This window comes from Rhinolophus hipposideros (genome assembly GCF_964194185.1).
Source record: "Rhinolophus hipposideros genome assembly, chromosome: 20".
NCBI lineage: Eukaryota > Metazoa > Chordata > Mammalia > Chiroptera > Rhinolophidae > Rhinolophus > Rhinolophus hipposideros.
In genome coordinates this window covers 2,214,418-2,358,596 of record NC_138066.1, presented here as the reverse complement: position 1 = coordinate 2,358,596, position 144,179 = coordinate 2,214,418, and the positions used below count along the sequence as shown (strand labels likewise).

General features: G+C 39.8%; 2 protein-coding genes and 3 pseudogenes across 7 annotated transcripts in view; 1 reads left to right on the top strand and 4 right to left on the bottom strand.

Moving 5' to 3' along the window:
- Positions 1-83, bottom strand: part of LOC308488879 (sorting nexin-24-like) — a 637-nt pseudogene extending 554 nt beyond the window's left edge. Inside the window, exon 1 of the transcript in view lies at positions 1-83. This exon is cut by the window's left edge and continues 554 nt beyond it. The product of the transcript in view is annotated as a sorting nexin-24-like (transcript).
- A 45,273-nt stretch (positions 84-45,356) lies between these two features.
- Positions 45,357-86,574, bottom strand: LOC308489273 (multidrug and toxin extrusion protein 2-like; the record flags this gene model as incomplete). Its single annotated transcript, XM_081030159.1, is given in 11 exon segments — positions 45,357-45,524; positions 51,922-52,037; positions 52,705-52,778; positions 75,068-75,077; positions 75,995-76,022; positions 76,026-76,092; positions 77,782-77,879; positions 80,050-80,094; positions 81,583-81,723; positions 85,977-86,119; positions 86,496-86,574. Coding segments are annotated over 11 exon segments (969 nt in total).
- A 439-nt stretch (positions 86,575-87,013) lies between these two features.
- LOC308488583 (fatty acid-binding protein 5-like) lies at positions 87,014-87,420 on the bottom strand (annotated as a pseudogene). Its single transcript has one exon. The product of its transcript is annotated as a fatty acid-binding protein 5-like (transcript).
- A 438-nt stretch (positions 87,421-87,858) lies between these two features.
- On the bottom strand, positions 87,859-134,903 carry SLC47A1 (solute carrier family 47 member 1). 3 transcript variants are annotated; one of them, XM_081028468.1, is made up of 17 exons: positions 134,664-134,903; positions 123,649-123,750; positions 122,059-122,127; positions 117,058-117,206; positions 116,118-116,160; positions 110,975-111,019; positions 107,595-107,692; positions 107,206-107,303; positions 106,996-107,109; positions 106,845-106,912; positions 99,458-99,566; positions 99,264-99,339; positions 96,497-96,566; positions 96,146-96,278; positions 92,792-92,886; positions 91,971-92,043; positions 87,859-90,059 (listed from the first exon to the last, which is right to left on the bottom strand). In XM_081028468.1, exons 1-17 carry the CDS (start codon positions 134,796-134,798, stop codon positions 89,836-89,838), a joined length of 1,701 nt encoding a protein of 566 aa, XP_080884594.1. In that variant the 5' UTR covers positions 134,799-134,903; the 3' UTR covers positions 87,859-89,835. The 3 variants fall into 3 exon arrangements, with proteins under 3 accessions (XP_080884594.1, XP_080884595.1, XP_080884596.1); XM_081028469.1 differs by lacking the exon at positions 106,996-107,109 and having other exon boundaries at positions 89,349-90,059; XM_081028470.1 differs by lacking the exons at positions 107,595-107,692; positions 116,118-116,160 and having other exon boundaries at positions 89,349-90,059.
- LOC308488479 (large ribosomal subunit protein uL6-like) lies at positions 132,121-132,712 on the top strand (annotated as a pseudogene). The gene has a single exon. The product of its transcript is annotated as a large ribosomal subunit protein uL6-like (transcript).
- Positions 134,904-144,179: the final 9,276 nt, after the last annotated feature.

Genomic DNA, 144,179 nt, shown 5'->3' with positions numbered 1-144,179 from the left:
TCATTAGCACTTCTACCTTAAACAGCGGGTATCCTGCTCCAGGTCACTCTCTTCCTAGGAAAGGGTGGCATGTAGACCTCCATGGCCACCCCAGCCAGCCAGCGGAGGGTGACTGAGCAAGGTGGGGTGGGAGGTGGGCACGGCTCTTGCTCTGCCCGGAGCTGAGCGATGGGCCTGGTTTCTCTGTGCCCCAGGGACCCACTGGCTGGGCATGCCCCACCCAGTTCCGCTGCAGGCCCCGCCTCCCATGGTGCTCCATGTGTAACAGTTGTCCTGGAGCGCAGGGTGGAGTAGAGGTTTTAAAAGTTTTATGAGAGGTGACCAAGATGGCACAGTAGGTAAATGCTGTGCTTATATTCTCTCACAACCACAGCAAAATTACAACTAATCTATAAGCAGCCATTACTGAGAGTCACTTAAAATCAAGCTGAACTGAAGCCTTTCTAAGTACGCACAGAAAAAGCCATCTCTAGACTGGTAGGAAGGGCAGAGACTCGGGACAGGCTGGTCCCACACCCACGTGTGACCATGAAAGATCAGGAGGGTTATTTCAGCTGTGGGGTTCCACCCATCCCGTAGAAGAGCAAAAGATCCCAGCCCAGAGTTCCAGTGCCTGTGAGAGAAGTCCCCCTAAATTCTGGTTGTGAAAACCAGCGGAGATTGTGACTGAATGAGACAGTGTGGCTACAGTCTCAGGCACTCCTGGGACTTACCCACCAACAGAATCACTCACTCTGAGCTCCAGCACTGGGGCAGCAGCTGAAAAGGCAGCAAGTGGGAAACTGAGTTTTCTGGCTTGGGACAGGGGTTGGAGAGGAGGCTTTCTCTTAGACAGGGGAGCTGGTGGAGGCCATTGTTTCTTTGCTGAGCTCTCCCACTTCCCTGTGTGGGAACACAGGCGTCCGCCATTTCTGAGTCTCCACCATTTGTTCACCATGCCCTGACGATTTGAGACCTGCCCCCCCCAACTTTGGGGCATACCCAGGTGCTTCCAAGTGGCTTTTTTCATGCAGGCCACCTGCCTTGGTTCAAGCTGCAGACTTTCCTAGGGTCTCTCAAAGGTTGGCGGAACTCAGACAAGCACCATCTGGCTTGAGCATGTCCTGTGCCTCTGGCTGAGCAGCTCTAAGTGTGGCACTAGTGGCAGCCTGTCTTGGTTTGCAATTTGGCCTCTCAAAGCACCTCAAAGCACAGTATGGATGGCAGCCTTCTGCGGATTTCTTTGTGGCTCTCTCTGGGTGGCCCCAGGTGGGGAACGGGCTGTGGCTGAACTTGACCTATAGCAGATCTCCTCCAAGGTTGTCCTGGGGCTGGTACCCCCAGTGGCCAGCTTCAAAATCAGGTGGAGCATTACCCAGCTGCCTCCAACTACGATACACCCAAGGGGTGGATTGGGCAGGCATCAGGATCAGTCCCTGCACAACAACTCTTCCATTGTAGTCAAGGCTAGTCCTTACAGTACGCCCAAGTGCCATTCCCTCCCATTGATGTGCAATTATCAACCAAGGCTCAACTACAAAAGAAGGGCACAAACAACCCACACAGGAACACACCTGTTGTGCATGGCTCAGATGACCAGAAAGAGTGTGACACTGAACCCCACAGCACACCTGCTATATCAGGACACTCTACTAAGACTGGAAGACATGGCAGCCCTACCTAATACATAGAAACAAACACAGGGTGGGGGGCAGCCAAAATGGGGAGACAAAGAAACATGTCCCAAATAAAAGAACAGAACAAAGCTCCAGAAAGGGACTTAAGTAAAATGGAGATAAGCAATGTATCAGATGCAGAGTTCTAAACACTGGTTTTAAGAATGCTCGGTGATCTCAGGGAGAACTTCAACAGAGAGATAGGAAGCATAAAAATGGAGATGGAAATCATGAAAAAGAACCAGTCAGAAATAAAGTATACAAAAAAGAATGAAATCTTACCATTTGCAACAATATGGATGGACCTAGAGAACATTATGCTAAGTGAAATAAGTCAGACAGAGAAAGACAAATACTATATGATCACACTTATATGTGGAATCTAAAGAAAATAATAAATGAACTAATCAGAAACAGTTTCAAAGACATAGAGGAAAAATTGAGCGTTGCTAGTTGGTGGGGGAGGATAAGGGGGAAGGTAAGGGGATTAGAAAGCACAATCGGTAACCACAAGATTGCCACAGGAATACGAAAGTCAATTATGGGAATGTAATCAATAATGTTGTAAAGATTTTGTAGGATATCCGATGGACACTTGTCTCATTAGGGAGACCCCCTCAGGGATGATGTAGATGCCTGATCACTTCTGTGTACACCTGAAGCTGAAGCTGAAGAATAATGGATGCCAACTATAATTATATATATATGTGTATATATATACACATATATATATGTGTGTGTGTATATATATGTGTGTATACATATATACATATATATATATATACATATATATATATGTATATATATATATATATATACATTTACAAGAAGTGGAGTACAGCATTAGGAACAGAGACAGTAGAAATGTAATGGATGTATGTGATGTCAGAAGGGTAGTAGATGGGGAAGGGGGTTTATCACTGTGTGAGGGATATAAATGACAAATGTCTAACTGTTACATTGTTTTGTACACATGAAACTAATTTTAAAAATCTTTTATTACAAATAAAAAATAAAATCAACCCCTAAAACTGCAAAAAGAAAGAAAGGATACAGTAATGGAAATGAAGAATATATTTCAGGGAATCAACAGTAGATTAGATGAAGCAGAGGATGCAACCAGTGATGTAGAAGACAAGGTAGCAGAAAACACCCAACCAGAACAGCAAAAAGAAAAAGGAATCCAAAAAATTGAGGAGAGTTTAAGAGGCCTCTGGGACAATATCAAACATACCAACATTCACATTATAGGGGTACCAGAAGGAGAAGAGAGAGAGCAAGGAATTGAAAACCTATTTGAAGAAGTAATGATAGAAAACTTTCCTAACCTGGTGAAGGAAATAGACATACAAACCTAGATAGCACAGAGTCCTAAACAAGATAAACCCAAAGAGACCAACACCAACATCATAATTAAAGTGCTAAAGGTTAAAGACAAAGAGAGAATCTTAAAAAGTAGCAAGAGAAAAGCAGTTAGTTACCTACAAGGGAGCCCCCATAAGACTGTCAGCTGATTTCTCAACAGAAAGTTTGCAGGCAAGAAGGGAGTGGCAGGAAATATTGCAAGTGATGAAAAGCAATGACATACAACCAAGATTACTCTACCCAGCAAAGTTATCATCTAGAATTGAAGGACAAATAAGGAACTTCCTAGACAAGAAAAAGGTAAAGGAGTTCATCACCACCAAACCAATATTACAAGGAATCTTAGAGGGACTTTTTTAAGAGGGCGGGGGGTTAAGAATGGGTGAAAGGGGCAGGGATTAAGAAATGCAAATTGGTTGTTACACAGTAGTCATGGGGACGTAGGGTATAGCATAAGGAATGTACTCAATAATATTGTAATAACTATGTGTGGTGCAAGATAGGTACTAGATCTATCAGGGTGATAGATGGGAATGGGGTTGGGGGCAGGGTGAAAAAGGTCAAGGCATTAAGAAATACAAATTGACAGTTAATACAATATGGGGAATATAATCAACAATGTTGTAAAGATCATGTAAGGTACCAGATGGGCACTGGACTTATCAGGGGGATCACTTCATAGACTATGTCCAATGTGCTATACACTTGAAGGTGAAGTAGAATAATATTGAATGTCAACTATAACTAAATATATAGATATATATATATAGTCACAGAATGTGGAGTACAACATAAGGAAGATAGTCGATGGTATTGTAACAGCTATGTAGGATGTAAGAGGGGAAGTAGCTTGGGAGTGGGTTATCACTTTATGAGGGGTTTTAATGTCTAACGGTTATGTTGTTTTGTACACCTGAAACTAATAAAAAAATCTTTTAAAAAAGTTTTATGAACTGATGGCAACACCCTCTGCTAGCAAAGATTAGGGCTCGCTTTGTTGCGACACTTGCTTTATTGCTGTGGTATTTGCTATATCTGTGAGGTATGCCTGTAATATGAAGCATGGGAAGTGACCTTGTCGTTTGGAAAGTGGTTTGGCTCTCAACCGGGTGGAAAGGACATTAGTGATGCATTCTTAGTTCTTCCGAGAATCTGCATTATCCTATTGGAGATCAAGAAAGCAGTTATAAAAAAATAAAAAGAAAGGAGTTATAATTTTAAGTGAACTTTTCTCCCAAATGTGAACTTATCATGGTTTTTAAATCCGTGAATGTGACTTTCCCTGCTGTAAGTGTCCTTTACTCTTTCTTATATTGAATTTCTTTCTTTTTCCAGGAAAACAGTTCATTGTTTTCTACAATTAATTGCTCATCTAGTTTGTTTGTATTTCTCTGTTAATGTGTTTAATTTTGTCAACCTGTTCAAGTCCTATCTGAGGTGTTGCCATATAAGCTTTTATAAAATGAACACCTTAAAATTTTAAATGTGTATGGATCACATTTGGGACTATAAAATCTGTGTAATTGATAACTTCGAGTGTTTTGCCTTTTAACAAATTTATGTGCCAACTTTCATGTTAATTTAAAAAATATATGTTTTGTGTGCTGCTCAGCTGCTAGAATGCTGGCAGTTATGGCTGCACCCTCCAGGCAGGAGTGTTATGGAGCTTTTTATAGGGAATTTGACCAAACCAAATAGAAAATCCTAAAAGCCATTGCTAATATCAGGGATCCTCCAACACAAAGCCCACAGATAACCTGGAGTATAACTCACAGTTCAAAGCCCACCAAGTGACACCAGTGTTCCAGTTCACTTTTCATCTCCCTCTCTGAAATGTGAGAAAGCAGCCTAGGATGATCAAGTAACTGTGATAAACGAATTACACAAGGAAGCAACTAGAAAGAAACAGACTTTATAGGGAGAAGAAAACTTATGTCCTGAAAGGGATAATACCAAATATTGCAACCATGATACCGAATAGGATACTATAGAATAAAATATTCAGAAAAACAAATTGAGGTAAAACCTACATAACATAAAATTTCAAGTGTACAAGTCAATGACATTTACATTAATATACTTGTGATTTTGCGATGTTGTTTTTTAAATTATTATATCATCTTAGTAGGAGTGAAGTGTCTCATTATGGTTTTAATTTGTACTCTATGCAAATGAGTGATGCTGAGCATCTTTTCATAGGTTTGTTGGGCCATCTGTATCTCTTTTTTTTGAGAAATATCTATTCAAGAAAAATGTCTGTCCTTTGCCCATTTTTAAATTGAGTTGTTTGACTTTCTGTTGTTAAGTTGTAAGGTATATATACATATATATACCTGTATATATCTATATCTATATATAATATAGATATACACAGATGGTCCAACAAACCTATGAAAAGATGCTCAGCATCATTCATATATAGAATACTAGATCCTTATGAGATGTATGGTTTGCAAATGTTTTCTCCCATTTAGTTGGTTGTCTTTTCACTTTCTAATGTCCTCTGTTGCACAAAGTTTGTAATTTTGATGAAGTCCAGTTTATTTATTTTTCTTTTGTTGCTTGTTCCTTGGTGCCATATTTAAGAATCTATTACCAAATCATCAAAAGAAAAAATTAAGTGCTGTTGGAGTCTAAAAATATTATAGAAGAAATTAACAAGTAAATAGGAGGTTTGAGTTTTCAGTCTAATATGTAAGTAGCTCTGAAGTCATCTCTGTAGGAGAGACAATATTTTACCTCTAACCTCTTAGCATTTTTCAGCTGGGCCTGAGAATTAAACTGACATAGGACAAATTAACAGGAAAAAAACATATAAATTTACATAATTTTTATATGACACACAAGCCCTCATAAGGACATGAAGATACAAAGAAATGGTAAAACCTACATGCTTTTATACTTGATTGAACAAGGAGAGTCAGTTGTGGAAAAGTAACCATGTGAGGAGGCTGGAGGAAGATAACAATTATTTTTACATGGTTTGTTAGTATAGAATTCTCTCAGCTTTGACTCCCTGTCAATGTTTCTTTGTTCCTCTCAAATGTGAGTTTTTATCTCCTGTTTTAGGAAAAAAAGTAGAGAATAGAATAATTTTTCAATGTCTTTCTAACAGAAAATATCTGCTGTTTTTCAAGTGCCTTTATCTCAAGATAATTTTTATGCCAAAGTGGCATGTTTTGGAGTGACATAATATGCTACCCTTCATTTCCCACTGTTTGAAAATTCTCCAAGAAGTTTCAATTTATCAATTCAGTCCAGAAACTGAGTTGATAAATTTTTCCACAGCTCATTGAACTAGTCTTTTAGTCTTTGGGATATATCAATTCAGTTAAAGAGTTGACATATCCTTTGTCTTCTTATTTCAAGCAGCAGTGGTATAGGTGGGAGTGTGTGTCTACCTAAGTTAGGTCTCTATATGGTGTGAGCAATCAGGCATTTAATGAGGGGTATTTCTATGGAAGTGAAGGAAAACCAAAGATAACAGTTGAAAACCTAGTTTCTGAGTCCAGAAGGCAACCATTTAAGGAGATTTCTAGATCTATTGTGGGGACTTCTCTGAAGTTTACATCAAGTCATCCAGCTTTTGCTTGCAGGGCTTTGAGAAAAAGAGTTTTAATTTTCAGTGATTCCAAGTCAGCAGAGTGGGAGAAAAAATGGAAATGTTAGTTTGGACAGTTGTAGCTAGATTTTGGAGGAAATTAAAACAATTCAGGATCCAGTCCAGCTTATAGATAGGTAACAAAAGCTCAACGAAAATGAACAGGGCTAGAATCTATAAGCATGGGGTTGTGTTTTAGTTTTCTATTGAAACATGGTTTTCTCTCTATAGTCAGCTTCTTTCTTTTTTTTTTAATCAAATGTAATTATAATAAGACTAATTTGTAAAATAGTTTAGTCTCATTATCCTGGTCTGACATTATTTACACAAATGCTACAAGACATCAATTTATCATATAGGCTTTGTTTAAATCAGCTTTGTTGGAAATTTTAATAAAAAATTCTAGCTTGGACCTTTGAAAGTTTTTCAAGGCTAGGAATCCAAGCCAAGTATTTGTCATCAGACTTTGCCTGCAGCACCTCTAGATTTGGATGAATGCCTTACTTTTAAAGGTCCCTAGTAGGCCGGCCCAGTGGCTCAGGTGGTTAGAACTCCATGCTCCTAACTCTGAAGGCTGCCGGTTCGATTCCCACATGGGATAGTGGGCTCTCAACCACAAGGTTGCCAGTTCAACTCCTGCAAGGGATGGTGGGCTGCGCCCCCTGCAACTAGCAATGGCAACTGGACCTGGAGCTGAGCTGTGCCCTCCACAACTAAGACTGAAAGGACAACAACTAGTAGCTGAATGACACCCTCCACAACTAGGATTGAAAGGACAGCAACTTGACTTGGGGGAAAAAAGGAGTCCTGGAAGTACACGTGGTCCCCCAATAAAGTCCTGTTCCCCTTCCCCAATAAAATTAAAAAAATAAAATAAAGGTCCCTAGTATATCTTAAGTTTCCTAGGCCTGCCAGTAAGTGATCATCCTTACTCCTTACCTGTAAGGCTTGGAACTCTGTAAGCAAGTTATCAGGCCAGTATTTCAAGGGACTTTATAAGCATTGGCTACAAAAGTAAATATTAGTTCCTTAAATCTGTCTGATCATATCTGATTCTGTCAATGTTAATATAGTACATTCCAGTCAAAGCCTTGGCAATATAACCAATGCTTTCAATTATGTTCTGTTGCAAGGACAACACATTCTTTTTGAACATATGCAAACAACTATATTGCTATGAAAATAAGAATATTCACTAAGAGTTTCCAAATTCTGGAGGGATCAGGTAGAGAGAAAAATATACATGTTTTAATTTTTGTTTATGAAGTTGTAATTAATAAATTTCTGTAAGTTATAGATAGCTTTAGAAAAGAGAAAAAATTTCCTTAAATCTGGAAAACAAAACACTAAAGAACAAACAATGCTTCAAACAAAAAGTGCAAAATTTACAATCATCCTCATCACTTCTTTCAGGCACATGTAAGTATTGTTTTGCTTGATTTGGTTTAACACTTTAATGAATCAATCAGTTTCTCTATTAGAATTCTAGAAATTCTTATCCAGTTCAATGTTATGATCTTAGTAATCAGAAACATGTATTCTAGAATACCTGTCAGGGTCCTTTCCATGAATCTCCTTGAAGATTAAGCATTTTTATCTGTTAATTACAAATGCTTTCAAAGTAGAATCAAAGGTAAAGCCATAGCTGTCTATGAATGACAAAAGACTTAAAAATCACCCAGATTAAAGATCTGATGAGAATTCCCTATCTAAAAAATGATGCAGTTAACAAGGAAATGTGATTATTTCTGTGACATACATTTTAGCAATTGGAATTGTGACTGATCATATAGACAGCAAGGATATTGCCAAATTAATAGTTGAACTTCATTAAAAGTAAAACTTTTGCTCTGCAGAAAAAAACACTGTTAATAGAATGAAAAGATAGGCCATGTACCAGGAGAAAAATTTTTAAAATATGTATCTTTAAAAGGACAAGTATCCAAAATATACAAAAAGAAAAGAAACACTTAAAATTCAACATTTTATGAAAACAATCCAATTTAAAAAATGGGCCAAAGATCTGAACAGACACCTCACCAAAGAGTATATAAAGATGGCAAATAAGCATATGAAAAGATGCTCAACACCTTAAGTCATCAGGGAATTTGCAAATGAAAGCAACAATGAGATATCACTATGTACCTATTAGAATGGCCAAAATCTGGAACACTGGTGAGGATGTGGAACAACAGAGACTCTCACAGATTGTTGATAGGAAACCAAAATTGTATAGCCACTTTGGAAGACTTTGTCAATTTCTTAGAAAGCTAAGCATAGGCTTACTGTATGGTCTAATATTCATGGTGAAAGTGTTTACCCAAATGAGTTGAAACTGTGAATGTTAATAGTTTTAATCATAATTATTTAAACCTGGAAGCAACTAAAATGTCCTTCTTTCAATGAGTAGATAAACAAACTGTACTGCATCCATACAATGGGGTTTTATTTAGTGGTAAAATGAAATGAGCTATCAAGACATGAAAAGATATGGGAGAAATTTAAGTGCATTTTGCTGAGTGAAAGAAACCATTCTGAAAAGGCTATATATTCTGATTCCAACTATATGACATTCTGCAGTAAGCAAAACCATAGAGACTTTATAAAGATCAGTGGTTTCCAGATGATTTGAAGGTTCCAGTCAAGATGGTGGAGTAGGTGAATGCTGTACTCACTTCCTCCCATGAACACATGAAAATTACCACTAAATTATAACACAATCAATCTGGAGAGCCACACAAACACTGGTTGAACAGAAGTCCTATAACTAAGAATGTTAAGAAGAATCCACATCAACTGGTAGGAAGGGCAGCAATGTGAAACAGGCTGACCCCACACCCACTTGTGGTGGTTAAGATGTGAGAGGGATAACTCAGCCACAGAAGTCCCCCATGTGGAGTAAAGTGCCCCAGCTCCACACTGGGCTCCCCAGCCTGGACCACCAATGCCAGGAAGAGGAACACCCACAACATCTGGCCGTGAAAATCAGTGGGAATTCTGTCTATCTGAGTGAGACAGAAGGCTGCTGAAAACGCCAGCCTCCTCTTAAAGGACCAATGAACAGACTCACTCACTTTCAGGCACTCACCCTGGGCTCCAGTGGAGGGACAGCTGCTCAGGAGCTACCAGAGACATACAGGGAGAGATTTAGTTGTGTGGTTTCAGGGCAAGGGCTGGAGGGACAGCTGCCATTGTCAAGGTGGTGAGCCCTACCCCGACATGGCCAAATCTGACTCCGCACAAACCTGGCAAACTCTGCTCGCTCCACACTGGTAACTCCCTAGGACTCTGCCCCACCCAACTCACGCATTGCCTGAGGCTCTTCTGGTGGTGGCCAGTGGGCATTGGCCAGCTCTTCAGTCTTTTTTTGAGTACTCTTTGTGATCCATGGACCCTAGGTAGGTGGTGGCTGTCCTCAGTGTGTGCTCTATGTCTTGTTGAGTGGATCCAGGCTCAGCACTGGCACCAAATCTGAATCTGTATTAACCTGGTGAACCCCACTCGCCCCATGCTGGTGACTCCTCGAGACCCTGCCTGCCTCACCCAACTGCTTGAGGCTCTTTCAGCAGCTAAGCCTTATGGGCAGATGGCAGGTAGTAGCAGGCCCCTGGGGGGGGCGGGCATGGACTTATGCTGAGCTGCCCCAGACCCGGTACTACTGACAACAAGCCTTGGTTCTCAGCATGGCTTCTCCCATGTGCTTCTACATCCAGTAGAAGAAGTTTCAAACTCAGATCATTTTGTACTTCCTACCAGATAGCCCTGGGCAAGGTACAAGCAGTGGTTAAACTTGGCCTGCCTGAGAACCTCTCCCAAGAGACCTCAGAGCCAACACACCTGGTGGCCAGCTTCATACCACAACAGAGCACCATCCAATTAGCCCTATAAGTGGCACACCCAAAGAGTGGTTCAGCAGGCATCATAGCCTACTGCAGTAAACCCTGCTCCATGGGGTCTGCCCACATGCAGCAGCACATATGCTGTGGTCATGTCCAACTCACAGCCAGTCAGCCTGAAGATCAATCAATACCACCCACTGATGTGCTAACAGCAGTCAAGACTCAACTATCACCGGAAGGCACAAGCAACTCACACAAGGGATACCCCTGGAGTATCCAGCTCAGATAATCAGGGAGACTGTATCATTGGGCCCCAGTAGACACCAACTACGAAAAGCCACCATTCCAAGACTGGGAGATGTAGGCAATCTACCTAATATGTAGAAACAAACACAGGGAGGCAACCAAAATTAGGAGACAAAGAAATATGTCCCAGATGAAAGAACAGGAGAAAACTCCAGAAAAGGAGCTAAATGAAATGGAGGCAAGAAATCTACCAGATACAGAGTTCAAAACCCTGGTATAAAGATGATCAAGGAACTTACTGATAATTTCAACAGAGAAATAGTAACCATAAATAAGGACATAGAAACCATAAAAAAAGAACCAGTCAAAAATGAAGAGCACACTAGATGGAATCAACAGAAGATTAGATAAAACAGAGGATTGAAGCAGCAATTTGAAAGACAAAGGAGCAGACAATACCCAATCAAATCTGCAAAACCAAAAAACAACCAAGAAAATTAAAATGGTTTAAGGGACCTCTGGGACAACATCAACCATAACACCATTTGCATCATAGAGGTACCAGGAGAAGAGAGTGAGGGATTGAAAATGTATTTGAAGAAATAATGACTGAAAACTTCCCTAACCTGGCAAAGGAAATAGACATACTAAACCTGGAAGTGCAGAGAGTCCCAAACAAGAAAAACCCAAAAAAACCCACACCAGGACACATTATAACTAAAACGCCAAAGGTTAAAGACAAAGAGAGAATCTTAAAAGGAGGAAGAGAAAGACAACTAGTTACCTACAAGGGAGCTCCGATAAGACTGTCAGCTGATTTCTCAACAGAAATTTTGCAGGCCAGAAGGGAATGGCAGGAAATATTCAAAGTGATGAAAAACAAGGGCCTATAACCAAGACTACTCTACCCAGCAAGTCTATCATTTGAAATTGAAGGGGAGATAAAGTGCTTCCCAGACAAGAAAAAGCTAAAGAAATTCATTACCACCAAACCACTATTACAAGAAACGTTAAAGGGACCTCTTTAAGAAGAAGGAGGAAGACAAACAAATAGAACACAAATATGAATAATAAAATGGCAACAACTACGTACCTATCAATAATCACTTTAAATATAAATGGATTAAATCCTCCAATCAAAAGACATAAGGTAGCTTAATGGATAAAAAAACAAGAATCCCCCCTCAAAAAATAAATAAAATAAAATAATAATTTTTAAAAGACCCATACATATGCTGTCTACAGGAAACCCACCTCAGATTGAAAAGCACACATAGACTGAAAGTAAACGGATGGTAATAGATATTTCATGCAAATGGAACTGAAAAAAAAACAAGCTTATGTAGCAATGCTTATATTGGACAAAATAGACTTTAAAACAAAGGCCCTAAAAGGAGACAAAGAATGACATGTCATAATGATAAAGAATGACATGTCATAATGATAAAAAAAAAACAAACAATGCAACAAGAGGATATAACCCTAGTAAACATCTATGCACCCAACACAGAGGAATATATAAATATAGACAGGAAATACTAACAGACATAAAAAAAGAGATAAGTAGTAATAAAATCATAGGAGGGGACCTTAACAGCACAAGATATCAATGGATAGATCTTTCAGACAGAAAATCAACAAGGAAACAGCGACCTTAAGTGACACATTAGACCAGATGGATTTAATTGATGTTTGTAGAGCATTTCACCCCAAAACAGCAGAATAAACATTCTTTTCAAGCACATATGTAACATTTTCCAATACAGACCAATATTAAGCCACAAAACAATTCTCAATAAATTTAAGAAGATTGAAATCATTCCAAGCATCTTTTTGACCCCAGTGATATGAAACTAGAACTCAATTATAAGAGGAAAAAAGCCTGAAAAACACGCAAACACATGGAGCTAAATAAGATGCTACTAAGCAATGAATGTGTTCACAATGAGATCAAGGAAGAAATCAAAAGTTACCTTGAGACAAATGAAAATGAAAACACAATGATCCAAAATCTATGGGATACAGCAAAAGCAGTCCTAGGAGGGAAATTCATAGCAATGCAGGGCTGCCTCAAGAAACAAGGAAAATCTGAAATAAACAATCTAACTTGTGGGGGCAGCCAGAGGGTTCACTTGGTTAGAGTGTGAGCACTGAGCAACAAGGTTGCTGGTTTGCTTCCCACATGGGGCAGTGAGCTGTGCCCTCCACAACTAGATCGAAGATAACAAGCTGCTGCTGCTGAGCCTCCGGAGGGGCAGCTGGATGGCTCAGTTGATTAGAGCACGAGCTCTCAACAACAAGGCTGCCGTTTCAATTCCCACATGGGATGGTGGCCTGTGCCCTCTGCAACTAAACATTGAAAACAGCTACTGGACTTGGAGCTGAGCTGTGCCCTCCACAACTAGATTGGAGCTGATGGGCCCTGGAGAAACACACTGTTCCTCAATATTCCCCAATAAAAATATTTTTTTTTAAATACCAATCTAACTTATACTTAAAGGGACTAGAAAAAGAACAATAAACAAAGCTGAATGTGACTAGAAAGAAGGAAATAATGAAAATCAGAGCTGAAATAAACAAAATAGAGTCTAAAAAAGCAATACAAAAGATAAACGAAACCAAGAGTTGGTTCTTTGACAAGATAAACAAAATTGACAAACCTTTAACCAGACTCATCAAGAAAAACATAGAGAGGATCTGAAGAAATAAAATCACAAATGAAAAAGAAATGACAACTGACACCACAGTACCGTGTTTCCTCAAAAATAAGACCTAACAAGAAAATAAGCCCTAGCATGATTTTTCAGAATGACATCCCCTGAACATAAAGCCCTAATGCGTCTTTTGGAGTTAAAATTAATATAAGACCCGGTCTTATTTGTGGGAAACACCATAATACAAAGGATTATAACAAAATACTAAGAACAATTATGTGTCAACAAATTGGACAATGTAGAAGAAATGGATAAACTCCTAAAAGCATACCATCTTCCAAGACTAAGTCAAGGAGAAACAGAAACTCTGAACAGACCAATTACTAGTAACAAAATTGAATCAGTAATCAAAAAACTCCCAACAAACAAAAGTCCTGGACTGGATGACTTCACAGGTGAATTTTACCAAACATTCAAAGAAGAATTAATACCTATCCTTCTCAAACTATTCCAAAAATTCAAGAGGAGGGAAGCCTCTCAAGCTCATTTTATAAGACTACCTGAATCCAAAACCAGACAAAGTTATTACAAAAAAAGAAAATTATAGTCCAATATACCTGATGAACATAAATGCAAAAATCTTCAACAAAATATTAGCAAACTGAATTCAGCAATACATTAAAAAAAATTATACACCATGATCAAGTGAGATTTATTCCTGAGATGCAAGGTTGATTCAATACTGCAAATCAATTAACATAATACACCACATAAACAAACTAAACGATAAAAATCATATGATCATACCAATAGATGAAGAAAACTCTTTGACAAAATCTAGCATTTATTTATGATAAAAGCTCTCAGCAAAATGGGAATAGAGGGAACATACTTCAATGTAATAAAGGCCATGTATGACAAACCATAGCTAACATCATACTCAATGAGGAAAAGGTAAAATTGTTTTCCTTAAGATCAGGAACAAAACAAGGATGTCCACTTTCATCAATTTTATTTAATATTATATTGGAAGCCTTAGACACAGCACTCATACAATCATCTAAATTGGAAAGGAAGAAGTAAAACTGTCATTTGCAGATGACATGATACTATATATAGATAACCCTAAATATTCCACCAAAAAATCTACTAGAACTGATAAATAAATGAATTCAGTAAACTAGTAGAATACAAAATTAATATTGTAAATTTGTTGCATTTTTATACACAGTAATAAACTATCAGAAAGAGAAATTAAGAAAACAATCCCATTTACAATTGCATCAAAAAATAAAATAAAATACCTAGGAATAAATTTAACCAAGGAGATAATAGCCTTATATGTTCCTGTACTTAGGAAAACTATAGGACATTGAAGAAAGAAATTGAAGAAGATAATATCATTAAAATGTCCATACTACCCAAAGCAATTTATAGACTCAGTGCAATCCCTATCAAAATACCAATGGTATTTTTCACAGAACTAGAAGAAATAAACCTAAAATTTATATGGAACCACAAAATACCCTGAATAGCCAATCTTGGTAATAGTCCTATTACCAATCTTATAGCAATCTTGAGAAAGAACGAAATTGGTGGTATCACACCACCTGATATCAAACTATACTATAAGGTAACAGTACCAAAACAGCATAAGACTGGGCATAAAAACTCACATAGATCAATGGAACAGAATAGAAAGTGCAGAAATAAACTAACTCCTCTGTGGTCAATTTATCCATGACAAAGGAATCAAGAATATACAAGATAGTCTCTTCAATAAATGGTGCTGGGAAAACTAGATAGATACATGCAAAAGAATGAAACTGTATCACTTTCTTATACCATATACAAGAATAAACTCAAAATGGATTAAAGACTTAAATGTAAGACCCCAAACCATAAAACTACTAGAAGAAAACTTAGGCAGTAAACTCTCAGACATTGCTCTTAGTAATATTTTTTTGAATATGTCTCCTCAGCCAAGAGAAACAAAAGAAAAAATAAACAAATGGGACTACATCAAACTAAAGAGTTTTTGCACAACAAAGGAAACCATTAACAAAGTGAAAAGACAACCTATGGAATGGAAGAAGATATTCACAAATGATGTATTTGATAAGGAGTTAATGTCCAAAATATATAAGAGACTCAAACAACTTAACACCAAAATGGCAAACAATCCAATTAAAAAATGGGCAACTTAACACCAAAATGGCAAACAATCCAATTTAAAAATGTCCCTCCAAAGGGACATTTCTCCAAAGAGGACATACAGATGGTCAATAGACATATGAAAAGATCCTCAACATCACCAATCTTCAATGCTAATAAAAACCACAATGAAATATCACCTCACGCCTGTCAGAATGGCCATCATCAGTAAATCAACAAACAAGTGTTGGTGAGGATGTAGAGAAAAGGGAACTCTTGTGCACTATTTGTTTGACTGCAGATTCGTGCAGCCTTTATGGAAAACAATATGGTGGTTCCTCAAAGAATTAAAATTAGAGCTATAATACCATATGACCCCACAATTTCACTTGTGGGTATTTATCTGAAAAAATCCAAAGTACTAACTTGAAAATATATGCATCCCTATGTTCATAACAGCATTATTTACAATAGCCAAGATAGGGAAGCAACCTAAGTGTTTATCAATAGATGATTGGATAAAGAAGTGGTGTGTATATACAGTGGGATATTACTCAGTCATAAAAAAGAATGAAATCTTACCACTTGTGACACAATATGAATGGAGGGTATTATGCTAAGTGAAGTAAGTCAGATAGAGAAAGACAAATACCATGATTGCACTTATATGTGGAATCTAAAAGCAAAATCAATGAATAAACAAAACAGAAACAAACTCATAGATACAGAGAATATTTTGATGATTGGCAGGTGGGAGAGGGGTTGGGGAGCTGGGTGAAAAAGGTGAAGGGATTAAGAAATTGGCAGTTACAAAATACAAATTGGCAGTTACAAAATACAGGGATGTAAATTACAGCATAGGAAATATAGTCAATACTATTGTAATATCTATGCATGGTGTCAAGGGATACTGGACTTATTGGGGGGTGGGGAATCACTTCTTAAGTTATATAAATGTCTAACCACTATTCTATACACACAAAACTGATATAATATTGAATGTCAACTGTAACTGATAAAAAACTTTAAAGCTAGGTTGGTATTAATTAAAACTAGATTGTTATAAAATTGAGATATTAATCACAATCTCCAGTGTAACCAATAAGAAAAATCTATAAATCTACAGGAAAAGGAAATGAAGAGAGAATCAAACTAATAACTTATGGAGTCAGTATTTCAAATTGGATTCTAAGCTCAATTGCCTGATTCTGGGTGCTGTGGTAAATCTTACCTACTGTTTACTTAAAGACTGTACTACTTGAGACAAAATAGGAAACTGGGTGAAAGGAAGCTGAGTTAACATTTCAGGTAATTCTCCATAGCCTGTGAATTTTAGAATATTGACATATGTAATTGGGGAAGAGTTGCTAAGACTAATTGAGAAAGGAAATTTTTCAATAATTTTTCAAAAATATCATTTTTGGCTCTACCTATCAACAATGACCTATTTCTTCAGAGCACACATCTGCCTGCTGTAGTAGAATTCAGTGTTTTACTTGATACTTGAGTTTTGAAATGTACTGTATTGCTCAGAGTTCAGCCAGAGAGGCAAGACCAGCAGCAGATGTATACATACCTATTTATATCGATTTGTTACAGGGGACTATCTTACACAATGTGGAATCTGGTTAAGCAATCTCTGTAAGGTTGTTGTCACTACAGACCATTGGGAAGGGAAGGTGGATTTAAAGTGGGAAGATCAAAGGCAGGATGGAATCCCCAAGCACAAGCTGGGACCCCATGAGAACAGACTGAAACTCCCGTCAGTTCCTATTCCTATTGACCTTGGAGACAGAGGTATCCTGCAGAAACTGAGGTCTTTGTCAGAAAGCTGAGCACACACATCTGGCAGAGTCGGAGAAACTGGAGGAGGAACCAAGGAAAGATGGGGCAGCTGCTACTTTACCCCAGTAAGAAGAGATAAAAGATCAGCATAAATGTCTGTGTCTTCCTTTGGGTTTTGCTTACTTCTTGCTAGGCCTTATTCATAGGCATTTAGGTGTTCTATAGGTGTGTTTATTTTGGTATTGTCCATATTATATTTTTTGATTAAAATTTATAATTAGTAACTGATGATATAAGGAAAGCTATTGGTTTTTGAAGTTTTCTGAAACCTCTACTTTGATTTAATCGTTTTTCAGCTTTTCTGTATTTTCTAGGTAGGTAATCTTATTACACATGAATAGTAGTATTCTTGTCTATTTTCTTCCCACATTTACACCTCACATGTTTACTTGCCTTATTGCATTGATTATTATAAATTGAAGAGTAGGAGTGCTAGCAGGCTTCTAGCATTTCCAGAGTTACCATAAGCTTTGCTTTGCTGTCATTTCCAGTCCTGGCACTTATTCTATGACCTCTTCTCTGGTGGAGTGTTTACTATTTTTTAGAAGGTAGTTTTCACGGCTTTATTTTTGGGCAATTGTGGCTACTACCAGCAACTCAGTGTATTGAGGAGGGGAAACAGCCCAGTTATCTCAACTCCTCCAAATAGAGTTCTTAAATTAATTACCCTGATGATGCCCAGAGCCTCCTCCTGTCCTTTGCATTAAACTCTAAACTGGTAATTTCTGACATTTTTGTTGGAGATTGCTATTAGAATAACCTTCTACTTAGGATTAGGCTATGGTTTCTCCTTATCTAGTTTTCTGTCAGCCTGGCCCCACCAGCTTTTTATCATCTAGGAATTCCTCACAGTGTCTGACTTACTAATGGTATTTTTTATCATTTCAATGGGATTTGGAGCAGAAGGAAGAGTGACATAGGTATTTAGTCTGCGTTTAGATCTAATCTCCCTTCCTCTACATTTTTAACCTTTCTTCTCCATTTTAGTTATAGTAGGATTTTTTTTAATCAGACCTGAGATATAAGGTGAAGGAAAGCCTCCCACTCCCCTTCAACTTCCCTTTTTGCTCTTCACCAAAAGGAATAGTTGTTAATCTGAAAGGAATTGGATCCAGGACCCTAAAGAAACCATATTTATTAATGAATAAAGTTACTTTACATTAAAATTTCCCTCACATGAAGAGCTTCTAAAAATCAAGAAAAAGAATAACAACCTAATAGAAAAATGGGCAAATGACATGAACAGTTTATATACAAGAAATTCAAATGATCTTAAACATATACAGTGATGCTCAACCCCCTAATGAGACATATGCAAATTAAAAGTACACTGAGATGCCACTTCTTACCTATAAACTTGGAAAAAATCCAAGTTTTTCAACATATTCTGTTGGTGAGGCTATGGGGATATAGTGAATCTTATACATTGCTGGTGGAGTATAAAAGGATAATTTGGCAATATCTATCAAAATTACAAATTCAGTTTGATCCAGAAAGTCCTCTTATGAGAATTATATCCCTAAAGCTATATCTGCCCATATATGAAATACCACATATGAAATGAAGTGTGTAGCACTGTTTATACATGAAAAGTAGAGGAGTTTGCTAGACTTGCCTATTCTTTGCTTCATCAAGGGGAGTGCCTTAAATCCTTCTAATATGACTCAGATCACAAGCAGTGCAGAAAACCAGGAAAACCAGTTCAAGGACACTGGAAATAGAGTATTTGAGGGTGTGTTATTCATTCATTCATTCATGCAACAATTCATTCATTCATCATTCATTCATTCATTCATTACACACTTATTATATGTCAAGCTGTTCCAAGCCTTAGAGTTATAAATAAGACTAAGACAAATTTCTTGCTTTCAAGGGTCATTTTAATGAGAAAGACAAATAATAAACAAACAAATAGATATATAATAGCAATTTAGAATAGCAAAAGATTGGAAATAATACCAGTGTCTATCTATAGGTTAAATATAATATAGATACACAATGGAATAGCATGCAGCTATAAATTTTTTAAAAATAAGAGAGTTCCAGTCAAGATGGCAGAGTAGGTAAATGCTGTGCTTACCTCTTCTCATGACCACATCAAAATTACAACTAAACTACAAAACAACCATCATTGAGAATCATCTGAAGTCTAGATGAACCAAAGCCCTACAACTAAGAACATACTGAAGAAGCCACCTTGAAACTGGTAGGAGGGGAAGAGATGGGGAAAGGGCTGGTCCCACACCTGTGTGTGACCACTAAAAATTGGCAGGGATATTTCAGCTGTGGAGGTACCCCCTTGTATTTATTTATAATTACCCTTGATCATTCACAGAATGTGAAAGGATTCATGAGACTCTGAAAAGTAGAAAAGCAAGAAAAGGTTTTTTGAAAGTCTGGCAGAGAGAGAGAGCCAGTGGCAGTGTCTAGAGAAGATGGCTGCTGCGGGTTTCTGCTTGGAAGAGAAATAGTGGCAAAAGGAGTTTGCCTGGGCAAAGTCTGATAGGGACAGCTGCAGTGGGTTTCTGTTTAGCTGGGGTTTTATATTTTTCTGTGCAGGGTGCAGGATGTTTGTTGGCTTGCAGGGGGTTGCTGTTGTGATTAGGAACTCTTCTGTTCCCATCTACGATAGATGTAGGGTGCTTGTCAGCTTGCAGGTGCAGTGCTAGCCAGGGGATTCATAGCCAAGCAGTTAATTTTTAAGTTCGTTCCTGCTAGTTCACAATCTTGCTCCTGCTACCTTTTTGCCTGTCTCATACTGCAAATTCACAAGTGCACTCCTGTTAACTTTTTCCTTGTCTCATCAGCCCCTGGAGGAGCAAGGGGTCCCAGTTCCACATAATGCTCACCAACCTAGTGTTCCACTGCTGTGGAAAGATGTCCCCATAACTTCTGCCTGTGAAAACCAGCAAAGAGTGGGGCTGAGTGAGAAGAGGGCTGCTGGAGTCCCAAGTGCTCCAAGGGCCCATACACAGATTTACTTGCTTATGGACTTACTTGCTCTGAGCACCAGTGCTGGAGCAGCAGCTTAAAAGACACCAGCGACATACAAAGAGGAACTGAATTGTCTGACTTCAGGGTGAGGGCTGGAGGGGCATATTTCTCCCGGTTGGAGGAGCTGGTGGAAGCCATTGTTTCTTTGTTGAGTGTGCAAACTCTTCCTGGTGTGCAAACACAGGCAACTGCCATATCTGAGTCTGCATCAACTTGGCTAACACCAGTCATCTGCCCCACCGTGGTGATTCCCTGAGACCCTGCTCCACCCAACTTTCAGACAAACCCAAGCCATTTCCACTGGCTTTTCCATAAAAACGGCTTGTCTTTGCTCACGCTGCAGACTTTCTTTAAATCTCTCCAAAGTTCACAAACCCCAAGCAAACAGCATCTGATTCAGTATGCTCTGTACCTCTGACTGAGCAGCCCCAAGCCTGGCACTAGTGGCAGCCATTCTTGGTTCATGGCTTGGTTTCCTGAGGCACCTCCAAACCCAGTGTGTGAGGCTGCCATCTATGGATTGCTTTCTGGCTCACTCCAGGTGGTGCCAGGCAGGGCACAGGTTATGGCTGAATTTGGCCTGCTGTTGGGCCCTTCCCAATAGGTCCTGGGGCTGACATGCATGATGGCCAGCTTTGGACTGAGCTGGAGCATCACCTGACCACCTCCAAGACAACACACCCAAAGGGCAGACTGGACAGGCACTGGAGCCTCACTAAAGTGAATCCTGCTCTGTAGGATTAGCCCCTGCACTACAGCTCCTCCACTGTGGTCATAGCCAGCTCTCACAACCAATCAACCAAGTCTCAACTACAACAGGAGAGCACACACAACCCACACAAGGGACCAGAGAGACAGCACTACTGGGCCCCACCAGACAGGTACTACATAAGGCCACTCTACTAAGACCAGGAAGCATAGCAGCCATACATAGAAAGACACAAGGAGGCAGCCAAAATGGGGAGACAAAGAAACATGTTCCAAATGAAAGAACAGAACAAACCTCCAGAAAAAGGACTACACAAAATGGAGACAAGCAATCTACCAAACACAGAGTTCAAAACACTGGTTATAAGGACACTCAATGATCTCAGGGAGAACTTCAACAAAGAGACAGGAAATGTAAAAATGGAGATAGAAAACATAAAAAGGAACCAGTCAGAAATGAAGGCTACAATAATTAAATGAAGAATATATTAAAGGGAATCAACAGCAGATTAGATGAAGCAGAGGATTAAACCAACAACTTAGAAAATAAGGTAGCAAAAAACACCCAAACAGAACAGCAAAAAGAAAAAAGAATCCAAAAAATGAGGATAGTTTAAGGGGCCTCTGGGAAATTATCACACATACCACACATTCACATCATAGGCATATCAGAAGGAGGAGAGAGAACAAGGAATTGAAAACCTATTTGAAGAAATAATAGTGGAAAACTTGCCTAACCTGGTAAAGGAAATAGATATACAAGCCCAGGAATTGCAGAGAGTCCCAAACAAGATGAACCCAAAGAGACCTCCACCAAGACACATCATAATTAAAATGGCAAAGGTTAAAGACAAGGAGAGAATCTTAAAAGGAGCAAGAGAAAAGCAGTCAGTTACCTACAAGGGAGCTCCCATAAGACTATCAGCTGATTTCTCAACAGAAACTTTGCAGGCCAGAAAGGATTGGCACAAAATATTGAAAGTGATGAAAAGTAAGGACCTACAACCGAGATTACTCTACCCAGCAAGGCTAGAATTTAGAATTGATGGACAGATAAGGAACTTCCCAAGCAACAAAAAGCTAAAGGAGTACATCACCACAAACAAGTATTACAAGAAATGTTAGTGGGACTTCTTTAAAGAGAAGAAGAAAAAAAGATTAAAAATATGAATAATAAAATGGCAATAACTACATATCTATCAACAACTACTTAAATGTAAATGGATTAAATGGTCAAATCAAAAGACATAGGGTAGCTGAATGGATAAGAAACAAGACGGTTACATTTTCTGTCTACAAGAGATTCACTTCAGATCGAAAGACACACACAGACTGAAAGTAAAAGGACAGGAAAAAGATATTTCATAAAAATGGGAATGAAAAAAAGAAGCTAGGGTAGCAATACTTCACCAAACAAGCTAAGCTTTAAAACAAAGACTATAACAGGAGACAAAGAATGACCCAGTAATCCCACTTCTCGGTATTTATCTGAAGAAACCCAAAATGCTATATCCAGGGAACGTGCATTCATATGTTCATTGCAGCGTTGTTTACAATGGCCAAGATGTGGAGGCAGCCTGGGTGTTCATCAATGGGTGAAAGGATAAAAAGGAGGTAGTTTGGCCATGGAAGGGAATGGGTTCTTGTCATCCATGGCAGCATGCATGAACCTGGAGGGTATTGTGCTGAGTGCAGTATGTCAGACAAAGACAAATGTAATATGATTTCACTTATAAGTGGAATCTAAATAACAAATTAAGCAAACAAACAAAACAGAAACAAACTCATATATACAGAGAACATTTTGATGGTTGCCAGATAGGAGTGGGGCATTAGAGGAATAAGTGAAAAAAGGGAAGGGATTAAGAAGTACAGACTGGTAGTTACAAAACAGTCATGGGGATGTAAAGTAAAGCATAGGAAACACAGTTGATATAATGGTAATAACTATGCATAGTGCCAAGTAGATACTAGACTAGTCAAGGGGATCACTTCTTAAATTATATAAACGTCTAACTACTATGCTATATACCTGAAATTAATATAAAATAATATTTAATGTTATCTGTAATTGAAAAATTTAAAAAGTGAAAAAGGTGAAGAGGAATAAAAGGTTCAAATTTTCAGGTATAAAACAAATAAGTCATGAGGATGTAATGTACAGCATAAGGAATATAGTCAATAATATTGTGATAGTGTGGTATGGTGTCAGATGGTTGCTGGACTCATCATGTGATCACTTCTTTAGGTACATAAATGTTGAATAACTATGGTGTACCCCTGAAACTAATATAATATTAGTATGTATGTTAGCTATATTTTAATAAAAATCTTTTAAAAAACACAACTTAGAATTATTTATTATTCTATATTTAGTCCTGTCATTGATCTTTTATACTTCTATTTCTAATATTAGAAAGCTTCGGTTTCTACATGAAAGTACAGCTCTTTATGTATTCCATAGCAGATAGTGTTTAGATGATGTTAAAAATAAAACAAGTTATTGTAATATTATTTTATCATCATTTCAACTACCTACAAGAGCCCATATTGTAACAGCATAAAGAATGTAACTTGGCTTGTGTTAAATAAAAAAACCTTTAACTTCAACAATAAAAGAGAGAAAGAAAGAAAAGGAACCGCTAAAGCATAAAAATAAAACAAGAAAGCCTTCATTGTACTCTAAAAATATCTCTAGAATATATTGTTAAATGAAAAAATCAAGTTGATGCACAATGTATACTATGCTACTATTTATGTAAGAAATGGTGGAAATAAAAATATATTCATATTTCCTTGTTTTTGATTGAAGAAAAGCTGTAAAGCTACAGAAGAAACTAGTACGTTTTCCTAAGGTAATTACGGTTGGGGGCAGGGTGCTCTTTGGTGATAGGAGTGGAAGCCTGATTTATCAATGTGTAATTTTTCATATAGAGTTGACTTTTAAAATGAGACTGTAACACCTTATTTCTCTGGTGTGTGTTAATATGAGTCAGTTTCTCAGCATCTAGGAGAAAAACACCTAACTCTGCTGATTGTTTCATTTAAAATTCATGACTCAAGGAGGTCTTTAATGTTGCCTGGTAATTACAGTCTATTTCCCAATCCATGAATACTCCTCTAGATGAATGTTTCACACCTTCTTTTCTCTCCTCACACCTCCAATCCTCCTTTCTAATACTACCCTCAGCTGAGACCTTGCTTCCTACTTCTCTGAGAAAATTGACAGCTTCCACAGATTCCCACAACCACATTACCTTGCAAAGTTGAAGGTGAATGAATCCAATGACCCATTACTTGCTCTGCTTTTCCTCAGTTGATGCAAGTGTGGTTGGATCAACCCACCTCATACTTTCTTTCTTTTCTTTTTTTTCTTTTCAGTTTTGCCACCTATGAATGCTTCCGTAAACAATCTATTTTGGTTTTGCATGTTATTTACTTTTTTCTAAGTGGAGGCATTCTTATGTATTCTTTTGTTCCTTACTTCTTCAGCTCAGCTTTATCTTTGCAAAATTCACCCGTGTTATTGCATGTAGCTGTAATTCATTCACTTTCCCTTCTATGTAGTATCCTATTGAAAGCATACACCACAATTATCTGTTCTACTAAAGACAAGCATTTGAATTATTTCCATTTGGGACTATTACAAACAATGCTTCAGTGACTATTCTTGTACACGTACCATGGCTCATATGTGCACCATTTTCTCCAGGGTTTATTACTAGTTTATTACTAGTTTATTACTAGTAGTGAAACTAATGAATCATAGGTTTTATTTATTTATCTTCAGTTTACTAGATAATGGGTACAGAGTTTCTTTTTAGGATGATGAAAAACAACTGGAAATAGATAGTAGTGATAATTGCAGAAATTTTTGAATATATTCAATGTCACTGAATTTTACACTTAAAAATAACTACAATTTTATGGTATGTTTATTTTAGCACAATAAAAAAGATGAAAAATAGAAAAAGTAATTCCAATGTATATGCTGCTGTTCTTGGGAAAAGGAACAGAACAAATGGTAGAAAAAATATTCAAGCATGCAATACCGTAGCATGAAGTCCGACAATTCAAATGGCTATTCTGTTCTCAAGATTCATCCATGTTGTGGCATACATATATCAGAATTTTATTCATTTTATGGCTGCATAATATTCCCTTGTACATGCATATACCACTTTTAAAAATCCATTCATCTGTGTCTATGAGATTTTGTTTCTCATTTGTTTGTCTTGTTTTTGGTTTATATACCACATATCAGTGAAATCATAGGGTTCTCTGCTTTTTCTGTCTGACTTAGTTCGCTTAGCATTATACTCTCAAGATCCATCCATGTTGTCACAAATGTTCCTATATCATCATTCCTTAACGCCGAATAGTATTCCATGGGTAAGGGGGGTGGGGGAAGGGAGATGAGGGTAAGGGGGATCAAATATATGGTGATGGAAGGAGAACTGACTCTGGGTGGTGAACACACAATGGGATTTATAGATGATGTAATACAGAATTGTACACCTGAAATTATGTAATTTCATTAACAATTGTCACCCCAATAAATAAATTAAAAAAAAAAAAGAAAAAAAAATCCATGCATCTCTGATGGACACTTGGGTTGTTTCCATCCAACCTATTGTGAATAATACTGCTATAAACACTAATGTACGAGTATCTGTTTGGCTCCCTGCATTCAATTATTTGGTATAACTTGGTGGTGGAATTACTAGATGATATGGTATTTCTGTGTTTTATTTTTGAGGAACTGCCAAACTATTTTCTACAGTGGCTGCACCAGCTTACCTTCTTACCAGCAACACAGGGGCTGAAATTTCTCCACATCCTAACCAACACTTGTTATTTAAAAATTTACTTTTTGATAATAGCCCTTATAATAGCTGTGAAGTAGTGTCTCATTGTGATTTTAATTTGCATTTCCAAAATGATAAGTGATGTTGAGCATTGTTTTTCATGTGTTTATTGGTCATTTGTGGGTAGCCTGGGGACCCCACTTGTGGCTGGCATCTGAAGTAAGTCTAGCCTTGTTGGGGACATTGTTCTTTAACTTGTGGGATCTGGTGGGAATTCCAATTAGTTGGTGTCAGAATTGAATTGAATAGTAACACCAGTTGTCAGATAATAGGTAGCAGAATAGTCCTACCTCCAAGTTCCCTGATTTTTTCTTCTGCCTGCTCCAATCTGATGCTAAGCCCCTCTATTGAAATTTTCATTTCAGTTATGGTATTATTCAGCTCCAGGATTTCTATTTGGTGCCTATACTTTCTATTTCTTTATTGGCGTTCTCTATTTGTTGAGACATTGTACTCCTGGTTTCCTTTACTTTTCTGTCCATTGGGCGTATTCAAAAACAGTTTCTATTAATCTTTCATTCATGTTAAGGGTCATGCATTTCTGATTCTTTGCATATATAGTAATTCTGTATTGAAAACTGGGCATTTTGAATATTATAATTCAGCAACTATGGAAAACAAATTCTCTCCAACTCCCCAGGGTTTTTTGCTGCTGATTAATAAGGATTGCTGTTTTTTGTTTGTTTAGTTATTTTTCTAAACTATTTTAATTAAGACAGTATTCTTTATTGTGTGTTGCCACTGAGTCTCTGTTCCATTAGCTTAGCAGTCACCTAGTGATTTGATAGAGATTTCCTTAAATACTTTTTGGCAATTTTGAATAGTGCTGCTAGAAACATTCGGAAGTTTCTGCATAGGCATGTTTTCAGTTCTCTTGGGGGTACAGCTAAGAATACAATTGCTGGGTCATATGGTAACTGTCATGCAGGGACTCATGCAGGGTCTCTGGTCCCACTCCTCACACAAGAATGCAGGATATGGGCGAAAAATGAACACCAACGGAGCCATAGATAGGGGAATCATACCACTATATTCTCGCTGGCAGCTGGGCAAGGCACGCACAGTAGGATCCACACCATCCACAGTCCGCCATTCACTTCTTTGCCTGACAACCAACCAACCAATCAATGCAGCCTGGCAGTTACATCAGTAGCCAATTTGTTAACTGGTTACAGCTGACGGCCATCCAATCACAGTCAATGGTCATTCACCACCTGAGTCAGCACCTCCCCACGCAAAGCCAAGAGTCTGGAAACTGCTCTCTGGGACTCTGTCCCCACAGTAGCTCTACAAATATGTTTAACTTTTGAGGAACTATGAAACTGTTTTCACAGTGGCTGCACCATCTTATATTTCTACCAGTAATGTATGAGAGTTTCAATTTCCTACATCCTTGTCAATACTTATTATTATCTATGTTTTTTATTATAGCCACCTAGTGCATGTATAGTGGTATCTCTTTGCGGTTTATTTTTTGCATTTGCCTAATGGCTAAGATGTTGAGCATCTTTTCATATTTTTATCAGCTATTTGTATATCATCTTTGGAGAAATGCTAATGCAGATCCTTTACCCATTTAAAAAATAAAATATTTTTTAGAGGCATTTTAGATTTACAGAAAAATTTCAGAGAAAGTACAGAGTCCCCATAAATGCTGTCCTCATATCCCACCGTTTCACCTATTATTAAAATAATCATGTATTCAAGTAATGAATTTGTTATAACTGATGAATGTATACACAATTATTAAGAGTCTATAGTTTACAATGGAATTTACTCTTTTGTTGTCCAGTTCTATGGATTTTGACAAACGTGTAATGTCATGTATGTACCATGACAGTATTACACAGAGTAGCTTCACTGTCCTAAAAATGCCCTTTGTTCCAAATATTCATTTCTCCCCACTGAGCTCCTGGCAGCCAATGATCTTTATGTCTCTGTGCCATTCTCCAGAATGTCATATAGTTGGATCATAGAATGTGTAGTATTTTTCAGAGTGGCTTCTTTCACTTAGTAATATGCACTTAAGTTTTCCTCCATGTTTTTCATGGCTTGATAGTTCATTTCTTTTTATCACTGACTGTACTGTATTGTATGGATGCAGCACAGTCCATTTTTTCTAATCAGTGATTGAAGGACATCTTATTTGCTTCCAAGTTTTGGCAATTAATAATAAAGCTGCTTTTAACATTTGTGTATAGGGGTATTTTGTGTTGCCCTTAGTTTTCAACTTATTTGGGTATATACCTGGAATGTGATTATTGGACCTCATGGTAAGTCTGTGCTTAGCGTTGTAAGAAACTGCTAAGCTCTTCCAAAATGTCTATAGCATTTTGGGTTCCTACTAACAATGTTTGAGAGTTCCTTTTGCTCCACATCTATATCCATATTTGTTGTCTGTATTTTGGATTTTAATTCTAATAAGTGTGTAGTGATAATCTCGTTGTTTTGATTTCAATTCCCTGATGATATGTGATGTCGAACATCTTTTTATAATGCATTTTCCATCTATACATACTTTTCAGTTAGGTGTCTGTTCAAATCTTTAGCCCATTTTAAAATTTGGTTGTTTTTATGTTGTTGAGTTTTAAGCTGATTTTGAGTTTAAGCTGAGTTTTAAGTTGATTTTGTTTTGTATGTTTTGGATACCAGTCCTTTATCTTTTCATTCTATTAATGGTATCTTTTCAGAGCAAAAGATTTTATGTCGGTGCCTGCCGACGAGACGAACAGTCCCTGAAGTGGGGAGTGAGGATTGAGAAAAAAGAAGAGAGACAAAGATGGGATCGGGAGGGCAGGCAATTCTAAGTAGACTGCTGCAGTTCTGAGTAGAAAGCCTCAGTTCTAATTAGAATGCCTCACCCCAAGTTTATTTTTGCAGCTTATATACTCTGGGCATCAAAAAGTAACAGAACTGTCTGCAATCTAGTAGTTACAATGTTTGGATAAACAAGGGCTTGTTTTTTGGCCAGCTCCGCACTTCCTGACCTTGTCTGGTTCTGTGTTCTCAAAGTAGCAAGTTTTGCCTTGCTGGGAGCACAAACCACTCAAGGAAGTCAAAGGTTCAACATTTCACAAAACAACACCTGCTAGCACTTCAGCACGGTTTCCCACAATTTTAATTAAGTTCAACTTATCAATATTTTTCTTTGTGAATTGTGCTTTTGGTTTGTATCTTAAAAGCCCATTAAATTGCTTTTGCTCCTTTGTCAAAGATTAGTTGACTAATTTAATCTGGAGTCACTTTTGAGCTTTTTATTGTTCCACTGATTTTTTTTGTGTTCTTTCACTAAAACCCACTATCTTGTTTACTATGGCTTCATAGTGAATCTTAAAAGTGATTGGTGTCAGTCCTCCAACTTTGTCTTACTTTAATATTGTATTGACTGTTCTGGATTTTTGTCTTTCCATGTGAGCTTTGATATTGGTTTGTTGATATCCACAAAATAACTTGCTGGAATTTTGATTGGGGATATGTTGTAGCTGTAAGTCAAGTTGGCAGGAACTAACATCTTGACAATACTGAATCTTCCTATCCATGAACATGGAATATCTTTTCACTTATTTAGATCTTCTTTGATTTCTTACATCAGAATTTATCGTTTTCTTCATACAGATCTTGTACATGTTTTGAAATATACCTAAGTATTTTGGGTGCTAATGTAAATGTTATTGGTTTTTATTTCAAATTCCAAGTATTTATTGCTGGTATGCAAGAAAGTAATGGGCTTTTGTGTAATAACATTGCATCCTGAAAGCTTAGTATAATCACTTATTAGTTCCAGAAATTTTTTGTTGATTCTTTGGGATTTTATCCATAGACAATCAGGTCATCTGTAACAAAGGCAGCTTTATTTCTGATTTCCCAATCTCTATACATTTTACTTTCTTTCCTTGTCTTGTTGCATTAGCTAGAACTTCCGTTACAATGTTAGATAAGAGAGGTGAAAGAGAACATCCTTGCCCTGTTCCTGATATTAGCAGGAAGGCACATAGTTTCCATTAATACGATATTAGGTATAGGGTTTTTGTAGATGCTCTTTATCAAATTGAGGAGAGTCACCTCCATTCCTAGTTTACTGAGTTGTGGGTTTTTTTGAGGTAAAATAGTCATAACATAAAATTTACCATGTTAACCATTTTCAAGTGTACAATTCAGTGACATTAAGTACATTCGAAATGTTGCATAACCATCACCACTATCCAGAACTTTCTCATCATTCCAAACAGAAACTCTATACCCATTAAACAATAGCTCCCACTTCCCCCTCTCTCAACCCTTTGATAATCTCTATTCTACTTTCTCTATGAATTTAGCTATTCTAGGTACCTCATTGTGAAAAATTAGAAAATATGTAAGTTGGTTGCTGACCCCAGTTCTTGGCACAGAGCTCATAAAACCCAAGTAATTTCCTGAGTAAAAAGGGGGCTGGAGAATAAGTAAATGATCCGTCATGCTTATGTAATAAAGCCTCCATAAAAAATCCCCAGAGTATAGAGTTTGAAGAGTTTCTGGGTTACTGAACACATGTAGGTAACTGGGAGGGTGCTGCACCCAGAGAGGGAATCTCTGTGGCCCTTCATTATATCTTTCCCTACACATCTCTTTCATCTGGAAGTTCATCTGTATTCTTTATCATGTCCTTTATAAAAAACCAGTAAAGCTGAGCAAGTGTTTCCCTGAATTCTCTGAGCCATTCTAGCAAATTATTGAACCCAAGGAGGGGTCTTGGGAACTCAGATTTATAACCAGTTGGTCAGAAGGACCACTGGGAACCTGAGACTTGCAATTGGCATCTGAAGTAGGGACAGTCTTGTGGTACTGAGTCATTAACTTGTGGGAGCTGATGCAAACTCCAGATAGATGGTGTCAGAACTAAATTGAACTGTACGACACCAAGTTGGCATCACAGAGTTGATTAGTGTGAGAAAAAAATCCCACACATTTGTTGTCAGAAGTATTGTGTGTGAGAATAAAGGAGAAACACAGGAGAGTTTTTCCTATAGTAATATAAATAGAATCAGGCAGTATTTGTCTTTTTGCATATGACTTATTTCCCTTAGAATTATGTTATCAAGGTTCATTCAAGTTGTAGCATACATCAGAATTTAATTCCTTTTTAAGGCTGAATACTATTCTATTGTATGTATATATCACATTTTGCTTGTCGATTTACCTTTTGATAGTTATTTGGGTTGCTTCCACTTTTGGCTATTGTGAAAGATGCTGTTATCAACATTGTATACAAGTATTTGATTCGCTGCTTTCAATTCTTTTGGGTATATATCTAGAAATGGAATTGCTGCATTATATAGTAATTCTATATTTAATTGTTAAAGATCCCTTATAAAGTCTTCCACAGTGGCTACAGTTGCTACACCATTTTACATTAGCATAAGCAATGCACAAGATTTCCAATTAGTCTACATCCTCACCAACACTTACTTTCAATTGTCTCTTTAAATGGCCATTATAATAGATGTGAAGTCTAATGATTTTATTTTCTAATAAAATTGTTACAGTTTTAGCTCTTATGGTAAGGGTTTTATTTTTATCCATTTTGAGTTAATATTTGTATATGGAACAACTTCATTCTTTTTCATGTGGATTTCCAGTTTTTCCATCACTATTTGTTGAAAAGACTGTCCTTTCTCCATTGAATGATGTTGGAGGCCTTATTGAAAATCATTTGATCATATATGCAAGAGTTTATTTCTGGGCTCTCAATTCTATCCATTGGTCTCTATATATGTATCTTTATGCTAGCACCACACTATTTTTATTACTGTAGCTTTGTAACATGTTTTGAAATCATGAAGTGTAAGACCTCCAAGATGTTTTTGGCTATTTGGGTGCCTTGAGATTACATATGAATCTCAGGATGGGCTTATCTATTTCTGCAAAATGTCTTTGGGATTTTGATAGAGATTGCATTGTATTGATATATCACTTTGGATCCATTAATCCAAAGTGAACATCTTTTTATTTATTTGTGTCTTCTTTAATTTTTTTCAGCAATATTTTATAGTTTGTAGTGCACAAGTTTCTTGCATCTTTGGTTAAATTTACTAAATATTTTATTCTATTTGATGTTATCATAAATGGGGTTGTTTTCTTAATTTCCTTTTTGGATTATTCATTGATAGTGTATAGAAATGCAACTGATTTTGTGTGTTTTTTTGTATCCTTTAACATTGCTGAATTTATTAGTCCTCATAGTTTTGTGGAATCTTTGAGGTTTTCAACATATAAGATGTCATCTGTGTCATGCCATCTGTGAACATAGATAATTTTACTTATTCCTTTTGTAGTTTAGATGCCTTTTTATTTCTTTTTCTTGCCTGATGCTCTGGTGAAATTTTGCAGTACTGTGATGAAAGTGTTCATCCTTGTCCTTGATCTTAGGGGGAAAACTTCCAGTCTTCACCATTGAGTATGTTTGCTGTGGGATTTTTGTATATGCTTTTTATCATGTTGAGAAAGCTCCCTTCTATTCCTAGTTTAAAGCTCCCTTCTAGTCCTAGTTTATTGAGTGTTTTTGCTTTTTTGGTTTTGTTTTGTTTTGGGGTTTATTATTGTTTTTCTTTATGTAGACAGGGTGTGGATACTGAAATAGTGGAATCAATATCTATTTGTTACTTCTTTTTGCTGCTCCTGCTCTGTTTTTTTTTCTCTTCTGTCTTTTGGCCTGCCCTGGTTTTAATTGCGCATTTTATATGATTCCATTTTCTTTCTTATCCTAGTGTATCAATTATACTTAAAGAAAAACTCTGGTTACCTTAGAGTTTGCCATGTACATTTACAGCTAATCTAATTCCACTTTCAAATAACGCTGTGCAGGTGACATATAACAGGTTCCCAATTCTTCTCTCCCAACCTATATAACATTGCTTTCATTCATTTCAGTTATCCATAAGCTATAATAACCAAATACATTGTTGCTATTATTTTCAACAAACTTTTGTCCACTAGATCAATTAAGAAAAAATATTTTATTTTACTTTCATTCCTTCTTTCTTTATGTATATCCAAGTTTCTGATGTATATCATTTTTCTTTTCTAAGGAACTTCTACCATTTCTTGCAAGGCAGGTCTATCGGCAACAATGTTCCTCAATTTTTGTTTTTGTGAGAAAGACTTTATTTCCCTTTCACTTTTTTTTTCCATTTTTACTGTGGAATATTGGGGAACAGTGTGTTTTTCCAGGACCCATCAGCTCCATATCAAGTCCTTGTTTTCAATCTAGTTGTGGAGGGCACAGCTCACTGGCCCATGTGGGAATCAAACCCGGCAACCTTGGTGTTATGAGCACTGCCCTCTAACCACTGAGCAAACCTACTGCCCCTCCCTTCCACTTTTGAAGGATAATTTCCCTGGATAGATTTCAGGTTGATCTCTCTCTTGCTCTCTCTCTCTCTCTCTCTCTCTGTCTCTCTCTCTCTCTCTTTTTTCCTTTCAATACTTCACTCTCTTCTTGATTGCATAGCTTCTGAAGAGATGTTTGATATAATTCTTTCTCTTGCTCCTCTATAGGCAAGTTTTGTCCCCCTCTGGTTTCTTTAAAAATTTTCTCTTATCTTAGATTTCCTGCATCTTGAATATAATATGCTTTGGTGTAGAGTTTTGGGTATTTATCTTCCTTGGTGCTCTTTAAGTTTCCTGGATCTGTGAATTGGTGTTTGTCATTTTGGAAAATTCTCAGTCATTATTACTTCAAATGTCTTCTGTTCCTTTCTCTCTTTCTGGTAATTCCCAATTTCCAAAAAGTATGTTGCACCTTTTGTAATTGTCCCACAGTTCTTGAATATTCTGCTCCATTTTTCCCATTCTTTTTCTCTTTGAATTTCATTTGGAAAGTACTATGGTCCTAATCCCAAATCTTTTTGATTCTTCCTTAGAATTTCCATCTCTGCTTTACATTACCCATCTGTTCTTGCATGTTGTCCCCTTTTTCCATTAGACCCATAGCATATCAATCATAGTTATTTAAAATTCCCAATCTGATCATTCTAAGATCTCTTGCATATCTGAGTCTTGTTCTGATGTTAGCTTTGTCTCTTAAAACTGTGTTTTTGTCTTTCATGATGCCTTGTAATTTCTTGATAAAATCCAAGCATGATGTATTGGATAAAAGGAACTGAGGTCAATAGGTCTTTAATATGAAGTTTTATGTTTATCTGCCTGGGAGATGGACTATGTTTATTGTTTTTGTGGCTGTAGATTTTAGAGGTTAAAATTTCCTCTGGTGTCTGTTGCTTTTGATTCTCCTGTTGTCTTGAGGTTTCCCTAGAGACCTCTTAAGTATGGTCTGAAACATATAATTCTTTCAGTTCTAATCTCCCGGTATTATACAGAAGCTCTACTGATGTGATGGTAAGATGTGGAGGAGGGGACATGTTCTATAGTACAGTGATTAGGTCTGAGACTTGGATTGTTACCTTCGCACTGTTACTGAATGCTTCTCAGTTTCGCCCCATCCCCTAGGATGAGAGAGCAAGGGTAGAGGGGGTAGAGTTGTTTCTTCCTTGTGGATGGCTGGTGGGACTGAAGTCTGGAATTTCCTATTCACCAGGTTAGGCTCTGATGAAACCCAAGGTGGTTAGACTCTAGGAAAATAGTTTCCCTTGAGGGTAGGCTCTGGTTAAAATGCACAAAATGCTCTGGGCATATTTAAAAATGATTCAATTTTTCCTACCCTCTGTGGATGAATAAAAGGATTTTTCTCTGATCTACACCCTGAGAATTCGATGGGGCTCCCTGAAGATAAAATTCATGGAAGTGTGGGACCCACCTAAGACAAGACCTTCTTGAAAATTTTAACTCTCAAGCTTGTCCACATCAACTCTCCAGCAATTTGTTAATTACAGTTTAAGTTTTCTTATCATAGCACTGGCTCCACTTGCCTCTGCTCTGGTAAGCTATACCTGCCTATCTGTCCCTCCAATTTGGCAAGCAGCAGTTACCTTTGTAACCTCAATTTTTTGATGGATCTAACTAGAGTGGATTATATTCAGTTTGTTCAGCTTTTTTCTCTGTGATACCCATGCCCAGAGTTCCTGATAATAGAGCTTATGAATCCCTTAGAATTTCCTTAAGGGGTAAGAGGAGCATCTTTGGTTATTCATGATGAGCCCCTTTCAACCATACCTAGGTTTATGCTAATAAACTGACACTTGGTTGGGGGACCTAGATAACTTCATGATGGTAGTTGCTCAGCAGAAAGATCAACATATGACTAGAGGGTTGGAACTTTCACCCCCAACTTCCAATGAGGAGAGGGGATAGAGATGAGTTCAGTCACCAATGGCCAACAATTTAATCAATATTACCTATGTTATGGAACATCCATAAAAACCTCCAGACAGAATTTATATAACTTCTGTATTGATAAACACTTTGAGGTGCTGGGAGGGTGGCAAACTCAGAGAGGGCATAAAAGCTCTCAGCACCATCACTACCATACCTTCCCCTATGCATCTCTTTCATCTGGCTCTTCCTGAGTTGTATCCTTTGTAATAAACCAGTAATCACGTGTAAAGCTTTTTCCTGAGTCCTGTGAGCCATTCTACCAAATTATTGACTCCAAGGAGAGAGTCATAAGAACCCCCAAATTGTAGCCAAACAGTCAGAAGTACAGTTGGCCTGGACTTACAATTGACTTCCGAAGTGTGGGGCAGTTTTGTGAGACTGAGTCCTTAATCTATGGGATCTGACACTAACTCTAGGTAGTTAAGGCCAGAATTGAATGAAATCACTGGACATCCACTTGGGGTCAGGACATTTGGAGAATAGGTTGTTGGTGTGGGAAAAACCCACACATTTGGTGCCAGAGCTTTTTGAGTAGAAGTGAAGCATAGTACTCTTGTTTTAAGGACAGAGGTGATGACTTCCAAGCTCCTTACATGAAACACTAGTAACACAAAGTCTTCTATTTAGTTTTTAATTTCTTCTGCCAGCATTTCAGCAGCTGAGCAGCAGACGAAATATAGATATATTTTATAATTAATATGAAAATTGGCACATAAATTTGTTAAAAGGCAAAACACTCGAAGTTATCAATTACATAGATTTTGCAGTCCCAAATATGATCCATACACATTTAAATTTTTAAGGTGTTCATTTTATAAAAAGCTTATATAGCAACACCTGAGATAGGACTTGAATAGGCAATTAGTATTAACTCACTGACAAGATTAAACATTAATACATCAACAGAGAAACACAAACAAACTAGATCAGCAATTAATTTTAGAGGATAATGAACTGCTTTCCTGGAAGAAGATATTCAATATAAGAAAGAGTTAAGAACGCTTACAGCAGGGAAAATCACATTCACAGATTTAAAAAGCATGTTAGAGTTCACATTTGGGGAAAAAAGTTCACTTAAAATTATATCCTTTTTTTTTATAACTGCTTTCTTGATCTCCAATAGGATAGTGCAGATTCTCGGAAGAATTAAGAATGCATCACTAAGTCCTTTCCACCCAGTTGAGAGCCAAACCACTTTCCAAATGACAAGGGCACTTCCCAGGCTTCATGTTACAGGCATACCTCACAGACATTGCGAACCCCGCCACAATAAAGCGAGTGTCGCAACAAAGTGAGTCCTAAACTTTGCTAGCACAGGGTGCTGCCTTCAGTTTCTAAAACTTGTAACACCTGTGCCCTGGCCATGCGCTCTGGACTTACTGCACCGAAGCGCCTTGGGCGGTGGAGCCTGCAGCCAACCTGGGTGGTGCCTGCGCAGACTCTAAGTCCTGCGGCCGCAGAGAAACGAGGCCCCCGCCAGGCATGGGGCAGAGCACCAGCCGCGTCCCAGAGCCAGGAGCCGCCCGCCACCCCCCACGTCCACCCCGCCTCGCTCCTTCACCTTCCCCTGGCTGGGAGACGTGGCCTTGGAGGTCTACATGCCACCCTTTCCTAGGAAGAGAGTGACCTGGAGCAGGATACCCGCCGTTTAAGGTAGAAGTGCTAATGAATAGAAGAAAATATTCTGTTGAGAAAACGTGTAGCAAATTTTACGCCTTGCACAAAAAGCTTAACAAATATATTAAAACTCCAGAAATTCCATCTAAACATGTGAGAACTGGGTTCCAAAATCCTGGAACGACGACGACAAGTTTGGAAATACATGTACAAGCTATCTTTAGAAGATGAACTGCCCAAACTGTTTCCTGATTTCCTGAATGTGTGACACTTGCCATCTCTACCAAGGAGAGCTGTGGGTCTTTTGATGAGACAGAATCTGAAGAGGCTGTCAGCAAACTGTCCCACCAGCCGATGCTGCTACCTCAGGGATCCACATCTTGCCCGCAACCAGCGATTTTCCAAATGTGGTTACTGGAGTTCTGTGGGGCTTCTTACCTTCACCTCCAGCCCTCCTAGAAATTCCACGTGGCCAGAAGAGGCTGAAGCAAGATTGGAAGCTGCAGTCAAGGAAACTGTATCTACCAAATTAACCTAAATTCTATGACATCACAGCTAGTGATGTGCTAGTGGTAAAATTCAGTCGCAGTTTAATTCAGGGCAGGGACTTTTCCATTCGAATGGTGCTTTTAAAATGCATCCCAGAGCGGTGCTGAGATTAAAGCCACGTTTTATAAAGTAGAAGGTAGATGCCAGTTTAGAAACCCATGAAAAGGAGGCTACAGATGTTCCCAGGAGCATGGAGTGTGACAAAACAAAGTGACTCACTGCTTCAGTCCCACCATTGGCTAATTGAAAATCTTATTCTGAACCGTACTGAGACTGATCAACTTTGGTGGCTTTTTTGTTCAGATTTTGTGACACACTAATCTTTTCATTATGAGATTTTCTCAGCCAGTGATAGATCGCTTGAGGAGGGGTTGACTCCGGACCCTAACATTTGGGGGCTCGTCCGGGATGAAAAGACCCTACCTCAGGGGAACAGACGACTCCTGATACCGAGGTTTATTCAGGAACCGCGGTAGGAGGTTTGGCCACCTCCAATCAGGGAAGGGCTGAAACAGGCCCTCGGCCGGAGAGACTGAAACAGGTCTCTGCCCGGTCGTCAGTTTGAGAATTCTCACGGGAAGGAAGGAGCGGGTTGCGACCCTGGAGGCTCCATTATTGGAAGTCGTGGGAGACGTCCCCGACGAGAAGCTGGCCCAACGACGTCCACAGTGGACGCCGTTTGGACGGGCCCTGGGTAAGAATCCTGGTGTGATTGGTGTGAATGAGACGGCGCCAGTGGATGTGGTGTGGTTGACGGGCCGGTGGGTGTTGAAAAGTCCTGTGCGGTTGTGTATATGTGCTGGCACTGTATTTCTTGTTTTTTCCTGGTTTCTCTTTACGATAATTATGGGACAGGCTCAGGTGACACCTAAGACTCTGCTCCTGAACCACTTTCCTGAAATCCGCGCCAAGGCTCGTAATTATGGCGTGGAAGTGAGGAAAGGTAAGTTTGATACATTCTGCTCTGCAGGATGGCCCACTTTTAATGTAGGCTGCCCCCCCCAGGGGACCTTTTCCCTGGACATTATTAAAAAGGTCCGAGATATTATTAATCAGCCTGGCTTGGAGGACCATCCGGACTAACTTCCCTATATTTTGATGTGGCAGGACTTAATACACAGTCCACCCTCCTGGCTGAAGCCCTTTATCCCTGAAAGGCCGGAAGATCCCCCTAAGGTCATGACTGTTTCTGGGCCGTCCCGCCAAACAGCGGTGCCTATGGCCGGCCGACACCCCCGGAGAAAACCCAAAGACCCATCCTGCAGGAAGGATTGAACGTATATCCCTCCCTGATAGACTTAGATCTTGAAGAGACTGCCCCTCCCTACGCGCCTGTGGCACTGCTCCAGCCTGAGGCGGCTGCCCCTCCCGTGTCTGCTCACTCCACCGCCTCCCCCGGTTCCCCCTTCCCAGCCCAGGGACCAGCGAGGGGATTGAGGCCCCGTAGACACCGGGAAGAGACCCCGGAGGAGGAGGAACCGTCTTCCTCCACCTCCGCTGGGGCACCGATCCTCCCTGTGCGAGCACAAGGAGGGACTGGTCCTAATGGGGAGCAAGCCTGTCAGTATTAGCCTTTTTCAAGCAGTAATCTGTATAACTGGAAGGCCCAAAACCCCTCTTTTTCTGAGAACCCGAAAGGTCTGACTGATTTGTTTGAGTCTGTCATGCACACACACAGCCCCACTTGGGATGATTGCCAGCAGCTTCTTACGACCGTATTCACCACCCAGGAGTGCGAGCGGATCCTCACCGAGGCTAGAAAAAAATGTCCCCAGTGACAACGGGCGGCCTACAGCCTTGCCAAACCTGATCGAGGAGCGCTTTCTTTTGAATAGACCGGATTGGGACTTTGGGGATGCAGAAGGTAGGGAGCGTCTCCGAGTCTACCGCCAGACTTATGGCAGGTCTCCGAGCGGCAGCATGCCGCCCCCCCCCCCCCCCAATTTGGCCAAGGTAAAAGCTGTGGTGCAAGGGGAAAATGGAAGCCCGGCCGTATTTTTTAGAACGCCTCTATGATGCATTTAGACAGTACACCCCGTTGGACCCCCTGGCAGAGGAGAATCAGTCAGCTGTGATTATATCTTTTATGAACCAGGCTTCCCCAGATATTAGAAAGAAATTATAGAAGGAAAAAAAAGAAAGTGGGAAAAGAAAGAAGAGAGAAAGTGAGGAGAACCAGGGAGAGCAGGAAACAGCAGATGTGAAGGGCCATAGAGAGGGAGAGAAAAAGGAAGAGAGAGAAAGAGAGAGAGAGAGAAAGAGAGAGAGAGAGAGAGAGAGAGAGAGAGAGAGGAAGAGAGAGAGAGAGAGACACGGCAAGACAGACAGCATCAGAGAAGAGAAAACAGGAGACAGCAGAGGGAGATGGCAAAGGTTTTGCTGGCAGGAGTGCAAGGCATAGCTGGGCCGGGACCGAGTCCAGCCAGACAAGCCTGACCTCGGGGAATGGGGCCCAGACTGGATAGGGGACAGTGTGCATACTATGGACATTGGAAGAGGGAATGTCCCAAGCGACAGGGCCAAACCAGACAGGACGCTCGGGTTCTGCGGGCGGGAATAGATAGTGACTAGGGGGGATGGGACTCGGATCCCCTCCCCGAGTCTTGCGTAACCGTGGATGTGGAGGGGGAGCCGGTGGGATTCATGGTAGACACAGGGGCTCAGTACTCAGTTTTGAATAAGCTTACAGAGCCTATATCTCAGAAAACCAGTTTAATGAAAGGGGCAACTGGGTCCAAGACTTATCGGTGGACCAGTAGGCGCCGGGTGGACTTGGGCTGCCACCAAGTGACCCACTCATTCCTGGTTATTCCTGAATAACCAGGTTATTCCTGATGCCCCGCCCCCTTGTGGGGCGTGACCTCCTGACTAAGGTCAGGGCTCAGATCCACTTTAAGCCAGGTAGCATTAAGGTAATGGATGGCCAGGGACAGCCCCTCCATTTTTTAACCCTGTCTCTTGCGGATGAACATTGCTTGTTCACCTCGGAGGACAATCCTATCAACCATCCGCCTACAGAATGGATTTGGGACATGGATTATTGGCTTAAGAAATACCCTCAGGCGTTGGCAGAGATAGCAGGTGTGGGTCTGGCAGCCTGCTGAGCACCAGTGGTGGTCGAAGTCAAAGCCTCGGCCCAGCCTATTCGGGTCCGCCAGTACCCCATGTCCTCCGAGGCGCGGAAAGGGATTGCCCCACATATTAACTGCCTTCTGGAAGCTGGGATACTGAAACCCTGCCAGTCTGCCTGGAACACCCTGCTTCTCCCCATTAAGAAACGGGGGGGGGGGCGGGGGGAAGATTATAGGCCAGTCCAAGATTTGAGGAAAGTGAATAAGAGGGTCGAAGACATCCACCCCACCATGCTAAGTCGTTTGCCCCCTTCACATGTTTGGTATACCACCTTAGACCTAAAGGATGCATTTTTTAGCATAGCCGTAGCACCCAGCAGCCAACATATTTTTGCCTTTGAATGGCATGATGGCATTACGGGAACCCCCGTGCAGTTGACCTGGACTAGACTGCCACGAGGCTTCAAAAACTCTCCTACTCTGTTTAATGAAGCCCTGAATCAGGACTTGGACTCGTTCCGCCGGAGCCATAATTCAGTTACGCTCCTGCAGTATGTAGATGATTTGCTCCTGGCAGCCCCCTCCGAAGCCGAATGCCGACGGGCCACTGGAGACCTTCTCCAGGAGCTAGGGCAATTAGGCTATCGGGCCAGTGCAAAGAAGGCTCAAATATGCAGGCAAACAGTCACCTACCTGGGATATAAACTGAAAAGAGGAACCCCATGGCTGACAGAAGCCATGAAAGAGACTGCTGGCAGCCGTACAGAAGCCCAGGGCAGTTGCAATTGTCCATGTCCCTGGACACCGGTCTGCCCGGACCCCGGAGGCTGAAGGAAACCGGCGGGTGGATGAAGCCACCCAGCAAGCAGCAGTAACTTCATCAGCTTTAACACTCGTCCTGCCCGCACCCGAGCTCCCGCGCCTGCCCCCACGACCTGACTACACCCCGGAAGACCTGCAATGGATCCAGAACCACCACTGCCTGGAGCCTGATCAGCATGGGTGGCATCGGGATGAAGAGAGAAGATTGATACTGCCGGTGAAATTAGGACTGTTTCTCCTTTCCCACCTGCACCAAGCCACCCACTTAGGAAAGAGGAAGTTACTGACGATTCTCGAGTCTGCCTGTCTCCGGTTCCCCCGACAAACAGCTCAGATCCAGGAGATCGTGGATCAGTGTGTTGGGTGCCAGGCTATGAAACCCAGTAGGAAGGGACCCCTGCATACAGGTACAAGGGTAAGGGGGGAGGGCCCCGGGACGTAGCTGGGAGGTGGACTTTATTGAAGTAAAGCCTGGGAGGTATGGGTATAAGTACTTGCTAGTAATGATTGACACATTTTCAGGCTGGGTAGAAGCCTTCCCCACGAAACGGGAGACAGCCCAGATTGTTGCTAAGGCATTGTTGGAGGAAATTATTCCCAGATATGGGATCCCCGAGGTATTAGGTTCTGATAACGGCCCAGCTTTCATCAGTAAAGTCCTACAGGGACTGGCCCAAGTGTTGGGGACCAATTGGAAGTTACATTGTGAACATAATCCTCAGAGCTCAGGGCAGGTAGAGAGAATAAATTGGACCTTAAAGGAGACTGTCTAAATTGGCCATCGAGACTGGCGGGGACTGGGTGACCCTCCTACCCTATGCCATCTTCCGGGTTCGGAACTCACCATATGTACTTGGATTGACACCCTTTGAAATTCTGTATGGGGCACCACCTCCCATTATTATCCATACGCTACCAGATCATGACCCTAATATGGCCCCAAATTATCTAGTCCATCTGCGAGCCCTGCAGGAGGTCCAGCAGAAGATATGGCCTCTAGTGCATTCCCTGTATAAGACAAAGGACGCACGGAACCTGGAATATGGCATCGTCCCAGGAGATTGGGTATGGGTGAAAAGACACAGGTCCCGGACCCTGGAGGAAAGGTAGAAAGGTCCTTATCTGGTTATTCTGGTTACCCCCTGTCACGCGGGGGACCCAGCTCGCTGTGCCATTTGTCGTGCAGGGTCTCAGCTCCCACTCCCCGCCCAAGAACGCAGGACACGGTAAGGCCAAAAAGGAACACCCACGGAGCCATAGATAGGGGAGTCAAACCAATATATTCTCGCTGGCTGCTGGGCTGGAGACACAGGAAGCAGGATCTACATAATCTGCCTAACAGCAGTCCGCGCTTGCCAGCCACCATCTTCTTGCTAGCCCCCATTCCATTCCTGCTAGCGTAGCCACAGCCGTTATATTAGTGGCCAATGGCCTACGGGTTACAGCTGACGGCCAACTAGCCACAGCTGCTGGCATCTGATCACAGTTGATGGCCATTTACTACCCGAGCCAGCACCTTTCTATGTGAGGCCGAGAGCCTGGAAACTGCTTTTTTGGGGTTTTGTCCCCACACCCCCACTGCCTTAAAGGTTGACGGCATCGGGCCTTGGGTCCATCACTCTCACATACGCCGAGCCAATCCGCTGGAACAGACGCAAGCTGGGGAGTGGACTGTGCGGCGACACCCTAAGAACCCCCTGAAGCTGCAGTTCTCCCGACCTAGGAGAAGCGCTGAGTCCCCTGCCGTGCTCAACGATGAGATGGCTGCTGCTTGCCCTGACTCTGCTCAACATCTGGAGAAGGAGCCACATGTAGACACCAGCATGACTACTCAGTCATGTCCAAGCGGGCCTTAATCGACACTGCCCATGGGTATAGGGCACAAGGGTTTTGGACGTGCCTGGGGAACTTAAAAAAACTCTTAGACAACATGTGGGGGCCCAGACAGGTATTACTGTAGCAGTTGGAGTTGTATTACTTCCAATAATGGGCCCCAATAGTGGGACATTGGGAACAGGGATCTAGTCAAATTCTCCTTTAGGGACCCCAACAATCGAGTACTCGAGATACGTGTCCAATTCAACTAAGAATTGGCACAAAAAGAAAGCAGTTGGATCTCGGGATTAACTTGGGGCTTCTAGTTAGATCAGGGCTGAACAGCATAGCTAGGTCCCCACTCTGGTGGTCTTTTGACTATTCGACTATCAGTCCAGACAATCAGTACTCCAGTAGGTCCAAATAAAGTACTAGCCCCTCTCATCCCTAAGGTATGGGCTTCTCTCGTCCCTACCAGGAACCCAGGTATACCAAGAGATAGAATCACTGCTGAAAAAAAAACACAAAACTGCGGGATCCTACACAAAGATCTCTATAAACCCTTCAACGCCTGTTGTGCAGGCTACCGAAGACTCCCTGCAGAAACTGGTACGCACTGTGTATAAGACCCTTAATGCCACCAGTCCAAACCTCACAACCTCCTGTTGGCTGTGTTATGATGTGAAACCCCCGTTCTATGAGGCCATAGGATTACATGCCACCTACGACGCCTTACACAATGAGAACCCCTCCCAGTGTTCATGGGGAAATCGTAAAATTGGCTTAACTCTACAACTTGTAAGCGGTAAAGGGACCTGTCTAGGAAAAGTGCCCCAGATAGGCAAAGTTTATGTGCTTCCATAGACAGCACCCCTAGTTGGAAAAGTGGCACTAAGTGGTTTGTCCCCAGGTCTGATGGATGGTGGATATGTTCAAAAAATGGCCTCACCCCGTGTCTCTCAACAACAGTCTTTAATGCTTCTAATGAGTTTTGTGTCCTAGTAACTATGCTGCCCCGCATACTATATCATCCTGAGGAAAGCATGTACTCACATTGGACTGGAGGCCCCAGAGTAATAAGTAAAAGAGAGCCTATCACTGCACTAACCATTGCTACTCTGCTCAGCTTAGGAGTAGCCGGTGCCGGGACCGGTATCGCCTCTTTAGCCACTCAACAGTCTAGGATGACCTCCTTGAGGGCAGCCATAGATAAAGATATTCAAAGAATAGAAACTTCTATTAGTCATTTAGAAAAATCGCTCACCTCCTTATCCAAGGTAGTACTCCAAAATAGAGTGGGGCTTGATTTGTTGTTCCTCTAACAGGGGGCACTATGTGTTGCATTAGGAGAGGAGTGCTGCTTTTACGCTGACCACACTGGTTGTTAAAGAATCCATGACAAAGGTGAGAGAATGGTTAGCCAAGAGAAAATGGGAAAGAGAAGCTCAGGAAACTTGGTTTGAAGCTTGGTTTAATAGGTCCTCTTGGCTCACCACCCTGATTTCCACCCTAATTTGCCCGGTTGTCTTGCTTGTGCTCATTTTAACTTTTGGCCCCTGCATTTTAAATAAGCTTATTAATTTTGTGAAAAATCGTGTAAATACTGTCCAGCTCATGGTCCTACGACATCAATATGAAAAATTGCCTGCCTCTGCAGGCCTCTACGGTCAGTCTACATATGAGCATGATTCCTCATTATGAACAACACAAGGGGGAATGTAGAATACTGTAGCACCAGGACTGCCTCCTCAAGGGTCAAGAACAGGTCCCTTTTCTGAACAGCCCCCAGACTAAAATACCTAGTCATTAATCATAAACACCACGTATTGCAAGGTCAGGAAGTTCTGTTGAGAAAAGTCTTATCTTGCAGCAAAAATGTAAGCAAGGACACAGGACCAAAAGTCTTGTAAATATCTTGCCTGCATGGAAAGTTACTGAGAGCCTTAAAATGTTATGCTATAAAAACCCCTAGCTTTGTGTGTTTGGGGTCCTTGTTGAAACCCGCTGCGTCGGGCAGATACTCGGACCCCAGCTAGCTGGAAATAAACCTCGCTGTGTGACTTGCATTATCGTGTGACTTCTGTTCGCTTGAGGAGGGGTTGACTCCGGACCCTAACAATATTAAGAGGGAAATGCTGAAACTTGACTTTCTTCTGCCCCCAACCCCACAGTAGATGCATTTCATGATTCAAAGTGACTCATGCTGCTGGTGGCATTCTTACTATTTTGACCCTAAAAGATTCCTTACCATCCTCTGGGATCAAGTAGAGCCACATTTCTAAACGTTTGCATGTCCCAGGAGCTGTCTGTTACCTGCTCTGCAACTCTATTCCAGTTTATCCTCCAGATGTACACCAGATAGAAAACACCTTGAAAGAAGACACAAATCATCAATCCAGACCAGATAGATACCTGTGGATGTAAAATGAATAACATGGTTTAGATTTTCTTCAGTTCTGTACCCTTCATCAATAAAATTCTTCCCCAACTAGTGTATCTGCAGAATAAACTTTAGCTGAAGTAACTTCCCTAAAATTTTAGGTATTTATGGACCAGGAATAGACTGAAGCTTACCATGGGCCTATCAATGGTAATCAATGGATCAATCAATAATATGATTAGGGCCGGCCCAGAGGCTCAGGAGCTCCATGCCCCTAACTCCGAAGGTTGCCGGTTCGATTCCCACATGGGCCAGTGGGCTCTCAACCGCAAGGTTGCTGGTTCAACTCCTCGAGTCCTGCAAGCAATGGTGGGCAGCGCCCCGGCAACTAAGATTGAACATGGCACCTTGAGCTGAGCTACCTCCCAAATGGCTCAGTTGGTTGGAGCACGGGCTCTCAACCACAAGGTTGCCAGTTCGACTCCCGCAAGGGATGGTGGGCTGTGCCCCCTGCAACTAGAAAACGGCAACTGGACCTGGAGCTGAGCTGCGCCCTCCACAACTAAGACTGAAAGGACAACAACTTGAAGTTGAATGGCACCCTTCACAACTAAAATTGAAAGGACAGCAACTTGACTTGGAAAAAAGTCCTGGAAGTACACACTGTTCCCCAATAAAGTCCTGTTCCCCTTCCCCAATACAATCTTAAAAAAAAATTGAGACAGTTAAAAAATAATAATAATACGATTAAACACCCCCCCACCCCAAACTGTTTGCTCCTTTCTATGTTGATTTAACAAATATTTACCGGCTTTGTGCCAGGTATTGTTTTAAGCGCTGGAAACACAGAAGTGAACAAAGTTCAGTGGCCTCATGGAGCTTCTATTCTGTGCGAGACAAACAATAAGCAAGGAAACTGGGTAATTTTAAGAGTAGTAAGTCCCGTGAAAGACCTGGGATAGAGCATGTAACAATGACCTGCACTGAGTTAGGAAAATGGTCAGGTGTCTGAGTGGGAAAGAGGAATGGTGAGGAGTCGGCTGTGAAGCTCCAGGAAAGGCCCTACAAGCAGAGAGAAGAGCAAGTCCAGGCCCAGAGGAACCGGTTTGCATGTCCTAGGAGCAGAAAGGCCAGTTAGGAGGGGCAGGTGAGCAGTGGAATGAAGGAGGATTTCAAGGAAGCAGGACATGCAGGGCGGGCATCAAGCCCTAAGGATCCAGCTAATGGGAAGCTACTGAAGGGTTTTAGACTGGTGTGTACATTTACATTTAGGAGACCAGGTGTATTCAGAAGCCCACTTTGAAAACCATCTCTCCAATTGCTGTGTGGAAAAGGTTATTGAGACTACAAAGGGCCCCAGCACAAAATATAAAAATGCCTAACTACGTATGACAAGAAACCATTTAAACCACTTACATATCAAATATATATCAAAGTGTATATAAAATATATGCTTTTATTTCTTACTTATATAAACCCATATATCAAACATTTCACTGCCCAGCAAGCCATTTTGGCTTGAGATGGAATTTGGTGTGCACTAACTCATTCATTCCATGCCTGGCAAAGAAACACTGAGGCTGGGCTTCCCGTAGTTTTCTCACAATTACACAAAACTGGAATAACCTCTCCAGTTGAGAAGTAAATGGACTGATAGTTTATACTCTTTGATTGAGTGATTCCATTCCTAGGAATCCATTCTAAGAAAAGACTCAGGATGGTCATTAATATTTCATATACCTAGGATGCTCATCACAATGTTATTTATAAAGAGAAACAATTTAAATGTCCACTATTAGGAAAGCATTAAATAAATGATACAAGGAAATGTTACATAGCTATTAAAACCCATCTCTTTAGCACAGGATAGGGGGAAATTGCATATTCACTATAACTCCACATTTGTGAATAACAGAAAAACTACTGGCATAAAGATAATTTTAAATTGTTGGGATAAAATACACTTCAATTCTTTAGCTTTTATATCTGAGAAGTGAAATTATAGGTAATTTAAATTTCTTCTTGATGTTTTTGTATATTTAACATATTTTCCATATTGCTAGTATATAACTAAATTTTCAAGTGTTATTTAACAAAAATGAGCACCTACTATGTACAATAGCAAGAAGAACTTTTGTGGACAAAGTAGGAAATCTAGTGTGTCGTTATTCTTAAGGAGCTTAGAGTCTAATACAGGAGAAATTTTTGTTTTTTTAAAGTAAAGTTCAATTGTAAAACCTCAGAAGTTCATTAGGGCAGGGGATCTTGCTAGTTGGCTGAATGGTATTTGTCTGGTGTCTAGGACAATAATTGGTAGAGATGACATGGTAATAAATACCTGGCGCCTCTGTGTCCCAAATAGAGAATGACAAAGTCCAATTTGAGATTAATCAAATACCCCACTGCCTCCCAGCCTGTAATGATAATTAAAAAAAGAAATGACAACGAGGACAATTACTCATTAAGCCATCAAATGACAACATTTCCAAAAAAGTCAAGATAAGAAACTAAGCAACTCTGTGTCTTTGGACACAAGAAGTGTCTTACGACAGCTGCAAAATTAAAGTTTTACAGAAAAATAGGGATAGATTCATCAAAATTTTTACATGGTAAAATATACTGGTTGTATATAGTACAAAAGGAGCTATTTGAATACATACTACAACATTCAGTCAGTCCTCTGATTTAACTATTTCCCCACCCCCCAAAAAAATAAAATTCATTCTTACTGAAGGAAATCTATAGAAATGCAGATGTGGACATATATGCAGAGCACATACATAACAACTTTTCCCCAAAGCACTTAATAGATCATTTTAAAAATTCTATATAGTATTTAGAGTCTTGATAAAATGCATAATTTTCTAAGAAAAACTAAATTGCAAAAGTTAGCCTCCAAAAAAATAGAAAGTCTAAACAGACTGATTTTCAGAGAGAAAGTTTAGAAAGCTGTAAGAAAGATAAAGTCCTCCAAAACACCAGGTCATGAGCATTTTATACAAGAATTCCACCAAACCTTTATAAAAGAGATCATTCCTATACTATATAAATTGTTCCAGGGCACACAAACAGGAAAAAAATTTAATATTTTTTACGGAGTATAACATTAATATCATTAACATGAAAACCTGAAAAAAACAAGATTACACAAAAAATAAAATTACAGACTAATCTTATAAATATCACTGCAAAATATTTAAGTAAAATATTAACTGAATGCAGCAGCTAAATAAAAGAATAGTAGATAATAATCAGGATTATTCAATATGAAGAAACTAATTAATATCATTTATCATCAGAGCAAATCTAAGAAAAAATATTACAGAATCATTTCCATTGGCACTAAAAATTATTTTGTTAAGTATAAAGCACTGGAGGAGAATGAAGAAAAAAAATGTTAAAATCCAGTTGTAGAAGTTCATGCCAGAACAATAAAACAATTTCTGTTTACATATGACATGTAATTACATTTGACAAAATGCTCAACCATTCTTGTTGGAAACATTCAATAACATAGACTCCATAGGTATTTATTTATGTACGTGTGTGTTTGTGTGTGTGTGTGTGTGTGTGTGTGTGTGTGTGTGTTTGAGAGCTCCCAAAATCCAGCATGCTATTTAGTAAAGAAATATTGGAAGTCCTGAGCAAGACAAGCATTTCCACTCATATCACAATAATCTATTACACTACTATCGGCATTAGGCAGGAAAAAGAAATCCAAGGTATAAACTGCAAAACCCATGACAATCAACTGAAAACTGCTGCAACCAAGAGGAATTCAGAATTGTAGCAAGATATAAAATTGACATACATTAACTAACAGCTCTCATATATACAAACAAAAACCACTTAGATTTTACAATGGAAGGAAGGCCTTATTTACCATGACAACAAAACGATCCAATGTATGGGAATAAACTTGACAAGAAACGTCCAAAAGCCTTATGAGGTAAAATGATAAAAACATGCCTGAGCAGAAGTTAATATTTCCAAAATGTTCATCAAATATTTGAACATAAATGCCAAGAGTTTCAGAGATGCATGCATTTCATGAAAACACATATAGCTTTTTGGTCTGGGACCAAGTGGTGGGTGGATTTCAGAGTTGGCTCCATCATCTTTTGGCAATAGTGTATTTATTCTCAACGGATAGAGATTTACTGGTACCATGTTGAGATAAAACCCAGGAGAGAAGAATTTCCTTGAGGAATAAATGAAGTGTCTGAAAAATATAAGCTGTCTTAAGTACCTCTCCTCATGTCCTTTGCAAGGAAACAGGTGCTAAATGGCAACAACTTAATGAGGGTAATAAATATTTTAGTTAAGTGCATAGTTTCCAGGAGATAATAAATGCTAAGATAAATGCCTTAGCTGTTAGAAACTCACAACTCTAACCCTCTGGAAGTGGGATAAATTCCTCACAGCTATGAAAGATATTATAGAGAGAGAACTAGTAAGACTTGGCACCATGACTGGGGCAGAGTTCTTCAGCCTGAGTAAGTGAACCAGAAAGGGGTCCAAGAGCCAGAGATGTTGGCAAGACAGACCATGAATATCTGGGGCAGCCGGAAATACACAGAGTAGGAGCTTGGGCACGAAGTCAGGCCCAGAGATGGAGATCTGACAACCACTGGTATCTAGGTTTGAAACCCTGAGACTTTCAAGAAGAGCATGAGGTGGAAAAAGTACCAAAGAAGAAGAGAAGAGTAATGATTGAGAGCATGGACTATGAACTCACAAAAGACAGGGACCTTGCTTATTTATCTTTACATTCCCCAGATTCTAATACAGCACAGGGCCTGACATAAATAGGCACTCAGTGAATGCTTATTGAATGAATGAGAGAATTGTGAAATTCAGAGAGAGAGAGAGAGAGAGAGAGAGAGAGAGAGAGAGAGAGAGAGAGAGAGAGAGAGAGAGAGAGAGAGAACATTCATAACAATAACAAGTGCAGCTCTGGGCAAACTATCTGGGTTTAAATCCCGTTTCATCACTTCTATCTGTGGGATAAATTACTGAATCTCTTCATGTTTTCTCTTCTTCATTTATAAAATGGGGCAAATGGAAGGTCACATCTTATGCAGTCATCATAAATTTTAATGACATAATGTATATAAAAGGTTAGCATATTTCTGATGAAAACACCTCATGAATATTATCTCACATTCTATAAATTTTAGCTTTACATTATTTTTTAAATTAAAAATAAAAGTATTGGAGGAGAACATAGAGAAAATGTTAAAATCCTAATGTAGAAGTTCTTATCAGAACAATAAGGCAAGGAAAATAAATAAAAATAATTAAAATTGGAAAGGAAAGAGTAATACTATTTCTATTTACTTATGACATGATGCTTTTTATATAAAATCTTAAAGAATACACACACATAAAAATACCGGAGCTAATAAATGAATTCATTAAATTTACAAGATCAACACACAAATATCAGTTGTGTTTTAATACACCAGCAATGAACAATCTGAAAAGAAAATTAAGAAAATAATTCTATTTACAATAGTATCCAAAAGTATAAAATATCTAAGAATAAATTTAACCAAGAGAGTGAGAGATTTGTATATTGAAAACTACAAAACATTGCTGTAAGAAATTAAAGACTTAAATCAATGGAAAGACATCCTATGTTCATGGATTAGGAGACTTAATATTGTTAAAACTACAATATTCTCCCTAAGCAATCAACAGATTCAATGTAATCCAGATAAAATTTCCAATAGCCTTTTTTTGCAAACATGGAAAAGCTAATCTTCAAACTCATATAAAATTGCAAGGGCCCCCAAATAACCAAAACAAAATTGAAAAAGAAGATCAAATTTGGAGGACTTACATTTCCTGATTTCAAAACTTATCACAGGCTACAATAGTCAAAACTTTGGTACTGACATAAGCCAGACATCTCAACCAATGGCGTAGAATAGAGAGTCCAGAAATAAACCCAATGTCTATGGCCAACTGATTTTCAACAAGAGTGTGAAGACCATTCTACAAGAAAAGAATATTTTTTTCAACAAATGGTGTTCACTTCATCTAGGTAATGTTTCATCTAGTCATGTTTCAGGTCTGAGCATTATGACCTTAGGGAGCTGTTCTGGCAAACTAGTCATGTTTAGAGGTTCCCTTTAACTCATATATGTGTTCACAGCACCCAGTCCTTCTCTTTTAACCCAAGTGGAATAATTGTATAATTAACTATTCAATCTTGGTCTCATCCTGTGGACAGGGAACAATTTATTTTGTTCAAGACTACATTTCCAGTGTTTTTGTACAGAGGATGCACTGAATTACTATTTGGGGAGAAAATAATTCCATAAATGCCACTTTCCAGTCAATTGCTTTGTATCTGAAGTAGTTTATCTTAATATGACAAGTGAGATTTGAGGTGAGTCACTGAGGAATCAAAGACATACCTATTATTCCAAGTTTAGCAGCAAACATCAGAGATACTCCAATGGGAAAACCAAAAACATAATAACCAATGACATTCAAGGCAGCAACAATCTTTTGTTTTCCTGTACCTCTCAGGAGCCCTAAAGAGAGGAAAATCAAAACCAATGTTGTAGTCATTTAGCTATCATCATATCAAGTTCAGAATACTATGTTTCTGTTTTACAAGTTTGCATATGGTCAAATAGTTCTATCTCAAAACAAGTATTGCACATTGTGTAAGAGATAAAAGAAAACATTTTGCTTCCAAAGTTATGTTAACAACAAACCGTAGCAGCTTTCATCAGAAACACACCAAGTAGCATCTAAATCTCTGACTATTTAAAAATATTTTGTAAAAGCATACATTAAAAAATCATGTAGAGGGGAATAAAAGCCAGATGGCAAATGGACCTAAAATCATGTCACAAGGACTAATTGCTGAAACTGAGAATAAACCTCAAAGGATGATTCCAGGGTATAGCAGAAGGATCTTCAAATACCTGTAAGTCTACAGATCAGCCTCGAGAAGGGCTTCTCAGTGTTCACAGCTAACCCAAACAGAGCATGGCCTACCATGGAGGATACAGTAGTAGAGGCTGGATACCTCAGTCTCTTCCACCCTGAGATGCTACACTCTTAAGTAACCTGCAAATGGCTCAGATTGCTTGAAGCAAGAGCTCTTTCTTTTCAAAAATGAAATCACAGGCATTTAATTCAAAAGCTAGAAATATAAAACAAATTCTGGTATGTATATTAGAGTAAAATCACTCCAAATACTCACTGCAAGTACATCGAATAGATGAAAGGGAGCAAAAATAGGCATCACTTGGGAAATAATATCTCTGTTGGAGGAAAAGAAAGTAGTCAGTGACCCAAAAATCACAGTTAAGTGGATCTAATTAAATACTGATCTAACACACCTAAAAAGACTGATGAGTCAATTCAGTCAAAATAGTACTTTTCTATTTGACAAAATAATGACACAATAAAACCTCACTAACTTAAATTTTATTAGTTAGAATTTAGGTTAAAAGTGACCTGGGCTAGGATGTCATCAGAGAGGATAATTCTTAAAGATTTTTTAAAGGTATGAAAATGTGGGGATTGTGAAGAAAAATAAGCAGTTATCAGCCTGTATAAGGTAATCTTCCTCTGATATGGGATTCTTCCTCAAAAATGGAGTTGAAGTTCAGAGTTCATATAGGGAACATTTACCTCATTGAGGATCTCCTGAACTCTTGTCTAATTTGGATGGAAGATCTACCTGGGGAGGGTCTACAGTGGGGGTACTGGAGTTCCCGAGAGAGACACAGCAGAGATGGAGGTGACTAAAGACCTGCACGACGGCTCCAATGTGGATGAAATACGTGAAAAAGACCAGAGTACTCTCCCCAAAGGAAGTGTTCTGCTTTCCTCCCACTCACCCTAAAGGGGAAGCATGCTGATCAACAGATATCACCAATTTAGACAGAGCCTGCAGTAAGCCCTCTCACCAGAGGAGTGACCTCTTTGGAATAGATCTACAGGACTTCATAGTTACCTAATGTGTGCAATATCTCTACTAATCAAATGACAACTTGGTCTTTCATTAAAAAGCACAAATATTTAACCAATGTTCCCCAGACACTGAATAAAATCAACAACACAGAAAAAAGGAAAGACCAAAATAAGCATACAGAACAGCTGACACAAAAGGAAACAGAAAAAACGCAAGGAACAAAGGAGAAATTTTTTTTAAATTATAATTACTATTCTTAGATGTATTCATAAACTAACAACAGGCATTTAAGGGAAAAGGAGTAATTGGGGAAAAATGATTGTAAATGAAAAACGTGAACACTAAAATGAAACATTTTATTTAAAGACTGGATAATGAAATGGAGACAGCCAAAAACTAAATTTCAACTTGGGAGATAAAGTTGAGGAACTGTCCCAAAATATAGAGATAGCAAATGAGAAAAAAGAGACTTGTCAGATTAATCCACAAATTCTACAATTTATCTAAACTTCCTAGAGCTAAAGAGAAATCCAGTGATTCAGACTGAAAAATCTATAAAGTGCCATGAGAAAAAAAAAAAAAAAAAGATTCACCTGCACCTAAACACATACAAGGATAAAAAGAATATCTGAAAGATTTCCAGAAAATAAAATTTCCAAGACTAGAGGAGGAAGAATGGGTTGAACTCTCTCAAAGCCTCATTCCCAAAGAATAGTTGTTATTTTACAGAAAGACCATCTGTCTGATGGTTTCTTAGAAAACCCCACTTGAAAAGCTGTCTTTATTTCACCTGACTCAAACTTGTCCAGTGCTTAAGTTGATCTCTGGGAGATGTTTGTTGAAAATATTCACAAGCAAATGTTTTAGTTTCTGTTGCCTGAGGCAACAGATAATAGTCGGGGCAAACCAACTATTGGTAACCAACAAACTTCATAGGAAAGTCTGGGGAATGATATACCTATAGGGGCTTTGAAAGCTCTGACATATTCCTGGGAATCAAGAAAGCCACGTGCATGCATAGGACTGTGCACACTCTCAAGAAAGACCAGAGATGGCTTCTCACCTATGGCTGGACTTGAAGCTCTGCACAAGCAGGAAATGAAGGTTAAGGCCCAGTTGTAAACTACATGGCTGAGTGTTAAGGGTGTGCCCTGACATATGTATAGACAGCCCCTCAGCAAAGACTGGAAGATGTTTGAGATGCAAGCATGTAAGGAAATCTCTATCCAATAATTAGTGGAACACTAAGCTAATGCAACAGAGATTGCAGTGGCCATTCAACAAAGAATATAGACTTTTTCAAAGTAGTTCATAAAAATCATTAAGCAAACAAATAACAACAAGCATCAACAACCAAAAATGCTGGAGAGGGAGAGAATATGATTTCTAGAATTGCTACAATATCGTATAAAAAATGTGCGGTTTTCAGCAAAAATTTTTGAGTCATGTAAAGAAACAAGAAAGTGTGGCCCATACACAGGTAGAAAAAGCAATAAATAAAAATTGTCCCTGAGGAAGCCCATACTTGGACTCATTGAAGAAGACTAAGTCATCTATTTCAAATATGTTCAAAGAGTTCAAGAAAATATTGCCTAAAGAACTAAGGGAAAAATATGAGAAATACGTCTCACCAAATAAGTATTATCAATAAAGAGATAGAAATTATTTAAAAAACCCACAAATTAAAACTGTGGAGTTGAAAAATAAAAAAACTAAAATGAAGTCAATTTAAGGCTTCCACAATAGATTTGAGTTGGCAAAAGGAAAAATCAGTGAACTTGAAGATAAGACTAAGATTATTCAGTATGAGGAACAGACAGGAAAATGAAGAAAAATGAACAGAGATGCAGAGGCCTGTTGGAACACCATTAAGTATACCAACACAAACATAATGGGAGTCCTAGAGGATGAGGAGATAAAGAAAGGGTCAGAAGAGATATCTGAAGAAAGAATGGCTGAAAGCTTCCCAAATTTGATTAAAGATATGAATCTACACAACCACAAAACTCAACAAATACCAAGAAAAATAAACTCAAGGAGTAGGTAAGGTCATTTGCTGAGAGCGATGGCTGAGGGTAATAGAGAGGGGGTCCATAGTTTGAGGAAAGTGGAGACGGTATACTATAGATTGCAGTGATGGACAGTGAGATGACCAAAGGGAGGCAAGATAGGCAATGATGAAGGTCTAACTGTGGTTGGTGATCTTACGTTTCTAGTGGAACCAATATGTCCTCTTCTGTGACTGTTACAAAAGTGATCAGCTATTTGTGCAGACAATATGCAACTGGGTTCCTCCAGGGTGAGGTTCTGCTATATAGGAGGGTCAAAGGAATTTAGGTTTCTAGCAAGAGAGTTACTAAAATGATGGGCCATGGCATCTAAGTTACAGAAGGAGAGAAATAAAAGCAGGAATGTCATTATTGATTGAGAAAGAGTGCAAGACCAGAGGTATCAACAGACTAGAGTGCTCAAGTAATTGAAGAATTCTTTTAAGTAGACATGGCTATAAAATCACATTGGAAGCATTGGAGTTGTGGCCAACAGGACTGGAGGTGGAGCAGTTATATGTGATGATAAAACCCAAAGTATGACCGTGGGGGAATGTGCCTTAGATAGAGCAGAGAAGGCCACTGGGGTGAAGACTAGGGCATTGGAGTGAGAGGCTGTGGCTATGGATGGCTCATCCATGTGGATTCTGGGTTCATCCAGGATGCTGGTAGGACTTGAAGGTAGAGAAGAAGACTATAATGAAGATGTGAGAGTTTTAGGCAAAAGAGGAGGAAATAAAGATGCAAAATAACACATTATGTGTACAGGTGCCAAGAGCTGGAAAGGGCAAGAAATACTGTCATTGACAAAATTAGAAACTAAAAAGTTATAATAATGAGCCCCCAAATAAGGAAATAAAGATTAATGGGTATAAGTATAGTATGTACTGTGTTCCAGACAATCAGATGAGGGAAGGGTGAGGATGTCGGGACTGATCAGTGGCACACTGGCAATCAGCTCAATTGGCTTAGTGTAGTGTAGCCATCAAAAACTTAATACTTAAAAAAAAAAATAGAAAAAAAAAAAAACCTTAATACTTCATTGAAGACTATCAGGTAGAAAGAGGTAGAATGGAAACAGTTTTTCTCTTAATAATGCTGGCTGAGCACTGCCTTAAGGTTTGCACAAATTTGAGATAGTGGAGACTCAAACTCACATTCCATGAGAAGTGGCTGAAGGAATTACAGATGTTTACCATGAAGAAAGACACTGCAGAGTATGAGGGTCACCTTCAATCATCCATAGGGCTGTAACTCAGAAATGTATTTAGACCCTCACAAGCATAAGAACTGGAATAAGTGAGTAAAAATTATGAGTGGGTGTCATGCAGGGTGTCATGTGGGGTCTCTGGTCCAGCTCCCCACATAAGAATGCAGGACATGGTGAGGCCAAACAGGAACACCCACGGAGCCATAAGTAGGGGAGTCATACCACTATAGTCTCACTGGTGTCTGGGTTAGAGACACAGGGAGCAAGAGCCACACAATCCGCAATCCACACTCTGCCCCCTGCTAGCTTAGCCACAGAAGTTATATTAGTGGCTAGTGAATAACCGGTAACAGCTGGTGGTCAACTAGTCAGCACCCTTCCATGTGAGGCCCAGAGCCTGGAAACTGCTCTCTGGGACTCTGTCCCCACAGTGGGGAAGTGTAGATTTCAGCTTAAAATAAGTGATCTGAGAATCAAAGCTTCGTTGAGCGGTAGCAAGTTCCTCAACACTGAAGTTACAAAAGTGTAAGTTGAACAACCTGGCAAGGATGTGTTCAGAAGAATCCCAATGTAACATAGGTGATTATATCAAATAGTCTTTTAGATCACTTCAATCCTAAGATTTTATCAAATTTGGAAAGTTCTTGCCATTCTTCTTCAAGTTTCTTTCTTTCTTTCTTTCTTTCTTTCTTTCTTTCTTTCTTTCTTTCTTTCTTTCTTTCTTTCTTTCTTTCTTTCTTTCTGTCTCTCTTTCTTTCTTTCTTTTCTTTCTTCCTTTCTTATTAATTTCAGGTGTACAAAATAACATAGTATTTAGACATTTATACACCTCACAAAGTGATAACCCTAAATCAACTCCATCTGACACCATACATAGCTATTACAATACCATTGACTATATTGCCTATGCTGTACTTTATATCCCATGACTATATATTTTTTTAAATTATAGCTGACATTCAATATTACTTTATATTAGTTTCAGTTGTACAACATAATTGTTAGTCATTTACATAACTTATGAAGTGATCCCCCCACAAATCTAGTACTCATCTGACACCATACATAGTTTTTTACCATATTATTGACTATATTCCCCACACTGTACTTCATATCCCATGACTATTTTGTGACTACCAATTTGCACTTCCTATCCCTTCACTTTTCTCACCTATCCCCAAAACCTCCCTCCCATCTAGGAACCATTAGTTTGTTCTTTGTATCCATGAGTCTATTTCTGTTTTGTTAGTTCATTTATTCTGTTCTTTAGGTTCTACAAATAGTGACCTCTTATGGTATTTGTCTTTCTCAGTCTGACTTATTTCACTTAACATATTTCACTTAACATAATACCCTCTAGGTCCATCCATGTTTTTGCAAATGGTTAAGATTTCATTATTTTTTTATGGCAGAATACTACTCCATTATAAATATGTACCAGCATTCTTTATCCAGTCATGTATTGATGAGAATTTTGGGTGTTTCCATATCTTGGCTGTTGTGAATACCGCTGTGGTAAACGTAGGGGTGCATATATATTTTCAAATTAGTGTTTTGGATTGTTTTTATAAATACCCAGGAGTGGATTTGCTGGGTGATAAGGTAGTTGTATTTTTAATTGTTTGAGGAATCTCCATACTGTTTTCCATAGTGGTTACACCAATTTGCAATCCCACTAACAGTGCACAAGAGTTCCCTTTTCTCCACATCCTTGCCAACACTTGTTTGTTGATTTATTGATGATGGCCATTCTGACAGGTGTGAGGTGAGTCTCATTGTGGTTTTTATTTGCATTTCTCTGATGATTAGTGATGTTGAGCATCTGTCCATGTGTCTATTGGCCATCTGTATGTCCTCTTTGGAGAAATTCAGGTACGCTGCCCATTTTTTAAATTGGATTGTTTGTTTTTTTGGTGTTGAGTTGTATGAGGTTTTTTTTGTTAATAAATTCTGGATGTTAACCTATTATCAGATGTTTTTGCCTTATGTTTTCTTTTAAGAGTTTTGTTGTTTTACATCTTATGCTTAGGTCTTTGATCCACTTTGAGTTAATTTTTATATATGGTGTTAGGTAAAGGTCCAACTTCAGTCCTTTGCATGTGGATATCCCAGTTTTCCCAGGACCATTTGTTGAAAAGACTGTCTTTTCCCCATTGGATGGTCTTGGTATGTCTGTCAAAAATCATTTCATCATATATGCAAGGGTTGATCTATATATCTAATTTCATCTATCTGCATGTCTTTGTTTTATTCTGGGAACTTCCACATATCTATCTTCAAGTTCATTATTTGGTTTTTCAGCTTTAACTGATCTTTTAAGTATCTATTAAGTATTAAATTTCTATGGCTATATTTTCTTTTTGAAAATCCTAGCTAGTTCTTTTCCAAATATTGTTCTCTTGGTTTCAAGTCCTTCTTTTATTTTTAATGACTTTTTAAACATAATACTTTTCTATTCTCTTTCTTATTATTAAGCCATCATTTCAAATTTGAACTCTAATTTTCCCGTTTGTTGTATCTGTTAACTCTTGCTCACAATGGATCGTTTCTTTGTATTTTATAATTTTTACTGTAAGCTCACCACTAGTGGGGCTTGTTTTTTCCACAGGAATAATGAAGAATTATTGCGTCACTCTCCCTAACATAAGAAAACCTGTGACAAGAAGCAGAAAGTAGAATGGTGGTTGCCAGAAGCTGAGGGCAAGAGGAATAGGGAGTTGTTTAATGGGTCCAGTTTCAGTTCTGCAAAATGAAAAAGTTCTGGAGATTGTACGCACAACACTGTGAATGTACTTGTTATGTGTATTTTACCACAATTAAAAATTAAAATAAAAGAAAGAAGCCTGTGACAGAACAGGTAGAAAAACAGAAAATCTGAACATAGAATTATTAGATAATTTTAATAGTTTACCGCACACCTATAAACAAGCTCTAGTATCACTACTTAAAAGTAGAAGCAAAAGTAAACCTTCCTTTGATCATATATTTCCTATCATCAACCAAACAAGCAGAATTGTCTACCTCAGCAGCCTCTGCTTCTTTATCTACCTTGAAAGACAGTGCATTCGAATCTCGCTCTGACTCTGCATCACTTTGTACGGTCTCTAATGACCCTTTATACAAAAGACACTTTCCAACCTTATCTTTGGCTACCTCTCAGCAGCCCTCAACCAGTTGTCATTCCCTCTTTGAATCATTCTTTGTAGCTGGCCTCCCTCATAACACATTCCTTGATTTTCTCCTTTCCACATTAACCTGTCCTGTCTCTTTGCTGGGTTTTCCTTCTATTTCTGACCTCTACACATTGGGACTTGCTCTGAGATACTCTTCCTTTTTATTCCCAGATGACCACATCAAGTCCCACTAAAATTATTATTTTCATTTTTAAGATTAAAAAAATTACATGGAAACAAAAATGGCTCATAATCCCACTGCCCAGATGGCCTCTGTTGATCTTAAAAGAAAAGAAAAGAAAAGGAAAGAAAAGGAAAAGAAAAGGAAAGAAAAGAAGAAACAAACAAAACAAAGGGAGTACTTGTACAGAGTTGGAGTATTCAAAAAGCATCTGAAGGAAAAAGGCATTACACTCACACCATTCTTCAAGCCAGAAACTCAAGTCATTTGTGATTCTTCCCATTCAGTGCCTTGTATTCTACATCCAAACCCTAGTCATATCCTGTCAGTTCTCCTTCTACAACATTGTGTAGAGCACATAAAATATATTATGTATGTTGGACAGAGGTTTGCAAAACAAATTGTTTACTAGTAGAGACATGAGCTAGGAATATGGCCACACATGTGTGAGACTGATAAGAGTGAAGTGAAAGACATGTTTTTGTGTGAAACTGAGCATAACAAAATTGAGTGATAAACACGTTCACCAAAAAAACTTCTGGTTATCACCTCAGAGGTAAACAACTCCTGGCAAACAACTTCTGGTTATCACCTAAGTAAACAAGTCCAAGGAAAAGAGGATAAAAGCAGAGCTCAAGAGCAGTGCAGCGAGTAGTCCGTCTGGGCGCTCCAGCTAAGATCCTCTGTGAGACTCTGAGCAAGACACTCAGGAACGATCCTCCAGGATGTTCGTCTGGGCGATCTGATAGAGTCCTCTGCAAGGTGCAAGCTGCGATATTCTGGGACTCTCCAAAGTTCTTCCTTGCAAGACCAGCTTGCTCATCATGGGCCCAGTCATCTCTCCCGGACCAGAGACCTTCTCCACCTCGATTGACTCTGGGACTTGGTTCGTTGTTAAATTCTATCCTATTCTGTATAACCTTCTGTGCTTACCAGAGTATTGGCCTCTGGAGGGACATTGGTTCCTAAATAAAGCTGTGTTACTCACTCAAGTGGGGAACAAAGTCCTGACACACAGGTTCAGATAGATCACAAGTACCACGCAGGGATTTAGGGCCCTGCCGAGGGGTTAATGTCCCACTGACTTTCAGGAAGAGACTGAAATGTGGCAACTAACCTTCCAGGCACTCGCAACAGACATGACTAATTCATCCACTTTCCTCCTTCTCTATCAGGAGCCTCTTTCTTGCTTAGCTGGACAGTCTCTGTCTAGCCCTCCCGACTCCCACACTTGTTCTCCTCTAAGCCAGCTTCTAAATGGCGGCAAAAAGAATATCACATCCTTCTCTCCTCACTAAGCCTCTCAGCCAGGTTCCCATTTCGGGTCCCTGAACATGCCAAGTGCTTTCCCATTCGGGAACCTTTGCTCAAGCTACCCAGTCAACTCTCCCCCTTGGGCTTCTGGGCTGGCTTGCTCTCACTTTTTGTCTCAGCTTAGATAGCAACTCAGAAGGATCGTTCTTGACTTCTTTATCTAAAAAGGTATCAGCCTCTGTTTTTATGTATTTCAGTCTCTTTTTCTTCTTTTACAGTACATGTTATATATATTTGTAACACTCGTATTGATTTGTTTCATTTTTTATCTCTGTCTCCACACCAGACCACAAGAAGGCAAGGACTGTCTCCATCCTACTCACCACTGTATCCTAGCACCAACTCCATATTTACTTAACAAACATGCCAGGCATTAGGCTAACTATTTTATACCCATTATCTTATTCAATTTTCATCTGCAAAATAAGTATTATTTTCCCCCCATTTTGTCTATAAGAAAACTGAGACTCAGAAAGGTAAGTAACAAGCCCATGGTCACACAGTTAGGGAGCAACATGGCCCAGACTCAAACTCAGTGTGTCTGGCTTCAAAATCCATGCTCTCGCCACTGTACTGTTCTCTCTCTCTCTCTCTCTCTCTCTCTCTCTCTCTCTCTCTCTCTCTCACTGTTTATTCCTCCCTCCTTAATGCACCGCACGGTGGACATTCAACACACTGGCTGAGTTAATGTAGTGACAATTACCCAGCAGAGTTTATGCAGAGAAGATGCTTGAGTCTGACCCTTGAGGTTCTTACCACATATGCCGCGGAGGTCAGTTGATAAATGATGGCCTGGGCTACACGTTCTGTTACACTAATCAGTCCTGAAATGTTGGCACACACACACACACAAAACACATTTCGAAAAGTACATTAAAGCAGACATTTTCCTTATGAAATTGAGATATATCTTATTTTAAGAGAAGCTGAAACTTCCTCCAGAGGCATAACCCAATGGAAGAATTCACTGTATGTTCCAAAAAGAACCCCAGCCATACATTCCCAGGAAGCAGTCATGAACTTAGGCAGCTAACATGTGATACAGGTTCATTCTACAACCCCTGCTGCACCAGGGAACAACCATTAGGTTTAAAGCAGAAAACAACAAGCTTCCTAGAGTTGCAGGTCATTCCTCAGGGACATGTAGGATCACAATATTGGAGGGGAAGGATGAAAGGCAGTGGAACTGTATATAGAACTTACGGGACTATTGGATTATTCGAGTGTCCACAGAAACTTTCATACCAATTACTATTTATCCCTATCCCTATCATTTTCTCTATTACTTTACTAGCAATAAGATGGCTAAGGTAAATACCTATGACCAAAATTATTATAGTTCTGATAGAAACATAGATCATGTCTAAAACACAGCCAAATTAGTCACTCTGTGTTTGTAAATATCTTAAAAAACTTGGCATGCTGCCTAGCAAAAATCAGCTGAAGCAGAAGATGGTCTGAGAGAGACATGAGACCTAGATTTGGGTTTTTGTTCTCCCACTCCATGACTTTGGCAAAACTCTTCACAGTGGCCTTCCTTTTAAAATCTACAAAATGAAGGGCAGTGAAGTAGAGCTAAAGCCCCACCCATCTTGAATATCATCATGGCTATACAAGGACTTAAACCTATATTGGAAACTTCCATTAGAGTCTGATGAAATGGAGAGAAAAGAGATAAAACTTAATGTTGCTTGAAAAGTTCTGAACACATGATTTCTACTGAACTGTTGACAAATCTGCAAGGAATGTTCCAATCTCAAAGGCCCACCACTTAATGCACACCACGTGCATACTAAGAATACCCAGCTAGATATAGGAGACCCACTCCTGGAAACACTCATTAGTCCAACCTGGAGAACAGGGAAGAAAACAGGCATTTACTTTTCAACAGTCTCTGATACCAACAATTCTATTTCATAGACCCGCCTCCTCCAAATGTCTAGAGACTGGGAGTAACTGCAGTTCTCAGAAAAATAACATATTCTAAAGATGTAAAACAAGACCAAAGTTTGAGATCGCAAGAATACAACTTGCAATACTTAGTGAAACTGAAGCTATGTGTATGCCCTATCACCCATACATTTTACTCCTGGGTATAAGTGACACAGAAACTTTTGTAGATCTCCACAAGAAAACCTGTAGGATATTCACTGTGGCGGGATGTGGTTGTGGGATATTAAGGACATCAAGGAGACCATCACTAGGGGACTAGAGAAGTAAATATGATAGATGTACCTTATAGTTAAAAGCAGAACACCAGATGTCCATACAGCAATATGGTTGGATCTGAAAATACATTGTGCAAACAGACAACAAAAGTAAAAAAGATAAGTTGGACTATATCAAAATTGAAAACTTATGTGTGTCAAATTATACAATCAACAGAGTAAAAAGACAACCCACAGAATGGGAGAAAATATTTGTAAATCATATCATTGATAAGGATACCTGGATATCATAATATCCAGTATATATAAAGCACTCCTACAATTCAACAACAACAACAAAAATTAAAAATGGACAAAGGACTTGAATAGACATTTCTCCAAAGAAGATATACAAATAGCTAACAAGTACATGAGAAAATGCTCAACAACACTAATCATTAGGGAAATACAAATCAAAACCACATGAGATATCATCTCATACCCATTAGAATGGCTGCTTTAAAAAAAACCACATAAAATAACAAGTGCTACCAAGAATGAAGATAAATTGGAACATTGCACACTGTTGTTAGAAATGTAAAATGGTGCAGGCACTTTGGAAAAACAGTATAGTGGTTCCTCAAAAAATGAAAAGTAGAATTATCATATAATTCAGCAATATCACTTTTGGGTATATATACAAAAGAATTGAAAACAGAATCTCAAAGAAATATTTGTACACCTATGTTCATAGCAGCGTTACTCACAATAGCCAAAAGGTGGAAGCAACACAAGTGTCCATCAACAGATGAATGGATAAACAAAGTATATACGTACAATGGAATACTACTCAGAAGAAATTGTGACAAATGCTAAAAAATTGGTGAACTGCAAGGACATTATGCCTCATGAAATAAACCAGTCAGAAAAACACAAATACTGTATGGTTCCACTTATATGAGGTCAAAATCATAGAGACAGAAAATAGAATGGTGGTTGCCAGGGGATGCCAGGAAGAGGAATGGAGAATTGTTTCATGGGTATAGAATTTCAATTTTGCAAGATGGAAAAGTTCTGGAGACAGATGGTGGTGATGGTTACACAACAATGTGAAGGTGCTTAAGAACTTAAGATGTGATTTTGTGCCACAAAGAACCTGCCAATTAAATTATGGTATTAAAATTTAGTACATCAATTGAAAGATGAATTCCAATTTTAAAGATATTAAAATGCAAAATAGTGAGTCTCAGAATTAACAAAGTATGGGTATAGGTATGTTCCATGACTCAGGATATAAACAGATGAGAAATCTAATGCCAGGAAAGAAACATCACAAAACCAATACATAAAAGATTTCACACCTGATGAAGTAGAAATAATAGGACAATCTGAAAATAATTTTAAATATGCGTTCTTAAAATGTTTAAAAGTAGGAGATTTTAAAAAAAAAAAATAAAAAATAAAAAAAATAAAAGTAGGAGATTTTAAAATAAGGATTAACAGGTATAAAAGAGAACAAAGTAAAATCTCTGAAATAAAAAACATAATTGCTGAAAATAAAAACAATGAATGAATAAGAAACTAGACAAGACACAGCTTAACATACAATTAGTAAAGTGAGAGAAAGAAAATGTCTCAAACTACAACACAGAGAGTTACAGAGAGAGAACATGTGAAAGACAAACGAAGACATAGGGAAGATATCTGAGTACAAAGTAAAGAATAGCTAGAAATGGAGAATAAATAGTGGAAGAAGAAGCTAAAATTTCCCCAGAATTTAATAGAGGCTCTCACATTAAGAAAGTTTATCAAATACAAGATAATTTTTTAAAAATCCTCATTTGGCCATGTTATAGTATAAAAAGGAGAAAAAGAAAATCTTTAAAACTATGAGAGAAAATACTGGTTTGTTTACAAAGCAAAGACAGTCAGGTTTTGGTGGACTTATCACTGAGAACAAGAAGGAAAAACTGTGATGTTAGCCACACAAAATGACTCTCAACTTGGATGTTTATACCCATAAATATTCAAGAATGAGGATAAGTAAAGACAGTTTTGAAACATTTAAAGACTTTATTGACCCTTACTGAAAGAACTACTGAAAGATGTATTTAAGCGAAAATAAAAGTAAATCCAGGAGGAAGAAATGAGATTCAAGAAACAACAGTGAAGACATTAATTTCTAATATGTTAATAAATCTAAATTTAACAAAATAATATTTTATTAGAATTTTTTAAAATCTGGGATTAAACTTATAATTAACAATAATTTATAAGATAAGGCTAGGGAAATTAGAAATTAAGGTATGCTGTCTTATCTGGGAACAGGACAGAGATAAGAAGCATGTATTTTAAAATATTACAGTGAGCATTATAGTTGCCTGTCTAACCACCATTTCTCCTTCTCTTGGAAATGCCTAACTTTCATTCAGATGTCTATAGTTCCCATGCACACCAAAACACATACTGTTGGAATTCCAGTTACATGGGCCAGTTATATAATGTAAACCTTTAATGGTTAAGCTAGGTTGAACTGGTTGTTTTGTTTTTAACTTACAGCTGAATGCATCCTAACTGATACAAGTATGCACATTAAAATTTAAGAATATTTGAAACCCCCATTGTAATAGTTGATTTGAGAGAGAATCATCAATGTATGCTAAAAGCATTGGATGAAAAGTTATTGGAGAACCAGATAGTCAAATGATCTCCATCACCTTACAGATTACTTTCTAATTACAAAGGAGAAAATGTGTATTTCCAAAGGAGAAACATAGTGGTCAGCCAAATGATCAAACTCAGCATCACCTGAAATTATTTGCCTCCAGATCTAATGCAGAAAGTACACACCACCTCTTACATAGTTTTCTTGCCAAAATGTTGTAACCTGAATCTACTCCTGAGGAAACAAACATAAGGAGACAAATCTAGTCTGTAGGAAATTCTCCAAGACAATTGGTCTAAGCTCGTTGAAAAATCAGTGTCATAAAAACAAAAATGATAAGGGAATTGTTTTAGGTAAAAAGAAGATAAATACACAACAGCCAAATGCAATGTATGAATGTTGACTGGATCCTGGATCTCAGAAACAGGTTTAAATATATGATGGTTTGGGGACAGCTATGGAAATCTGAATATAGAATGTATACTATATGATATTATTGAATATCATATTCAATAACTTTTTTCTTTTCTTCAATATGATAATACTGTGGTTATTTAGAAGAATGTTATTTAGGAGAGATGCATACTGAAACAATTAGTGGTAAAGTGTTGATTTGTTGGGTAGCAAAAAAATGGATATATATACATACATATATACCGGGGGTGCCAAAAAAATGTATAGAAGTGGGTACTTTGGTCAACGTTGCTCAAGCAGTAGTTCACCATAATCAGAATTGCCTGGAAGCTGATGGTAACCACTTTGAGCACCTCTTGTAATTGTAGAAGTCAAACGTGACTTGTATTCATTTTTTGTTATCGGTATACGGGTATATTGAGTGTTACAATTTTAATAGTTTTCCTTTTTAAAAATATGTATACATTTTTGGCACCCTCTGTATGTATATGTATGTACATAAAAAGAGAAACAAATACGGAAAAATGTTAAAAATTGGCAAATTTAGACAAAGCACATTTGAATGATCATTAAACCATTTCTTCTACTTATTAATTGGCCTGAACATAAAAATAAAATAAAACGTTGGAGGGAGTAATGAAAAAATGCTTGTGACTAGAAAACAATAAAAATGTTTAAGGCTAATAAAAAATAGCAGCTAATATTAGTGAATGCACTTTCTGTCATAGTCTTTGTTCTAAAACCTTCATATGGATTAACTCAGTTAATCCCCACAACAATTAAATGAGACAGGTCCTATTATTACCACCATTTTACAAATGAGGACACTGAGGCACAGAAGTTAGTTACTTTTGCCAGATCCCACTATTAAGAAGTTAGGTCTGAACCTAGGCAATCTTGCTCCACAGCCAAGGTGCTTAACAACTTTGCCCTACCGCCTCCCAGATGAAGAGGAGTTATAGTAAGAATAGAGAAAAGAAAGAAAGTGTAGTATGTAATCATTATACATTTGATATATATATATATAATTTAAATGTTTTTAAGGTGGTTTAAAACATTTACAAGATTGGCATATTAGGCTTAAAATTTTAATTAAATGTTTAAAATGATAAATTTGCAGTCAATGTTTAATTGTATGGGAAATCTAAATTGTAAATTCTTTAATTTTTGGTTTTTAGTTGTGTAAGTACTGGGTGAATATTTAGAAGAATGTTGATTATTTAAAGAATGTTAAATGGTTAATAAATTCACAACAAATAAATAAATCCACACCAAAATCCAACCCCCAAACATTAAAGTATCTAACAACTTGGTGTAATGAACTACATTTGCAGTGTCCAAGTTATGCACCTGTGTCTATAAAAAACTATTTAGACATGGCTGTTTTCCTCCACCACTAAAACTAAGGGGCGGGGAAAATAAAAATGAAGACAAAAATTGAGCAGACAGATGAAAATCAGTTTGCACAGATTTAAGTGCTCCTTCCTTACTTTATTTATTAATCATTGGTAATTAGCCCCCTCTGTAGAAGCCATTATTGTTTCTCATAACTAGATAATTTACTCACAACTTAAAATATTTACAATGGTCCAGAAAATGTGAATCTATAGAGACTGAGAGCAGATTAATGGTTGCCTGGGGTTCAGGGTAGGAACAGGGATTGATTGACTGCAAACAGTCATGAGGAGTCTTGGGTGATGAAAATGATCTGAAACTGAATTTTACAGCATGTAAACTATACCTTAATAAAGCTGTTTAAAAAAAAATCCTGAGATTATTTTTCTCATTTTGACTTTGAAACCTAAAGAATCTGAAATGATCAGAATTGTGATCCAACAAGAGGAAATGATCGAATGTTGTTTATAGTTAGATGTAGAGGCAGGACAGAGTGAAACTGAGAAATTCTCTAAGCATTCACTTATCTATTTCTGCTTTTAAAAGTGAAAGGGGGGCTGGCTGGATGGCTCAGGTGTTTGGAGCACCGTGCTCCCAACACCAAGGTCTCAGGTTCGATTCCCACTTGGGCCAGTGAGCTGCACCATCTACAGCTAAGATTGTGAACGACAGCTCTCCCTGGAGCTGGGCTGCCATGAGCAGCCAGAGGTTGGCGAGAGCTGCTGTGAGCTGCTGACTGGCACTGGCGACCAACTGCCTCAGCTGGGGGGAGCGCAAGGCTCATAATACCAGCATGGGCCAAGGAGCTGCGTCCTACACAACTAGACTGAGAAAAAACAGCTTGAACCGGAGTGTTGTGGGGGAATGGAAGAAGGAGGAAAAAGTGAAAAGAAAACAAATAAAAGGAAGATGATTATAAATAAAAGTTAAGGTTTAAGGACCTAAGCTTGCTCTTATTTTATCACTTTTAATGATTAACTGTGTTTTAAAAGCTTGCTCTCATTTTATCACTTTTAATGATTAACTATGTTTTAAAATGTGTGTATGAAATTTTTCTTGTTGAAGACAAACTCTGATCTCAGGTTGGTAGTATTTGTACAAATGTATTGGGACTCAATTGGGTTAAAATGAACATTTCACTATTTCAGACTTAATTGAGAAGTATTTCTTCAGTGTATGAAAAAAGGGGTCTGTGCAAAGTAACTTCAAAGGGTGATCTGATCATAAATTCCTAATTGGGAAGATTAAGGTGGATAGTCATGCCTCAGGCATATAACTTTTTAGTAAAAGGATTTTTTTGGCCTTAAGTAGCCCTGTCACGTGGGGGCATTCAGCAGGGTCTCTGGTCCCGCTCCCCACATAGGATCGCAGGATATGGTGAGGCCAAAAAGGAACACCAATGGAGGATGTGGATAGGGGAGTCACACCACTATAGTCTCGCTGGTGGCTGGGTTGGATAAACAGGAAACAGGAGCCACACAATCGCAACCCTCACTCTGCCGCTTGCTAGCTCAGCCACCATCTACTTGTTAGCCCCCATTTTCCTGCTGGCATAGCCATAGCAGTTATATTAGTGGCCAATGGCTCACTGGTTACTAGCTCACTGGTTATTAGCTGACAGCCAATAAGCCACAGCTGATGGCCATCCAATCATAGTTGATGGCCATTTACTACCTGAACCAACACCTTTCCACGTGACGTCGAGAGCCTGGAAACTGCACTCCTGGAGTGCAACTGGAACTCCTGGTCCCCACACCTTTGAAATAATCTGTAATCACCGTCAAGAGAGCATAATCATGTTAATTATCCTGTAATCCACTCCTGCCTTGTTTTCTCCCACATCCATGTAATCTTCCTTAGTCCCTCCTTAATTTCAAAAGTATAAAAGAAGCTGCAAAACTGTTATTCTTTGGAATATGTTGTCAGTTTGGCTCAACTAAACTCATAAAAATTCTCTACAGGTTTGGACATTTGTTATGTCAACATTTCCATTAATGAAATGACAACGTTTTCAGGGAACTTGTTTTTTAAGCAAGACTATGTCTGAAATTTGGCAAGATAAGTGAGTATCCAGGGTGAATGTATGAGAACTTTAAGAGCCACAGCCTTAACATTTCCTGAGTGCTTCATGATTCCCAACTGTAGCAGAGACCACAATTTGTTTACCAAAATCCATTTCCCTATCTTTCACAGAAGTAAATTCATCAGAATTTAGAGGCCACTCGTACATTTCTAGCAATTTGATATGACCACATGACTATGTATTGGCCAACAAGATAAAATCAGAATTGGTGTGGGCAACTTTAAAGTGAACATGTGGGTGTCTTGTTCTTCCCACCCTCCTCCTTCCTACTCTGTTTCCCTGAAAATAAGACCTAGCTAGACAATCAGCTCTAATGTGTCTTTTGGAGCAAAAATTAATATAAGACCTGGTATTATATTATATTATATTATATTATATTATATTATATTATATTATCATATTATATTATATTATATTATAATATTAGACCCAGTCTCATATTATAGTAAAATAAGACAGGGTTTTATATTAATTTTTGCTCCAAAAGATGCATTAGAGCTGATTGTCTGGCTAGGTCTTATTTTCAGAGAAACACGGTACTAACTGGAATGTAGCAGCAAAGCTGGAGCCATCTTGGTCCATGAAGTGGCCTTGGTAATAGAAACCATATACATTAGAGAAACAAGGTAAAATGAACCTGGAACCCCTACTAACCTATATAGTACCCCCTTTATGGGTGGACACAACACTGTGGCATATAGGTTAGCCAGCAGATGTGCCTTTGTGTTAGGAAAAAGATGCTGCAGCCCTGTTCTAGGATGCAGAGCATGACAAGTGATATACAGGTTGTATGCTAGCCCCCACTCCAGCTGGTGACCTCAACCAGTAGTGATGGCCCTGCATAGGACCCTAACACTGTGGAGAGACATAACAGCTCTACACAACTACCTCTAGATTTCTTGCAGCCAATCTGCTTTAAGAAATTGTTATTTGTTTTTTTCTGTTATGCACAGCAGAATGTAACCCTAACTAAAACAATCTCTAGCTATAATGTTTAATTTCCTTTTTTTAAAAAATGGCAGAAAGAAATGTTAACATCTATTAGATCTATTATAAAGTATGGGTGTTCTATTATTCTTTATACCTCCTGTGACTTTTAAATATTCAGTAATTTGTGACTTTAGTGCTGTGTCCAAAAGGCCAAAAACACAGAATTCAATCAGGTGATAAAGAACATAAAGAATTATATAAAGATGTAAAGCAGGCGGTGGAATGTCATCACAGAATGTGTCCTTAGAGCCATTACAGAAATGCAAGTCAAAACCACAATAAGATACCTCTTCCTGCCCACTAAGATAGCTAGATTTTTTTTTTAAATAAGTGTTGGTAAGAGTGTGGTGGAAACATAAAATAATATAGCCAGTTTGGAATACAGTATGGCAGCTCTTCAAATTGTCAATCACAGAATTACTATATGACCCAGCAATCCCACCCTTAAGTACTAACCCAAAAGAATCAAATACTACTTCCACACAAAAGCTTGTACATAAATGTTTGTAGCAGCATTATTTGTAATAGCCAAAAAATAGAAACAAACCAAATATCCATTACTGTAGAATAGATAAGTAAAATGTAGTATATCCATATGATGAAATATTATTCAGCTATAAAATGAAATGAAGTACTAATACATGCCACAACATGGATAAACCTTGAAAACATTATGCTAAATGAAATAAACAAGTCACCAAGAACCATGTTTTGTATGGCTCCATTTATGAAATGTCCAGAATAGGAAGATCCATAGAGACTGGAGTAGCTTATCGCCTGTCAGAAAAACATGAATCTACACATCCAAGAAGCTCAACAAACACCAGGTCACTCAATGATACACACAGCAGGATATATTATAATAAAATTGTCAAAAGACAAAGAAAAATAATTTTTAAATCAGCAAGAGAGAAGTGGCTCATCATGTAAAAGGGATCCTCAGTGAGATTAACAGCCAATTCCTCATCAGAAACCATAGGGGCAGCAGAATGACAGATTTGAATACCAAAAGACAAAAACTGTCAACCCAAAACTTCTGTATCTGACAAAACTATCCTTTAAAAAATGAGAGAGAAATTAAAACAAACCCAGATAAACAAAAGCTGAGGAATTTTTTTTTACCAATTTTTTTTTTTTAACCAATAGATCTACCCTAAAAAGAAATGCTAAAGGGTTGAAATGAAAGGACACTAGAAAATAACTCAAAATTGTATGAACAAAGATGTTCAGCAAAGGTAACTATATGGGAAACTATAAAAGTCCGTATCATTGTATTTTTGTTTTGTATATCCATGTTTTATCTCCCCCATAATTTAAAAAGCAAATGCATAAAAAAGAATTATAAATATTTGTTACTGGACACACATGTATAAAGATATAATTTATGACATCAACAACATAAAGGAGTGGGGGAGAGAGCTGATTAGGAGTAGCATTTTTGTATACTACTGTAGTTAAGTCAGTCTCAATTCAAATAAGATTGTTTTAATTTAAGATGTTAAATATACACAAAGGAAATGAGAATGGATTCGAAACAATTCACTAAAAAAAATCAACTAAACACAGAAAAAGGCAGTAATGGAGGAAGTGAGACAAAAAAGGTAAAAGACATACAGAAAGCAAATAGTAAAATGGCAAAGAAAATCTGTCCTTATCAGTAATTACTTTAAATGGAAATGGACTAAATTCTCCAATAAAAAGGCAGATGTTGACAAAATGGATTAAAAAAATTATGTAGCTATATGCTGTCTTTAGGAGACTTGCTTTGTGAAACAGTGACTCACAAAGTGACCAACAGGCTACATGTGAGAGGATAGAAAAGAATATTCTATGCAAATAGTAACCAAGAGAGCTGGAGTGGCTATACCAAAAGCAGACAATATAGACTTTAAATCAAAATCTGTTACAAGGGGCAAAGAAGGACTTTATATATTGATAAAAGGATCAATTCATCAAGAAAACATAACAATAATAAACATGTATGTACCAAACAACAGAGCCTCAAAATATATGAAGCAGGGGCCGGTTTGGTGGCTCAGGCTGTTAGAGCTCCATGCTCCTAACTCCGAAGGCTGCCGGTTCAATTCCCACATGGGCCAGTGGGCTCTCAACCACAAGGTTGCCAGTTGAATTCCTTGAGTCCTGCAAGGGATAGTGGGCAGCGCCCCCTGCAACTAACATTGAACACGGCACCTTGAGCTGAGCTGCCGCTGAGCTCCTGGATGGCTCAGTTGGTTGGAGCATGTCCTCTCAACCACAAGGTTGCCAGTTCGACTCCTGCAACGATGGTGAGCTGCGCCCCCAGCAACTAGCAACGGCAACTGGACCTGGAGCTGAGCTGTGCCCACCACAACTAAGACTGAAAGGACAACAACTTGAAGCTGAATGGCACCCTCCACAACTAAGATTGAAAGGACAACAACTTGACTTGGGGAAAAAAAAAGGTCTGGAAGTACACACTATTCCCCAATAAAGTAGTCCTGTTCTCCTTCCCCAATAAAACCTTAAAATATATATATATATATGAAGCAAACATTTACAGAATTGGAGAATTAGCTCTACAAAAGTAGTTGGAGACTCTAATATACTACTTGCAGTAATGGATAGAACATCTACACATATATAGAAGATCAGTAAGGAAATAGAGGACTTGAACAATAGTATAAACCACATATACTTAATAGACATATATAGAACATTCTACTCATTTTAAAAGACCAAAATCATACAAAGTATATTCCCCAAGGAATGAGGCTAGAAATCAGTAACAGAAGGAAATCTGAAAATTTCTCATATATGTGGACATTAAATGACACACTCTTAAACAAACCACAAGGGAAATTAGTAACATACTTTGAAACAAATAAAACAAAAACACAACATACCACACAAGATGCAGCAAAGGCAGTACTCAAAGGAAAATTTATCGCTGTAAGTGCCTATATCATCAAGAAGAAAGAAGAAAAAGAGCAAACTGAACTCAAAGCTAGAACAATGGAAATGATAATAAAGATTAAAGCAGAGATAGAAGAAACAGAGAATAGAAAAACAATAGACAGAATCAAGAAACCAAAAATTGTTTCTTTGGGAAAAAAAAAACAATTAAATTGACAAAACTTTAGCTTACACTGACCAAGAAATAAAGAGAGAAAACCCAAATATTAACAACTAAAATCAGAAACAACAGTGGAGGCATTACTAGGGCATTACTACCAACCTTACATTAACAAAAAGGATTATAAGAGAATACTATGAACACTTGTACACCAACAAATTAGATAACTGAAGGAAATAGAAGGAAATGGAAAAATTTCCTTTTTTTGTACACCAACAAATTAGATAACTGAAGGAAATGGAAGGAAGGAAAAGGAAATAGAAAAATTCCTAGAAATTACCTAAACTGAATGAAAAGAAAACCTCAACAAACATATAATAATAGACTGAATCAGCAATCAAAAACCTCCCAAAAAAGAAAAGTCCAGGACATGATGGCTTCACTGGTGAATTAATCCAACATTTAAAGAATTGACATTGATCTTTCTCAAATTCTTCCAAAAAATAGAAGAGGAAGTAACACTACTGAACTCATGGTTCATTCTGTGACACCAGCAATACCCTGATACATATAAAGACATCACAAGAAAAGAAAATCACAAACCAATATCCTTTATAAATATAGATGTAAAAATCCTCAGCAAAACACTGGCAAACTAGATCCAGCAGCATATTAAAAGGATTATACACCATGACCAAGTGGGATTCATCCCAGGAATGCAAACAATGACCAACACCAATCAGTTCAATTCACCACATTAGTAGGATGAAAGAAAAACAAACATACAAATAATGATCACCTCAATTGATGCAGAAAAAAGGGCATTTAACAAAACCCAATACACTTTTATGAATAAAAACCCTCAACAAAGTAGGAATAGAGGAAACTTCCTCAACCTGATGAAGGTCATCTATGAAAAACCCACAGGTAATATCAAACTTGATGATTAAAGACTTACAACTTTACCCCTAAAATCAGAAACAGGACACAGATGATCACTTTTGCTACTTATATTTACCACTGTACTGGAAGTTTTAGCCAGAGTGATTAATCAGGAAAAGAAATAAAAGTCATCAACACTGGAAAGAAAGTAAAATTATCTCTTAACACATGGACTAATCCTATATATTAAAACACCCAAAGAATCCACAAGAAAGCTACTAAAGCCAATAAATGACTTCAGCAAAATTTCAGGGTACAAGTTCAACAAAAGTAGATTAGAGGTTACAGCAAAGGGGTGGAGCAGGGGTGGGAGGGAAAGGAAAACTGGGAGTTATTGCTTAATAGGTACAGAGTATCTGTTTTAGAAATAGATGGTAGTGATGGTTGCACAACATTGTAAAGAGCACTGAGTTGAACACTTAAAAACGGTAAAAAAAAAAAGGCAAATTTTATGTTACATACATTTGACCACAATTTTAAAAAGCAGAAGAAACAAAAACAAATCTATTTTACTAAATTTACAAATGTATGTTATTTAAGGGACTTTAGTGAAGTTATAAGTGATTGTTTAAATAAGAGAGTTCAGTCTGTTCACTTGAGATGGTGAGACATTAATCAAACCGCACTTGAGTAGAGCAGGATGATTTGCAAGGAAAAACTAGGATTTTGGATTTGCAATTTCAATCAAATATTATTAATTCTTTCAATTCAGTAGCTGCAAACAGTTTTCTATGAACAAAAGCTGCATTCATGGATATAAAACAAATCTCACATTGACCTGTACGTTTTATATTTCAGTAATTTAAATACATTCCATAATTTTTTTTAATTTCCAAAAGATAAAAACAACAAAAAACACCTCTCTGGGGGAAAAACCCAGAAACCAGTATTATGTAGTTCTGAATGACAAATAACATAATGTAAGAAATCAATGTCCTTGTACCTCCCCAGGTGTTGATGTAAATTGTTTTTCACAACATGTATAGGAAAAGAAGAGCAGACAGGAAAAACTGGGAAGTGGTGTTTTCCGAGGCAGATCCTCTGAAGGAGAAAAGATAATTACTAGCTGTGAGGGTTTTTCTTCTAAATGTGAATAAACAGACCACCCCTGACAAGCTTTTGCTCTGTGTAAGAATCATAATTATTAGAGGAGCTTAGAACTCCTGGACTGTCTTAATATTTTAAACAGTGTATCCACTTACATGAGACTTGTTTTCTTTCACCAACATTGACTTTTGTGGGAGAACCAAGTGTCACTATTCACCAATGGTAAAACAAAAGGACATAAAGATTTATCACCATTCCTCATCCTAATAGCCTTAAATAAATTCTTTAAAAATGTAATTAATTAAACAGGATATAGCAAACAGCTACTGTGTTCACAATCTGGTCTAAGGTCATAGTAGTTTTATTTTCCAGGATTATAATAAGTTTGCTTTCTATTAAAATATAACCTTAGAGCATCTTCAATAAATGACACATTTTATCACAAATAAAATGATGGCAAGCTCTGGCCCAGAGAGCCAGAAACTTTCTCTTCTGTTTTTTCATTTCACTCTCCTGACCAACCCTCACATTTTACCATTTATTGATCCATTCCTGTATGTTCTTCTCCTCTTACCCACCTCTTACCCACCTATCCCCAGACTGTCCTTTGTACATCTGTTAGAAACTTCTCAGAGGTATGCCTGCAGAAGACCTGGATGGCCACTCAGATGTTTATGTGGGTCATTGTCACCAGTCCTCAGACTTGTCTGCTGACTCTTATTTCCCCCATGGCCAAAGACTCTTTTAGTTCTCTAGCATAAGGAAGGTGCTACAAATCTTTTTTTTATTGATTATTCTTATGTTCAAATTCTCCCCTATCCTTTGAATAATGGCTTTTGTGTATATTTTTTACTGCAACCAAGAGTAAGAAATAAATTTTCCATTACTATCCAGTATCCACATTAATATGTGTACCTACGAGTATACATAAACACATACACATGCCATAGAAACAAAAGTCTCATGAAAATTAACCCATACCACCTTATATTTTCTATGCTATTAATTTTATTTTGTTTCACTCATAATATATTTCATATTTTAAAGTGCTGGTCATCACTCACTAAACCAGTTTTCATTTATAAAGAAACACACTGCCCGAAAGCACATAAAAACTGCTGAGGTTTGGACCACAAGTGTTGGTGTGACCACACTAGCCACACGTAAAGGAGCCTGGCTCAGGGCCAACACATGATAGGGGTCATAAGTGAGGGATGGACCAACAGCATGGCACCTACTGAGGAAGGTCCGAATCTTGTCTTCTCGAACTTCATAAAGATGGAATTTGTCTCAATTTCTTACAATTCAGAGATAATGGGAGAATTTCTGCTGGCATCTGTCCCCCTCTTGCCTTTGCTCATGTCTCCCATCTCAGTTTTCACAGGCTGTAGCAACCCCCTCCTTGGGCGAACTCTACTTCACATGCAGGTGTAGGCTCGACATAGCTTCTTTTGTGACACTCTCCAGATCTCTGCAGACTAAGGCCTGCCACTGCTCATTTCCATCAGCCTGGATTGGCTGCTCCTCTTGGTACTCCATGCACAGCTGTTCCCCGTCCTATGGAGCACCTGGACACTGCTTGGAATTCCGGACTAGGCTGCTTCCCTGCTTGGGGTCCCAGCCCCAAGGACTGGAGCACACAGTGACACTCAGTGTTTGCTGAATAAACGGGTCACTACTTACACCACTTCCAGGTTCAAAGCATACAGCAGGAAGGCATTCATGCTCTCATTGATGACATTCACTGCAATCCCAATAATAACCTGAGGTAAGAGGGGGCCCTAAAATCCCCAAACAAACAGGAAAACAGCATTTTCTAAAGCTAATCAGTCAGGTGGTGTGAAATAATAAAACCAAAATATTGCTCTCTGCCCCCAGTTCCCAGCACATAGCTCCTAAAAATCATTGTAATTTCCTGGGTGATAAGAACACTAGGAGCATCTTTTGTTCTAATATTTGTCTTTGACGCCTGCTGACACAGAGTTCCTAAGACCCTTGTAATTTTCTAAGTGATAAGAACACTAGAAGCATCTCTTGTTCTAATATTGGTCTTTGACCCCAGTTCCTGACACAGAGCTTTTAAAACCTTGGAATTTCCTGGATGACAACAGTGTCTTTTGTTCTAATGAGGTGACTCTGGGAGGCCTCCTGGATGACTACAAAATGGGAACTGGTTACCAGGAAGAACAAGCCATGATTAGAAGCTGGAATTGTCAGTCCCTTCTCCTTTCTTCAGAGAAGGGAGAGGGCCTGGAAATGGAGTTAATGGTCCATCATGCCTACATGAGGAAGCCTCCGTAAGATCTCAATAGTACTGGGTTTGGAGAGCTTCCAGGTTGGTGAACTGGTGGAGGTGTTGGGAGAGTGGTACACCCTAAGAGGGCATAGGAGCTCCATGCCCCTTCTTCCCACATACCTTGCCCTGTGCATCTCTTCCATCTGGATGTTCATCTGTATCCTTTATTATTATCTTTTTGTAATAAACTGGTAAGCAGTAAGTAAACCGTTTCCTAAGTTCTCTGAGCTGCTCTAGCAAATTAACCAAACCCAAAAAGGGGGTCATGGGAGGCTCTGGTGTACATCCAATCAGTCACAAGCCCAGGTACAGGTGACAGCCTGGACTTCGACTGGTGTCTGAAGTATGTGTGTTGGGGGGGTGGGGGGGCGGCGAGGAGCTGTCTTGTAGAACTGAGCCTGTAATCTGTGTTAGAATTGAAGTAAATTGTAGAACATCCATCTGGTGCCTCTGAATTGCTTGGTGTGTGTGTGTGTGTGTGTGTGTGTGTGTGTGTGTGTGTGTGTGTGTGTGTGTGTGACAGGTCCCACACATCTGATGTCAGAAGTGTTATGGGTGTGAGAGTAAAGGAGAAACATAAGAGGAAAATTGTGTTTTTCCTACACTGTTGCTCAACTGAACATTCAGTGTTAAATAAGCAATGGTTTTAAATGACAGCAGTAACTCAAGACTGCAACAGCCAGGAGTTGAAACCTTTGAATAAGTCTCCTCCTTTGGTGCAGATTTGAAACTAACCAGAAGTTTGTAAGTGCTTCTGAATGAGCTGGTAGGTCAGTATCCATCACAATAACATCTAGAGAAAAGAGGGAAATCACAGGAAAAGGAAATAGGGTCCTGGCATGAGGTATAAAGGAAAGACCATTTAGGAGACATTTGGGACAAGTTACTTAACCTCTCTGCAGGGTTTCAGCAAGGGTTCATTAGGTTATCTTACACAAAACACCCAGCAGTGCCTGCCTCATAGCAGGCATGTAGTAAATGTTCATCTTCCTATGTTATGGTGCCAGTTACTCACTTCTTTTTTTATCTTCTGCCTTCCCTACACTTGTACTCAGATAAACATTTTGTTTAAGTGAGACTCCTACATCATTTTCCCCCGACATATAAACAGAGCTGACCACTATTAAAGCAGAATGGCTTCTTTGGACAAGAAGTAACATGTAGGCAAATGGAGGGCTCATAGTTAGTTGGACTCAGGGGGAGACACAGTGAGGCAGCAGAGCTCAGCTTCTCACCCCTGCCCACAGCCTTCTCCATTTCCCTTCTCTCTCTGGTGTGTGAGGACCTGGGGAAGCCCATGCACTGCTGGAAATGTGGCCATAGGAACTCTGAGTCTTCTTCCTCTAAAACAGAGGTATAAGAGCCAGGCCTGAGGCTAGATGCAAAGCCAGCAGCCAGACGATGGAGGAGGTAAGAGGTGGAATGTGGGGGCTGCAGAGAAACACAACAGGTGACCTGCAGGAATCTGACAGATCGATTTGGGCGTCTCTCCCAGGCTGGACAAATCCATCTATAAGACTCCACATCTCCCAAACAAAGAGCTCTGGGTAGAATACCAGGGGGAAGAAAGTGTATTACTTTTATGGAAAATTCCCTGAGGATCTTTACCACACATTTCCAATATTATGGAGTAAAAATATAAAAAGAATCTGTACCTGACTTTGTAAATATTTTGTCTGCAACTGGAACAGAAATGATGCCTGTAAGATAAAATAGAAATACAAATACATCTCATTAATATGAAAGTATAATTCTAACAGTTTACATCAGTTCTGGTTTTTAATAAGATATTTCCTCTTGATATGTGACCTCAAATTCAGAGAATCGGACACACACTAATCAAATGCCAGGACACTAACTATTTGGAATTTTCCAGAGTAGACTCAGTGAATAACTGACAAAGGCAAACTCTAGTTGCTTGCTGCTTGACATCTGAATGGTTACAGAATGTCAGCTGGTGGTACTTCCCCAAATCCCAGAGGAACCCAGGAAACATATGATCAATTTGCAATCAAAAGTAACCACAGAATAAGGAAGGAAATTTTTTCCCTTCATCAGTGTTTGTACTTAATTTAAGCTGTTGGACATCAAAGTTGCACAGGTTCTGAGAATCAGAAAGGTAAGGAGGACAGGCCCAAGAAATACATGTCTAGGGGCAGCTGGTTTGCTCAGTGGTTAGAGCACAGTGCTCATAACACCAAGGTCACAGGTTCGATTCCTACATGGGCCAGTGAGCTGTGCCCTCTACAACTAGATTGGAAACAACGACTTGACATGGAGCTGGTGGGTCCTGGAAAAACACACTGTTCCCCAATATTCCCCAATAAAAATTAAAAAAAAAAACACGTCGAACCTTTGCACAAACAGCACTGTGATAAAATAAACAAATAAAAGGAGGGGAACCACGACCATGACAACATTCATGAGCTGCTTCACAAGAATATCCTGACACTTAAGGGAAGTCTTTAAATTGAATCCATATTCTCTAAAAATTAAAATTAAAAATAATTTATGTGGGAGAAATTTTAAACAAATTTTAGGTGATTGTTTTTCTTCAACATAAGTCAATATTACATGAGGCCTACTAAATGTCTGATTTCAAAGGGGAAGTCTGACTTTACATTTTTCAGCTTATTCTTAGCAGAAAAGGTGGAATGAACACAGCAAAATGAACTAAAAGTTGGTCAAAATTCAGAAAATTTTTGAAAGGGTCAGGACTGTAGCTGTAACTCATAGTGAAGCAAGACCAACAGTCTTCTAGGAAAGAGATGCCTCCTTGTAACCCTTGTATCCTAATGTATCCTAATGTATCCTAAATACCAGAGAACATGCTGGAATTGTAGGTTAAAAAAACCCAAGTCTAGAAACAAAAGAGAGGGCAACTGTGTTGCTATCCTACTTCTGTCAAAAATATTCTGTGCATTGGCAAACCACTAAAATGGAGGAACTCCAGGAAAGGCAGACTGGGGCCAAAAGTATTATATTCTCATCCTGTGTCTTGTCACTCTGGGAAAGACATCAGTTAGTCCCTGCCAGAAAGGATTCTGTGGCCTACAGTCAGTTTCAATTTTCCATAGGGTTCAAATCCAGGTAAATTGCCGAAATTCAGGTCAACACAGGCCTAAGATGAATAGTCACTTACTCTGAATCTGGGACAATGACATGAGAGACGCTGCAGACCTGAAGACTTCAGGATCTTGTTTTAAGAGCAGGAAGATATGCTCAGTAATGATGAAGATGGCCCAGCAAGGAAAGCAGCACAGCATCAAGACGAGGATTCCTCTCCGAAGATTGATCCCCACGCATTTTAGATTCTTGCCTCCAAAGGTCTCGACAAAACAAATACAATGATAAGGAATGCCACCATGTAATGGACAGGCCAAGTTCTGGACCACCTACACTACAAACAGCCCCCCAAGGGAAAGTGTCCTGCCCACCACCACTGCCACCAGGTAGCCAAGTCTCCTGCCATCAGTTCCCCACCGAGCATCTGAGTCATGGGCAGCCAGTGAGCCAGTTGGCACCAGTGGCATTTCAAACATGCCCCGGGATAATGAATCCCTTGCTCCTGGAACATGGACAGTTAGACATGAAAGGCGCTGAGAGCAGACCCCAGAGCTTAAAAAGGTGCGGGAACAGGTGGCTGGATGTCTCAGTTGGTTAGAACGTGAGCTCTGAACAGCAAGGTTGCTGGTTAATTGCCACATGGGACAGTGAGCTGCACCTTCCACAACTAGAATGAAGACAATGAGCTGCTGCTGAGCTTCTAGAGGGGCGACTGGGTGGCTCAGTTGGTTAGAGCATGAGCTCTCAACAACAAAGTTGCTGGTTCAATTTCCACATGGGATGGTGGGCTGCTCCCCCTGCAACTAAAGACTGAAAACGGTGACTGTACTTGGAGCTGAGCTGCGCCCTCCACAACTAGATTGAAGGACAGTGACTTGGAGCTTATGGGCCCTGGAAAAACACACTGTTCTGCAATATTCACCATTAAAAAAAAAAACACAAAAAAAATTTATTTTTTTTAAAAAAAGGAAAAAAGGGTGCGAAGACAGGGCCCATATTAGAGCCATCCAGATTCATTCAGCAAATGTTTCTTGACTCCCTACTGTGTGCCAGACATTTTCAAGGCCCTGGGAATTCGCTGAGCAGTGAACAAAGCAGCAGGAGTCCTTGGAGCTGTCTTTCTAGGGGGAAAGGGAGACAGACAATAAACAAGAGAAACAACCAAGACCTATCTAGAGTAAGTAAGTGCTGTGGAGAAAAATAAATCTGGGAAGAGGGACAACGTGTTGAAGAAAGAGCGCAATTTTTTTCTTTTTTAATTTATTGGGGTGACAATTATTAGTGAAATTATATAGATTTCAGGTGTACAATTCTGTATTACATCATATATAAATCCCATTGTGTGTTCATCACCCAGAGTCAGTTCTCCTTCCATCACCATATATTTGATCCCCCTTACCCTCATCTCCCACCCCCACCCCCTTACCCTCTGGTAACCACTAAACTATTGTCTGTGTCTATGAGTTCTTGTTTATCATTTGTTTGTCTTGTTCTTTTCTTGGTTTTGGTTTATATACCACATATCAGTGAAATCATAGGGTTCTCTGCTTTTTCTGTCTGACTTATTTCACTTAGCATTATACTCTCAAGATCCATCCATGTTGTCACAAATGTTCCTATATCATCTTCTCTTACCGCCGAATAGTATTCCATGGTGTATATGTACCACAACTTCTTTATCCATTCATCTATCAAAAGACATTTTGGTTGTTTCCATGTCTTGGCCACCGTAAACAAAGCTGCAATGAACATTGGAGCACACGTGTCTTTATGTATAAATGTTTTCAAATTTTTTGGGTAGATACCCAGGAGAGGGATTGCTGGGTCATATGGTAATTCTATTTGTAATTTTTTGAGGAACCTCCACACTGCCTTCCATAGCGGCTGCACCAGTCTGCATTCCCACTAACAGTGTATGAGGGTTCCTTTTTCTCCACAGCCTCTCCAACACTTGTTACTATTTGTCTTGTTGATGACAGCCATTCTGACTGGGTTGAGGTGATATCTCATTGTGGTTTTTATTTGCATTTCTCTGATGATTAGTGATGTTGAGCATTTTTTCATATGTCTATTTGCCATTTGTATGTCCTCTTTGGAGAAATGTCTGGAAGAGTGCAATTTTTAAACTGGTGATGGGAGGCCTCACTGAGGTGATAGCGGGCAAAGACCTGTGGGAGCTGGAAGAATAAGCCAGGTGGACATTTGGGAGAGGCACAGCAGGGCCTTCAGCACCGCTGGAACCAGAGTGGGCAGCAGGTCTAGTGGCCTTCAGTGAGATGGGATCACTGGAGAATTCTAAGCAGAGGAATGACATAGTCTAACCAAAGTTTAAGAGTGATGAGGGGACAGGAGCCATGAGTGAGCAGCAGCTGAGAAGCAAAACCACAGCAGAGAGTGGGCAATGAGAGGATGGGGCTGGCTCCAGAGAGAAACAGATCCTGACGGGGTGAAGGGGCCAGGCCCCACAATGGCCTTGACCCAAGCTAGGCTTCAATTATATTTTCCAGGCTCCTTTTTCTTCAAATAACCTGAACAATTGTCTCTTTCTTACTACCAAATAAGTCTAACTTAAAGCACATTAAAAGACACAATGGAAACAAATTAATAATAAAATAATGGAAATATAAAAGACATATTATGGAATATTATGCAAATATTAAAAGGGAATGTGTATACCTATTTCATTCAATGTGTTCTCCAAAACACACTGTTTAATGGGAGGAAAACGTAATAAAACCATATGTAGATTTCAGAATTGCATAGGTGTGTAAATGTACATAGATTGAAGTATTTGTAGGATATTTGCCAAAAAGTTAATAGAAGTAACTTTAGAGGGGGAGGGACTAAATTTTAGCGATTTTTTTCACTTTTTTCAAATATTTTTCTAGATAAAATTTCTGTATATGTTTAACCTATATAATCTTTTTAAAAATAATTAAAGTTTGGGAAGTAATGCACTATTATGGAAATATACTTAATAATACAGAAAGATGTCCATTATACATTGATAGGTAGGGAAAGAAGTTAAAGATACAGTCTTTTTTGTTTAAAAAAAGTATTATATAAATAAAAATGACTGAAATGGTGCAAAAAAAAATTACAGAAAAACTGTTAAAAATATTCATAGTTTACACCATGCCAACCTAGAGCTAACTTTGGCTCAAGTTACATGAAGTCCTTTAGAGCCATGTTCAGCTTACCCTATAAAAACTATCTCAGGATGCCCTCAGGTACAAACCGCTGAGAAGCTGAGTGCAACAGCTCAGGAGACACCACATATGCTCAATGCTGCGCCTTCCCTGGCACATAACCCTATTCTCTCTCTCCCAGGCTTTGGGTTTGAAGGCAGATTCATCCATCATATATCCACCCATCCACTCATCCATCCATCCATCCATCCATCCATCCATCCATCCATCCATCCATTTTCTCTTTTCTCTCTCTCTCTCTCTCTCTCTCTCTCTCTCTCTCTCTCTCATTTAAAAAATTTTCAGGGTACCCACTATATAGCAAGCACAATGCTGAACCACAGGGATTCAAAGACTGAAAGGGTTCTAGCTATTTTCCCTAAGGAGCTCAGTGTCTAGTAGGGAAACCACTATGATTATAAATTGGGTGGACGAGATGGGAAACAGAGCCAGGAGTAAAACTCCTCGACAGAATCTGCCTCTCCTCTGATTATGCTAGCACACCAACTTAGAGCTCCCAATCCCATGGCAGGCAATCAGGATGGAGAGAAACAATGTGGAGATAGGATGAAGAAGAATTCTGGCTTGAGTAGAGGGTAGTGTATTTGGAAACAGTTCAGAGTGGAAAAAACTGATAAGCTTAGTTTTGGTCAAGCTGAGTTTGAGACGTCTGGGACATAACCAACATTTGAGTCTGACCCTCAGGAGAGAGATGTGGGCTTTCAACATGGCGGGCGCAGAAGCTAGGGAGCAGGTGTACCTTGGTAGAAGTTGAGGCCAAGAGGCCTCTGAGGAGTAGGGGTTATCTCAGGGGCAGAAGAACATACACCAGAGTGAAGATGAGCAGCCAGAGCAGTGGTGAGAACATCAGGAGCTCCTGCAATGGTGGTAGCTGAGGGAGTGTTGGGAGAGCAGGGAGAGGCCCAGTGCATTAAGGACTTCGAAGTGGTCACCTTGTGGCATACATAGGAATGGAAATGCATCAGTGGGTGCTGAGTCAAGAGTGGGGTCAGGACAGGGAGCGCAAAGAACACTTTCAGGAATCTTGGCTTGAAAGAGAGGAGGTAGCGAGTTGGAGGTGGGGTGGTGGGTGAAGGAGGATAGTTTTAGGGTGGGAAACAGCAAACAGAAAAGAAAAAGGGAAACATGATCCCTGATCAGATAGGACAGAATTAGTAAAGCCAATTCTCCTTGCATTTCTAGCTGTCAGAAGCATAGTATGTGACAAAGAAAAGGCAACAAAAAACATGGAGTGGACAGTCCTCTAGAGTGTCGCTAATATGAAAGGTAACTGACATAAAAGATAAGTGGCGAAGGGTGGTCCTCACCTGAAACATTAGTGTGTCATAAGCATAGGCCAAGCCAGATCCAACTGAAATCCCACTAACTTTCACAACCTGCAAAGAACAGCAGACAAGGTACGGCAAGCATCCAGGAGATGAGGTGAGAACAGTCACTATCAAACAGCTCCCTTCAAACCAAAGAATGGTGACAAATATCTCTAGGAGCAATTGTACACTTGAGGCTCTTTATTTCAGACCAAATGAGTGTCCACATCTATCCCTGTCAATTCTCAAACAAAAATGTACGTTTTAACGGATCACGATCACCTTGTGTCAAGCAGGGGAGCTTACAACTTAGTTTTTCTTTAAAAACACAGTGTGTTACAATTTCTATATTTAAAAGTTAAGTTGTGGTTAATATAAGGCGATGCCCTGATCTGTGATGTGCATTTAACAATAATAACACTAACAGCAAACATTACTGAGCATGTGCTCTATGCAGGCATTGTCCCAAGCCCTTCACATACATAGTGTTACAATCACTACTCCTGTTTTATGGGTCACCTTGAGCAAGTCGCAGAAAGTTTAGGTCATTCCGATGGTAACGCGTGAGGACGAGCAGCCAGAGCAGTGGTGAGAACATCGGGAGCGCCTGCAATGGTGGTAGTCGAGGGAGTGTTGGGAGAGCAGGGAAAGCCCAGTGCGTTAAGCACTTCCAAGTGGTCACCTGGTGACATGCATAGGAATGGAAATGCATCAGTGGGTGCTGAGTCAAGAGTGGGGTCAGGACAGGGAGAGCAAAGAACTAAAACCCCCAGGCTTTAGTCCTCCAGTAAGGAATGAGATGAGTTGTTTGTTGTTGTTGTTTTGTTTTGGTTTGGTTTTTTTTAGCATAAACACATTTATTAATAACCAAAGGGACGATCTTAATTAACCATTTGGAAATAGTTGCATGTAAAATGTTTGTGATAAAGATAACTGAATACAGTGATGGAAAAAAAAAAAGCATGGAGAGATTTGCTCATTGAACTGAGCCTGTTTACTTGCGCAGCTAATTCCTGTCCAGAAGGATGATGGAGTTTTTACTCTACTTTTTCATAGACCAGAGTACAGTTGACATTGTTCATGACGCATTCCACCACTAGTTTCCCATTTTCCACTCTTCTTGTTATTGTGCTTTCCTTGCCATCCCATTCCTGATGTTGCACTAATGCGCTGTTGACAAAATTGCACAGTCTGAATTTTTCTGCCATCAGCTGTAGTTTCTTCAAACTTCTCTCCCAGGTTACATGAAAACTGCTGTTGTTTTCAACGTGCTCTCAGTTTTTAGGGTGAGGTGTTTCCCGTCAGAGGTGATGACACAGTCTCGTTTGGCCATGGCACCCATTTTTCGCACAGTCATCCCTACGCCTAATTCCTTCATGTACTCATCAAAGCCTCTGCTCTCCACTAAGTGCCATCTTCCTACCAGCTGCTGAATGTAGGCCATGGTGGGCGTGGGCTGCGCGCGGGGTGAGAGGAGCAGAGTGCGGTGTGGAGAGGTTGGCTCAATGAGATGAGTTTTGTGTCATCCTCTCGCCCAGTCCTCACCCAGAGCCCTTGACAACCCAGGGCACAGATGGCAACCCACAGGTAAGGGTCAGATCCGGTTTTGCAACAGAATGGAGGGAGGGGAGCTGAAGACCCTCGTCTTCATCCGGGTCTCACATTTAGCAGCTATGTCACCCCCAGGTGAGCTAACTTCTTGCCTGACCAAGACCACAAACTCTAGCCCCCAGGGGTCAGTGACAGACTACATACAGAGACCCCAGGGAGGCGCCCATGCCAAGACACCTGCTCTGATTTTCACCCCAGGGAAGTGTCAGAGCTAAAGCTTAAGAAACTCCTTGGCCTTCCAGAAAAAGAAAAAGATGACACATGTCAATTTCTGAAAAGTTTTGTATTTTTTAAAATGTCACATGAGCCATTTGGGGTGGGGGACTGATAAACTGACTGACTTTGCTTGGCTTGGGATGCTCTTCTTCCTCAGTGGCTTAAAGTCCATCTGACAGTCAAGTCAGACAGAACTGCTTTGATCAAAGTCAACAAGGTTTTACCAAGCTGAACTCTGATGTCATTCTTTCCCCTTACAATGGTTGACTATATAATAAAAGATGATACAACAATTACTACTATGTATGTCAGAAAAATAAAATGTGCCAAAAGTTGGGTTATTCCAATATCCTTCCTTTGCACCTCCAGAGCATTTTGCTGGCATTTCTGGTAACATTTCTCCCTCTGCCTCGGTTTAGGGCTGTTTTAGAGTTTATTCCCCTGGGGGTGGGGGTGGGGGAGATGAACTCCTTACTGCACTAATTTGCTGCTGGTTGGATGAGCCTCCCTATCCGGACTGTTGCTGCCAGGCCAGGGGAACAGAAGGTAGTGTGAGAAACCTCTAGAAAGCTAGGTGTCCAGTGGGGAGGGAATGAAGAGGGGGTGTGCGGTCTCCCTAACAAAGAGCTGGACAGGGGGTGCATTGCTGGGGCCCAATCGGGAGGGCCATGTTCAGTGCAAGCCTTTATCTTCTCCTTGGAAAATGACCCTCCACTTACAGACCCACAAAGCATGAAGCACTGAGGGCAGAGATGCCTTAAGGCAGACTTGGCCAAAGTCTGCCCTTGGTTGTTTCTACTCACTGCAGCTAAATTTTCTGATATTGTCCATTATCTGTTCTTTCAGGGCAAAAGCCATGCCTAGTTTTTGTATCCATCCCAGCAGCCTGCGTACTTAATATATACTCAGACTTACTGAGTTAACCTTGTGGACCTAGGCCTGGGAAGATTAAATCCAACTACGGTTACTACTTAATCTACAGCAGCTATTGAGACGTTGTACTTGGACTCTCCCTCTCAGAGGAATTTACCAATGGTTGTTTGGACTCCCACAGCTCCAAAGATTTTCCCAATTATTTTTGAAGGCCAGGGAGAAGGGAGCATTCATAAAATCTCTTTTTGAGATGCGCCCACACAAAACTACCTGGATATATACCATGTCTGCCACCAAAACCCCGTGTCTTTTTAAAGACAAGAATAGGAGATAAATAGGGCCTGCCAGGATCCAGTCTCCCCATTCCTAGCTGCCTCTTTTCATTTCAGCTGCCTTCCAACTTTATAACCCCTTCTTTTTTCTATCAAAATAGGAAAGGGCCTGACTTTTTCCTTCAGTTAGCTTTTCAAACACTTTATTTCTCTCCATGGGATTCCTACCACAATAGAAAAATGAAATGCAATTCCCAGTGGGGCCTTAGCCTTCAGCTTCATCCCTCTTAGCTTCTGCCAATCCGTGTCAGTCCAAAAGGATATTATGACAGGTCCTTAACAGGAAGCATGCTAATTGATGCCATTGGTCTTCGTTCTTCTGAATAAGAAGAAATAATGTCTCTCCCCTTTTCATTTATTAAGTATCTCCAGTGCCATGAGTGCCTGAAATTTGACCCCAAATGAATATTAACAAATGCTGTTTCCCGTTGAATAATAATCTAAGGCACAAGAAAAGATATATTGTAACATATATTTTAAATAGTTCAGACAGTAACAATCCTTAAGCAGTCAGTACAAGGGTTTGTGTCTAAAAAACAGGAAGCAGAGTATCAAAGCCATAGATGGATGAAGTCACTACACAGTGGTCCTTGGTTGAGACAGTGGTGGATGAATTATTACTCTAATATAATCTTTAAGACATTATCTTGGACTACAACATAGTATTTACCTTAGTTCCTTTTCCTCATTAGAAAATATACCTTTGAACTCTCAGTTCGAAGTCCATGGGCACAGTTGAATTACCTTAACAAAACAAAATCCTGCCTTTGGGCCTATGGATTTTTTGTGAGCTCAAAAGTATCACTTGACCTGACTCTCTTGCCACATCACTGAATTCTGACATATACTCTCACTAAAATCCCCACTAGCAAGATTGAAATGACTCCCAGGAGCAGGAAACCTCGCCGCAGCACCAACTGTCTCTTTGTCAACTTTGTCATGTCCCTTGGATGGACCCGAAGACCTTCTTGGTGCATCTGCTGATCCAACTGGGCCTTGTCTTTTTTTTCAACATTTCTTGTTAAAATTTCTCCATGGTTTTCAGGACCCACTGAGGGGGAAAAAAACTTAGTTAGCAGCTTAAAAGGATTTTGTTTTTCTATCAGTATAAAAGATATATAAATGTGATGTGTACATGTGCACTAGCTGAGAGAAAGTTTATTCAGAAGCAGTTGCTACAGTAGACAAATAAAAGAAATTCTATCTCAGAGTGCCTCTCCATTCACTCACTCACACTGACTGGATCCTACTGTTGTAGGATCCTCCAGGGAGCTCTACCTCATCACAACAACTAGAGAAGTGCGGTAGCTATCTCAGTTAAGATTCATCAGGAAAATTTTCAAGGGGCCAATGCCCATATTACCATTTCAGAAAGAGAATAAGGCCAATGGAGGAGAAAAATAACCTAAGAAATAATTTAAGGTCATTCACAGAACTGAAGAGAGATGTGAATCTTTATGCCAGAAGGTCTACTAAGTATCCAGCAGGATAGTGATTCAGACCTAGATTTGGTCTCAGAACACTTCAGAATAGTAAGAATAAGGAAAATATTCTAAAAGCTTCCAAGGAGAAAAATATAGGCAGATAACCTAATGGAGCAAGAGTAAGATTGGCATCAACTTCTTAATAAGCATAAGTGGATACTAGGAATGTTACAGTGCCCTTGTCCTGAGAGAAAATAATTTTGAATAGAAAAATATCTGCTGACACTTGCACAATGCTTACTTTGAGTCAGGCACTGCTCTCAGCACTTCACATGTGTTAGCTCACTTAACTGTCACAACAATAGTATGAGGTAAGTACTATTATCCCAACTTTACAAATGGTAGATGGTAGAAAACTTGGACTAACCCCTTCTCTGCAGATAATTATGAAGGCTGGATTAAAAAAAAATGAAAAGTATCATCTTAAAGGTGTCAGAGGGTTAACAGTGTAATGAAAAGTCACCAGGGCAAGCTGGAAACCCAGAGAAGTGAGCGAGGTTTTGGGGCCGCTTTTGACCTGAGATTCTCCATCTGGGCCGAGCAGTACTTTGGAGAGCTCAGCACCTACCAAAGTAAACCCCTCTGTACTTCAGGTTGAAACTCTGAAGGGCTGCATCCAAGAATTAAGGATGAACCAGAAGTAAACCAGCCCTTACACTGGTCACCTTGGGGTCAGCCAGGTAGTACAGAAACCTCCATTTCTGAAATTACTCTGGACTGCTGGTAACCCTAAGTGTTCAACAGAAGCAAAGGAAAATCCTCTCTGTAGACAAACAATATCATCTTAGGCCTCAAATTACTTTGACAAAAATTTTCAAATACAAAGTTTGGAACACAAAAGATAAACAGGCACATGGGTGACAACATGAATGAGAACTGGCAGAAACAACAGAATTGACCACTGACTAATTCATCCAATGTATGAGTTCAAAGGGGTTTTAGTTATAAAGGGGCAAGAGAATTAGTGTAAGTGCACAACTAACTGCCTCAGGAACTGGGAACCTAGGGGATTACTAAATTGACAGAGGGAAAATGATTAACACATTTGCATGATGTTCACCAGAAGCAACAGTCAAAACAATAATCTGTGTAAAGCCCACGTGCGTTTGCCTGGCAAACAAGGGAACCCCATTGAAACAAATATACAAATGTCAGTTTCCAAAATACAGTCAAAGCACAGGATCACCTGAGAGAAGTCTGTGGTCTGCTTGTATGAGCACCATAAATTAACCAAGGAATTGGCTATTTGCAGCTTTTAATCATCTACAACAGTATGTTAATATATGCAATTAGAGCAACAAACTTCAAGTCCGTTTCCCTTAAATTGGGTGTTTCTTGACTCTATTGTTTATTTCTGAAACATTATTGCCTTATTTAAATGGGAGCTCACAGCAGCAAATCTAGTTGTGTCCCACAAATTGCCTCTCCCGGACCACCTCGACAGTCCTGTTCCAAGAGTGGAGGCACTTATATCATACCTGGATAAAGTAGGTCCTGAGAGAGAGTTCCATCCTGGGACATGTTTAGTTTCATATTGGCATGTACCTGGGCCTAGAAGATGAAATGCAAAGTAAATCCACAAGCTTTACCATAGTATTGTTAACATATTTGACTTGACTTCCCAGTTTAGGAAAAGCCAAGCCATTTTCTTTAACTGACATGTAACGTTGGAACTTCTCTAGTTCACAAGTATGGAATCATCCTTCATAATGATTGATGTGGGGTTGGTGGGTGGGGGAAGTTTGGACAGAAAAGCACAAGCTGAGAGGGAAGACTGGGACCAAGATCATTTAGAAGTATCCCTTCTTTTTCCTTCATCTCTTTTATCTATCACCTATTTTTCAGACCCCACATTGACCCTAGAAAGTTGGAGAGAAATATGCATACAAATAACAGAATATTTTGGGATCATAAAAAATTATCAGGATAAATTTGACAGCAGTCCACCTTTCTCTCCAGCTCCAAATCTTGTCCTGAAATTGGTTTTCAGGCACAAGAGCGGTAGCCTAGCATGGGATAAAAGGGGAAAGGAAACCCTTATTTTTCTATTCAATGAATAAACAACGGGGAATGGATAAAGCAAGGGTCATCTGGCCCCTCACATCTGAATTAAATGCAGTTAAAACATAACAACAAAAATGTAGTAGTCCTGATAAAAAGAGAAAAGAACCTTCCAAAATGAGAAAGAGAGAGAGAACGAGAGAGAGAGAAAAAGAGAGAGCGAGAGAGAGCACTAAAGCTGATTCTGTTTATTTTCTAAGAGAGGAACGACTACTGGGACAGCAATGAGCATAGTTACCTGTTGACAGGCTTTTTCCCAATTTAGCCGAGCAATAAAGCCTAGAAAACACACAGCTTGACAGATCGTGCAGATGATGATCCCTGACCACAGACCTAGAAGTGGAAATATTTAATAGAGGTTATTTCAGTGGGAAACCAGCTGCCCTTGCATAGTATATTTCTCATACCTCACTTTTGAGAATCTGCTTTCATGGCTGAGGTGGAGCCAGAGATCTCTATCCTGCTCTCTCCTTTGGTTTCCAGAAGGTTCTGGGATTCCCAGTGCTCCCTGAGGCTACTTCTTGGGGTTTTGGATCTCAGAACAAATGTTCAGAATCATACTACTTGGCTACTAAGTAAAGTGACAATTACAGGGAAATAAAATTTCCAGGACAAACAGCCTCCTATTTCTAATAATACTATCAAACTACTGTGCCCTATTTTCCTCAAAAAAGTGGACTAACCTTTTAAAAATGCAGAAGTCACCAGCCATCTAAAGTGCTACAGCTGTCTCTCTGGGAGCTACCTGCAGGATCTTACTTGCTTCAAATACAAACTTCAGGAACTCCCAGGGCAGGGTTATCTCAGAAAGATGATTACACAAAAGGAGAGGCTGAGCGGGAATGGAAGATGGGAAAAGCCTTGTACATCTCAAAGCACCATACAAACTCTACCTAATAAACCCACACAAAAACAGAGGGAGACCCCAAGGGATGAGGGGTTTTTGTTGTCGTCGTTGTTTTTGTCAACAGTGAACTAATGACAAAATCAGAAATTCTAACAATAGCTGTGAGAGAATGAATATACAAAGGTCCACCCCTGCCTTCCTTTTGTGCTGTTCACATACACCACACACATGACCGGTGGGGAGACCCACAAAACACGCGGCTCAAAAGGTTGTACCAGGCAGGAGGTGGGGTTGCAGAATGGCGATGAAGGTGACATTGAGAGAACAGCTCTCAGGTCATCCCCCATGTATTGCCCTCCGTGAATCCTGCCAATTGTGTAGGCTAAGACAGTGGGCATTGCTCCAAGATGTGTGCAGCCACCACAACGCTCCCACAAATTCTGTTAAGAGTCATACCAATCACATATATATACACATATGCTTTCTCTTTCAAATCCAGTGTTCCCAATCCAAACAAACTACGAGCTCACCCTACCCATCTTAAATGGAATATAAGCAGCTATCTTCAGCTGTAATTTGAAAGTTATGAATTAGATTTCCAGTAATTTCACTATACAATATTTAAAAGATTTCTGTTTGACTCATCCTAAGAATCCTAAAGCAGGATAATTCTCAGAATTCCCTGGGCAGCGCCCAGGAATTTGTGTATTTGAAAAACCTCCCAGGGAATTATGGTGGCCATTATAATTTGCTGGAGCTGTCCATGAGAACTTGTGGCACTCTGATGCTCCTTTGGGAGTCATCCTGCAAACCCTACCAGAGGTGACACAATATTCAAAACGAGTTAGTACTATACTTTTTCCTAAGTGGTGGGCGGCAGGATTGACTGTAGTCTTCTCACCGAGGTCTCACCTCCCCAGAGTCCCCAACACCATTTTTTTATTGAGATGTAAATGACATATAGCATTATAATCATTTCAGGCATACAATATAATGCTTCAATTTTTGACTCTCCCAAAACCTAACTACAGTTGGCCCTTTGCATCCTTGGAAAATAGTATTTTCCATCTGCAGTTGGGAAACTGCTGTTGGGAATATGAAAATACTGTTCTTAATCCATTTGGTTGAATCCATGTATGCGAAATCTGTGGATATAAAGGGCCTACTGTGGTTATTGAAAAAAATTCACATATAATTGAAACTGTGCAGTTCACATCTGTTGTTCAAGCGTCCAATGTATTGTGAAATGATCACCAATAAATCTAGTTAAGATTCATCACCACGCATAGTTATAGCTATTTTTCTTATGATGAAAACTTTTAAGATCTGCTCTCTTAGCAACTTTAAAATATACAATGTAGTATAATTAGCTATAGTCACCATGCTATACATTGCATCCCCATGACTTATTTATTTTATAACATTAAGTTTGTACCCCAGTATTTCTTTTAAGTGATTCCTAACTCCCTGTGCTTTGCACCTAGTAGGCATGCTTTATTAAATAAACTAATGGGCCTAGTACAGCACTTGGGACATAAATACATCTATATTTTTAAGTGGATTCCTTTAATATTTTCCTTAGCTTTGCAATTGCCAAATTTAAAATACGAGTAATGCCAGAAACTCAGCTAAATAATTTTCTGCACCATGATGCAAACCCAGTGAACTTTGCATTGGCAACTCCATTCTTTGAACATCTCATGTATTTTTCGTTAAAATATTATTGAACTTGAGAAAAATGTGCAATATCATGGGACACATCGGACTGGAAGCTCACTCTAGGTATCAGATGACTTCTCATTGCTTCTGAGTCTGCCTAGTACTGATGGATGAAAACAAACCAGGCTTAAGTCAGTCACTACTTCACCCAAAGATAATTTGTTCAAATTTTAATATAATAATTTATTAACTGCCAATGTATTCTAAATTATTATTTTACAAATCAAAGCTGGGCAGTCATTTCTTTCCTTACTTTTTAAAAAGTTAGCTCTGGTAATTTCAGATCCTGTGGATTAAGTTCTTTCCTCCAAATGTAGTAAGGTGATAAAAGGGTCCCATCCACCCCTGCCTTCTTTCTGTGCTGTTCACACATCATACCCATAGCCTTGTGGGGAGACCCACAAGACACAAGGCTCAACAGGTTGTACCAGGTGGGAGGTGGAGGTTGCAGAATGGCGATGAAGGTGACATTGAGAGCACAGCTCTAGGGTCATCCCCTATGCATTGCCCTCTGTGAATTCTGCATGGGCTAAGACAATGGGCACTACAGACAAGTTCTGTAAGAATCACACAAAGGCTGTCCTACATATTCCCTTGTCTCAACTCCAAACACTCCAGTATGGCCTCAGTCAGTCCTGCAGTCTCACTCTCAGGGTCTCACCATACAAGGGCTGTCACCAAAGGATAGAGGTACGTTTCTGAATGCTTTCTCAGCATTCCCTGCTGTTACCAAGTTTGAAGAAGTGAGCATTCAACAACATAGGATAGGGAGATAAACAGTAATGTCACATTGCTCCACTCAAGTATGTCAGTGTGGAAGATGGTCCATCTGGGCCAGAGGGGCATGAAAATGCAGCCCTGAGTCCCTGGCTACCTCCTGCACCCTCTTGCTCTCCCTGACAGGGCATAGAGTAATGTGGGAGACCTCCGAAGTCCCACAGCTCTTGAAAAAAGCCTATGTGCTCTGACAGTGGTTTCTGGGGCCTGCAAATAAATCATTTCTACCTGTCCACAGTTAAAGCTTACCAATCACTCCCAGTCTGGTTGCAAACATCAGCGAAATCCCGATGGGGAGACCAATCACATAGTACCCAATGGCGTTGAAAATGGCTCCAACTTTCTGATTTCCACTTCCCCTCAGAATGCCACCACTTGTACACTGTAGACAGATAACATCCATCAGTGTGAACGGTGCTGATGCTTCTGAAAGACTCCAAATCCCTCACCTGTCCCATTCCAGGGGACTCTGACTTCAAATTTGTGATCAGTTGCCAGTGTTCTTGTTGCCACCGCCCCTCTCCTCCATTTAAATTTACCATCATCAGAAGAAACACATAGATCACAAAAGTGCTTAAGGGAATACTGCATAATACTTACAGCAAGACCTTCAAAGAGGTGGGAAACAGCATAAATCGGAACCACTTGAGCCACAAGAGCAATGATTTCTCTGTTAGGAAAATAAGGCACATGGTGATCAGGAGGAGACAAACATTTGGAAAAGTGAACTCTGCAGTTCCCCAGTGATGGCATTTGGCTTCTGTGTGTAACTAAAGAGGCTCATGCCTTCTAGCCAACATCCTATTCAGGGACAACCCGACTGTTTTGGGCCTGTAGAGGAAACCAACTCTACATTGTATCTCATGACTTTTAGAAAAAAAAATATATAGTCCATTTGGTTAATGTAGACAACTAAATCAAATGATTTGATCTCCTCTCCTCCCCCCCACAAAAAACAAATACAATTTTGATTATAGTGTCATCCTTCTTTTAACATGATTCCACATGAGTTTCATTGTGTGTCCGAATGAAGCACAAGAAAATAAGAGTTATGGTTCTCCTTATGGAACCAAGGTTGGAAGTTCTAAAGGCCATAGATATAGTTTACAGAATTTTCCTTGTTTCCTAGAAATGGGCCCTAACCTCTAAAGCTGGAGAGTTGGATTTTAATGCCTACACTGTAAGGGAAACTAGAAAAATGATGTCATTGACCAGGGGAGGCAAAAAATTCATAATACCCTTGAGTGATTAACAGATAAACCTAGAGCATTGTCTGGCAATAAATATCTGTTCAATGAATTAATAAGAAATCCAACACTGAACAAGATGATTACTCCCCCCCGCCCCCGCAAATAAAGGAGAGAAATACAGTTCTTTTATTCAAAATTAGTTTTATTTTTTTGAGTAGGTAACATGCAAATGGTTAAAAGAAGTCAAACAATACGAAAAAGAAATTGAGAAAAATCTTCTTCCACTCCTTTCCCAGTCCTCCCATTATGACCACCAAGCCAACCAGGTAACAATTTTTATCACTGTCTGTATTTGTGCAGTGTTTATGAAAATATAAGAAAATACAGATATGTATTCTTATTTTCTCCTTTTAAACTGTAATATTTCATATGATAGCATTCTCTATATGATAATCTGCATTTTTATTTTTCCACCTAATATATTACATTCACTTTTATACTCCATCAAACTATATTATTTTTAATGTGCTGCTGAATTCTGTCCACTAATATTTTTTTATTTTAAAATTGATATTAATAAGTGACATTGGTCTGTGATTTTTTTTATTGTGCAAACTTTGTCAGAGTTTAGTACCAATGTAATATTTGCTTCATAAACAGAATGTGGAAATTTTCCTTTTTCTGCTTTAAAGGTAAGATTTTTATAAAGTCTTCCTAAAGGACTTTATAAAAATTCCTCTGGGATTGGTGCTTTTTGAAATTTTTAAATTTTTTTTCTTACTTCATCTAAGGAAATGAGCCTTTTTAGATCTTCTGTGCTTTCTAGAGTAAGTTCTGATAAATTGTTTTCCTAGAAAATATTTATTCCTTCCAGGTTTTAAAATTTACTTGCAAAAGTTGTGCAAAATAGTCTCTTATGCTTTAAAAAACTATTGTTTTTTACTAATTTCCCCCTTTTTTACTTTGCTTGGAGGTGCTCTCTCCCTTTTTTCTCTTTGACTAGGTTAGGTATGTATGTCATTGTTAGAATCTATGTCATTGATTCCGCCAATTTCAGTTAATCCTAGCCAGCTTACAAATAATTTGATTTTGCAAGCTTTCTATGTATCCTAATTTCATCAAAGGTATAGTCTGTGAGCCTTTTATTTTTCATTGTTCCTGCTCTGCATGGTTTCCGGAAGTGGACAGATTCAGAAGCAAATGTTTACCATATTCCTACTGAAGCCATCAGTGCAGGATACACTTCTGATAAAGTGAATTCTAATTCCCTTTGAAGAAAATAAGAACAATTTCTGGTTGCCTTCCTACTCATTCTGAAGTGAGGGACAGTTAAACATATTATTTCCCCACTGCAAAATGGCTGAGGCTGAAAGATGACAACCTAATATCAGAAGTCAAAAGACAGATGGAGGAAGAACGGACTGTGAAACTTAGTTATGTCCACTCCACCTGCTTTTTGAATCCATGGAAGTCAATTTACATTTTATAACTGTTGATGAAATAATCCCAGATAAGAGGTGTCCCCAAAATGTATCTACATAGTCAGAATGCACAAGCTAGCCTCACTGATAAAAGCAACAAAACCAACCAAACAGAATCTGCATGGTTAAAGGGATTCATCTTGCTTAAGATGTCTTCTTCAGTAATTAATCTGATAATGTGATTTTTAAAGACAGATCATTGGTGAGATTTTAACTTCAATTCAGTTTGACAAATATATTATGCAAATACTACAAAGCAGGTACTCTGGCAGATTCTGAGATGCCAAGGTGATTCTTGCCATTGGAACAATATATATATATATATATATATATATATATATATATATATATATAACTGAATATATATATATATATATATATATATATATATATATATATATAACTGAAAATGTTATCATGGTACCAAAAAGGAAGTTTCCTTCTTTAAAATACATGAGTATCCTGACCACCAGAAGCATGTATCTCCACCAATGCCCATTAAATTGGCACTTTAGATTATAAATTAGTTCCTATAGCTAATCAGTTCTTCCCAGGTAACATCAGTCAGTTTCTGACATTGCAAATTATTCAGGAACCCTCTAAGATGCAACAACCCCAGGATGCCCAAGGTGAAAGCATCTGTTCAACCATTTTTTTACCACAGATTTCACATTTCAAGGAAATCTCAGCACTCACCGATCGGTAGTGAAAATGTACCCCACAAGATCCTTACAGCTTAATAGCAGGACACAAAAGGTTACAGCACAGAGCTCTGGGGGTAAAATGACAAAGAAAGAGCACAGTGAAAAAGGAGGTCTATGAGGAACAGGGAACCGGGTTTTCTGGACACAGACTGCTTGGGTGAATCATTGACTAAAAAGTCTAAGCACCTGTGACCAGCACGGAGACTACTGAGGACCTCTTGGCCTGCTCGATGTGTCCGGCACCCAGCGCATTCCCAATCCGGACACTGGCAGCCACGCTGAAGCCTGTAGGTATCTAAAAGGAAAAGGAAACAGTGAGAGAGAGCATGGAACAGGGAAGCAGCCCTGCCTCTTGGCTCCATCCTGAGCCTCACTATGCACCTTCACAAGGGAAGAGAAACCAGGTAAATCATGCTTTTATCAGCCCATTGATAAAACTTGGTCCTAAAAGTTATGAGAAGACTAATTTGCAACATCCCCTTGTCTAGCTGGGAGCCCCCAGGCTAACAAAGAACCTGGAACCCCAGGCTGTGATCCTTATCACACACCTGGCTTTTCTACATAAAGAGCTTCCAACCTGTGCACTGGGAGGCTCTGCACAGTCACATTTGCCTTCTGGGTGTGGAAGGGTGAACTGCCAGGAGTCCAGCTAGGTCTGTTCTGAAAGCCCATCAACGGATCAAGTTTAGAAGACAGAATCCGAAAATGGTGACCTTCCCCACCGCCACTCTAATCCCTCAAAAACGTTGGATAAAAAGAACTTAAGAAAACAGAAGGACACATACCAACCTGATAGCAATGCTACCCTTCTTGTGAGGGGATGGGTGGGGACAAAGCAGATACAGGAAAACAGTATGGCACTGTGGTTAGGAACAGGAATTCTGAAGCCAGACTGCATGGGTTCAAATCCTGACTCAGCCACCCATCAGCTGTGTGACATTGAGCAGGTTGCTTACCCTCTTCACACCTCAGTTATCTGTAAAATGGATCTCATAATAGTAGTAGCTACCTGTTAGGGTTATTGTGGGGATTCAATGAATCCATACATGCTAACTGCTTAGGATAGTGCCTCACACATAGTAATTGTTCAGTAAAGATCAGCAATTATTATTATCTAAAAATTTGTCACTTGAGAAATTACTGTTAATTAAGAAAAAAGATTCATCACTCTTTTAATGTGAATTTTGGCTTATGACCAGGATCACTAAAAGACAAGCTATAGAAAATCTGATACACAGAATAAGGTATATAAAAGAAATGGGAGACTGAGTCCCTAGTGGGAGCAAACACAGGAGTTGCCCAACAAATTATTTATTAGTCACAAAAGGAAAGAGAGTAACTTGGTGGAGAAACCTGGCAGACAGTACTTTAACCAAGCAATCAGTTAATATCACCAATAATGGAACAAATCCACATCATGTGCCTCCGGATATGATGGACAAGAATGACATAGTGTCACTTCTGTGGTATTCCTGCCAAAAATGTAGAGATAGAATGTGTTCATAAGGAAGTATCAGCTACAAAAATTTGACGGAAAGTCTGTATATAATAGTTTCTATTCTTCTAAAAGATCAAGGTCAAGAAACACAAAGAAAGGCTGAGGATCTGTTCTAGATCAAAGGACATTAAAGAGACAGGACATCTTAATGCCAGCGGGAAAAAAGTTATAAAGGACATTATCAGAACAATAGATGGTATTTGAATATGGACTGTAGCAATAGATAGATAGATAGATAGATAGATAGATAGATAGATAGATAGATAGATAGATAATATAGGGCAAGCAAATGAGGTAAAATGTAAACAATTCGTTAATCTGAGTAAAGTGTAAAAATCTTTTGATTAGGGAGAAACATAAATATAAATTCTTATAAGCCTGTTGGAAAGCATATGGAAATATATGCAAAAGATTTAAAACTGTAATTAAATTTCACTTTTAGGGATTTATCTTAATGAAATAATCAAAAATGTATACAAAGATATTCATCCTAAGATGTTCATTGAAGTTTTATTAAAAATATTGAGGACGTCATAGGAATGGCGGCAGCGAGGTGGTCTTCTTGAGTTCTCCTCCGGAACTCACCACAAATTGGACATCTATAACCCATCAAAGGACTCTCTGCTCATGACACAGAACAGCTAAGAGACTGGTACGAGGATTACTTGAAAGTGTGCAAATTGGGCAAGCAGGGGAAGTGGGAAGGGAACAGAGTGAAAACCAAGGCAGCATCCGAGGCTGTGGAGATGCAGGGGTTCCCAGGACAGAACAGAGACCACAAGAGCCAGGAGGTGGGCTCTTTCCCTGCATCCTACAGCTGATCTCTTCTGCCCAGAGAGCAGCATATGCAGCATTTGAGGCAGTAACCTCAGCTGAGACCTCCAGCTGGGCCCTTGGTTGGACAAAGGACTTAAACACCATACCTGGGCCCCTCCCCCCACTCTCCCAATCCTACCCCCACCCTTCCAGGGACTCAAGCTGGCTCCTGAACTGAGGAGTAGTGTCAGATTACAGAGGAGCTGTAGCACTCAGGATCTGGGAAGACACAGCTTGCAGCTCTGACCCAGAGAAGAGGCTGGGAAGAGTGTGATACTGCTGGGCTGGGAGAGAGAAGACTCCTTCATTCCCAGCACCCACCTTTTCTAGCCTGCCTAGGGCATGGCAATTACAACTGCGGAGATACTCCCAAGGGTCAGCAGCAGAGGCAGCAGATGTAGCTCTGGGCTTTCAGCAGCTCAGAAATCTCCCGCCCTACACACACACACACACACACACACACACACACACACACACACACACGGAAGAAGTGCCCTCAGACTCAGGAGACCGCGGTATAGAGCAGAAACTGCACTGACTTTGTAAAAACTACCATCCAGATCTCATAGCCCCACTCATCTAAAACTGCAAATCCCAGGGTCACTCTGGGCACCAGATGACCGGCTCTGCCTGCACAAGATACAGAGGACTCTTTGGTACAGCAGAGGACAACCTGGAGATTACTTGATGGGCTTAAGCCAAGACTGGCACTGCTTTTTTTGTTTTGTTTTGTTTTTGTATTTTTGATATTTTTGCCTGTGTTGAGTGTGGATTATTGGTTGTTTTTACATGTGAGTGTATTTGGTTTTTTCTTTGTTGTTGTTGTTATTGAGCTTGGTGATTTGCTTTGTTCTGAAATTGCCAGGGCCCAGCTCAAGAGGCACAAGATTCAACACACCCAGAGACCAACTCCAGACCAAACCAGAGTATTACCAGGTTTGACCTACAAGTGACACACCCAGAGGGAATTCTCTACAAGCACAAGAGCCCATAGGGGCCAAGCCTCATTTAAGTGGTCAACGCTCATGCAGCAGAACATGCACTGTGGGCAGAGCCAAGTCTCACAACTAGTCAGACTAGGAGTCAATCCCAACTACTCACAAGCCAAAAGCAATTAAAGATCAACTATAACAGGACAATATACACAACACAAGAGTCACCTTTGGAGCACACGCACAGGAAAAGAAGGAAGTGGTTCAAGTCAAATAGAAAGGACACATACTACATAAGATAATACAGCAAAAACCAAGAACCCTAGGGGATCTACCTAGCAATACATCAAAGCAAACACAGAGAGTCAGCCAGAATGGGGAAACAAAGAAACATGTCCCAAATAAAAGAACAGAAGAAACCTCCAGAATTGGAACCAAATGAAATAGAGGTAACCAACCTATCAGAGACAGAGTTCAGAACACTGATGATAAGAATGTTTAAGGAGCTTAGTGATGACATAAAGAAGGATAGATAAATCATAATGGACAACTAGCTAGAACTAAAGAATACAATAACTGAAATAAAGAACACACTTGAAGGAATTACCAGCAGGCTAGATGAAGCAGAGGATTGAATCAGCAACTTAGAAGACAAGTTAGCAGAGATCACCCAAACGGAACAACAACAACAAAAAGAATAAAAAACAATGAAAATGATTTAAGAGACCTCTGGGATAACATCAAGTGCAACAACATGCGCATCATAGGAATACCAGGAGGTGAAGAGAGAAAGCAAGGAATTGAGAACATATTTGAAGTAATAATGACTGAAAACTTCCCTAACCTGATGAAGGAAACCAACATACAAGCCCAGGAAGTGCATAGAGTTCCAACCAGGATAAACCCAAACAGGCCCACACCAAGACACATTATAGTTAAAACGGTAAATGTTAAAGACAAAGAGAGAATCCTAAAAGCAGCAAGAGAAAGACAGCAAGTTACACACAAGGGAACTCCTATAAGACTATAAAATGACTTTTGTACAGAAACTTTGCAGGCCAGGAGGGAGTGTCAGGAGGTACTCAAAGTGATGGAAAACAAAGGCCTACAACCTAGATTGTTTTATTCAGCAAGGCTATCATTTAAAATTGAAGGAGAGAAAAAGAGCTTCCCAGAAAAGAATAAGCTAAAGGAATTTATTACCACCAAGCCAGCATTGCAGGAAATATTAAAAGGGCTTCTATAAACAGAAGAAAGATGAAAACAATCTAACTACAGATTTTAAAAATGGCAATAACTATGTACCTATCAATAATCACTTCAAATATAAATGGATTAAATGCTCCAATCAAAAAACATAGGGTGGCTGAATGGATAAGAAAACAAGACCGATGCTTATGCTGTTTGCAAGAGACCCATCTCAGATCAAAAAATTTTAAGAAATTACTATGAGCAACTCTATGCCAACAAATTAGACAATCGGGAAGAAATGACAATTTTCTAGAAGCATACAACCTTCCAAGGCTAAGTCAAGAAGAAACGGAAAATCTGAACAGACTGATTACCACCAGGGAAATTGAATCAGTAATCAACAAGCTCCCAACAAACAAAAGCCCTGGACCAGATGGCTTTACAGGTGAATTTTACAAAACATTCAAAAAAGAATTATCACCTATTCTCCTCAAGCTATTCCAAAAAATCCAGAAGGAAGGAAGGCTCCAAACACTTTTTATGAGGCCACTATCACCCTGAGCCCCAAATCAGAGAAAGACACTACAGAAAAAGAAAAATACAGGCTGATATCCCTAAAGAACATAGATACAAAAATCCTCAACAAAATATTAGCAAATAGAATTCAGCAATACATTTAAAAAATCATACACCATGATCAAGTGGGATTCATTCCTGATATGCAAGATTGGTTCAACATTCGCAAATCAATTAATGTGATACACCATATTAACAAAATGAAAAATAAAAATCATATGATCATATCAGTAGATGCAGAAAACGCATTTGACAAAATCCAGCAGCCATTTATGATAAAAACTCTTAAAGTGGGAATAGAGGGACCATATCTCACCATAATAAAGGCCATATATGATAAACCCACAGCTAACATCATACTCAATGGGGAAAAAGGGAAAAGTTAAAACCATTCCCCTTAAGATCAGGAACAAGGCAAGATTGCCCACTTTCTCCACTTCTATTCAACATAGTGCTGGAAGTTCTAGCCACAGCAATCAGACAAGAAAAAGAAATAAAAGGCATCCAAATTGGTAAGGAGAAAGTAAAATTGTCATTACATGCAGATGACATGGTACTATATATAGAGAGAACCCTAAAGACTCCACCAAAAGACTATTAGTACTGATAAATGGATTTAGTAAAGGAGCAGGATACAAAATAAATATTCAGAAATCAGTTGCATTTCTATATACCAATAATAAAATATCAGAAGGAGAAATTAAGAAAACAATCCCATTTACAATTACTTCAAAGACTATAAAATACCTGGGAACAAATGTAACCAAATAAGTAAAAGATCTGTACTCAGAAAATTATAAGACACTGGAGAGAGAAATTAAAGAAGATACAAATAGATGGAAACACATACCATGTTCATAGATAGGAAGAATTAATATAGTTAAAATGTCCATACTGCCTAAGGCAATATACAGATTCAACGCAATTCCTATCAAACTACCAAGGACATTTTTCACAGAAATAGAACATATAATCCTAAAATTTATATGGAACCATAAAAGACCCCAGATAGCTTCGGCAATCTTGAGAAATAAGAACAAAGTCGGAGGTATAACGATACCTGACATCAAATTATACTACAAGGCCACAATAATCAAAACAGCATGGTACTGGCATAAAAATAGACATATATGTATATAGTTACAAGAAGTGGAGTACAGCATTAGGAATAGAGACAGTGGAAATATAATGGCTGTATGCGATGTCAGAAGGGTAGTAGATTGGGGAAGGGGGGTTATCACTTTGTGAGGGATATAAATGATAAATGTCTAACTATTACACTGTTTTGTACACCTGAAACTAATGATAATAAAAAAAGGTTAAAAAAATATTGAAACATTGGAAACTAACTATTCAACAGCAGGAGATTGGTCTCAAAATTATACTGCATACAATGGAATACTATGTACTATTAAGTATTTTGAGTTAGATATAGCTACTGAATTTACTGAAATATAAACTATATATAAATATAAAAAGTATTGAAGTAACAAATTTAAGGTAAAAAATTCTACTGAGAATAGAACAAAAAAAGCATAGGTACTCAAGAGAATGATTCTTTAAAAAGCAAACAAACCAGAAAAGCGTATCTATGTACTTTTAAAATATAAGTAATCTGGGGAGTGGGTGTTTAAGCATTAGTACTACAAACAATGCCGAAGAGCATGCGCTTGCTTTAGTCCCTTTCCACATTACATACTCCCTTTCTATTCCATCTTTCATTTCATATTTCGAAAGTGGCACTTGCTAAGTTGGGGGACAGTGACAGTGAAATTTTGTGCAGTTTTCTAAAAATTATCTAGCCTTCCTTTAGCCTTAGCGAGCTATGAAACATGAAGGCCTTAATTTTGTACAATAAACTTTTATTTGTATTCTTAAAAAAATAATAATAAAGTGGCACTTACTAGAGAAGAAAGCCCCTCAGAATTTCCAGTTGATGTTTTCAGTAAAACAAAGTCAAAGGAAAGCCTCTAACAACTGGGGTTCTTCTCTAACATATCAAAATTTCCTTCCTTTTCAAAGCTGAATATATTTCATCATATGGATAGACCACATTTTGTTTATCCATTCATTCGTGGATGAATACTTGGGTTGTTTACACCTTTTGGCTATTGTAAATAATGCTGCTATGACCATGGGGGTACAAATATCTGCTTGAGACCTTGTTTTCAATTATTTTATGTCTAACCTAGGAGTGGTCACATCAAGTTTTAAGAGGCATCAGACCCAGGCAGGAGCAGAGCTTGGTGAGACACAAGGAGCTTGGCCCTTGTTGACATACACCCAGCGCCATCATCCTTTGTACCCCCACCCCGCCCCCAAGTCATTTGTGTTAGGGGATGGAGCAGTGAACAAGTCATTTACAGCTTCTCCCCAACCCTATTCAGCTCACAGGAAGACCCCACCAAACCAAAAGGACCCTCCAGGCTCTAGGAGGAAATTTTACTTTCATGAACCATTTCACAAATTATAACTGAATGTTATGAACAACTATGCTCATCTTGGGACTCTTTCAAGAGACACATCTAGCACCTCCACATGACTCGTCTCAGACACTCACCATGAACACAACAGCGGCCAGTTCGTAGACGATGGACTGGGCCCCCAGCTCCACCATGCCGAGAATACCTGGGGAAGAGAGACAGCTGATGCCATGCTTCAGGCCAGGCCCCCATCCTTCCGCCAGCCGTCGCAATCTGTCCCACACTGACCACTCAGGAAGCTTCCGATCTCGTAGGCCCACCACTCAATACACAGCATGAGCATGCTGGGGATGGCCAGCTGGAAGAAAGAGCCCCAGTCCTGCAGGCACTCAAGAGACCACCCTGCAGGTGGGACACAGACACTTTTACAGCTATCAGACCACGTTTAACCCCAAACAAAACCCATGTCCAAGTTGGAAAATAAAAAGCAGCATTTACCTTCCCAGGTAGCTTGATGCAGTTTCTTCCAGAGGATGTAGAGAAAGAGGAGCAGAGCCAGGGAGAACTGGGAAATTGCATTTGCCAGCGCTGAACCCCTGGGAAGAACGATGCCAGTGAGGGCAGGTGCCTGTCCTCCACCCTCTCCCAGCCTCACTTAGCAGGTGAGCACTCATCCCTGGCTGGGACATCCGCAGCAGGCCTTGAGGTCATCTTCTTTCCAGAGCAGTATTACTCTCCATCCCCGAACATGTTTCCCAGAGTGGTCCAAGGAGGAGATAACATGTGGACACAATGACTAGGTAAAGGTCTCGCTCTCCTCCACCCCCACTGGAAAAGCCACAGGCAGGTCTTTCCTTTTCCCTGACCCAAGAATTGATTGGACTCACATCACTCCAAGATGCAGTTGATGGAGGAACAGGTAGTTGATGAGGGCATTGACAAGGTTGGCGGCTACTCCAGTTAATATCTGGGGCAGTACGATTCCCTAAAATGAGGAAAGACCATGCCCTGCTGGAGATCAGTGGAACAAGACTGCCGCTTTCTACCCCAAAACACATTAGGCTCTATGTGACCTGCATGACAAGCTGTCACAGGCAAGCCAGAGGTCCTAACTGTGGATGTCCCATCCTTGCTGCTCTTACCTTCCCACCCTCCCATCCCCTTCTATTCCTCCTCCTCTCTGAAGCATGAAGAGCATTGTTTTTGTCATGGAGAGACATGGGCAGGTGATGAGAAGGCAGTAGAGAGAAAAAAGAAATGGCTCATCTACAAGAGTACAAGGACCGGCAGGGATTAAAAAGTAAAAACAAGTTACTTTCCACATTGTTCAGTTGGTGAAAGTACACTTTCTCAACCAAAATTGAAATTTGGAAAAATAACCTAAAAAGAGCTTATGCTACTAGAGTGTGGAATGGACTCCATCATATCTGGCTTTGCTCATAAGTACAGGGGCAGAAACATCCAGTCTTATTTGCCATCTCAAACTAAGACTTAAGGCGTGAGAGTAAAATGACATAGGACTAAAGAAGTAAAAAGCTGTCCTGCCATGTATCAGGATAGAATAACAGACATAGTTAAAGCTAGCTGGAAAGTTAGCAGGAAACTCTATTTCTCCCAACTGTAGTGTCATCTCATCCTCTTCTTTGAATAACTATTGATTTCTTATTCTCTGAGAAACTTGGTTCTCTAAAATCACAGACTGTAAGAAATCTTGCTGTTTGAAATTATATCAGTAAAAATAAAACTTCCTACTCTTGCCTGGAGCATTGAAGTCACTTCCATACAAAAAAAGGCAGCCTCAATTTCCAACACAGAGGCAGAGCTTCACATGAACTCCTGGACATAGCACTTGATATCTATCTAAGCTTTGCAGTTCCCAAGAAGAGAGGACTTGGGTGAAGACAGTGCCAACCGACCTGGTGTCAATCCCTTTACTCACAACCTTCTTTGCTCTGAGCCTACCGAAGTGTGACTTCTCCTGGTTTCATCTGAACTCCGTCCTTCAACATCTTATAATAATAACCCTCCCCCCTTTGTTTGGTGAGAACTCAAGGCCCCTCTGATCTCTTAATTCTACAGGTTGATAAACCCGACTGTTGGACTGCAGGTTTGTTTCTGGTGGTCTCATGGTCTTGGGCTCAGGGGTTAGGACAAGTGTCTTGGCCAACCAATTATGTGGGTCACTTATTTATCAGGAGACCCTGGTTAGTTTTTAGCAAGGGAGTTACATGTTCAGCTTTGAATTTCAGGTAGAAGGTAAAAGAAGTAGTGTGATGTGCAATTGACCTAAGGACAGACTAGCAGTAGGGAAATGAGGTTAGACCCTACTGAATTAATACAGAGGAAGAAGAACAAGAAGTGAATTAGACAGGGGAACAGAGGAGGGAGAAGAGCAGGCAGGACCTGTAGGACCCAGTGACTAATCAGATACAGGAGTGAAGGAAAAGATGGAGTCATGGATAATGGGATGTTACCAAGAGAGAAAATGGTTATGTCCACTAACTAAGAAAAAATGCAGGAAAGTGGAGGAGCAGGCTTGTGGGGGACGAGGAGGAGGTCATGTGTGCTCCAAGCATTGCTTTCTACAGGCAGCAGGAAAGAACGTTTGGAGGTTAGAGATATAAATGTAGGAGTCATGAACATATAGGGAGAAACCAAAAACATACAAGGAGACAGCTTCCCTCAGCGTAAGGTAAGAGGAGGCCAATGGAGTCACCTTCTCTTTCAAAGTCATCTCACTTTCCCCCTCAAAAGTCTAAGCATTCTGCCAGGTTTTGTCTGGTTCTTTTTCTACTCTATACCCTCTCCAATAGTATTAACTTCCTCCAAAACACTAGCTGCTTTTCTTGTGTCCTATATTTTGAATGGGCCAGGCCTCCAAGGTGGCAATGAGTTAAGTGCAACTCCTTCCTCTCCTGAAGTAATTTCATTCTATAGGATCCATCCCATCAGTATGTCCTCCATTTGGATGATGTCCATAACTCTTATCTCTTCCTCTGGCAGTTAGCTTGTTTCTCATAAACTGAAATCCAAAGCAGAGAATATGCAAAGCACTGCAGACACTGATGCTGGGCCAGCCCCTCTCTCCAATTCTATGGTTCACTGTGTCCCTCCACCCACATTGTGGTCTAACCCAGCCTCTGCATTCCCACCCTCCATGACCAGGCACCTGCTGTCCCCTTTCTCTGTGATGCCTGCTTCTCCCTCCGGCCATGGGAACCCTCTGAATCCTTCATAACCTAAAGCGTATCTCCCACACCCTCTTGACTCATGGCTCCTACTTCAGGGTCTTTCCTTCCACCTCAGAGTATGGGAGAGAGTAGTTTCACACCCACCCTCCTCACTAGATCAGGTTAGAGCTTGATTTAGGAGACTCCGTGTTTGTTGGAAGACTGAGAGTCAGGGGAAGGCCCCACACTGTGCTGAGGCTTCTACACAGCTTCAGACAAGGTTATAGATTCAAGAAGACAGCCTAGGGCTCAGACATGCTGATTTTCACTCCTTTACAGACATTTCAAGTCTATAATTGTACTAAAAATAATTTGAAATACTGTTGTCTTGCTAATAGGGTAATATCTTAATTTTAAGAACATTAGATAGGTGGAAACTTCCTCCCTTCTGTCCTCTCCCTCCCCCACTGTTACCTAGGCCCTGAGAACCTGCTGACATGGCCATGACCCATTCCCCAGTACCCTCCTTTACTTGGATTCATCTGGAAGGAAGTTGACATCCCTCACCTTCTGGCATCATAAATCCATATCTACCAAGCCAGAGCAGCCCTGGGTCTTTGGCCATTGCTTTTATTCACTGAAGGGTTCTGACTGACATGAGGTATTCTTACAATTTGAGCTTTCATGTCCCCACTGAGGAAAGTGAACCCTTTCAGACAGGCCCTTTCAGACAGAGCTGAGAGCTTGGCTCCCTGGAGCCTGACGGGCGCTCTCTTACTTCCAGGGGGCCAGTGACAGCACAAAGCCAAAGAATACTAGGGCTCTAACCCCATCCTGCCAATGACAATATTTACAAGTAGGAATCAGATCAGGAATTTCCAAAGCCAATAATAATGTGACCTTTGCTAGATATCACTTAACACACCTCTCCACACCAAAGTCTTGCATGTACAACACGGAGAATGTATTTCATCAGCTCCCGGCAGACGAGCTCCTCACCCTGCCCTCCCGCATCCCTGAATATTTTCAGGGTCCCTAATGTCTGACAGGTGTAAACTCCCATTAGGACCACAAAGAAAAAGGAAAGTCTGTATTACCTGGGTGAGCAAATATTTAACTTGTAGTGTATAAAGAAATGTTGCCTACAAGAGAACAAGAGAGACAAATGTTAACATTTTGGCCTGGCCACACAGAAGAAGCTAAGAGCCACTGTCTTTAGCTTGGCTGCCCTCTGCTCCTCCAAGGAGCCACAGAGGTATATCATCTGAGTCGGGACGGGGGCAGGGGGGAAGAGGAGGGAGGACAAGGGGTGTCTAAGACTGAGTGTCCCAAACTTCTCTTTTATGAATGAACATGATCTAAGCATCCCAGGGGTCTAGGAGTGCAATTTTCTTGGGTTCATGGCAAGGACTCTTGGTGGTGGTGGTATTGGGTCCTGGGCTGTAAAGGAAGCCCCTAGGCAAACTCTAGGGGAATGCCTCCTTTTATAGCCTAGGCTAGTACTATTTGATGGAATAATTAAATAATATTAAGCTTTTTAAAGTCTCAAGACAAATTAAAGACCACAGTACCAATTATGGGGGCAGATGGCTACTTTTAAGGGCTGAATTGTGGCCCCCACCAGTTCATATGTTGAAGCTCTAACCCCCAATGTGATTGTAGTTGAAGATGAAGTCTTTAAATATGTAATTAAGTCAATCTGAGGCCATTAGGTTGGGCCTTAATGCAATTGGACTAGTGTCCTTGTAAGAAGATGAGACACAAAAGATGCCTGCATACAGGGGGATGACCATGCGAAGAGGCAGCAAGAGGGTGGCTGTCTGCAGGTCAAGAAGAAAAGCCTCTGAGAAAACCAACCCTGTGACACCTTGATCTTGGAATTCTGACTTCCAGAACTGTGAGAAAATAGATTTCTGTTGTTTAAGCCACCCAATCTGTGGTGTTTTGTTATGGCAGCCCTAGCAAACTAATAGTCATGCACCGCTTAATGAAAGAGATACATTCTCAGAAATGTTTCCTAGGATAATTTCATCCTTCTGCAAACATCAGAGTGCATATATATAAATCTAGATGGTGTGGGCCATTATACACCTAGGCTCTATGATGTAGCCTATTGTTCTGTATGGGAGGAAAAATAATTCTCCCTCTAATCCTTCTGGGTTCTTGGCTGAGACATCCCTGTAATAAAAGACAGATTCACAGGAGAAAAACAAACAAAAGTTTAATTGCATGTATACCTCCTGTACACCTGGGAGAGACCCAGGAGTGACTCACCAAATTGGCTGAACCCACCATCTTCAGCTGGAGACAAAAGAAGATGTTGGGGGTGGGGGAGTCAGTTATGGGAGGTGACCAGGAAAAGTACAATCAAGTTGTGCATACTTGAGTCCTTGTCTTCTGCACTGATAAGAGTTTCTTGAGATAAGGTCATTCCCCCTCTACCTGACATGCCAGGAAGACACCCTTACAAATGGAGCTTTCACTTACCAATGTAAGTAGCTTTTACGGAGAGTAACTTCTACTTGGTTGTCAGAGATTCTCCCTTATCTGCTGTTTCTTAAAATTAACCAACCTAAAATAGCCCTTATGCCAAAGAGATATTTGGGGGTGACAAATGCTGTTCCCCTACAGCTCCTAGGCTACAAACCTGTACAGCATGTTACTGTACTGAATACTGTGGACAATTGTAACACAATGGTATTTGTGTAATGTGTTGTGCTATGACATTAGGACAGCTACAACTTCACTAGATGATAGGAATTTTTCAGCTTGTGAGGGTTCAGAATGAGCCACCCCAAGATGTGCCACAGAGGTATGCAGATTGTTTTGAGCTAAAGGCAACTTAGCATCAGGCTTAAGAGAAACTTCTGCCCCTCCCTTTAACTACCTGGAAGAATTTTAATTAGGTGTCTTGCCCTTAATAAAAGATTATCAGTGATAACATTTTTGATCCACCTATATGGCAGAGAAAACTTTTATTTATTAAACGTCTGCTCTTGTCATCCTGCAATGACCCTGTGAGGTCTCCAAAGCAGCTTACCTCATCCCTGGCTCAGAATGTCTTATATACCTAGATCCCCCTTTCTGTCTCTGAACCTCTCCCACATGTGGGGTCTCTCTGACTCTCATGTATGTGGGGTTCCCATCCATGCGTATGTATTAAATTTGGTTATTTTCTCTTTCTAATCTGTCTCACGTCTATTTGATTATTAGACCATCCAGAAGAACCTTGAGGGTAGAGAAATGGTCTAGACATTCAATGAGTATTGGTTTTTTAATTTAGCTAGCAAACCTTTAAAATTTCAAGTTACCAAAGAGATTTAGAAAACCATTTAAATACATATACAAAATAATTATTGCTAAAGAATTAACCTAAAAGAAAGTTTTTATCCCATTCACATTTATTTTACTTGCTCCTAACAATTAAATTTAGATTGCCTATGAAAATTTCATCACACCAAGTTATTTTTCTTGCCCTCACAGTGACAAAGAAACTGCTAGAAAATGTGTTTCCCACTTGGGGTTTACCCTCCACAATTTCTAATGATTGAGGCACCCACTTTACTGAACAAATTATATGAACCTTGATGGACAGCCTTGCAAATTTCTTGGAATTATCACTGACCCTATCAGCCTTAATTATCAGGCAAAGTTGAGAGAACTAATCGAAAAACTGGATTCATGCAGAACAAATTTAATTCCACAGAACTGAATGAACTGATGAAAAGGGTTACAATTTTATGACTTTTTTATTTGAAATATTGCTCATTTAAAAAATATTTGGTTTTCCAGATATAAAAAATTCTTTTCCTTTCTCTGAAGCTAACTTACAGCAGTTTGGTAAATTACACCTCTGTAAACAGAACTGAAACATTTATCTTTTTCTCTGTGCCTGATTCCTCCAGAATTTGGAAACTCAGTGAGTGGGTATTTTTATTTTCATGGCACTATGTTTGTTTGCATAAATTCAATAAGAATTCGCCCTCTTTATAACAGGACATAATTAGAAACTGGTTTTATCACCAAGGTTTGACTGGAATGTCATGTTAGAGAAAGACATGCATGGACTTAGACATGAACAGAAAGCTTTAAGGAATTAAGATGGACTTTGGAAGCCAATGAAATCCCCTTGGAAAAACAACCTGGTACCTTTCTTACATGGTTCACAGCAGTCTTTCCAGGTTAGGAGCAAAGGTTGTTTTCCTGGGAAATGCAAAGAAAGAACCTCAGAATATGTTGGGAACCTCAAGAAGAGAGCAATTAACTATAGGTATTGCAGGCAAAGTCTGATGGTATATGTGACTTGGCTTCTTGGTCTTTCAAAGTTCTATCTGAAGATTCCTTATGAAAAAATCCAGCAAAGTAGATTCAAAAGAGCCTATGTGGTTAATTACTATTCTTGCTGAGCTTATACAAATAATCAGGACAAGTTTATTAAAACTAGACTTATTTTGCAAATAAATTAGTCTTAATTTGGATATCTTTGGTAAAAATGAGGGTGATTTTAGAGAGAAAATTATGTTCAATAGAAGCTATAATATATTTTGTGGATATTAGATTCTAGTGCTGTTCATAGTCTTTTGAGTTCTTTTATATTCTACCTATAAACTGGACTGGATACTGAATTTTTCTAGTTTTCTTAAATATTTGGCTGCAACACTCTGAACGAACACTTTAATTTTCCCACCCATTGACTTGGAATCATTGAAATTGTCCTTTTCCCAAGGCCATGCAAGCTACAGTGGGACAACTTGATGTGACATCAGAGAAATCACCACAGCAGATCATCTATGGACAATCTTTGTATCTGCTGCAGAAAGATCACCAGACACATTAAAACTGAGGACCAGGAGAATCTATCATACTGTTACTGCCTGCCTTCACGCCACCTGAAGATGACTTGAGATAGACATCTAGAAATCTTCTTGACTGCCTGCCTTCAGAACTCAGAAATTGAGATTATAATCTGCTGCAACGATTAACCTTTGTTTTTCTTTTGTTTCCATAGAGATGCCTCCTTATTAAATACCTGAATGCATGCTTGCACCATAGGCTTAACTTTGGGAGCGCACCTGCATCACTGCCTCCTGAAATGAGACACAACTGTTTAACTGAACCAAACTTTTCACAAAACTGAGACTGGTTTAATGAGGTATAGAACTATCTACCAACCCAACTTCTGGAATGTGAAATTTCCAGGGAAGTTTCAGAGGAGGGAACTGTGGGGGTTTAGAACAAGCATACAAAGTTATGCCTCTGTGATATGCAGATTGTTTCAAACTAAAGGAAATTTTAGCCTCAGGCTCAAGAGAAACTTCTGCCTCTCCCTTTAACTATCTAGAAAAACTTGAATTAAGGGCCTTGTCCTTAATAAGAGATTATCAGTGAACTTTTTTGACCCACCTATTTGGCAGAGAACTTTTATTTACTAAACATCTGCTCTTCTTGTCACCCTGTAATGACCCTTTGAACCCCCAAGGTGCATTACCTCATCCCTAGCTCAGGATGTCTTATATACCTAGATCTCTCTTTTTGTCTCTGAACCTCTCCCACATGTAGGCTCTCTCTGACTCTCATGTATGTGGGGTTCCCATACATGCGTATGTATGAAATTTGGTTATTTTCTCTTGCTAATCTGTCTTATGTCTATTTGATTATTAGCCCAGCCAGAAGAACCTTGAGAGTAGAGAAAAGTTTGTTCCTCCCTCACGAGCTCCATTATAATCTTATGGAGCCACCATCTTATATGTGGTCTGTCCATAATTGACCAAAACATCATTAAGCGGTGTATAACTATACAGCTACTCTGTCCAACTGAATAAAATTAGCTTAGATTGTTCATTGACCATGTATGACTGTGTCAATCATTAACACACACTGTGGTTCTGTGTGATCACATTCAGCAAACAAAAAATGTCTAAAGGTTCAGAGTGAGGTCCTCAGGTGTTCTGAGATGGGGAAGAATTTACCCCTAAACAAAAAAAAGTCTGAAGTCCTCCCCATGGATGATCTTAGAAGTCCCTCTAGCTATATGAGCTGAGGGCAGTGGCCTACTGGAGTCACCTTAACCTTAGTGTTTCTTGAGGGACAAAGCTTTGCATCTTTCATGGGTATAATTAAAACTGCACTTCCCTAAATGAGCCAACATCACATGTGGAAATCCATTGAGGTCATGGGTATCTCAACTGCTTTTCACCAGTGAACCTCAAGAAAGGAACCTCTTAACCCTTGAAAACTTACAGGAAGAGCTGGAATGAAGATCATGACATAGGTATGGGTAAGCCTATACAATGAAAAGAAAAAAAAAAGTGATGGAGGTCTTCATTTCAAGGGAAAGAAAGGCAGGATAAACCAACTGTAACTGCTTTTCACATTCGTGGTGCTTTCTAAATTAATGAGTTTAAACTGCTGGAGCAAATGTGAAATTTTACAATAGAGCTTGACATAACTCAAATTATCTCTCTTTGTTCCTCCAAGTCTTTAAGTCCAAGACAGGATTTTTTCAACTTTGGCACAATACCTGGATAATTCTCTGCTTTGAGGAGCTCTCCTGTGTCCTAAAATGGTTTGCGGCATCCCTGGCTTCTACGAGTAGTGCCACCCCAATACCAGTTCTGATAACAAAAATGTCTCTTGACATTGCCAAAAGTCCCCTGGGTTCAAAGCTGCTTTTGACAACGACTTTTAAAATAAGTCTTTATCAACTAAACCAGCGGGTCTCAAACCTGGTGGCACATTAGAATCATCTAGGGGACATTTGAAAGACACTGATGCCTAGGCTGCACCCCAGACCATTTAAAACAGAATGCTGGGAGGGAAAAGGGACCAGGCAGGGGTGGGTTTTAGAAGCACAGAGGTCGTTTTTAGATCAACCATGGTCAAAAATCACAAAACCATGAATAAACACAACAAACAACAATCTCACATGGAAGATGTTGGCAAATCCTATTTCACTCAACACTATTTACCCTTGAAGTCACCCAGACCAGGAGAAAGTCTAGGTCTTAGGTGCCAGGTGAGGAAAGCTCTAAGGCCTGGTAGAAGTCAGCTGAGGTAGGTTTAACCCCCTCTTGGTGTGTGCTCTTGTCTCTGGCTTTTGTAATTCCCAGAGGCTGAACCTGGATGCGAGCATCTTTCTGCTGGGATGGACCCAATCTCACCGTGGCATGGCCCGTCTTACCTGGACACATCTGGGTCCTGCTTAAAAAGCAGCAGGATCTGCTCAGTGTTGAGGAAGAGCGCCCAGCAGGGGAAGCAGCAGAGAAGCAGCACCAGCAAGCTCCTCTGCAGGATGACCCCCATGTACTTCTTGTTGGGGCTACCATAGGTCTGGGTACACACAGTCAAAACAAACCCATTAGCACAGAAGTGGCACCCCACTACTCCCACAAATTATTCCTCTTGAAGAGACAAATCATCCTAGAGACCTGCCACATTCTTTGGGTGTTAGTAGTTCTTAAACTTGGCTGTCCATTAGAATCACCTGGAAACAATTTTAAAACACTGATGGTAGAGTCCCACTAAGATAGTCTAGATTTAACTAGTCCAGGGCAGTACACAAATATCAATAATTTTTAAAAGTGCTCATGTGATTCTAATGTATAGTCAGGGTTGCATCACCTGTAAACTTGTCAGAAATACAATATCACCCCAGACCTACTAAGCAGAAACTCTGGGGGGTAGGGCCAGTGGCATGCTGGAGCCAGCTGATATTGGTTTACCAAAGCCAAACTGTGCACGTCTCTTCCCAGGTCCCTGTTTAATGACATGTGTGGTAGCTTGAAATCAGCTACAGAGGGAGTTACTTATACCATTGGAATCAGCCAACAGTACAAGTCAGAGTGTTTCCCTTCCTATGGAGGAGAAACTATGCCTTGATGTGACCATTGCCTGACTGCTGCCTGACCCATCAGCTAGATCCTGGCCAGAAAGAGATTACTTCCTGAATATCCCCTCAAAGACTACCTGATCCCTCCCTTATGCCCCAGGTAAGCATGCAGGGCATTTTCCCCTTATCTGGGGTGGGTCATACCCCAGTATTCCTATCTATCCTGCCCTGTCCTATATAACTTCTTAGACACTGCCATGTGGTGTGATGACACTGCCATGTCGTCTTGCTACTGCCCAAGATGCACCTCTTTTGTAAGTTCCCTTAATAAACTTGATACAATTAGGAGTTGTCAGCCTCTTTCTTTGGTCTCGCAGCCCTGAGAAATTTTACATGTAATAATTGGCGAGCCAGCCAGGAGACCCAAGAAATGGGCCTTGGGAAAAAGGCATCCATAGGGGAAATCCCGGGGTGGCCAGGACTTTCATGTGGGAAGAAGTGGCCCATTGCTGGATTCATGTGGACTGTCATGTGAGTACAGGGATGCCCTGAAAATGCCAGCTGATCTTGTGCTGTTGTTTAAAGAAATGCACATTACACTGTGGCAAGGAAGGAAAGCACATGGCTGCACCTGTGGCCTGGCCCCTCTTATGGGCAGTTTGGCTGGCCACCAACACTCAGCTGGAGCAGAAACCAGAGTTAGAAAATTGGAAGATGAACTGAAACTAGAAAAATATATTAGAATGTTCACAACTTAGCATGGGACTATATGATAAAGGTGGGAGGGAGGAAGGAAAGTTCCTTTGAACAGATCCCTCTTATTTTGTGGAGGTCACCAGGTCTCTGTTTGTGTCTGTTTATATGTTCATAGGTGTCTATACATGTGTGTTGTAGATATGGGGCATTTTCTACCTATGATAGTATTGCTAATTTGTAAATGAGCTATGTTTAATTGGCTTAAAAACAATCAAGCATTTGTAAGGATTAACTACTCTAAAATTCTCAGAAACATAGAAAGTAACCCAAATGCTTTTCAAATTCATGTGATCTAAGATTAATATTTAATAAATACAAGCTAGTTTAAGTTTCTCAGCTTAAGTAGAACAGAGATGTCTTTGAGCTATCTAGAGTTTAAGAATGCTAATTAAATGAAAGGAAAATAATATGTATTTTCAGTTAAAGAAGGTATAAGGTATGGAAATATATTTTTGAGGGAAAGGAAAGTAATTTTGTCCTAAAGTGAGGCTGGTTGTTTCAGAATGGGAAAGAGGAAAAACAGGACAAAATATGAATATAAAAAAAAAGAAAATTATAGAAGGTTTGTGAAAAGTAATCTTGAGAAAAGAAATTTTGTGTAGTCACGCTGAATTAATCAAGTACATTAATTTGAATACCAAGAGTAAGCTGACACAAAATTAGTCTTTTCCTTGAAATGGCTTAGGGGTGTTCTGGAGGGCCCCTGGAATACCTCAAAAGATTTGTTTTCTCTCCTTATAAAAGAGAAATATTAAATTAATTAGGCTTATTTGATGTGCTGAAATTACATGGGAAACTGTCAAAAAAATAACATTGAGCCTCCTTTATTTTGTATTTGTATATGTTATAAGAGTTCCAGAAATTCTAGAGAATCCTGAGATGTCCTAACATAAGATGTCTGTCATCAAAATTGACGAGCACCTAAAAGAACTAAACCTGAACATCAGATTGTGGCACATGTGGATGAAGTCCATTCTATTTCTGCAATAATGACCCCTCATTGCCAGGTTTTTGCCAGCTTGGCAACAGTCTGCTCCTGAATCAGAGAAATTAAGATAGGTAAACAATGGCTGTAAATTAAATGAGTAGTCAGAGCCATGGGAAACCCAAGACAGCTGCTTGGTTCTTCTCTACTTCCTGGCAAATCCCATTTTTCATTTTTTTGCATTCCTTTATACATCATAGTGCCTTTAAGCTGGACTTCATTCCACTACCACTTACGTTGTATGGGTTATCAATATATTCTCGTTGCTGTGTGTGTGTTTTCTGAACGGGTCGAAGCTTTCCCCTACTGCAAGACTAATGCCCTCAAAGTAACAAAGAAACTGTTAGAAAATGTGTTTCCCACTTGGGATATACCTTCCAAGTGCTCTCCCAATGCTATTCATATAGCCCTATATGCCATGGGCTGGTGGCTTGGTGTCAATATTTTCCTTTCTAACCTTTGTGAAATGGATTGCCCAACTAGGGCAATATGTCTACCTGGATGATCTGCCATTCAGCCGTCCACTGACACTATCTGAATGGAAACAGGAACAAATCACAGCAGCCAATGGACTGAGTTAAGAGTGGTGTGGTTGGTAATCATGCATGAACCTTGGCCACTGACCCTGTGTACTGACAGTTGGGTTGATCTACTAAAAGGATTGGCTCTGTGGTTTGGACAGTGGGAGACAGAGGGGTGAGTGATCATGAGCAAACCTTTATGGGGACAAGAGATGTGGAAAGATATTCAGCTCAGTTGCAAAAGCCAGAGACAGATCTTGTTTTCCATGTCCCTGCCCACAGGCATCCACACCTCCAAGTAATCAGGAAGCAGATGCCTTGGCAAAAATACCCACCTTAGTAACTGACCCATCAGTAGACACTGCAGATTGTGTACACTGGAAAAATGGACACCCTAGTTCCCAGGGATCGTTGACTGGAATCTGCAATGGGATGTTCTGCCAGATGGGTCAGTTACTTCATGTCCCAGGATGGGAAGAAACTGCTCAGTCTCCTGTGGGACCCTGTCATCCTAATGCTTTTGGGACCCATGGAGACACACTATACGTGGACTGATACATGCACCATTGAAAGAGGGGCTATTATAGGGGTCCCGGTCTGCCATATTCCCCCTCCTATTCAGCTCCTTACACCAGAGAACACCACCTCCCCTGGCCAACATGTATGGTTTACACAGTCTGGCCAGGTTCCCAAAGCTGCGGCCATATTAACATTCAAAGACCAGGGTACAAGTGTAATTCTCATAGAAGAAGAAGACATCCCAATTCAAGTCCCTACTAAATATTTGTCTTTCTGACCTTAGACTTCTGCTGTTCCTGGGGCATCCAGTAGTTACAGGCGGTAAGGGGTGGGAGGGTGGAGGTGGGTGTGGGGAGGCACCCAAACTAAATGCTCTGTGTTTTATACCAGATGAATCTGCTTATATTTCTTCTTTGTTAACACATGAAAACTCAAGTAAGTGCCCTAAGTGACCCACCCCCAACTCTAGGAGAACCTAGCACACTGGTTCAGATCCCGAGGGACATCATGGAAAAAATTGTTACTAACAGTTAGATTCCTTCTTTTAATTTTTTCTTTTTCTTGCATGTGTCTATATTGGTGCTGTGGATTATGTTCCTAATGTGCTTAATTGATGACTAAGTGAGCTACCTCCCTGCTAATGAAGCCCCTCACTGATCACTCATGGTACCTTGTGAAAGAGGGGGCACGTGAGATGGTGAGAGCTGGTCACAATAGGTAAAATATAGAGAAGAGACTACTCCATGATGTCACTGCTGCCTGACCCACCAACTAGATCTGGGACAAATAAGAAACTGTTTCCCCTAAGTCCCCTCAGAGACTATCTGATCTACCCCTTCTCCATGCTCCATAGCATGCTGGTTTGTGCTGGCTCCTAGAATAGGCCATTGTACTGCCTTGGGCATGCATGTAAGGCATTTTCCCCTTACCTGAGGTAAGTCATACCCTAATATCCCTATCCATCCTGCCCTGTCTTATATAATCCCTTAACACCTGCTATGTGATATGGAGGATATCCACGTCGTCTTGCCACTGCCCAAGATGTCCTTCCTTTGTATGTTCCCTTAATAAACACTTTATGTAATGATGGAGTTGTCAACCTCTTTCTTTCATCTCTTAGCCTTGGGAAATTTTACGTAACACTCTCCCACCCAAGACCTGGTTGTTCAGCATTTACCAGCATGCCCCTGGATGGGGCCCACCAACCTGTGTTTAAACAAGCTCCCGGGTGACTCTGATGCACACTAAAGTTTGAGAACCATGGGAATATACCAAACTCAATGGTGTGGAAAGTGATAGAAGAGACTTTTGTAAAAATGTCCCGTATTTGGTCAAAATGTAGTGTAAGGCAGTCATGCAGATAAACACTATTTCACAACCCTGAAAGACATCCAGCCTCATTTCTAAGAAAGCAGGCAAGAACTGAAATTGATAGCTGAAAAAATGCTGCAAGACTTGCTGTTGATTTTATCCCTTTGTGCACACGACTCTACCTGCCAGTGGCGTTCTTCCAACTACACTCTAGAGAGATATCCAGGGTCACTGCAACAGTGACCCGGGGCATCCATTTACCTGAGACATGAGGGTGTCACAAGCGGAAGATAAGCCAAATCCCACTGAGATACCAGTGACATTGATAACCTGGAAATAAATGCAAAGGTTACTCAGAGTTGAAGAAATATAGGAAGGCAAATTCCCTGCATTGATCAGAGCCTAGAGGGTGCCTCTGCCAACCCTAACAGTCAACTTAATCAACTCTGTTATCTGCCTGGATGGAGTCCCTACATAAATCCATTGGGCCAATTTTCACATGTTTAGAAGGAAGAAAAATATAGGCCATAGGTTATTACCTAACCTTTTCTTTTATAAATCTTAAGATATTGCTCCTTAATGTCACAGGAACATGAATCTTCCCTAAGAGGAACGCAACATGGCACAGTGGAACTTTTGGGTAAGTCCCCTTGCTCAAGACCAAGCATTGCCTGTTACAGTATCCTAAAGTCAAGGCTAGTGCCAGAGGCCTTGACCTTCCAGGTGTACTTGACAAGGGTCAGCAACACTGGGATTCTTGGAGCTTCGAGGAGCCCAGGGAAACACCCCTACAACCAGGGAGTGGCATGGCAGGGAGAGAGCATCTGATGCTCTCTCTCTGTCTGGTATGGAACCTGCTACCTCCACCTGAGTTTGCAGGGAGATGCCCCGGGACAACAGCTCACACTGGGTGCAGTCTAGGAGCTCCAGCTTTCTTACACTTCCTTGGCCGAGGAGAATCTGCTGGAGGCTAGCTGAGGGCATGTCTGTCTCCCCCCAAATTTCCAAACATTAAAAACCAAAAGGGATAATCAAGCTTGGGTTTGTCTATGTTGCCTCCTGAAGGCAAAATAATCTGTATACACCTGGGGACTTGTTCAGGGTAGTCTTGCACAGTTCAGAGATAACAACTCAAATGGCTGGAGGGAGCAGGCAGGTAAGGTGAATGTGTGCCTTTTCAGGGTAGGAGCAAAGGGGAGTCAGGAGGCTGAGAACAGGAACACACTTGCTGAAGGCCACTGAACCCATTTTTCTAGGAACACCTAGCTAACTGAGCCATTTTGGCCATGCTTAGCCAGTTAACCCCTGGCAGAGGTCAATGACATATCTCTCTAGTTTTTGCAAGTTTGAGAGAGGATTTGAGGTTCCTCCTAGTTTTAGGTTTAGATATTAGGATACAGGATTTAATCTTCCAGTTCAATTTCTGGATTAGGATTCTCAGTGAGACAGACAAGTCATGGGGGTGAGAGGGGTCACAGTTTCTTCTAAAGTCAGAGTTCAACCCCTCTTTTCCAATTCCCTTCTTCCAGATGTGGGACCAAGAATGGGAGCCAGATCTGCATGGATTACAAATTAGCTGATCTGTTAGACAGAATAATAGCTCCTTAAAGATGTTCCTGTCCTAATCCCCAGAACATGGGAATATGTGAGGTTAGGTGACAAAGGAGATTAAGATTGCAGCCCTCCCAACACCTTGATTTTAGCTCAGTAAAATCCATTTCAGACTCTGACCCCCAGCACTGTAAGATAATACATTTGCATTGTTTAAGCCACTAAATTGTGGTAATTCCAGTTAGAGGAAACTAATACAGATGGCTTTCATAAATTCGTGTTAGAAAATCCTATACGTACTGCAATTGCAAGTGTGACGGCATCCAATTCCAGCTTCCCCAGGTGGCCACAGAACACAGAGCTTATGAAATTGATGAGAAATACCATCAACTGGGCCAAGAACTGGGAAGAGACAGAAAACAAGAAGTTACATATTGAATGCCAACCATCACAGTCAAAGGAGAGGCATGGGGCTCCTGGGGTTCCTCCACCCTCTCTGAATCAACTCTAGTTAGAAGTAAAGAAATGCGACTTTCAATGAGCACTGCCAAATTTCACAGGCAAGTGTGATTTCTGGTGGGCTTCTTGAAAAATATTGAAACGCTCATTTGTAATCAGAATGTTTTTGTGAAGTTCTTAGCTTTTTAAATTTTTTATATTTTTACATTTTTCACTTTAGATTCTCATGTCATAGATCCCATATATATTTTCTCTGAAAATTTCAGAGGCTGCCTTCTAAGATAAACCCCTTATTAACCCAGATTCCTAGTGAGGGCTAGAGAGAATACAGCGTCCAATAGCCAGCAAGAAATTCCACAGACAGGAGCAGCTGAGGCAGAAATGAGATCATCCAAACAGGCCAGTGGGATCTGGAATTTTGGGGTGAAACATTACCAGTCTGCAGAACACCTTTAATTCTTGAATTCTATGAAGGCTCAGATATGAGGGCAAATTCGGCTTCTGGAACATTGAGCCATTCTTCTTCAAGGTTCCAGGAACCATAATGAATTGCTCTGTAATGCTTTAGCTGCATATCCGGACACTTACCATATTTCCTTCAGTTAATTTAAAACCATGTCCCACCCTACCCTATCCCCTGCCTGACCCAAGCAGTCCAGTACATCTTAGGAAAGCCCCTCTTTGCTATGAGGCTTATGTGGCCCAAGAAGGGGATTCATCTGACTCCCACTCCTGAGGACAGCGAAGCCCAACGCTTCACTGCTGCTGCTGCTAGGACAGAGCATCTCACAGTCCTTCAAGGGCAACAGACTCCTCTGTTCTGAGCTCAGGCAATACTCCATCTTTCTTGGGTTCCCAGTCACACAGCTTCTAGTCCTCACCTCCATCGGCTCATACACAGCCCATTTGCCAGCACTGTTGCCAACCCAAATTTTCAATGTTGGGATTTGATTGGGCCCCCACCTCTGATGGTTCAGATGACAGCCCTCTTTCCTTCCCTGAAGTCATATCTGGGGAAAGATGGTTTTCAACTCTGCTGATGGGCCCAGATTTTCAAAACATGAAAGGTCTGCTCCTAACCTTGTGTGTGTGTTCAGGGGCAGAGGACATACCTTTCCTGCATCAACTTCAAAACCATGACCCAGGAACCTCTCTCACTACTACAGAAACCAAGTATGACTTAATTTCCACAGGGCCTACTTAGCAGAAGGGATGCTTTTAGAATGTATTGCAAAAGTAAGCCAAAATGAGACAGAAGACACGAGACACTGAAAAGCTGAGGGGGTGGGGTGTAAATTTAAAAGGTTGGTATAAAAAGCCCAATTCTTTAGAACCTAAAGTTAGAGTCAATGGATTCCCATGGGTCTGTACCAGGGGATAGGCCATTATTTAGGCATTGTCAACCACCCTGACAGATATTCTCTGTGGTTTCATTCAGTGGAGCTTGGTGTCTCTTTGACTGTGAATTTATATAACTTTAAAGGCCATGAGGTCCTTTTTTATTTGTAAACTCAGCATCACTTTCAAATCTTCTCAGGTAATTGTCCTTGAAGCTTTTATACACAAAAGCCATTACAATCAGTTGTGTCACAGAATCTGCTTCCCCCTTTTCCATGGAATGGTATTTCCATTCCACAGTACCCTGTCTCCTGGCAAGCCACACACAAACTGTTTCTCATGGCTTCACATGAAAATGTGCTCAGTCTCCTCTATGTTCAGGCCTTTGGGTGGCTTCCTAGATTTTGATATTATAAATCACATTGCATGGAACTTTCTCTCTCTCTCTTTCTTTCTTTCTTTCTTTCTTTCTTTCTTTCTTTCTTTCTTTCTTTCTTTCTTTCTTTCTTTCTTTCTTTCTTTCTTTCTTTCCTTCTCTCTCTCTCTCTCTCTCTCTCTCTCTCTCTCTCTCTCTCTCTCTCTCTTTCTTTTTCCTTTCTTTCTTTTTTTGGAATATTTTCCTTAATTATGTGGAGGATGGGATTTTCATAGGGCAGGTGCCCAGTCCAAGAATGGGAACACAGTCATGTGTTGCATAATAACATTTTGGTTGTAAAGATTATGACTGAGATTTCCAGTCAAGATGGCAGAGTAGGTAAATGCTGTGCTTACCTTCTCTCACAACCACATCAATATTAAAACTAACCTACAAAACAACCATCATAGAGAATTGCATAAAATCTTGCTGAACTGAAGCCCTAAAACTAAGGACATGCAGAAGAAGCCACCTCAAGACTGGTAAGAGGGGCAGAGACGTGGAAAGGGCTGGTCCCACACCCACATGTGACTATTTAAAATTGGGCAGTATATCTCAGCTGAGGAGGTCCCCTCAGAGGACCGAGGGGTCCCAACCCCTCCCCAGGGTTCCAGTTTGGGGAGAGAAGTCCCCATAACTCAGATTTTGAAATGGTTGTGAAAAACCATTGGAGATTGTGGCTGAGTAAGACGGAGGGTGGCTAGAGTCTCAGTCGCTCCTCTTAAAGGGACTGCACAAGGACTTACTCACCAATAGAATCAATGGCTCTGAGCTCCAGCACTGGGGCAGCAGCTGGACGGGCCACAGGGACATATGGTGGGGAACTGCGTTATCTAGCTACAGGACGGGGTCTGGAGAGGCAGCTTTCTCCCAGATGTTGGAGCTGGCAGAAGCCATTGTTTCTTTGTTGAACCCTCCCCCTTCCCAGTGTGCAGACACAGGCCACTGCCATATCGGAGTCTCCATCAAGCTGGCAAACACCATTCATTCACCATGCCCTGGTGATTGGAGACCTCGCCCCACCCAAATTGTGGGCATATCCAAGCTGCTTCCACTGGCTTTTTTTTTTTTACTTTTATTTATTTTAAGTGTGTTTTTCTAGGACCCATCAGCTCTAAGTCAAGTAGTGGTTTCAATCTAGTTGTGGAGGGTGCAGCTCACACTGGCCCACGTGGGGATCGAACCAGCAACCCTGGTGTTATGAGCATCATGCTCTAACCAACTGAGCTAACTGGCCACCCCCTCCAGTGGCTTATTCATACAAACCGCCTGCCTTGGCTCAGACTCCTAGGGTCTCCCAAAGGTTTGTGGAACCCAGACAAGCAGCATCTGACTTGAGCCTGTCCTGTACCTCTGACTGAGCAACCCTAAGCCTGGCATTAGGGGCAGCTGGCCTTGGTTCTCGGCTTGGCCTCTCAAGGCACTTCCAAGTACAACATGGGCATTGGCCATCTGTGGATTTCTTTGTGGCTCCTGCTGGGTAGCCCTGGGTGGAGCACAGGCTGTGGCTGAACTTGACCTGCAGCAGGTCTCCTCCCAGGTGGTCCTGGGGCTGGTGCTCCCAGTGGCAAGCTTCAAAATGAGCTGGAGCATCACTAAGACACCCAAGGGGCAGATTGGGCAGACACGAGAGTCCTGCTGAGGCAGATTTTTCTCTGTAGGATCAGCCCCTGCACAACAACAGCTCCTCCACTCTAATCAAGGCCAGTCCTCACAACCAATGAGCCTGAGGGTCAATCCCTCCCATTGATGTGCAAACAGCTACCAGGGCTCAACTACAAAAGGAGGGCACACACCACCTACACAAGGGACAGACATGGAGTATGCAGCTCAAGTTACCAGGAATATTGTGCCACTGAGCCCCACAGCACACCTACTACGTAAGTCCATTCTATTTAGACGGGGAGACTTAGCAGCCCTACCTAATACATACAAACAAACCCAGGGAGGCAGCCAAAGTGGGGAGATAAATAAACATATCCCAAATAAAAGAACAGAACAGAGCTCCAGAAAAAGAACTAAACAAAATGGAGACAAGTAATCTACCAGACACAGAGTTGCAAACACTAGTTATAAGGATGCTCAATGATCTCAGGGAGAACTTCAACAAAGAGATAGGAAATATAAAAATGGAAATAGAAAACATAATTAAGAACCAGTCAGAAATAAAGAATACAATAATGGAAATGAAGAATACATTATAGGGAATCAACAGATTAGATGAAGCAGAGCATCAAATTCAATGATTTAGATGATATGATAACAGAAAACACCCAATCAGAACAGCAAAAAGAAAAAAGAACCAAAAAAATTGAGGAGAATTTAAGGAGCCTCTGGGATAACCTCAAGTGTACCAACATTCACATTATAGGGTAGCAGAAGGAAAAGAGAAAGAACAAGGAATTGAAAATCTATTTGAAGAAATAATGACAGAAAACTTCTCTGACCTGATGAGGAAATCGATAAACAAGCTCAGGAAGGAAAGAGAGTCCCAAACAAGATGAACCTAAACAGGCCAATACCAACACACATCATAATTAAAGTGCCAAAGGTTAAAGACAGAGAAAATCTTAAAAGCAGTAAGAGAAAAGCAAGCAGTTAGTTACTTACAAGGGAGCTCCCATAAGACTACAGCTGATTTATCAGCAGAAACTTTGCAGGCTAGAAGGGATTGGCACAAAATATTACAAGTGATTAAAACCAAGGACCTACAACCAAGATTACTCTACCCAGCAAAGCTATCATTTACAATCGAAGGGCAAGTAAAGAGCTTCCCAGACAAGAAAAAGCTAAAGGCGTTCATCACCATCAAACCAATATTACAAGGAATATTAGGGGGACTTCTTTAAGATGATAAATAAATAAATAAATAAATAAATAAATAAATAAATAAATAAATAAAATTTAAATAATAAAATGGCAATAAATACATACCTATCAACAATTACTTTTAATGGAAATGGATTAAATGCTTCAATCAAAAGATAGGGTGGCTGATTGAATAAAGAAACAAGACCCGTATATATCCTGCCTATAAGAGATTCACTTCAGATTAAAAGACACATACAGACACATACAGAAAGTAAAGGGATGGAAAAAGATATTTCATGAAAATGGAAACAAACAAACAAACATAAAAGCTGGGGCAGCAATACATATACTGGACAAAAAATAGACTTTAAAACAAAGACTACTAGAAGAGACAAAGAAGGACTTTATCCCATTTCTTGGTATTTATCTGAAAAAACCCAAAATGCTACTTTCAGGGGTCATACTCATCCATATGTTCATTGCAGCATTATTTACATAAGTCAAGATATGAAGGTGACCTGGGTGTCCCTGAATGAGTGAATAAATAAAGAAGAGCTGTTACATATATACAATGGAATATATATATATATATATATACAATGAATATATATATATATGTACAATATATACAATGGAATATTATTCAGCAACAAAAAAGAATGAAATCTTGCCATCTGTGATAACATGGATGGATCTAGAGGATATTATGCTGAGTATAGTAAGTCAGACAGCGAAACATAAATGTTATATGATCTCACTTTTAAGTGGAATCTAAAGAACAAAATCAACAAACAAATGAAACAGAAACAAACTCATAAATACAGAGAACACTTTGATGGTTGCCAGATGGGAGGGGGGTTGGGGGAAGATGAAAAGGGGAAAGGATTGAGAAATACAAATGGGTTGTCACATAGTATTCATGGGGATGTAGGATATAGCATAAGGAATATAATCAATAATATTGTAATAACTGTGTCAGGTGGGTACCAAATCTATCAGGGTGATAGATGGGAGGAGATTGGGGACAGGGTGAAAAAGCTGAAAGAATTAAGAAATACAATTGGTAGTTATAAAATAGTCACAGGGATGTAAAGTATAGGGAATATAATCAATAATATGGTAATAAGTATGTATAGTGCCAGGTGGGTACTAGTCAGGGAATCACTTCCTAAATTATATAAATGTCTAACCACTATGCTGTACACTTGAAACTAATATAAAATAATATTAAATGTCAAGTCTAATTGAAAAATTAGAAAGGGGGGAGAAATAAAGAAGACTAAGAGGTTCAAAGTTCCAGATATGAAATAAATAAGTCTTGGGGATGTAATATACAGCATAGGAAATATAGTTAATAATATAGTGATAGATAGCATGGTACAGTGTCAGATGGTTATTGGACTTATTATGGTGATCACTTCTGTAGCATAAGAGAATATAATCAATAATGTGGTAATAACTCTGTATAGTACCAGGGGTGCACAGTTGAATAACTATGATGTACACTTGAAACTAACATAACATTGCATGTTAGCTATATTTTAATAAAAATCTTTTAAAACAATAAAATTAAATAAAAGATTATGACTGAGACTTTAAATGAGCATGGGACTGTAGGAGGAGCTAGGACTAGGAGCTAGGGCACTATGTTATTGTAAGAACCCTATAAGCAGAACTCTATGCTTGCAACAAAGCTCTATGGTTGTAACTGTCCCTCCCCTTAACTTCCTTTTCCCTTCTATATATACACTTTTCCATCTTGGCACTCAAAGCAATGTGTGCACATGGCTTGTTATGTCTGCATGCACAGAGTGCAACCTTTTTCTTTTTCCTCAAATAACTCCTTTTTGGCAATGAAACACATAGTCAATATTATTTTTCAGTCAACATGGTCAATGACAGACCTAATATATAATGGTGGTCCCACAAGATTACAATGGAGCTGAAAAATTCATATCGCCTAGTGACATCTAGCACAATACATTACACAAATACCACTGTGTTATAATTGCCCACAGTATTCAGTACAGTAACATGATGTACAGGTTTGTAGCCTAGGAGCTGTAGGGGAACAGAATTTGTCAGCCCCAAATATCTCCTTGGCATAAGGGCTATTTTAGTTTGGTTAATTTTAAGAAACAGCAGACAAGGGAGAATCTCTGACAACCAAGTAGAAGTTACTTTCTGTAAAAGTTACTTACATTTGTAAGGGAAAGCTCCATTTGTAAGGGTGTCTTCCTGGCATATCAGGCATATCAGGTAGAGGGGGAATGACCTTATCTCAAGAAACTCTTACCAGTGCAGAAGACAAGGACTTAAATCTGCACAACTTGATTGTGCTTTTCCTGGTCACCTCCCATAACTGACTCCCCCCCCCCAACATCTTCTTTTGTCTTCAGCTAAAGATGGTATTTAAGGTGGTGGGTTCAGCCATTTGGGCGAGTTACTCCTGGATCTCTCTCCCAGGTATACAGGAGGTATACATCCTATTAAACTTTTGTTTGTTTTTCTCCTGTGACTCTGTCTTTTATTACAGGGATGTCTCAACCTAGAACCCAAAAGGATTAGAGGAGAATTATTTTTCCTCCCATACAGAACAATAGGTTACACCACAGAGCCTAGGTGTGTAACGGGCCACACCATCTAGGTTTATATATATGCACTCTGATGTTTGCAGAAGGATGAAATCACCTAAGGAAGCATCTCTCAGAATGTATCCCTGTTGTTAAGTAGCAAATGACTGTAGTTAAATCACATAGACAAAAGGAGACTTAGGATAAAAGGCCAGGAACACATTGCTCAGACGGTCCAACACAGCGGCCCTTAGTGAGCTTCAGTCCCAGGAAGATCCTGGCCCATATTGCTAATCCTGTACTTGTTCTCAGATTCTGGTTTCAAGCCCTTTGGGTAAGGCTCTTGGCCACAGCTTGTGGTTCCTGTGCTTAAGTATTACCTGGGGACGTTGTTCACAAAGCCCATGCTTATCTCAAGAGACCAGTTCTGATGTCTGTGGGGCTGAGGGATCTGCTTTTCAACATATGCCCACCCCTACCCCTTACCTACCCAATGAAGGATCAAAGACCAGATCCTTCAGAACTGTCCCATCCCAGGGCATGTTGCTGCTGTGCCCAGAGAATTAACCAACATGCATACTGGTTTATTCCCCCAGATGTCTCAAGAACAACTGTCTCAACAACCTGAACTGGAAGTGGCTCAGATGTAGCCTAACTGCCTATTAGATAAAGGTCAAACCATTAGCCTGCATGTTTTGTGTGTCCTCTGGCTGCAGTCAAGCCAGTCTCTCCAGATGCCCCTCACCCAGCGGAACCTTCCTGGTCTCCAGCTCTCTCTTAGGTATTCTTTTCTCTACATAGATGAAAACAAGCTTCCTCAGTTTGGGCTCTGGTTATTCCACCTCTTTTATACCCTGGGCCATGCTGTGCACAGCCTATGCCTGGGGAACAGGCAGTCCCTCCTTTGGATTATTTTCAGAACTCTGAAAATTCAGCCTGGCAATGAGGTACTAATGACAAAAAGAAAGCATGTTTGAAATACCTGAGGCTAAGTAATTTCCACAACCGCCTTCCCTCCCTCACACATACACATTTTCCTAAAGCTTTCTGCGGGATAGATGGAAAATGTACCCCTAGCATCTTTTCAGATATGCACCGTTCATCTCAGTTTCCTTTGTATTATATATCACTCTCTCTTTCCAGGTCTCATTTAAAACTCAGTGGGCTCTCTTTGCTGCATCTACTGTGAAGATGAAAACCATTCTTAGCAATCAGACTGTCGACAAGAAAATGTGGACATCATTCTGAAGGAACTCACAGCTATTGTGAAGGGCCCCAGAGGCACCCTGCAGAGGGACTTCACTCACATCATTGTAAAACTCAGTCTCCTTGGAAAGAAAAAGAAGAGGCTCCAAGTTGACAAATGGAGGGGAAATAGAAAGGAACTGGTTGCTGTTTGCACTATCTATGGTCACACACAGAACACAATCAAGGGTGTTACACTGTGCTTCCATTACAAGATGAGGTCTGTGTGTGTGCTCACTTCCCCATCAATATGGTTATTCAGAAGAATGGTTCTCTTGTTGAAATTCAAAATTTTGGGGGTGAAAAATATATCCGCAGGGTTCAGATGAGGTCAGTCGTTGCTTGTTCAGTATCTCAAGCCCAGAAAGATGAGTTAATTCTTGAAGGAAACAACATTGAACTTGTATCAAATTCAGCTGCTTTGATTCAACAAGCCACAAGAGTTAGCAACAAGGATATTAGAAAATTTTTGGATGGTATCTATGTTTCTGAAAAAGGCACAGTTCAGCAGGCTGATGAATAAGAGCTAAATTGTTCAGCTACAGAAACAGCAAGATATAGATAATTCCTCAACTTTATTTGAGATATTTTAAAGATGTAGTAAAAGCCGTGTGTTTTTTTAAAAAAAAGCTAGATGGGAGAGTGGTAAGTCCTAACACTTTAGCCTGAATCCTCTTGGATACTCATAGGTTAGTGCTTAATATGAGAGGCCTGGAAGGAACATGGGGAATGGACAGAGAAGATCACAGAGGAAATCCAGACCAGACATCCTACCTAACGTATGGTGGAACCTTGGAGAGCAAAGTATGGGTCATTGAGCATGGGAGAAGGGGCCATTTCCCCCCTTTTGCCCCTGGGGAGATAGAAAACTCACAGCATGTAAGAACCGAGATGGGAGAGACAAGGAGGGGCTTCATATAGAATTCATAAGAGACTGAACAGCTGCCAGAACTCTACGACCTCATTGGGTAAAGCAGTCACATAGAAACACACACAAAGGACCGGAAGGAAAATTTCCAAATTATCTCTCATTGGTGAAATTTCAGAGCTTTTTTCTGTTGTTTGTCTTGGTTTTCTATTTTTTATACAAGGAATATATATTACATTTGTAATTAACAGTTATATACATGTATACACATGTGTATATACAAACATAAAGGATGAGGGGCTTGGCATGTCAGTCTAGTGCTAATCCCTGCAGTTCCAGGGACCAGGTTACTGTGGGGGCCAGTGGGGACAAAGGACCTGTCCTGGGAGGAGCGAGGTCTCAGAAAGCTGCCTTGTTTATTTATTTTTTGTACTATTAGTATTAGAGCAATAACAACCTTGCAGAGACCTTTCTCACAACTCCTCAAGAGAGTGTTGAGCCACAGAACAATTATTAACCTCCTGTTATGAATGAATGGGCAGAGAAGAGAAGAGGGTACAAGACTACTCAAGTTCACATAGCAGTTTCCTAACCCACTTCTGAGATCAAAGCAGTGAACTGGGCCCCAGGTATGGAGATTCCAAATCTCGTTTTCTTTCCTTTCTGTAAGAGAGCTTCATAAACTCCTTGCTGCTGGATGGATTTTTCACTTCATGGCTTTCTCCCTGTCATTATTCTTGAAGCCACTGTGCACACCACTGTGGGTATCACAAGATCCCACAAACAGTCACCATTCCAGGAGGGCACACCTGCTGACTTAGGCTTTGCAAATGCAGAATGTCTACCCATGGCCAAAGGCTTATTCCCACCCTCACATCACACCGGGTTTTTCTTGTCCAGTGGAATGGCTCTCCTATCCTACTGACTTGAAAACCGCCCAAACTGGCAGGAGAACAGGGATGGGGTTACATTTTTTGTGTGTATGGGTCTTGTGGTTTTTAAAACCCACATTACTTTTACATAGACAACGCAGAAAGAGCCCTAACCTAATGATTAAAAACAAAACAAAACAAAAGCTCAACCCCAAAGAGAACCACGTTAAAAACTTTTTATGAGCATAATAATTGGGGGAGGAAAATGTGGGACAGGATACCTCTTGTTTTCTTGCGCAGAGGTTGACTATAGATAAGATAGCTTTTTGCTTTAAAGCCAACACAGAGAATTCGCCTTCCTCCTTCCTCCTCCCTGCCTCTAGATAATTTAGATACCTGAGCTCCAGAACTGCTAGTTTTCAAAGTTCCCGAGTATCTTGCGGTTCTGATAACTTGCTTGCTTTGCCGGAATACAACCCAGAGAAGATGGGTCGAGTCCCTTTAGGCGAGCAGATCCCCGCTCCGGGGTAGCTGGCCAGATGTGCCCCTGTGCCCGACAGGTCCGCGGGCTGGGCTGTGCAGAGAGGGTATGAGGACGCATGCCCGTCCTGCTCTGGGCACGCTACCTCTCCCCCGCCCACTCGCGGGCTGCCCTGTCAACTCCTTCTGCTTCACCCCCTTCCAAGCCACACGGGGCGACACAGTCACTGGGCTTCCAAACCAACGAAACTCACCGCGGGGCCCGCCAGGACCAAGAGCGCCCTCAGCTCTTCTCGGAAGTTAGACACCCGCAGGCAGCGTGGCCTGTGGCGCTCAGGGCTGGCCTCACAGCCTCCGGGAGAGGGCCTGGGCTTCTCCGGAGCCTCCATGAGCCTAGCGCCGGCGGCCCGGGAGCGCAGAAGCTGTAGGAGGGAAGGCACACCGCCTACCCCTCTCCCTAGTCCCCGCCCCTGTCCGCCCTCACTGCGCCCACAGCCAGCAGCCCTGGGTCAGATGAGCTCGCCGCCAGCCAGTCTGCGATCTTGGGCACGCACGTCCCTTGCACCTCTGCACCCCTGTGACCGCCCGCGGTTCTGGCAAAGGCACAGGAACTCCTGGATTTGGAAAGCAAAGTTTAGAAAAGCTCTGGAAACAAACGGAAGGGTTACGGAGGCTGAGTCCTCCGAGCCTTGGTTGGACACCAGGGATACACAGGCTCTGCGCCTCCCCTGGGGCGGAGTGGGGGGAGTGGGTCTCAGGGTCTGAAATGTGTGGTGTGGCAGGACCTAGCGAACCGGCTGGCGCCAGCCAGGCCCACAGGTTGGACGAACGCCCGCATCTCTGAAACCTCCAGGCTTTGGTGGTACCTGCTGGGTAGACTGCTCTCAGCACAGGCTTTCAGCACATGCTTTGAGACTGGGCTTGGAATTTGCGTATTCCTCCTACCAGCTGTTCGATTAAAGAACTTGGAATCTACCAGGATAGAGCACCAAGCCCACATTTCCAAGTAAGACCATTCATGTCTGCTAGTTTTCTTGGATGTTTCTCCCTCAGCCTGATCTGGGAAACAATATCTACATCACCAGTTGTGGTGAGGATTAAATGAAATTATATAGGTGGGCCACTGTGCCCTCAGCCTGGTGCACAATAATAGCCTAATAATTCATAGTTACCAGGACAAGGATGATTTCTGTTACAATCAGAATTCCTTCTGTTGTGAATGACCTAACTTAAGCAAAGAAAATGGAAAATATAAATTTTGGGTCTCACATAACCAGGAATTTTGGATTCATGGATTTCCAAACAAGATCATTAGTGTTCTTCCCATTTCTCTTCCCCTGCCCTCTTCTCACTATTTTTCATTCTCTTTTTGGTGTCATTCTTTATCTGTAGGCAGCATCTCTTTTCCTGCTCAGGGGAGGGTGGCCTCCAGTATAGGGGTTCAGAATGAGTCACCCCCAGATGTGTCTTTGTGGGTATGCAGATTGTTTTGTGCTAAAGGCAACTGAGACGTTGGGGCTCAAGAGAAACATCTGTCTTTCCCCAACTACCTAGAAGAATTTAAATTAGGGGTCTTGCCCATGAGTTATTATCAGAGACAACCTTTCTGACCTATCTCTATGGTGGGCAAACTACTAATTACTGAACATCTGTTCTTCTTATCCTGTAATGACCTTCCTCCCTCTGAAGCCCCAAGGTGACTTACCTCATCCTTATCTCAGAATATCTCATATACCTCATTTTCCTTTTGTGTCCCTCAACCTTTCCATGAGCCTAGCGCAGGGTGTATGACTCTCTCATGTACGTGGGATTCCCATTTGCAAAAAAATTAAATTTGATTTTGTCTTATTAATCTGCCTCATGTCAATTTGATTATTCGACCAATGAACAAGAATCAGAGGAGGGAAGACAGAATTTTTCCATCCCCCCACATCAGCAACCTTTATTCCTATCTTTCCTAGCCTGCAAGTCAGAAAATAAGACCCTCCCCATTTCTCTTCCAGCTCCAAACAAACAAACCAAAAAAACCCCGAAAAAACAAGGAGACAATTGTTTGGCCCTGTGTAGGTGTCTTGCCCATCTTTGGAATGATCATCCTGGCCAGGGAAATAGTATCTTATGTTTGGCTGGACGTGGACCTTGAGCTCAGCTCTGTACCAAAAGGGTTGGGTGATGTGACTGGCAATAGTCTTACCAGAACTCCTTACCAGTAGAGGAGAAGGAGTTTTCCAAGAGAAATGAGGATCCCAAAAGACAAAAATTCTAGGTTATACACTAGATCTCCAATCACTGTTATTCTTTCTTTTTTTTTTTTTTTTTTTTTTTTTTTTTTTTTTTTTTTTTTTTTTTTTTAGCGAGCCTTTTTATTGTTGTGTCTTTTTCTTTCTTTTTTTTTTTTTAATTGAAGGTTCCTCACTGGTCCTACTTCCGTGAGTGACCATGACCAGTTGGAAAAAGGGAGGGAAACCAGGCGGCGTGGGGAAGGGTCATTTCCACAACATTCCATTTATACACAGAACTAAACAGACAAGCACAGAGTCACTATTGCGGTTAGAAGTTGGCAGCTTGGGAAATGGAGCAACAGGTGGGGAGTCGGGATGTCGTTAAAAAAAACACACACCCCCAAACTGGGGTGCCTGGGGGGAGCTTGGTCTTCTTCAACAATCACTGTTATTCTTTAATAGCCTTCTAGAGTTCTGGACAATGCAGTAAGATATGAAACAGAAAAGCAGTATGTAAGCATTGATAAATAAGAGGCAAAACATTACTTGCAGTTATAATTCCAGACCATCCAAAGAAATGAAATGGGGGAAATAACTAACAGAATTAATAAAGGCGTTTAATAAAGTTGCTACATGTAAGTTCTTCAATAGACAATACCAGTCCTTTATTTTGGTAATAACATATATGAAAATATTGGAAGAAGAAATCTCTTTCACAATAGCAACAAACACTTCTTGTGATATAGAGCATAATCCCCTACTCCATATAGGGGCTGTGTACAGTGACTTCCTTCCAAAGAGAACAGTATGAACAAGGTAGATAGAAATCGTAACTTTTTAAAGAGGAGAAACCTGGCAAACACTACCTCACCCATGTGATTCAAGTTATTATCAATGGTGATAAATCATTCTGATAGTATATATTATACCTGTATTAGTTTCCTAGGGCTGCTGTAACAAGTTATCACAAACTTAATGGCTTAAAAAAAAAAAACCAAAGGTTTATTTTTTCAGTTCTGCAGGTCGGAAGTCTAAAATCCAGTAATTGACAGGGTTAGTTCCCTCTTAGAGGCTCAGGGAGAATCTGTTCCATGTTTCCTCTCTTAGCTTCTGGTGGTTGCCTGAAATTCTTGGCATTCCTTGGTTTGTGGCAGCATAATTCCAATATCTGCTTCTGCCATCACCTGTGTGTCTGCCTGTGTCTGTTTTCTCTTCTTTTAAGGACACAAGTCATTGGATCAAGGCCTACCGTAATCCATATGACCTCATCTTAATTTCATCACATCTGCAAAGATCCTATTTCCAAATAAGGTCACATTCTGAAGTTCTGTGTAAAGACAAATTTTTTTGGGGGGGAACACTATACAACCGAATATAGTACTCTTTATAATGTAATCAAAATAATATTTTACCTCTATGGTCTTCCTCTCCTGAACTCATAATCCTCAGTCTAATCTTTAGAAAGACATCAGACAAATCCCAATTGAGAGGCATTCTACAAAATACCTGACCAGCACTCCTCAAAATTGTCAACATCAACAAAAACGAGGACATTCTGAAAAACTGTCACAGTTAAGAGAAGCCTAAGGAGACATGATCATAAAATGTAAAGTCATATCTTGGGTGGAATCCTGGAACAGGTAAAGGACATTAGGTAAGAACTAAGGAAATCTGAATAAAGTATGAACTTTAGTTAGTAATAATGTATCAATATCAATTCAGCTTCTGAAAAATTATTGTTTAAATGGAACCAGAGCACCTCCTCCAATTTGGGGAGCAAATAGCTAGAAAATTCCCTACAGAGATTCAACTCTCAACAGCAGGCAAAGCAACATGGAACTGGAGATTTGGGGGAATAAACAATAAAGGTTTGCATTTGCAGAGAATACTGAAAGCAACACTTACAGCTTTTGAATGTTGTCAAGGGCTTACATTTAATAAGGAATAACATACATATAAAACTATTTGATGGGTCTCCGTGTTTTTTGGTGTTCTCCAAATTTCACCCCACTGGGATTAAAGGAATCAAAGCTAAATGCAATTGGGCCAGAGCACAGGCACTCTGTGTTGTGGCCGATCTTCAAATAATGCCTAAGAATAATTGTATTGTGAAATATATGTGACATTTATTTATGAATTTTAGGAAAGACCTTAATTAGTTAGAAGCATATGCTTGAAAAGGACCAGTCTTTTCCAATTACTATATCAGGTTTCAATCCACTCCAATATATTTCATACATTTAAATTTTAATAGCAATTCTAAAAGCATTTGAGTCAAGGATATGAAAAAATCTTTCTGAAAAAAAAAGTAATGGGGAAAGAAGTAGCTCTATCAGCCAATAAATAGTTTTGGAAAACAACATGCAATTAGCACAAGACTAGACAACTAGACAAGGGAACAATAGGCAGCCAAGAAACTGATGTCATCCATAAGGTTTATCTTACATTAAAATGTCACCTATGTGAAAGCCTTTGACACTGATGAAGAAGGAAAGGATTACTTTGTAAGTGATTGTGAAAAAAATGTTTTGCTTGACTTGTTGGGATTTTGATTGACATGGCATTATATCTTCAGATTTATTCAGAAAGGAATACACCCAATTAAAATACCGAGTCTTCTAGTTCAATCATACCCCTAATCCAATTAGTTTCTGGGATTCCCCTAAATGAGTATTCATGAGTAGCTTAACAACTGGGATTTCTGAGAAATGCTTTCTTAGGCAAGTAGTTTCCTCGTTGTGTGAACTTACAAATCAAGATGGTGTAGCCCACTGCACACCTAGATTATATGATGTAGCCTGTTGCTCTGTAGGGGAGGAAAAGCAATTCTCTACCTAATTCTTCTGGGTTCTTGGCTGAGACATCCCTGTAATAAAAGACAGATTCACAGAAGAAAAACAAACAAAAGTTTAATAGCATGTATATCTCCTGTATACCTAGGAGAGACCCAGGAGTAACTCACCAAAATGGCTGAAGCCACCACCTTAAATACCATCTTCAGCTGAAGACAAAAGAAGATGTTGGGGGATCGGAAAGTCAGTTATGGAAGCTGACCGGGAAAAGCACAGTCAATAAGAATAAGGTTGTTGTTCAAATTTAAGTCCTGGTCTGCATTGATAAGAGTTTGGTAACCTAAAAATAAAAGGACTTTTCAAAGTGAGAGGCAACAAGCATTTATTGAGATCCATAAGAATAGCTACTCTGGAAGCACTGGTTCAGGCAGAAGCCCAAACAGTGTTCCAATTAGGAGAAAAGGCAGTGGATATTTATGAGACAGGAAAGGGGAGCAATTACATCAATAAAAGGAAGGCTTTTCTATTGGGGCAGATAACATAACATAATGATGCTAATTCTAAACAATGTTTTTTAATTTTTCAGTCCAGTAGTCATAATAACTGTTCTTTTGTTGATGCAATCAGTTTTGGGGGGTCACGATGTTGCTGTAGGCCCTCTCCAAAGATTATTTTGCCTTGTTTTAACATTACAAAGGTTTGAAGTGTACAACTTACACAGCAGTTCCTCTGGCATGGCAGCTCTGGCTCTATTTTAAAATGGCTTCGTTTATTATATTGTTTTCAGTTTCTAGAGATAAGGTCCTCCCATTCTTCCTGGTACAGCCAGGGAAACACCCTAACAAATGGAATTTCCCTTACAAACATAGATGTCTTTTACAAAAAGTAACTTCACTTGGTTTTCAGAGTTTCTCCCATGCCCATTAGTTCTTGAAATTAATCAGACTAAAATAATCTTTATGCCAAAGAGACGTATTTTGGGTGACAAATTCTGTTCCACTACAGTTGCTAGGCTACAAACCTATAAGTATGTTATTGTACTGAATACTATAGGCAATTATAACACAATGATAAGTATTTGTGCAACATGTTGCACTACTAAGTTATGACAGCTATGATGTCACTAGGCAATAGCAATTTTCCATTAAAATATTATGGGACCACCATTGTATGTGTATATCACGATGTGTATATCTGTAATGTATTGAATATGTTGATGATGTTTGATAAATAGTCATTATCATGTTTATATTTGGCTCTTGCAAAGATATTTTTAAAAATCATGGAATAAGGTTGAATTTTATCTGATTTTATTTAGTATTAATTAAAATAATCACTTTTTTCCTTTTAGGATGTTAATTTAAGCTCATAATAGACATCCCAATGTTTTTTACCTTATTTAAATTTTTCTTATTTTTCAGTGGACATAAAATATTATATTAGTTTCAGGTGTACAACCTAGTGATTAGACATTTACATAACTTGTGAAACAATCACCCTGATAAGTCTAGTACCCATCTGACATCATAAAATGTTATTATAATATTCCCTATCGTGTACTTTACATCTCTGTAACTACTTTTATAATTGGTAATATGTACTTCTTAATCCCTTTATCTTTTCCACTGAGATCCCCAACCCCCTCCCATCTGGTAATCATCAGTTCGTTCTCTGTATGTATGAGTTTGTTTCTGTTTTGTTTATTTTGTTCTTTAGCTTCCACATATAAGTGAGATCATATGGTATTTGTCTTTCTCTGTCTGACTTATTTCATTTAACATAATACTCTCTTTGTCCATCCATATTGTCGCAAATGGTAAGATTTCAGTCCTTTTAATGGCCAAATAATATTCCATTGTATATACGAGGACTGACAATTAAGTTCTCAAACTTGTCGCAATAATGTTGCTAACATTTTTTTGATATCAGAGGGAGTATTAATTATGAATTTGTACCAACTGGACAAACAGTTAATCAAGTTTACTATTTGGAAGTGCTGAAAAGGCTGCATGAAAAAGTTAAGACGACCTGAACTTTTCACCAATTCATGGCTTTTGCATCATGACAATGCACCAGCTCACATGGCACTCTGTGAGGGAGTTTTTAGCCAGTAAATGAATAAGTGTATTGGAACACCCACCCTACTCACCTGATCTGGCCTCCAGTGACTTCTTTCTTCACTTGAAGATAAATGAAATATTGAAAGGAAGACATTTTGATGACATTCAGGACATCAAGGGTAATACGATGACAGCTCTGATGACCATTCCAGAAAAAGAGTTCCAAAATTGCTTTGAAGAGTGGAGTAGGCACTGGCATTAGTGCATAGCTTCCCAAGTAGAGTACTTCAAAGTAGTACACTACTTGACGATAGTGATATTCAGCAATGAGGTATGTAGCAATTTTTCCTAGGGTGAGTTCGTGAACATAATTGTCTGACCTCGTATATACCACTTCTTCTGAATCCAATTGTCTATCGATGGGCACTTAAATTGTTTCTATATCTTAGTTATTGTAAATAATGCTGCAATGAACATAAGGATGCATATATATCTTCAAGTTAGTGTTTTGGATTACTTCAGATAATACCCAAAAGTGGAATTGCTGGGTCATATCATAGTTTTATTTTTAATTTTTTGAGGAACTTCCATATTGTTTTCCATAGTGGTTGCACCAATTTACAAACCTATCAACTGTGCACAAAAGTTCCCTTTTTTCTACATCCTTGCTAACACTTGTTGTTTGTTGGTTTTTTGATGAGAGTCATTCTGACATGTATGAGGTTATAACTCATTGTGATTTTAATTTTCATTTCCCTGATGATTACTGATGTTGAGCATCTTTTCATATGTCTACTGGGTATCTGTACGTCTTCTTTGGAGAAAAGTCTATTCAGGTCCTCTGCCCATTTTTCTAATCGTATTGTTTGTGTAGAGTTGTACAAGTTCCCTATATATATTGGATATTAATGTCTTATTGGATATATCACTGGTGAATATCTTCTCCCATTCAGTAGGATGTCTTTTCATTTTGTTAATTGTTTCCTTTGCTGTGCAAAAACTCTTTAGATTGATGTAGTTCTATTGGTTTGTTTTTCTTTTGTTGCCCTTGCCCAAGGAGACATATCCAAATAATATTATTAAGAGCAATGGCAGAGAGTATACTGCCTATGTTATTATTATTAAGAGCAATGGCAGAGAGTATACTGCCTATGTTTTCTTCTAGGAGTTTTATGATTTTGGGGTCTTACATTTAAGTCTTTAGTCTATTTTGAGTTTATTCTTGCATATGGTGCAAAAAGGTTGTATAGTTTTATTTTTTTTGCATGTATCTGTCCAGTTTTCCCAACATCACTTATTAAATAGACTGTCTTTACCCCATTGTATAATCTTGCCTCTTTTGTCATAGATTAAATGGCCATGTAGGCGTGAGTTTATTTCTGGGCTCTCCATTCTGTTCCATTGTTCTATGTGTCTGTTTTTATGCCAGTACCATGCTGTTTTGATTACTACAGTCTTGTAGTATAGTTTGATATCAGGCAGTGTGCTACCTCTGATTTGGTTCTTCTTCTCAAGGTTGCTGTAGCTATTCAGGGTATTTTGTGGTTCCATATAAATTTTAGGAACTTCTTCTAGTTCTTCTAGTTCAAAATACCATTGGTATTTTGATAGGGATTGCACTGAATCTATAGATTACTTTGGATCATATGGACATTTTAGCAGTGTTTATTCTTCCTGTCCATGAGTACAGTATATGCTTCCACTTATTTGTGTGTTCTTCAACTTCTGTCTTTAATGTTTTAATGTACTTGGAAAACTATAAGTACTGGTCATTTACCTGTATAAGTACATTTACCTGTATAAGTACAGGTAAATGACCCATACTTATAGTTTTCCAAGTACAGGTCATTCACCTTCTTCATTAAATTTATTCCTAGGTATTTCATTCTTTTTGATGCCATTATAAATGAAATTGTTTTCTTCATTTCTCTTTCCGATACTTTTTAATGGGTGTATAAAAATGCAACCAACTTCTGAATATTTATTTTGTATTCTGTTACTTTACTGAATTAATTTATCAGTTCTAATAGTTTTTTGGTGGAATCTTTAAGGTTCTCTCTATATAGTATCATGTCATCTGTAAATGACAATTCTATTCTTCCATTCCCATTTGCAAGCCTTTCTTTTTTTTCCCCTTTTTTCTTTTTTGTCTGATTGCTGTGGCTAGGACTTATAATACTGTGCTGAATAAAAGTGGTAAAAGTGGACATTGTTGTCTTGTTCCTGATCTTGAGGAAAATGCTTTTAGCTTTTCATAGTTGAGTATGATGTTAGCTGTGGGTTTGTCATTTATTCTGTTGAGGTATGTTCCCTCTATTCATACTTTGCTGAGACAGTTTTTATCATAAATGGATTCTCAGTATTTATAGTCTCAGTATTTATAGTTTTGACAGATCTTCAAACTGGAGAAGACCTATTGCAGAATGTGGGATCACTTTCCAAGGGAAACTGAGGCAACAATAGTTCCAAGGAAGTGATTTCCTGGGCCCTCAACTTCCTTGTTAAAACTTTCCTGCCTGAGAGAGGGCCTCTGGGTTGAGTCCTCCTTTTGGTTCTCCTTTTCTTTTTTTTTCAGTCTTTGTCACCAAAAAAGCACTTCTCACCACTCTACTTCTCTCTAGAGTGCAATGCCCCAGGGTGTAAAAACTGAAGTGCCAAATAATAAGGCAATTTGACAATTTCAGACTTTATTATCA

Bases quoted from the DNA above. Each gene is read 5' to 3' on its own strand.
- SLC47A1 (XM_081028468.1), bottom strand. From the start codon at position 134,798: ATGGAGGCTCCGGAGAAGCCCAGGCCCTCTCCCGGAGGCTGTGAGGCC. The intron at 123,751-134,663 runs GTGAGTTTCGTT...GTCTCTTCCCAG, and splicing joins TGGTCCTGGCGGGCCCCGCG to TTCTTGGCCCAGTTGATGGT. The intron at 111,020-116,117 runs GTAAGTTTTCAA...GTTCTCTTGTAG, and splicing joins TCTTCATTCCAGCTCTTCCT to GCAACATTTCTTTATACACT.